The sequence below is a fragment of the Camarhynchus parvulus genome, chromosome 24 (genome assembly GCF_901933205.1).
Source record: "Camarhynchus parvulus chromosome 24, STF_HiC, whole genome shotgun sequence".
In the NCBI taxonomy this organism is placed as follows: domain Eukaryota; kingdom Metazoa; phylum Chordata; class Aves; order Passeriformes; family Thraupidae; genus Camarhynchus; species Camarhynchus parvulus.
In genome coordinates, this window is record NC_044594.1 from 2,774,838 (window position 1) to 2,916,846 (window position 142,009).

At 50.2% G+C, this 142,009-nt stretch overlaps 3 protein-coding genes across 3 annotated transcripts; all 3 read left to right on the plus strand.

Annotated features, from left to right (window-relative positions):
* Positions 1-359: 359 nt before the first annotated feature.
* On the plus strand, positions 360-25,556 carry TECTA (tectorin alpha). The gene is given in 27 exon segments (XM_030964893.1): positions 360-637; positions 1,878-1,942; positions 3,047-3,180; positions 4,791-5,078; positions 8,755-8,892; positions 9,454-9,619; positions 11,369-11,781; positions 12,423-12,993; positions 13,888-14,480; positions 14,872-14,964; positions 14,966-15,446; positions 16,108-16,575; positions 16,578-16,654; positions 16,656-16,718; positions 16,998-17,559; positions 18,447-18,646; positions 19,432-19,815; positions 20,634-20,920; positions 21,018-21,298; positions 21,422-21,532; positions 21,893-22,095; positions 22,395-22,558; positions 22,677-22,925; positions 23,368-23,530; positions 24,045-24,132; positions 24,252-24,368; positions 25,184-25,556. Coding segments are annotated over 26 exon segments (6,459 nt in total). The 5' UTR covers positions 360-637; position 1,878; the 3' UTR covers positions 25,285-25,556.
* Positions 25,557-28,495: 2,939 nt separating this feature from the next.
* SC5D (sterol-C5-desaturase) lies at positions 28,496-32,296 on the plus strand. The gene is made up of 5 exons (XM_030964915.1): positions 28,496-28,551; positions 29,073-29,290; positions 29,929-30,061; positions 30,499-30,599; positions 31,080-32,296. Exons 2-5 carry the CDS (start codon positions 29,081-29,083, stop codon positions 31,542-31,544), a joined length of 909 nt encoding a protein of 302 aa, XP_030820775.1. The 5' UTR covers positions 28,496-28,551; positions 29,073-29,080; the 3' UTR covers positions 31,545-32,296.
* A 5,900-nt stretch (positions 32,297-38,196) lies between these two features.
* On the plus strand, positions 38,197-94,809 carry SORL1 (sortilin related receptor 1). The gene is given in 49 exon segments (XM_030964866.1): positions 38,197-38,275; positions 48,184-48,300; positions 48,687-48,812; positions 49,114-49,275; positions 50,503-50,570; positions 51,221-51,401; positions 53,260-53,361; positions 54,050-54,219; positions 54,877-55,069; positions 55,288-55,405; positions 55,887-55,960; positions 57,536-57,624; positions 57,725-57,903; positions 58,957-59,143; positions 60,142-60,270; positions 60,491-60,576; positions 62,914-63,086; positions 63,262-63,393; positions 63,524-63,615; positions 64,639-64,885; positions 65,391-65,529; positions 66,325-66,498; positions 66,663-66,776; positions 67,777-67,899; positions 68,290-68,409; positions 70,624-70,746; positions 72,154-72,261; positions 73,726-73,857; positions 74,131-74,262; positions 74,877-75,011; positions 75,262-75,417; positions 76,170-76,319; positions 77,335-77,463; positions 78,895-79,021; positions 79,553-79,722; positions 81,047-81,159; positions 81,470-81,574; positions 82,620-82,692; positions 83,812-83,894; positions 84,145-84,241; positions 84,811-84,995; positions 86,440-86,559; positions 86,645-86,809; positions 87,642-87,734; positions 87,736-87,817; positions 88,230-88,336; positions 89,223-89,415; positions 90,601-90,813; positions 91,589-94,809. Coding segments are annotated over 48 exon segments (6,327 nt in total). The 5' UTR covers positions 38,197-38,275; positions 48,184-48,210; the 3' UTR covers positions 91,657-94,809.
* The last annotated feature ends 47,200 nt before the right edge of the window (positions 94,810-142,009 follow it).

A 142,009-nucleotide genomic window follows, 5' to 3' on the forward strand; every position in this document is an offset into this window, starting at 1 on the left:
ACCAGAGAGGGTGGAAATGGGAACAGCAAAGAAACCTTCTGTGGGCTGGACTGGGTGAGTTTTTCCTTTTCCACCTGTAAAAAAGCAGGACTTGGATGGCAAAGCAGCTCCATTGAAACTCCAGGGCAGTGCCTTTGAACCTAGCACTGTTTAATGCTAATCCTGTAACTTTATATAGGTGGGCTTTTTTTTTTCCTGCCCCCTTTACACAAAGGAGGAAGGGGCTCAATTCTTCTGAGGGTTGGGTTTTCTGTTCCCTGAGCAGCAGAGCTGCGAGCCCAGCTCTGTCTCTCTGGCATTTCCATCTGAATCCACCTGAAGGGGGTGAGCTTTTGGGGAAGAAAGAGGCTTCTCTCCCTCTCCAGGCCAGAATCTGATCTCCAGATTAGCCTGCTGGTTATCAACAGAGGAGCAACAGTTGTGATTGCAACTCAACACTGCTCCAGCCCTGGAAGAGCATTGAGGAAAAGGGAGTTTTCACTTGGGAGAGCAAAGGACTGAGCCATCGTTTCAGTCAGCAGCAATAATTGGCATGGCAGCACGGGCATGCATTCTCCATTGACATAGGATTTCGCCCTGCTCTTACCAAGACTGGTCTAAAATTCCAGACCTGATTGCTCCTCTAGCCTACAGACAGGTTGGTAATTTTTTTTTTTTCCATACCTAAAAAATTGTATTTTTGGATGGGATGTGTTCAGTAGTGCGTGCTTTGCTGTCTGTCCTGCTTTGCTCTCGTCCTTGCACAGCCACAGTCCCCACTGGTCCCTCTCTGCTGCTCTCTGCTAATGAGACTCAGATTTACAATCTATACAAAATTTTGCCACTCTCCTTTCACCTTTCCAGGACAGGCAATGTGCTAAAACTTCTCCTTGGTGGAATGAAATTTTCCCCATGGAGAATGTGCTTGGGAAGATCTTTCCTTCCACCGTGCTCCAAACTCTGAGTGATGGGAGTGATGTGGGATAAATTATGGGATGTTCCCCCTGTGCTCTGTGGAATTAGAAGGAGTTGGATCTGTGCTCTGTGGCATTAGGAGGAGTTGGATCTGTACATCCACATTTTCCATAAAAACAGATCCATGGGGAGAACACAAAGGGTTTTTAGGGAGATTTTTAAGGCTGGGAGGCTGCTGTTGACACCCAGGCTGTTCATAATGCACACAGTTGGTGTGGGAAGCTCCCAAATCCCTTCCCAGCACTCCTGGAGAATCCCAAACCTTCCTGGGAGCTCTCCCTGAGCCCTGCCCGTGCGGAACGAACGCAATCAACAGGCAAAGAAATCAAAGCAGGTGTTTTAGCAATATTTTCTATTGGATTAATAACCAGTAACAAATTGCATTAGGCACAGAAGGAATTAGAGCTGGCACAGGATTTCGCTTTCATTTTGTATCTTCACTCTCCGAGTCTCTCATTGATTCCTGCACAAGGAGCTGCCCAGCTGTGGAAATGTTTGTGCTCCTTCCACGCTCATCCAGCCCCCTGAGCGATGGCTGTGGTGGCAGCCAGGGCACAGGATTAGCTGAAGCTGAAGCCCCTGGACCATGAGAGCTCTGGGCTCAGCCAGGAGTGGCCATCCTTGCTCTAAGCAGATCAAGAATTGCTCAGGAGAATAAGGAGAACAGGGAGAGCTGTGGCTGTTCACAGCTCCCAAACATGAAATGAGCTCTTCCAGGTGTTTGTGGCCTTCCTTTGGCAGCGATTTGCTGTTACCACCAGGTGTTTCGGGGCTGCCTGGCAGGTGAGGGACCTCAGCCAGGTCCCTATGTCAGCAGCAGCCAGGTCCCTATCTCAGCAGCAGCCAGGCAGCTTCGGGAATCCCCTCGAGGATGAGTTTTCCTACCAATGTGATGCATGGCTGGGTTTGTCTCCTTCCTGTAGGATGAACAAGAGATCATTTCTGGGAGCCTGGGTGGCCCTTTTGGTGATAACAGCACAGCAGCGAGGTGAGTATCTCCCTGCAGAAAATATTCCCCAGCTGGGCTGTGCCCAGAGACCCCAGAGGATTTGGAAAATGACTCCAGAGGGCTTGGGAAACACCCCAGAGGGTCTGGAAAACCATCCCAGAGGGCTTGGGAAACACCCCCAGCTCCTTGGCTGGAGCAAAAACAAGAATCAGAGTGACCTGAGTGTTCCCCATGGGGAGGGAGGGACTGAGACTCCTGAGGGCTGCTCGTGTTTACAATTTGTGTGGCTGTGTGTGCACCTGGAGCACTCCAGAGGAAGCAGGAGTTTGGAAAATGTCTGTGTTAGGGCTGCTGAGCAGGCAGTGTGGCACTTGCAGAGCTAAAGAAGAATTGAGGAATGTCTGCAGCCCTGGAGGAGCAGAACATGAAATGACAGCAGAAGTCTGGCTGGGACAAGAAGGGAAATGTGCCCTGGGACAAGAAGAGAAATGTGCCCTGGGGCCTGAAGTGGCTGTTTGTGCCTCAAGCCGATGGATTTTAGGCTGGTAAAAAAGCAGCAGGCTGAAATGTGTCAAAACCACCTTCTGAAGCACTTTTGGGACAGACAGTTATGTTCTGTGGCAGTGCCTTTTAGCAGGAAAGTGAATTTTGCAGGGAAATGTGGGAGCAGCCGTGACCCTCAGGCTGTGAGCAGGGCAGGAGGGAGGTGGGCACTGCCAGGAACGTGGCTCTGGGGGCTGGAATTGGGGCTGTTTGCCCCCCTGAGCACCTCACATGTGGAACAGCCTGTCCTGCCCATCCTGGAGCAGGGCATGGACCTGCTGTCCTCCTGTGGAGCCCAGACTTGGGGGGTTTGACTTGGTCACAGCCCCAGGGGAGGAAAAAGTGCAGCTGGGGTGCAGCTTGTGGTCACTTTGCTGTGCCCTGAGTAACCTGGGCGATGCTTTTCCTCCTGAGCCTGGCCTAAAGCCAGTCCCACAGCTCTGCCCTGGCTCCAAGCACGCTTTGTCTGCTGGTGTTGGGGTTTGGTGCTGTTTTCTCCTTTGGCTGCTGATTTTTGGGTTTGGGGCTGTTTTCTGTGGCCTCTCTGAAATCAGGACTGTCCTGACCCTGCCCTGAGGTCTCTTCTCCCTCTCCTTCCAGCTCACACCATGGCAAGCCTGTACCCATACTCGCAGAACGACACCAAAACCCCCAAAGTGGATGATGGCAGCTCCCCTGAAATCAAGATCTCTGTGCCATTCATCTTTTTTGGAGCCCCATACAGAAGCATTTATGTAAGTGGAGAAAGCAGATCTTCCCTTCATCCTTTTCCTTGCCGTTATTGGCTGCATTTTGAACATGCTCTGCCTGTCACCAGGAATTGGAAGATTTATTAGCAGCTACCTGACAAGTTCTTAGATTTCATGAACTGATAGGTTTTATGATTAAGAAAGTCAAAGGTGTATTTAATGGGATAATGTTCATAGGAAAGGAATCCAAAAGGCAATAAATTTTCTTTGTGGGTGATTAAATGGCACAGCAAAGCGAAGGGCCTGACACAAGGGACATCATTCCTGCTCCATGACAAGAAACAAGGACATGCAGGACCTGAAGGGGGGAAAAGGGGTGGCAGTTTTGTGGGGGTCCCAGACAAGGACAGGCTGCTGCTGCTGCTCCCAGGTGAAGCACAGCAAAGCCTGGCTAGGGGACACCAGGGCTGGGCTGAGAGGCGTCACCTGAGCTCACCTAAACCTTACACAGGGCCTAAGGCAGCCTGACTGTGCCACACCACAAGTTTTGTGGTCTCTGTGGGCTCAGAAGAGAGGCAAAGACTCCTCCCTTCTCCAGCTGGTGTTTGTGCACAGCAGCACTGGGAAAGCAGAATCCCGTTCCAAACCCTGCTCTGGTGGGGATTCCAGCACCCAGGGCAGCAGTGCCGTTTGTTGTCCGTTCTTTGCAAAAATGTTGTTTTGGGGAGCATCTTCAGCAGACTCTGGGGAGGCTGAGGTGAAACCTCCCAGCTCTTGGGGAGCCCCAGGATCTATTAGAGATGACAAAGCCAAAGGCAATTTTTTCCCATGCAGCCACCTGCACCATCATCCCCATCATCCCTCAGTGCTGCAGGGCTGAGTAATCCCAAAAACTGAGCAATCCCAGGAGCAGTGCCTCAGCAGATTTGGGTGCCATCCTGCTCTGATGGGTGCCTCCCCTGCAGAACCCTATTTGGAAGAATTTTCAGGGTTTTGGGGCTTCCTGCACCAACTCTTGCCCACCAGGGGTAGGATGAAGCTGAATCATGCTCGGGCTGCTCACCCTGTCCGTGTATAAACCCAAACCCTCTCTCCTCACCCTTCCCACCAAACTAGCCTCTCTGTGCTGATTTATTCTGCCAAACCACCTCTTGGGGAGCCCCAGGATCTGTTACAGATGACAAAGCCAAAGGCAGTTTTTTTTCCATGCAGCCACCCCCGAACAAACATAGAATTAACCCCAGAACTATCCCCCCCAAAAAACCCAAACAAAAATACAAACCATGATCATAAATCATCAACCAATCACCCACCAAATTTTACATTCTTGTAGCTTATAAAAATCATCCACATCCCTCAGTGCTGCAGGGCTGAGTAATCCCAAAAATTGAGCAATCCCGGGAGCAGTGTCTCAGCAGATTTGGGTGCCATCCCCTGCAGAACCCTATTTTGAAGAATTTTTAGGGTTTGGGGGCTTTCAGGGTTTTGGGGCTACCATGGGTAGGATGAAGCTGAATCATGCTCAGGCTGCTCACCCTCTGTCCTTGTATGGGGAGAGAAGGTTTGGCTTCACACTTCCCACCAAACCAGCCTCTCTGTGCTGATTTATTCTGCCGAACCACCCTTGCTCAGACACCGTGGGGGTCTCCACGCAGGTCAACAACAATGGAGTGATCTCCTTCAACGCCCTGGTCAGCCAGTTCACGCCCGAGGCCTTCCCGCTGACCGACGGCCGCGCGTTCGTGGCGCCCTTCTGGGCCGACGTGCACAACGGCATCCGCGGGGAGATCTTCTACAGGGAGAGCACGGAGCCAGAGCTGCTCCTCAGGGCCTCCAGGGACATCCGCAGGCACTTCAGGGACATGGCCTCCTTCTCTGCCCGCTGGCTCTTCGTCGTCACCTGGGAGGAGGTCACCTTCTATGGGGGGAGCAGCACGACGCCGGTGAGGGGCTTCTCGTGGGTGGATTGTATGTCTTGTCCTCTAAAGAGGAAAATTTTTTATTTTATGTCTTGTCTTCTCCAAAGAGGGGAAGTTTGGGGGTTCATTCACCTCTAAAGAGGAGAATTTTGGGGGTTGATGGAGGTGTTCTTAATCTGTGTGTAAAATTGAGGAGGTCACCTTCTATGGGGGGAGCAGCACGACGCCGGTGAGGGGCTTCTTGTGGGTGGATTTTATGTCTTGTCCCGTAAAGAGGGGATTTCTTTTTATTTTATGTCTTGTCCCTCCAAAGAGGTGAATTTTGGGGGTTGATGGAGGTCCTCTTCACAATCTCTGTATAAAATTGAGCAGGTGATGTTCTCCAGGGGAAGCGGCATGACACCAGTAAGGAGCTCCCCATGGGTGTATTTTATGTCTTGTCCTCTAAAGAGTTTTTTTTTTTTTATGTCTTGTCTTCTCCAAGGGAAGTCTGGGGGTTCATTCACCTCTGAAGAGGAGAATTTTGGGGGTTGATGGAGGTGTTCTTAATCTGTGTGTAAAATTGAGGAGGTCACCTTCTATGGGGGGAGCAGCACGACGCCGGTGAGGGGCTTCTTGTGGGTGGATTTTATGTCTTGTCCTGTAAAGAGGGGATTTCTTTTTATTTTATGTCTTGTCCCTCCAAAGAGGTGAATTTTGGGGGTTGATGGAGGTCCTCTTCACAATCTCTGTATAAAATTGAGCAGGTGATGTTCTCCAGGGGAAGCAGCATGACACCAGTAAGGAGCTCCCCATGGGTGTATTTTATGTCTTGTCCTCTTAAGAGGAAAAATTTTTATTTTATGTCTTGTCTGCTCCAAGGAGGGGAATTCTGGGTGTTCATTCACCTCCAAAGAGGGGAATTTTGGGGGTTAAATTTTGGAGGTGTTCTTCAGCATCTGTGTGTAAAATTGAGGAGGTGATGTTCTACGGGGGAAGCGGCATGACACTGGTAAGGGACTTCTCATGAGTGTTTTTTATTTCTTGTCCTCTAAAGAGGAAAATTGGTTTTTTTTATGTCTTGTCCCTTCCAAAGAGGGGAATTCTGGGAATTTTGGGGGTTGATGGAGGTGTTCTCCATGATCTGTGTGTAAAATTGAGGAGGTGACCTTCTACGGAGGAAGCAGCACGACGCCGGTGAGGGGCTTTGCATGGGTGTGTTTTATGTCTTGTCCTGCAAAGAGGGGAATTTTTTATTTTATGTCTTGTTCCCTCCAAAGCGGTGAAATTTTGGGGTTCATTCACCTCCAAAGAGGGGAATTTTGGGGATGATGGAGGTGTTCTTCATCATCTGTGTGTAAAATTGAGTGAGACACTTTGTGTTCCTGCTCCCCAGTTCCCTTCTGGGCAGAAGGGATTTTTCATTCTCTCCCCTGAGCCTCGCTCCCTGATTTAAGATCCCCAGGGAAAGCATCTCCTCCTCAGTGTTTGCAGGATCTAAGCAAGGCTCTGACACCAATTAGGACTTTTTGGCTTGATCACAATGCTTTTCTTGCATACAAATTCAGCTGTTTCTGATGGCAGCTCCCGGCCTGCATGGGAGATTGATCACGCTGATCAGAGTCACACGAATGACTTGGCCACGTCACATGGCCACAAATGTGTGAGCTGCAGCTCGCAGGAGGGGGATGGCAGTGGGATGTTTGTCAGGGCATGGACAGCTTTTAAATATCTGGTGAATTTGTGAGCTGTGACTGCAGCTGATGTCGGGAGGTTGGTGCTGGACTGCTGCTAGGGGTGAAGATAGAACCTGAGTGGTTTGGGTGGGAGAAGATCACCTCATTCCACCCCCTGCCATGGCCAGGGACACCTTCCTCTAGACCAGGCTGCTCCAAGCCTCATTCTTGAGCAGCAAATGAGGGATCCCAGCTCTTGTCTGGCTTGTTCAGGATTAGCCTGTGTGCTGCGAGTGCCAAAACCCAGCTTCTCCTGTCTCGAGGAGTTGGCTCTGATAAACAGTTCAGCTCTTTTCCATTTGTTAGAGAAGCTTGAGATTTCATGCATATTTTTTTGCCAGTCCTGGCAGCCCTTGCAGAAAAACCCCACATATATATATATTTTTATATATATATATATTTTCAGACAGCAAGCAATATAGAGATTCGTGTATTGCCTGAAGAATTTCATTTGCAACACAATGCAATTTATTTTGCTTTAGAGCAGCCTTCCTGCTCAGCAGCAGCCAGGGCTCGGGGTTGGCACAGGGAGTAGCACCATGCAACTTAAGCAGGAATTTCATCGCAATGCAGAAAAACTGCAGAAAATTTGGGAATGTGGCCTCAGGGACGCTGCAGTTGCTGCCTGGAGATGTCACCTGAGCAAATGGGTTCATTTTCAGAGGGTTGGAGAGAGAGAGTGCTCCATGGCCTCCAAAGAGGGGAATTTTGGGGGTTGATGGAAGTGTTGCTCATGAGGAGAGCCAGGTGTGAGATTCTCCTCCTGCCAACCCTCCCGGAGGCTCCTGAGCATGGAAAAGCTTCTGTGGCACTCTCCAAGCGGCACTGCCCTTATGTGGGACACGTTTGTGATCTCCCAGCACTGCAAAAGGCTTGGCAAAGGTGAGCAACAGGAAACCAGGAGTAGGAGAAAGAATCTCAGGGAAAAGGATGAGGAGTGGAAGTGGCTCTGCTGCACTCCCTGCCCTGGCGTGAACTGTGCCATTTGCAGCTGCTCAGAGGCAGCTCTGCCCACACCTCTCCCTCTCTCTGTCTCTCCTGGCAGCTCCCAGAGCTGCCTCGCCTCCGTGTTCACAGTGCTCAGGGCTCCTGAGATAATGCAGGATAAAGCCCAGTGGGAGATGTTTGGGTCTGTGGGCTTTCCCAAATATCTCGGGATTGTTTCTGTGGCTGCAGTTTCCTCCCCAGTGTGCAGGGCCCAGGTAGCCAGGCTCCAAGGGTTGCTCTGCATTAATTAAAAGAGAGGCAGCCCACACTTGGTAAAATCCTGCTTGCTCAGAGGCAGGAGGAGCTGCTCTCAGGGCCTGGTCCCAGGGCAGGGATGGGAAGGACAGGAAAATGCAGGGAGCTGAGAGAAGGGACTGACTGAGCTCCCTGCTGCTGGATCTGCAGGGATGGAGGGGATGTCTCAAGGGAAGGAGCTGCTTCTGTCTTTCTGCACAGCCCTAAAAGGGAAGATGGGCTCTTCCCACCTGGATCCTGGCTGGAATGTGGCTGGAGTTGGTGGGGCTGGAAATGCAGAGTCATTTCAAGTGAAAGGAAGAACACGAGCAGAGGATTTAGCAGGTAGGGAGGGGATTTGGCAGGCAGCAAAGTGCAGGATATACATGGCTGGCTTGGATGTAATCCACCCTCAGCAGCGTTGTAGGATGTGAATGTGGAAGGGAACCGGGAGAGATAATGCAGGAATGAAGCTGAGACAGGGTAATGGGAGATAACAGATCACAGCCACCAAATCCTGTCAGCTCATTCTCATGCTGCCATCTATTGGTGTTCCCCTGGATCAGAGATGGTCCTCACATGCTCCCAGGCGGAGGAAGGAGCAGAATGGGAGCTGCTGGAGCTGTGGCAGCAATTTTGGGTATTTTGGGCCTCATTCCACTTCTGCTCCTCACGGTGAGGCTCACCCTGAGCCAGACATCACTGTGGCAGGAGGGCAGGAGGAAAGCAGTGCCCCCTGTGAAGGTGCCCGTGGTTCCCCACAGGTGAACACGTTCCAGGCTGTCCTGATCACAGACGGGGTGTCCTCCTTTGCCCTGTTTAACTACCACGAGATCAGCTGGACCACGGGCACAGCCAGCGGAGGGGATCCCCTCACTGGTCTCGGCGGGGTGATGGCTCAGGTGAGGCTCCTGCTCCCATATCCCCATCCTGATGAGCTCCTGATGACTGCCTATGCATCATCCATGCTTCCTCAGGCCGCTGAGTCCCTCAGCATCCCCAGCACTGGCCTTGCACTCAGCTGCTGGGATGAGCACTCCAAAAGTTGGTGGTGGCAGCTGTGCCACAGGCAGTCCCTCTGCCTGAGGAAGGGGTCATTGCTGCACGAGAAATGCAGCAATCCTGCATCCCCACATTGCTTCCTCACTTCATCTCTCCCTGCATTGCTCCCCCGCCTTATTTTGGCCACTCAGTTCACACCCCCTTAGATCTGCATGTACATACATGTGTATCTATACAAACAGCAATCTGTGAATACACTTCCCTTCTGCTTGTAGTGCCTGTTTAGCTTTTCATTCACATCCAGAAAACAGAAATTTAGACAACCTGAAAACAGAAATCTCCAGAAAGAGCTGTTAAAACTAAAGAAGATGTACTCGGGGGAACAGAGAAGTGAGGAAATGCAGGATCACTTTCCCATTGCCAAGAGGGGTGATGGAATTTGCTCTCTCTCTCTGCTTTAGGCTGGCTTCAATGGTGGAAATCTCACCAACTTTTTCAGCATGCCAGGCTCCAGAACCCCAGACATTGTCAATATTGAGGAAACAACCAATGTGAACGTCCCTGGGCGCTGGGCTTTCAAAATAGATGGCAGAGAAATAGACCCGGCCAACGGCTGCAGCCTGAGAGGTAAGGGAGAAATGGCATTGCTTGTCCCCAAATTTGGGGTGCAGTGTAGCAAAAGGTGATGCTGTTGGGGTGCTGCATGATCTGTGCTTTTGCCAGGGCGCCCCCATGAGCTGCAGCAGGGACAGAAGCACAAGAGAGGGTTCAGTCCTTGCACATCTCCGAGTTCCTGCGATAATTGGTGGCAACAGGAAAGACCCGGGGACAGCAATTTCCTCCTGCCCATAAATTAGGGAAGCTGATCTTGCTCCATTTCCCTTGTTTGTTCATGAAGAGCAGCAGGTTTCACAGGCAGGACAAATGTCATGTGTCTGCAGCAGTTACAGAGTGTGTGCCTGTCACTGACAGGCCATAAAGGGATTAATCGATGCACACTCTGGCTGCACAGGGGCTCTGCTGCTGAAAGATTATTGCATTTCCATTTGACAAATAAAACTGTCAGGAGCATCCACTGGGCTCCAGGAGTCTTTCCAGCAAGAGAGGATTGTCATTTGCTGACAGACACTGGAGACATGTGGCTTCTTTATGTCCTAGTTTAGAACTGCTCAAGGTCCACAAGATCCCAAGGCTCTTGCAGCTCCAGCAGAGTTTTGGGTCCAGCTGCACCAGAATTTCCCAGCTGCTGACCCCAGGAAGAAAGGCTGGACTGCAGAGAAGCTGGAAACCAGTCTCAGCTCCGCAGGTGACAACAGGAGTGCAAGTAGATCCCACCACTGGATTGAAATTTCACGGTGAATGGCTGATTGCCCTCCACGAGAGGAGATGCAGCACAAGGTGTTGGATCCCAATGACACCTCCTTCCCAAATTCCCCACACCAGGATGGTTGGAGCGTGGGCCTTGCCAAGAGGAGACATTTGTTGCAGGGAAGCAGCAGAAAACAGCTTGGGTTTTTTGTTTTATTTTTTTTGGTAGGAGGCAGGGAAGAGAACAAAAAGTTTAGGAGAGGTAAACTCAGGCAGCGCACAGCAGAAGCCACGCACTGGAGGAGTGTGAAAAATGGCCAGATGGAGGGGAGAGAAACCCTCACGGGGACTTGCCACCCTTGTTCTCCAGCCTTCTCCCTGCCTCTGCTGTCTCTCACCAGCCAAACCCGCTCCCTCTCTGGGGCTGCCTGGGGCTGTGAGATCACTCAGCACCCTGCTGGGGCTCGTGTGTGGGGTGAAGTTGCTTATCAACAGCTCTTTGGTGTAGTAACTACTACGAGCTCTTCCTGAATGGGAGTAAATTGCTCCTGGGGCTGCTGATGACAGAGAGACTTTTTGACCAGCACAAGGGAACTGTGGAAGTGAGAGCAAAGCTGGAGGATGGTGCAAGTGCAGCAAAAATGTTGGAAACTGCCTCCAAATGGGGCTTTTCCTTTGGGAAAACAGCACAAATGCCTCTTATGCCCTGCAATACTGAAGAAGAGCCAGAGTGGTGGGTGTCCAAAATGAGTGGAATAACCTTCAAGTTTTCCAGCCTGCGTGTTGCAGCACTGATCCCGGATTTGTGACAGCACTCGCAGCATTCCGGGGTCTCATGGCGTGGGCAGGACACAAAGAGGATGCACCACACATTAGAAATGAAACTTGGGACTTGCTGAGCAGCTCTTGCTGGGAGTTTGTGCAAAGAAAGCAGCTGAGAAGCCCAGCAGCAGGACACGGTGGTGGTGGTCTCCAGCACAGGACCAGCAGGCCCCCGAGGGTGGCTCAGAGCCTGTTTCTGTTTCAAGAGGTGATGTAGCGTGGGTTTTCCCCTTTCTGTCTTTCTAGGACAGTTTCTCCGTCAAGGGGAGATCTTTTGGGACAACGCCAACTGCACCACCAAGTGCCGCTGCCTGGACTTCAACAATGAGATCCTCTGCCAGGACATGGCCTGTGGCCCCTTCGAGGCGTGTGAGACGAAGAGCAAATTCTTTCAGTGCGTGCCGGTGGAGAGCAGCACCTGCGTGGTGTTCGGAGATCCACATTACCACACCTTCGACGGCTTCCTCTTTCACTTCCAGGGTTCCTGCTCCTACCTCCTCGCCAGGCAGTGCTGGCCAGGCTCCCAGCTGCCCTACTTCAACGTGGAGGCCAAGAATGAGAACCGAGGCGGCTCCTCCGTCTCCTGGCTGAGGGATATTTATGTGGAGGTCTACTCGCACAAGATTGTTCTCCCCAGGGGCGGCTTTGGGAAGGCAAAGGTAAGAGCTCTGCTGGAAGGGGAGAATTTGCCAGGGCAGCAGCCTGGAGAGTGTGGGATGGCACTTCTGGGCCTCGTGTGTCCTGGGGAATGGGCATGGGTGACACGAAGGGCCTGTAGCTTACCAATGGCTGTCCCTCTGTGCATGTCCCTATTCCAAGACTGTCACAGACATCTGTTATGAAAAATCCTTTTCTTAGGATTTTTCCTCTTGAGAAGCTGAGAGGCCTCAAGAACAAAATGTGAACAACGGTTATCTACTGCTGTGGAATGCAACAAGTAGATCTTTGATTGGCCCATGTTAGTTGTTTCTAATTAATGGCCAGTCAAAGTGAGCTGGCTCGGACAGAGAGTCCGAGCCACAAACCTTTGTTATCATTCTTTCCTATTCTATTCTTAGCTAACCTTCTGAGGAAATCCTTTCTTCTATTCTTTTAGTATAGTTTTAATAGAATATATATCATAAAATAATAAATCAAGCCTTCTGAAACATGGAGTCAGATCCTCGTCTCTTCCCTCATCCTAAGGCCCCTGTGAGCACGGTCACACAAGACCCCACAACAGGGCTGTCCTGTCCGTGTCCCAGCACAAGGGCTCTGCTGCTCCATGCGCTGGCTCAGCCGCCGGATGTTGTCCCCACAGGTGGACGACCTGGTGGTGTCCCTGCCCATCTCCTTGGAACTGGGTGCAATCAAGGTCTACCAAAGCGGGCTGTCCACTGCCCTGGAGACTGACTTTGGCCTGCTGGTGACCTACGATGGGCAGCACTACGCCTCCGTGTCTGTGCCGGGCTCGTACATCAACGCCACGTGCGGGCTGTGCGGCAATTACAACAAAGACCCCGAGGACGACGTGCTGCGCTCGGATGGGAGGGTGGCCACGTCCGTGCCAGACCTGGGGGAGAGCTGGCAGGTGCCACACCCCGAGCGCAGGTGCTCCACAGGCTGCCTGGAGAACTGCAGCCTCTGCGACCCCGCCACCGAGGCGCTCTACTTCACCCCCGAGTACTGCGGCTTCATCAACAAGAGCGGGGGGCCCCTCTGGGAGTGTGGCTCTGTCCTGGATCCCACTGCCTTCATCCACAGCTGTGTCTATGACCTGTGCAGCGCCAAGGACAATGGCACGGGGCTGTGCCAGGCCATCCAGGCGTATGCCACCGTGTGCCAGGCCCTGGGCATCTCGGTGGGAGAGTGGAGGAGCCAGACGGGATGCGGTGAGTGTTTGGGAGGAGGGGAGCAACGCCAGGCATTTTCCTGTGTGCCCAGGAGTGGTGACAGGAGGGGGAGGAAATCCAAGGGAGGGGATTGCCTGGAGTGGAGGGAGTTGGGAAAGAACTGATTGGTCCCTCCTCTCCATGGCATCACGCCCTTGCTCTGGCAGAAGTGTGGCACAAATCAGGCGTGAGGTGGGAGCTCCATGTTGCTCTGGGGGTCATCAGCTGCCATGAGGAGAGCTGGAGGCTGGACTGGAATGGGAACTGGTTGGTCACTCCACCATCCTTGTCGCCTTAAATAGCTGTGGGCGACTCAGTGGCTCTGGGGCTATTTTGGAGAAGCTCAGGACTGGCCAGGGAGGCCTGGGTGGGAACTTGTGATGGTGTTCACAGGGGTCCAAAGATGAGGGAAGAGACAAGGATCTGACTCCATGTTTCAGAAGGCTTGATTTATTATTCTATGATATATATTACATTAAAACTATACTAAAAGAATAGAAAAAAGGATTTCCTCAGAAGGCTAGCTAAGAATAGAATAAGAAGGAATGATAACAAAGGTTTATGGCTGGGGCTCTCTGTCCGAGCCAGCTGGGCTGTGATTGGCCATTAATTAGAAACAACCACACGAGACCAATCACAGATGCACCTGTTGCATTCCACAGCAGCAGATAACCATTGTTTACATTTTGTTCCTGAGGCCTCTCAGCTTCTCAGGAGGAAAAATCCCGAGGAAAGGATTTTTCATAAAAGATGTCTGCAACAGGAAATGGGGGGGACAATCCTACCCCTGAGGGGTCCATGGGTCACTCTGTGTTGTCTCAGTGAGAGGGTGGCAGCTGATCCTGAACCGTGCTGTAACACGTCCCTCTGTTTGTCATCCCTCTGCGCCCACAGCGGCGGCCGTGCAGTGCCCGGAGCTCAGCCAGTACTCGGTGTGTGCCAGCAGCTGCCCTGCCACCTGCTCAGACCTCACAGCCCCTCTGGCCTGTGCCTCGCCCTGCACCGAGAGCTGCGAGTGCCCCGAGGGCCACGTCCTCAGCGCCGACCGCTGCGTCCCCGTCCAGGCCTGCGGCTGCGACATCAACGGCCGCTACTACGGCGTCGGAGAGTCCTTCTGGGCATCACCAGACTGCACTGTGCACTGCCACTGCCAGGCTGGAGGGGAGGCCACGTGCTTCAACACCACCTGCCCCGAGGGAGAGATCTGCACCATCGAGAACGGCTACCGGGGGTGCTACCCAAAGCGGGAGACCGTGTGTTTGGTGGGGCAGGACCAGGTGCTGCAGACCTTTGATGGCATCAGCTTCCCCTACCCGCTGGAGCAGTCCTACACGCTGCTCAAGACCTGCCCAGAGAGGCCAGACTTCATCGAGGTGGACATCAACCAGAAGAAGGTTGGCTCTGCCCCCAACGGGCCGCGGGTCGTGCGGGTCCAGGCTGCTGGCCAAGAGGTGAAGATTGGAGGCACCAGGCTGTCAGATATTAAGGTAAAGGTGCTGCCCAGGGACAGGGTGGGAGGTGTTGGCTTGTGGTGTGATCCAGTGGAGATTATGGGTCTGTGGCTGTGGACTCCACAGGGACACTTGAACCATAATGTGGAGGCCCTTGGGGTGCCTGTGAAGTTGTTGCCCCAGCACTGCTCCTCCTGCTTGCTGAGGAGCGTTTCCTGCCTCCTCCTTCTCCTGCAACTTGCTTTTCCTCTGGAAGAAAAATTGCTTTCTGTGGGGCAAAACCCAAAGATACAGCTGTATGCTCTCGCTCAGAGGAGGCTCTGGGCCTTGGAGGGAGGGTGTGGGTCAGGAAGTGTTTAATGTGCACAGTGTGGTTGGGCAAAGCCACACCACCCTCCCTGAAGCCTCTCCACCTTGTTCCTTGTAGGTGAATGGTTACGACGTGGAGCTGCCCTATTTCCACCACTCTGGGCGCCTGGAAATCTACCGCACTGACAACAGCACCGTGATGGAGTCTGAGGGGCCTCCTGGCCATCAGCTACTATGACTCTGGGCTCCTGGAGATCCGCCTGTCCACCTCCTACTTCAACTGCACCGGGGGCCTCTGCGGCCTCTTCAACGACAACGCCACTGACGACTTCTGCCTGCCCAAGGGCAAGTTCACGGACAACCTGGAGCTCTTCCTGGACAGCTGGACCACCTTCGACGAGTTCTGCAACGGCGAGTGCGGGGACCTGCTCATGGCTTGCAACAACGACTCGGAGCTGCTCAAGTCCTACAGGAGCCGCTCCAGCTGCGGCATCATCAACGACCCCACCAACAGCTCCTTCCTGGAGTGTCACAGCGTGGTCAACGTCTCGGCCTACTACAGGACGTGCCTCTTCCGCCTGTGCCAGAGCGGGGGCAACGTGTCGGAGCTGTGTGACTCGGTGGCACGCTACGCCAGCGCCTGCAAGAACGCCGACGTGGACATCGGCCAGTGGAGGAGCCACAGCTTCTGCCGTGAGTCCACCAAAGCTGTTCATCACCCAGGGCTGAGAGAAGGGAATTAGGAACCCACCAAACCCAGGCAGAGTCGTTTTGGTGGGGATTTGTGGGTGTGCAGAGGCAGAGCAGCTTTTTGTGTGGGATGCTGGAATCACAGGCAGTGGTTTGTGGTGCCAGCAGAGAGAGATTTCCCAGGGAAGCGGTTTCAGGGTGGCATTTCAGGAGGCAGCAGAAGTTTTATGGGGCACTGTAGGAGCGTTCTGGAGCTGCAGATGGTGTCTGGTGGTGCTGTACGCTACCACCAGAGGATAATTTGAATAACACTGGATTTTAGCTGTTGCTGTAAACTTGCCTCATAACTCATAAGCAAATGTGACAAATCCCGAGTGTGGCAGTAGATGGTGGGAAGGCTGTGCCTGTCTCTGCCTCAGAGGTGTTTGTTTAGGAAATAACAGGAGGAGGTGATGTTTGGCACATAACAGGACAGGGTTGAGATGTGAGGGGGATGATGGCTGAGGGGAGAAAGGGTTGCAAAGGGAGTGGGATGAGCCAGTGGCCACAAGGTGTTGGGATTGTTTCCCCTTTCCCCAAATCCGTCACCACCCGCTTTTTACCTGTTCCTCACCCCGTGCTGTCGGAGCTGGGGGTTCAGGCTCTGTGTTTGCCAACCCTGCAGCTCTCTCCTGCCCGGAGAACAGCCACTTTGAGGAGTGCATGAGCTGCGTGGAGACCTGCGAGAGCCTGGCCTCGGGCCCCGTGTGCAGGGACACCTGCTCGGAGGGCTGCCAGTGCGCCGAGGGCTTCGCCCTGCGCGGCACCCGCTGCATTCCCCGCCGCGAGTGCGGCTGCAACTTCGAGGGCCGGCAGCTGGCCACCAACCAGACCTTCTGGATGGACATCTCCTGCCACTTCCTGTGCTACTGCAACGGCTCGGACAACAGCGTGTACTGCGAGAACGTGTCCTGCAAGGACGACGAGTATTGCCTGGAGGAGAACGGCCTCTACTACTGCCACGTCCGCACTGACGCCTCCTGCATCATCTCGGGCTATGGGCACTACCTGACCTTTGATGGCTACTCCTTCGACTTCCAGAGCAGCTGTGAGCTGGTGCTGGTCACCAGCATCTCCCGGCCCAGGGTGGAGCGCTCGACACGTTCCCAGCGTTCACTGTCACAGCCAAGAACGAGGATCGGGACACCTCCCTGGCCCTGTGGGTGAAGCAAGGTGGAAGTGGAGGTCTTTAATTACAGGATTGTCATCCACCGTGCCTACAAATACACTGTGCTGGTGAGTGCAGGGCCATGAGGGCTGTGGTTATTTCTGCAGGAGTAAAACCCTAGACATGAGGCTTTAGGGTTTACAAGGTTTTCTTGGGGGTCAGATCATGCCTTGGGCTCATCCTAGGGGGATGCCAGGCACAACTTTTGGAGAGGATTTCTGTTTTGGCTGTGGAGGTGAGGTCAGCAGGGACCTTTCTCTGGGAATGCCAAGCCGCCCTCATTTGTGTCTTTCTGGAAGCTCCCACCATCACTCCCTCTCACGGTGTGCCTTGTTCCCTCCCTGCAGATCAACGATGAGCGTCTCTACCTGCCGCTGAAGCTGGGCCAGGGCAAGGTGAACATCTTCGCCTTCGGTTTCCACATCGTGGTGGAGACCGACTTCGGGCTGAAGGTGGTGTACGACTGGAAGACCTTCCTGTCTGTCACCATCCCACGGGGCTTCCAGAACCTCACCTATGGCCTCTGTGGCCGCTACAATGGCAACCCCGAGGACGACCTGGTGGCTGCAGGGGGGACACCGGCCTCCAGCATCAGTGACTTTGTGCAGAGCTGGGCCAAGCGGGACGCGTTCTGCCGCGTGGGCTGCGGCGATCGCTGCCCAGCCTGCGGCAAGGTGGAAGGATTCTGGAAGCCCCAGCAGCTCTGCAGCCTCATCCCCAGCCAAAGTGGTGTCTTTGCCAAGTGCCACAGCAAGATCAACCCCGGCTTCTTCTACAAGAACTGCCTCTTTGACACGTGCGTGGATGGGGGAGCCATGCAGACAGCCTGCAGCTGGCTGCAGAACTACGCCAGCACATGCCAGACTCAGGGCATTGCCATCACTGGCTGGAGGAACTTCACCTCATGCTGTAAGTGCCACCATGCCTCAGGGTCCTTCTTTTCCTGGGGTGCCAGGGAGGGGGAGGCAGCCAATCCCTCCCATGCTTGCTGGGTGAGGTGGGTGAAGTCTGGCACACTGTATTCTCCAGGACTTGTCACAAACTGCACGTGGTACACAGGAGCAGGGATGGAAAAGGGGAAGTCTCAAGGTCAGAAGGTACAGGGAGGGAAAGGGGCAAGCCTCAGGCTCAGAAGGGACATGGATGGAAAGGGGGAGCCTCAAGCTCAGAAAGTACAGGGATGGAAAATGGAAAGCCCCAAGCTCAGAAGGGACAGGGATGGAAAATGGAAAGCCTCAAGCGCAGAAGGGACAGGGATGGAAAATGGAAAGCCCTGAGCTCAGAAAGGACAGGGATGGAAAATGGAAAGCCCCGAGCTCAGAAAGGACAGGGATGGAAAATGGAAAGCCCCAAGCTCAGAAGGGACAGGGATGGAAAATGGAAAGCCTCAAGCTCAGAAGGCATCAGCCATCCCCCACTGCTAACCAGGAATTATATCAGCCAGCCTCAATGCCAGCAGTGCGTGCTGCTCTAATGAAGCTGCAGCCCCTTGTCAATAAGATGACGATGTGCTGTTCAATCAGGCTCCTGAGGATGGGCACCGCACGCATCCCTGGCAGCCAATCTGTCTGGCAAATCAAATGGGAAGTAATTTTCCTTGCTAACGAGACTGCAAATTAAATTTGTGTTGTTTTTCCCTTCTAACAAGCAAGCTCATGGCTCAGAGGCCCCTCTCTCACAGGGTGGTGAGGCCACAGACTGGCACCATGCATGACAGGTCTGAATCAGTCCCTGGTGGGGAGCCAGGTTGGTTGTGTCCATGGAGCTAATCTGTGCCTGTTTTGTCCCCTGCTCAGCTGTCAGCTGTCCCCCCAACAGCCACTACGAGAGCTGTGTGTCCCTGTGCCAGCCCCGATGTGCTGCCATCCGGCTGAAGAGCGACTGCAGCCACTACTGCGTGGAGGGCTGCCAGTGTGACCCTGGCTATGTCCTCAATGGCAAGAGCTGCATCCTGCCCCACAACTGTGGCTGCTACTCTGATGGCAAATACTACGAGGTACACAGCTCTTGGGGCCTGCTCCCTCCCTCTAGATGATATTTCTTGGCAGAGTTTGAGTGAGGATGACAGGCTGGGCTGGTAGCAGGGCTGGAGAGGAGAGGGATGTCCTTCCATGGTGTGCTGCATAGGGAGCCTTTCTATGCAAAAAAAACCATCATGCAGTTGCTGGGTGAAGGTGACCTGGGTGTCAAGCACAGAAAGGAGCTGGTGGAGGTGTGATGAATAGAAGGTGGTGATTGGAAAGACTGTTTGATGAGTGCCAAAGTCCAGTATTCTATGATCACATTGTGCTAGGTATTCACACATTGTCATTTTAGTGTTTCGTGTGAAATTTACTTTTTCATAGCTACTGGATGTCACTGAGGGAGTTTGAAGCAGCAGAGTCCTGTGCTGATGGCACTGGTCATATCATAGTGGCTTGTATTTTGTGCCAGTGAAACTGTTCTGTGCAAGGTCCCTGTGCTCCATGAGGAGCCAGTATTGGGGTACTGTCATATGGGCTTCCTTGCAGATGGGTTGGTGGCTGGCAGAACACAAGAAAGAGGCCAAGAAGGGGGCTATTAAACACTGTGGCTTTGTGTGTGCACAAGAGGTGAGGGAGGTTTTGGTGGCAGTGCAAACCTGAGTGCGAGTAGCAGAGGTGTTGCAAGGCAGGTGCAAGCTGCCAGCGTGTTCTCTGCCCTTGTTTCCTGCTCTTGCTTGTCGTGTGACAGAAGGGTGCAAACCGTGTCCCAGACCCGCTCTGGGCTGACAGGGCAGCCGCTGACGGGTCCCTCTTTCAGCCCAAGCAGCTCTTCTGGAGCGGGGACTGCACCCGGCGGTGCCGCTGCTTCCGGCGCAACCTGATCCAGTGCGACCCGCGGCACTGCAAGTCCGACGAGGAGTGCGGGCTGCGCAACGGCGTCCGCGGCTGCTTCAGCACCCGCAGCTCCTTCTGCCTGGCGGCCGGCGGCGGCGTCTTCCGCACCTTCGACGGCGCCTTCCTGCGCTTCCCCGCCAACTGCGCCTTCGTGCTCTCCACCATCTGCCAGAAGCTGCCCGACTTCTCCTTCCAGCTCATCATCAACTTCGACAAGTGGTCATCGCCCAACCTCACCATCATCTCCCCCGTGTACTTCTACATCAACGAGGAGCAGATCCTCATCAGCGACAGGAACACTGTCAAGGTGAGGTCTCATCAGGGGCTGGGAGGGAATAGTGGGTGGCAGTCCAGGCTGCACCATGGTCTCCACAAGTGCCCCAGACTACTGTCAGTCTTTTCACAGCTGGAGTACTGGGAAGCAGCTCTGGAATCTTTTATGAGCGGCTCATGCCTGTAGGAGCATTGGGGGGTAGGACGGTGGGGATGGATGGAGATGAGAGATCTCTGAAGCCAGGTCATGGAACTTGTGGTGTATTGCAAAGGGCCTGGGTGCAGGGCCCTGCTGGGAGCTGCCAGCCACAGCTGGAGCAGGCCTGAGAGAAGAGAGGGGGAGAGAGGATGAGAGGGAAAGAGAGTAAAAGGGGTAAGAGAGCGAGGTTCCCATTACAATACTATAAGTCTTCTTCTGTGTTGAATATTCTAATTCTCACTAACCAATCTAGTACAAGATACAAATCCTATAGCATTTACATGCAGCCTGTAAGAATCATTACTTTACCATCCTGTGTTGCATTTTAAACCCTAAAAACTCCTCTTTGGGCCCCTTCTGCCAAGCTGTAGGGTCTGCTCTGACCCTTGGAGCTGTCTGCAAGCAGAGGGTGTTGTTTCATCAAAAGGGAATTACCTTCAGCCAGCCACAGCATTGTTTTCCAGTTGTTCAGTAACTGAGGGATCTCAAAGCTTGCTTTCATTTCAATCTCACTTACAGCTTCCATATTCCCAAAATCTTTTGCCAGACAATCATATTGATAAGGCTTTCCTGTTTCATCTTCCCCAAAACATGCCCACATCTGTAGGCAGAGGATATGGGAGGGATGTCAGCTTTGTGTCCTCTCACACTAGGTGAACGGAAGCCTTGTGAGCATCCCCTTTGTCACGGGGCTGTCCACCAAGATCTTCAGCCAGGAGGGCTTCCTGGTCATCGACTCCAGCCCCGACATCCAGATCCGCTACAACGGCTTCAATGTCATCAAAATCACCATTGGGGAGCGGCTGCAGAACAAGGTGTGCGGCCTCTGCGGCAACTTCAACGGCGACCGCACCGACGACTACGCCACGCTGCGGGGCAAGCCGGCCGTCAGCAGCGTGGTGCTGGCACAGAGCTGGAAAACCAACGGCATGCAGAAGAGGTGAGTGCACAGCCAGCCCTTCCCCACCAGGTGGGAGCGGGAATGGGAGCAGGGCTGGCCATGAAAGGAGCCCCCACCACGTGTCCGGTGCCCACAGCTGCAACGAGCTGCAGTACTCGCAGTACGCCGCCTCCTGCGACAACGTCCAGATCCAGGAGCTGCAGAGTGACAACTACTGCCTGAAGCTGACCGACATGAAGGGCTTCTTCCAGCCCTGCTACGGCCTCCTGGATCCTCTGCCTTTTTATGAGTCCTGCTTTCTTGATGGCTGCTACAACCACAAGAAGATCCAGCTGTGCGGCTCGCTGGCTGCCTACGGAGAGGCCTGCAGGACCTTCGGCATCCTGGGCACCGAGTGGATCGAGAAGGAGAATTGCTGTAAGGGAACTGGGGCTGCTCAGGTCGAGGGGAGCCATGTCCCGCTGGGGAGAGGGGCTGGAGGTGGCTGCCCCACGGTCTGAGGGTAAAGGTTGTGTTTGTGCTGTGTCTTGTGCTGTTTAGCAGGAGTGGTGGAAGATCCCTGCGTGGGCGCCGACTGCCCCAACCGCACCTGCGAGCTGGACAACGGCGGGGAGCTGTGCGGCTGCATCGAGCCCCCGCCCTATGGGAACAGTGAGTCCTCCTCTGCTCCTGGCCCTATGGGAACAGTGAGTCCTCTGCTCCTGGCTGTGGGGTCAGTGCCGAGCTCCACCTTGGGCCATTATGCCACAGGGGCTTTGGGAAAGGACATGCTGAGGGCTGTGACCTCTGCCAAGATGGGTTTTCCTGACCATGGAGGAGAGGAGAGAGCAGGGAACGGCTTTTCTAGGGTGCAGATTATGGGCATCTCTGGTTTGGGAGCACTTTGAGCAGCAGGGGTGTAGGATGGGCAGAACACACTACGGAAGATGATCCCAACCCATTTCTAGTGGAGGAGAGAAGTGCCAAGGGGTCATTTGTGGTGATCTGAAGTCGTGTCATCTTCTCCTTCAGCCACCCATGACATCATTGATGCGGAGGTGACCTGCAAGGCTGCCCAAATGGAGGTGTCCATTTCAAAGTGCAAGCTGTTCCAGCTGGGCTTTGAGCGTGAGGGTGTGAGGGTCAACGACCGCCACTGCCCCGGCATCGAGGGGGAGGACTTCATCTCCTTCCAGATCAACAACACCAAAGGCAACTGTGGCAACTTGGTGCAGGTGAGCTGGGACACGGGGCACACAGGGCTGGGAGTGTGGGACAGTCCACTGCAGTCCAGCTCAGCTCCAGGGTTGAGGCAGGCCAGTGCAAGTGATGCTTGGGAGGTGCTTTAATGGGCTGGGGGCCAAGGAGAACACAGGAAGGTCTTGTAGAAGAGGGAGGTAATTCCAAGCCCCACCATTTCTGGCCAGAGGTGGAGGGGCAGCATGTCCCTTGTCACCCAGCTCATTTAGAGCTCACTGGGAGCAGGGAAGCAGGGACAGCTGGCATTAAGCAGTGCCCTGTGCTCCCTCTGCAGTCCAACAGCACTCACATAGTGTACAAGAACACGGTGTGGATCGAGAGTGCCAACAACACGGGCAACATCATCACCCGGGACAGGACCATCAACGTGGAGTTCTCCTGTGCCTATGAGCTGGACATCAAGATCTCCCTGGACTCAGTTGTGAGGCCAATGCTCAGGTAGGAGCAGGGCCTGTTACACACATGGGTGAGGCAGTGCTGGTTCTGAAGCCAGGCAACAATTTGGGGGTTCAAAACCTTTCCACCAACTGAGCCAGTGTTTTTTTGTCATCGTTAGCGTGATTAACCTGACGGTGCCAACGCAGGAAGGGAGCTTCACCACCAAGATGGCCCTGTACAAGAACTCGTCCTACAAGCACCCGTACCGGCAGGGCGAGGTGGTGCTCACCACCCGGGACGTGCTCTACGTGGGGGTCTTTGTGGTGGGGGCCGACTCCAACCACTTGATCCTGATGCTGAACAAGTGCTACGCCACCCCCTCGCGGGACAGCAACGACAAACTGCGCTACTTCATCATCGAGGGAGGGTGAGCTACCACGAGCCCCAGTGGTTTTCGTGGTGTCTGGAAGGGTGGTGGCATCAGCTGGGACAAGGACCTTGAGGCCAATGGGATGGTTGATCAAAATCTGGAAAGGGTGAGGAGCAGTGTTGTTAGAGCAGGAATTAATTTGCTTGGTGTGGGCAGAGTCAGAAGCCCTGCGTGTGACAGAGTACCAGGTGCAGAGAGAAGCACTCTCCTTGTGTCCATGATGCTGTGGACAACACCTAACTGCAGGAGACAGGGGGATATGGATCATGCACAGGCATTTTGGGAAGCTGGAAATGCCAGAGAGAGGTGACAGAGGCAGGGCATGACACCCTTGTGCAGACAAGCCATGGCAGGGTCTAAGCACCCCACTGTGGGACACGGGGTGAGGGTACAGGGAGGGTCACAGGAGGGTGGTGCTGAGCATCAGTGCTTTGCACAGATGCCAAAACATGAAGGACAACACCATTGGCATCGAGGAGAATGGGGTGTCCCTGACGTGTCGCTTCCACGTCACCGTCTTCAAGTTCATCGGGGACTACGATGAGGTTCACCTGCACTGTGCCGTGTCCCTCTGTGATTCCGAGAAATACTCCTGCAAAATCGTGAGTGGGGCCAGTGCAGAGGGAGGGGATGCTTGATTTGAAGGGCTCTTCCAGCGTGCAGTGAGCCCTTATGATGTGGCATTGGAGAGGTGACCAGAGATGTAGCCCTGGAACATTTACTAGGAACTAGTATTTAGATTCATTTTACATATCCATTTTTTTAATCTTGACTTCTTTTTTTTTGTCAAATAATTAAACCATATATCCCTTCATTATCCAAATCATTTGTCATCAATACACTTTCAATTAACCTTCCTCTATATTTCCTAGGATCAAAAACAATAGCCAGCTGTCATCATCACTCCACAACCATCCCCAGACAAACATAGAATCTCACAAATGGGAGGGTTGTGTGTCCCTCTAGGCATGGGGAGCAGATGCTCTGTCACAGGCAGGTCACCCTGGGACCTGTGCTCTCTGAGCCTGGTTGCAGGGTCCCTCTGGGAGCTGGAGGGGCACAGAGGGGGCCTGGGTGAGGCTGAGGGTGACAGACCTGGTGTTTATCCCCCAACAGAACTGCCCTCAGCACACAAGGATGGCCAGCGCCTTCGCTGAGGAGTCCAAGGAGCAGATCCTCTCAGTGGGGCCTATCAGGAGGAAGAGTAAGTGTGGGACCCCAGGGAAGGCTGGCGGTGTTTTTCTGCCATCCCACCCTCAGGCAGCCAAGGACCAGAGGTGTGAGAGCATGGCTCAGGTGTCCCCCTTTGCTGTTTGTGTCCAGGATCAGACTGGTGCGAGGACAACGGAGGCTGTGAGCAGATCTGCACGAGCCGGGCGGACGGGCCCTTGTGCAGCTGTGTGACAGGGACACTGCAAGGGGACGGCAAGAGCTGCAGGGGCAAGTACCGGGGTCAGGGTGGGACTGCCACCCCCAAAACGGGGGCTGTGGGGTGAGCAGTGGGGGAGAGGGGCTGGGGGCTCTGTACAAATCACGAACGGGATGGGGCTGCTGTGGAACGTGCCTTGAGCTGTTTTATTGTTCAGCATCAGTCTTATTACGTGATTATGACAATGGGAAGATGCCACCAGCTCACATCTTAGGCAGCAGACAAAGAATTTAATGTTACAACTCACTTTAAAAGTTTTTTCACCAATCACACAAAGCAAAAGCACATTGACAGTAGTTCTATCCAATCACTATAAGCACACATACCTTTGGTTAAAACAATGCTTGCTTATTTTGAATACAATACCTGCTTGTAAGCCTTAACACACAATGCACAGAGCTCCATTATTAAGCTTCAACTTTCCTAATATCTTGCTAGATGAACTTTTCTGTAGCTTAGAGAGTTATTCTAGACAAGCGTTATACACAGACCATTGTTCTATTTGTCCTTGCTTTTCTACAGTTTAAATAATTTTTCTGCTGACAAATCTCATGGCTGCTGCTTAGCTCTAATCACAGTTCTGCTGCCTCTGAAGCCTGCCTTTTGCATCTTTCCCAAAACCCTCTGATTTTGTTGTTTTCACACAAAAAACAACCTCAGAAGAGCTGGCAGGCAGCTGCAAGGGAGGTGATGGTGCCTGCATGGCACAGGGCAGGGTAGAGTAAATGCAGTGGGTCTGGGAGCCCAGCAATGAGGTTGGGCAATTGGGCGGGCACCAGGGAGGCACCCAGAGCCCCATCTCACGTGGATCTTGTTGTGTTGGCAGCCTCCAGCTCTTCAGGGGAGCACCGTGCCCGAGTGACCCTGCTGCTGGCGGCCCAGCTGTGGCTGTGGCTGCGCTCAGCCCCGCGGCCCCCGACCTCGTAGGTGCGGCCCCGCCGCCCAGCCAAAAACTGTTCTCGCGTCAGCCTGAGTCTTTGTAGGGTAGGAGACAGCCCCCCCTGCCATGGGCACGCCGCTGCCCACCCGGCCATGCTGCGAGGAGGCCGAGGGATGTCACCTGAGAGAGGTGGGACGCGGAGCCGGCGCTGACATGCAGCCGGTGCAGCGACGGCTGGAGCAGGAGGATGTTTGCCAGCAGCGATGTGGGACTGGGGTTTGGGGTTTTTTTACAGCTTTCCATCGTTGATGTGGACTCGAGGAGGGGTTTTGCAGCTTTTCCACAGGCTCTCCCTTGTGGAGTGCAGTGTAGGTGGCCCACACCACTGTTGGTAGTGTGGGACAGGGTGGAGCAGGTGTGTCGCTATAGAACACGAAAGAACACACGCACACACTGCTGCTCTCAAGGTGAAAAAAAAGGGAAGTTTATTTTCTGACTCCAACATTTATAGTTTTACAAAAATGACAGCGGATTGGAGGGTGACAGTGACACCTCTCCAATGACACTGGTCAAACCAACAGTCTATCAACTCTCTCCTCCTCCATAAAAGAATGCAAAACAATGAGTTATTTACAGAAAGTGTGTGAGAAAGTTCACTACAAGAATATCAACATCAGAAGGCTTAGAAAATCTTAAAAAACCAGGGTGACACACATGCTGTCCCCTCACATCTCCGCTGTCCTTGGGAGCTGCCACCACGGTCCTATGGGCTCACAGACTCAAGCAGAGGTAGGTGTTGGGGCACAGAGCAGTGCATTGCCATCTCTGGATGTTGTGGCACCTTGGGACCGTGTCACCCTCTGACTCTCCGGAGCAGAGGTGGTGCTGAGGTTTGGTTCAAAGAACCAGACTCATCCATAGGGGCCTGGAAATCTTGGCATTGTGCTTTGGTGATGACCAGCTGGTGCCAATAGTTGGAAAGAGGTGCTTTCTGGTGGGCAGGAACAAGAGTCAGAGGAAGGAGGGATGAAATTCTCTGCCATGTTTGTGTGGCGTGCAGGGGCTGAGGGTCAGAGCAGGGTTGGGGTCTGTGGGCCCAGGGCAGCATTGGGGTGCTGGTGAAAGAGTGGGGAGCAGCCTTGGGGGGCTGGTGGGTGTTGGGGGGGCTGTGTTGGTGTCTTGTCTCGTGTTTGTACTCTGTGAAACGGCTGCGTGGGAATAAAAAGTGTTGTAATCCTTCGTAAGCACCGGCTCCTGTGTGATGGGGGTGAGCAGCAGCAGGGCCTGGGAGGGCACCACAGCTGCCAAGAGACCCTGGGAGGGATGGACAGGGAGTTTTGGGGTGCCAGGCAGGGGCACAGCAGAGCTGAGGGCAGGGCTGGAGTGTGCGTCTGGCAGATGCCCACCAAAATGAGCAAGAGAAACCCTAAACTTCATAACTGCCATCAAGCAAACCCCAGAAAGATGCAAAGTGACCCCAGAGCGTGTGGAGAGAGCGAGTTTGACCTCAAGAAACCCTGATGGCCTGAAGGAACCACAAGTTTTAAAGGTTGATCTCCAGTAATCCCAAAATGACCTAAATAACCCCAAATGTGTCCTAAAGGAATCTCAAAGTTTTCTGGAGAGAGTTTGAACTCGAATAACCTCAATGGCCTATAGTAACCCCAAATTTTAAGGATTGACCTGTAGTATCTCCAAAATGACCTAAAGGAACCCCAAAATTTTTGTGAGAGAGCGAGTTTGACCTATAGTAACCCAAATGACCTATAGTAATCCCAAATTTTAATTTTTGACCTCAAGTAACCCCAAAATGACTTGTAGTAACCCCAAAATTACCTGTGGTAACCCCAAAAGTGACCTAAAGGAACCCCAAAATATTCAGGAGAGAGAGAGTTTGACCTCAAGTAACCCCAATGACCTATAGTAACCCCAATGACCTCTAGTAACCTCAAAATGACCTCTAGTAACCCCAAATTTTAATTGTGGCCCTCTAGTAACCCACAAAATGCTGAAAGTAATCCCAAAGTGCTCTATAGAGAGCGAGTTTGACCTTAAGAAACCCAAGCTAATTAAAATTCAGGGCTATTAGAGGTCATTGGAGTTACTATAGGTCATTGGGGTTACTTGAGGTCAAAGTCATTCTCTCCTGAAAATTTTGGGGTTACTTTAGGTCACTTTTGGGGTTACTACAGGTCGTTTTGGAGTTATTACAGGTCATTTTGGGGTTACTTGAGGTCAAAAATTAAAATTTGAGGTTCCTATAGGTCATTTGGGTTACTATAGGTCAAACTCACTCTCTTCTGAAAATTTTGGGGTTACTTTAAGTCACTTTTGGGGTTACTAGGAGTCATTCTGCGGTTACTAGAGTTCAACCCATAAAATTTGGGGTTCCTATAGGTCATTTGGGTTACTATAGGTCAAACTCGCCCTCTGCAGAAAATACTGGGGTTACTAGAGGCCATTGTGGGGTTATTCGAGGTCAACCATTAAGATTTGGGGTTGCTGTAGGTCAGTGGGGTCATTAGAGATCAAACTCTCTCTCTCTCCAAAGCACTTTGCGGTTAATTTTGTCCCAGATGGATAAAAAAGTGCATAAAACATATGGAATTTTTTGGAGTCCCAGATATATCTATAGCTATCCATATCATCTATGCCTATCTATATCATCTATATATCTATAGCTATAGAGATATACACACTTATATGTAGATAGATATAGATATCTCTATATATAAATATCTCTTTTTATATACATATATATAGATAGATATCTATATATCTATCTATATAACTATATATCTATATATAGATACCTATATATATATATATATATATTTATCCATATATATCTAGATATATCTATATATAGAGAGATAGATAGATAGATAGATAGATAGCTATATACACATATATTTTTATATATGCACACATATATATTTCCCATATATATTTGGGAAATATATATATATGTTGTTCACAACCAAGGGGACAGCAGGGAAGGGGCCCGGAGCAGGCAGAATTCCACAAAATTCCCCAAAATTCCCTAAAATTCCCCGTCCTGCGGCGCTCCGCACGCCCCGCCCAGACCACGCCCCGTCCCGACCACGCCCAACGTCAGGCCACGCCCTCTGGACACGCCCCCGACACGCCCATCCAATGGCTACGCCCCCTGCTCATGACTCCGCCCCTTTCTGCGCACTGACGTCACCGCCCGAGGTGGCGCGAGCCCTTCCGCCGGTGACGTCACGTGGCGCTACCGCGCGGCCCCGCCCCCGGCCCGCCCCCGCCCCGCGCCGCTCCGGGACCCCGGGCAGGTACCGGGGATGGGGGGATCGGGATGGGGGTTCGGGATGGGGGATTTGGGTACCGGGATGGTGGGCACGGGGTGGGGGCACCGCCGGCACGACCCCCGCGCTCCCCGCGCGTCCGTCCCCGCCGCTGGCCGGGCCACCTGCGGCTCCCGGACACGGTGACCCCCCCCTTGGCCGCCTACCCTGCCCGGGGCATCGCCGCGCAGGGCACGGAACGGAGCCCCATGTGCTGCCCCTAAAGGGGTTTCGCGCCCCAGACCCACATCCCGCTGTCACCCGTCCCGCTGTCCCCTGCCCTAAGTGCCCCCTCCCGCAGCACAGCGCGCAGAATTAGGGGAGGCCCCCACTCCTGCACCTGCCCTGCTTCACACCCACACCGTGCGCGTCCCAGATCTGCTCCCCAGCCCCGGCTGGGGCCACCCAGCCAGACAGACAGCATGCCAACCCTGCCAACCCCTGCCCACATCCCGGCGGGCACCGACATCCCGTGCTGGGCTCGGTCACAGCGACTCCTCTTCGCGCAGGAGCCACCATGGATCTGGTCCTGGAAGCCGCGGACCGGCACCTCCTGACGCCCTACGTGTACCCGGCGGGGTGGCCCGAGGCCGAGCCGTGCCGGCAGCTCCTCAGCCTTTTTGTCATCACCAACCTGGGCGCCCTCGTCCTCTACCTGCTCTTCGGCACCCTCAGCTACTACTTCATCTTTGACCACGAGCTCAAGAAACATCCCCAGTTCCTGGAGGTGAGTGCACCTTGCTCACTGTCCCCCTCGCCATCCCCTTGTCCATCCAAGTGTCACCTGCCAGTGGTGTGCATGGGCTGTCCCCGCTGTCACATCCACCCCTGTCTGCCTTCTCTTGCCCTCCATCATCCCTGTGCCACATCCCACTGACCCCAACACCCAGCTGGAGCACAGCTGTCCCTGTATGAGCAGCACCCTGTGTCCCACACCATGGCACAGATGCCATGACAAAGGGGTGGCCAAGACGCCAGCCCTCCCAGCCTTAGGAGGGGCACTGTGGCTCTCAGATGTCCCCTGTGCCCCACAGAACCAGGTGGAGATGTCCCCTGTGCCCCTGACCTTTATTGCCACACCCCACAGAACCAGGTAGAAATGTCCCCTGTGCCCCCTGACCCCTCTTGCCACACCCAACAGAAGCACGTGAGCTGGGAAATGTCCCCTGACCCCTTTTGCCACACCCCACAGAACCAGGTGAGCCAGGAGATGTCCCCTGTGCCCCCTGACCTGTTGTCACACCCACAGAGCCAGGTGAGCCAGGAGATGTCCCCTGTGCCCCCTGACCCTGTTGTCACACCCACAGAACCAGGTGAGCCAGGAGATGTCCCCTGTGCCCCCTGACCCTGTTGTCACACCCACAGAACCAGGTGAGCCGGGAGATCTCCTACGCCCTGCGCTCCCTGCCCTGGATCAGTGTCCCCACCGTCGCCCTGTTCTTCGCCGAGGTGCGGGGCTACAGCAAACTCTACGACAACATCGAGGACTCCCCGTATGGTGAGTGACCTCCCTGCACCCCCTGCCACAGCAGGGTCCCCTCCCCACCTGGGTCACCTCCCTCAGACCCCATTTCTCATGGTGACAACCCCAGGAAATCCTCCTGGGTACCTCCTGTCCCTTTTGGCCTGTCAGCCAAAATCCCAGGTTCTCTGTAGGGGAGGCACCCAGACACTCAGGTGTCACTCAGGGTTGTGTCCCCCTCCTTGACACACTGCACCCTGCACAAGAGATCCTTCCCTTCCCTGGGCACAGCTCCCAGTGAAACAGCCCCTGACTCACCTGCCCTGAGTCACGTGGGACAGCCTGAGCCTGTCACCTCAGTGTGGCAGCCCCTGACAGGACTCCGATGTGTCTCCCACCACGAGGACCATTGTGGAGACCCTCACAATGCCCACCTGTGCCACTTCTAACAACCCTGTTCCCCCCCTCCCCAGGCTGGTCTGGTGTCTTCCTCAGCATGCTGTCCTTCCTCTTCTTCACTGACATGGGCATCTACTGGATACACCGTGGTCTCCACCACAAGCTGTTCTATAAGGTATGGGACAGGACAGGGGGCTCTGGAGAAGAGTCCTTGTCCTGCTCTGGTGACATTTCCAAGCTGCATGCTGGGGTGGGAGTGGCTGAACAAGGCTTCACCGTGTGACGGTCGTCAATACACTTTCAATTAACCTTCCTCTGTATTTCCTAGTATCAAAAACAATAACCAACTGTCACCATCACTCCATAACCACCCCCAAACAAACATAGAATTAACCCCAGAACTACCCCCCCAAAAAAACCAAACAGAAATACAAGCCATGATCATAAATCATCAACAAATCCCCCACAAATTTTACGTTCTTGTAGCTTATAAAAAGCATGACACTGAAGATGTCAAGCTGAGAGCCCTTTAGGGTACATGTCCCCCTCTCAGTTTGGGTGGTGGTGGCTCAAACAGCATCCCTTGGGGCCATGAATCTAGCTGGGGGACCCTCTAAAAGGTGCCACCCTGACTGACAGCCCCGTGTCCCCGCAGCGCTTCCACAAGCCCCACCACCTGTGGAAGATCGCCACGCCCTTCGCCAGCCACGCCTTCCACCCCGTGGATGGCTTCATGCAGAGCCTGCCCTACCACATCTACCCCTTCCTGTTCCCCCTGCACAAAGTCACCTACCTGGGCCTCTACATCTTCGTCAACGTCTGGACCATCTCCATCCACGACGGCGATTACCGCGTGCCGCGGCCGCTGCGGCACATCATCAACGGCTCTGCCCACCACACCGACCACCACCTGTACTTCGACTACAACTACGGGCAGTACTTCACCCTCTGGGACAAGATTGGGGGTTCTTACAAGAGCCCCACGTCCTTTGAGGGCAAAGGCCCCCACGATTATTTGCGCAAGCTCCGAGAGAAAGATCCAGGAGCGCCCAACGGCATCGGAGCCTCCAAGAAAGACCCGGGAGCATCCAACGGCACCGTGGCCTCCAAGACTGAGTAGGCTTCCTCTGAGTGTGTCCCTTCTCTGGTTGGATCTTGTCCCGTTCCTCACCAGCCACCCAAGACTGTTTCCCACGGACAAAGAGCCCCTGATGATGTGATCAGCGTGCGGTGATTTTTGGTGAGCGCCTGGCCTGCCCCGCTCCCAAACGGCGGCGTGTCCGGCCTCGCTCCACACCACAGATCTGCCCTGGTTTTCCTACTGCTTCCCCTCTCAGCTCCCTTTGGATCTCTGCTAAGGTCCCTGCGCTGCTCTAGTGCTGTGCTGATGCTTGGCAAGAAGAATAACATGGCACAAATAGAACAGTAACATGGCACAAATTAACGTGACTCGTGGCAGGGTCTTTGTTCCGCTGCTGCGCCCCTTTGTTGGTCCCATCATGGTGTCCATTGGGACAGGCTGTATTTTGGAAAAAAGCCTACCTTTTGGAGGTGGTGTGGCTTCTTCTGATGGCTCCCTTGGTGGGACTTCTTGCACTCAGCCTCATTCCTCTCGCCCGGAGCTGTCCCGTGGAAATACAATGCCTGTGGGACAGAGGCAGGCTTTGAGTCTTGTGGGTCTCTCGAGCTCCCTGAGAACACTGAGGGGAAAGAGAGGAGGACCAGACACCCAGATGTGAGGGGCAGGAGCTTCTCCTCACTCAAGGGTTCGTGGCCAGCTTCCCCCCTTAAGGGCCGGTGTGTTTCCTGCTGAAATCTGGTCACCCCAGCTTTGGGGTGAGCCAAGTTTAATAAATCTCAATTGCCAACTTGCCTGCTGTTTGCTCCCTTCTCCCTGGCTCCTGGGGCAGCCTCTTTCTGCCCTACAGCACCCATGAGGGGCTTGGCACGGAGCTGTGCTGTGCTGGCGGCAAATTTGGGCCAAAACAGCAGAAGATGGGCAAAACACGGAATGGCCAGAGCCACCTCCAGTGGCCCAAACCTCCTTAGGTGTGACCGTGTGTGACACCTGTGCTTTCCCGCTCCCTGCTCCCCAGTTTCACCAGTCCCTGGAGCCCTGCTGCCCTTGCTGGGGATGGAGGCCCCTCTGTGAGTCCCTTGCAGTGGTGACAGCCCCTCTGTGAGTCCCTTCCTGGGGATGGAGGTGTGACGGTGGTCACAAGGGTTCTTGGGATGAAGGAAGAGACGTAGATCTGACTCCATGATCAGAAGGCTTGATTTATTATTTTATGATATATAGATCTATTTAAACTATACTAAAAAGAAAAGGAAAGGAGAGTTGCCAGAGGCTGCTACCTAACCTTAGAATAGAAAAGTAAAGAATGAAAACAAAGGAGCTCTCTCCGACTCTGTAGGAGAGAATTCAGTCCTGGATTGGCCACTAACTACAAACATCCAAGCTGGGCCAATCCAGATGGACTTGTTGCATTCCACAGCAGCAGATAACCTATTGTTCATGTCTTGTTGCTGAACTTCTCAGCTTCAGCAGGAAAAATCCTGAGAGAGGATTTTTCACAGAAGAAATGTCTGTGACATGGAGGCCCCTCTGTGGGTCCCTGCAGTGGTGACAGCCCCTCTGCTCCTCGTCCAGCCTCAGCTGTCCCCAGGCCAAGGCCACACCACCACACCTGTGGCACCTGGGGAGCACGAGGGACACCTGCCTCACGTCCTGCCAGCACGGTCAGGCTCTGCCTTCCCCTTTTCACCATCCCAACCTGCTTTCCTCACGTGGACAGCACCCCTGACCCCTGTGTGCTGATTAACCCGGGGTCAAGGCACAGCCCAGATCAAACACGGTGACAACATCACACACCTTGGCCACCCTGATTCCCAACCCACTCTTGGCAAAGGCCCCAGGGTTCTCAAAACCCCGTCCTCCCACCTTAGCTGAGCCTGGGCGCCCCATCCTGGCACCTTTGGGACAGACAGTGACCCTCACAGGGCACTACATCTTCATTCCCACACAACGAAACTCCCTCAGGGACTCTGCCCAGAGCCACGGTGACCTCCTGTCCTGCAGGGGGACATCACTCTGAGCCAAGACCTCTGAAAGCCTTATCAGGAGGGTTTATAATTGTATGAATTGATGAAATTGCATCACTCGGGTGCGCAGTGCAGCCTCCCGGGGCCCTCCTGCCTGGCACTGCCCCGGGGTGGATCTGCAGCTCCCGGCACAGGCAGATCGTGCCCTGCCGGTCACACAGCCCCTGCCAAGGCTGTCACAGCCCCCGCGGTGGCCTCGGGGCTCTGGAACGGAGAGCAGCAGCTCTGGCTCTGCTCCCCTGATGCTGCTGTAGCCACAAGATGGGGATGTTGCTCACCACAGCCATGGCTGGAGCTGCACCTGCGTGGATGCCCTTCCTCCTCCTCCTCCTCCTCTGTCGCTATAGGACACCAAAGAACACAATCTCACACCGCTGTTCTCAAGGTGAAGGAAAAAAGGGAAGTTTATTTTCTGACTCCAACATTTATAGATTTCCAAAAGTGACAGTGAATTGGAGGGTGACAGTGACAGTGCCACCTCTCCAATGGCACTGGACAAACCAACCAGCCCATCAAATTTCTCCTCCTCCAGAAAGGAATGCAAAACAATGAGTTATTTACAGAAAGTGTGTGAGAAAGTTCGCTGCAAGAATATCAACATCAGAAAGCTTAGAAAATCTTAACAAAACCAGGGTGACACTCCTCCTCGTCCCCCCGGCGTGGGGCAGGAGGAGCTTTCTTAGAGGGCACACAGGGGCTGTCCCTGCTCCTGTTCCATGACCCCATTCCTCACGCTTTTCCTGGCATCAGAGCCTTTTCTGCTGATTTTTCTGCAAGAGCTGCCCTGTCCCACCCCACACAGAGCATTTCCTTCCCTCCTTTCACCCCCACACGTTTGTACCGCACACTGAACATCCCCCTCAGAGAGCCCCCAGCACACCCAGTGACCCCGTGGTGTGAGAATGCAACAGCTGGGTCCCTCTGACAGCCCTGAGCCCTGCAGGAAACCCTACAACCCTCATCATCCTCCGAGGAAGGCTCTGAGGCCAGTGCCATGGGCAGGATGCTGCCTTTGGCTCCTGGCATCCCTGTTTTGCTCCCTGATTCTGCTCCAGCAACCAGCAATGGCTCCTTCAAGCAGCTTTGCTCTCTCAGTGAGGCTTTGTGGCAATGGCTGTTCCAACCCCTCAGCCCCCCAAACCCTTTGGGAGATCTAAAGCTGAGAGAGGGAAAGGTCTCAAGGATGAGGGGAAGGAAAACCAGGGGGCCAGGGGCTCCTCACCTTGCTCTTGGAGTTCACAGCTTTTGCTGCTGATGAAATCCAGATGGACCTTAAAATAAACTCTGCACCATTCCCCTCTCCCCTTTACAACAACAACAAAAAAAAATACCTTGGCAAGGGAAACGTGTGTTTCTGCACAAAGAAAGAGCCATTCATCTGTGAGCATTTACCAGGGCTGGGCTCACCCAGGAGCTCCTGGCTGAAGCTCCCACCCTGTGCCCACTGCAGGGAGCTCACAGGGGCACAGGGACCCTTCCTACACCCTGCCAGAAGTGTGAAAAAGGGCTGGAAGAGAGACAGCAAACCCCCCAAACACCATTTCCCTCCATTCAGCACCTCAGCAAAGGCAGTTCCTCATTTCCTCCTATTTCTTGCTCTATTCCTGTTACAGTTGGAACCTGCTTTGCCTTTCTCCTAATCCTCACAACAAGAAATAAATGCACTGATGATTAACCAACGCTAAAACCCACCACGCTCATCAACACATTAGTTGCAAAATCTCAAAATTTAAAAAAAAAATCTAAAATTAACAAAGCAATATCACCACAGCTTCTCATCTCCAGGTCTTTTTTTCAGTCCTTCTCACCTGGCCCAGAGATGAGAAGGACTTTACCTTTCTCCTAATCCTGTCTCACAACAAGAAATAAATGCACTGATGATTAACCAACACTAAAACCCACCACGCTCATCAACACATCAGTTAGAAAAATCTCAAAATTTAAAAAAAATCTAAAAATAACAAACCAAAATCGCCACAATTCCTCATCTCCAGGTCCTTTTTGGGCCCTTCTCACCTGGCCCAGAGAGCAGTTGCCTGCAGGGATTCCCACACAACAAAACTGCCTCAGTGACTCTGCCCAGAGCCACGGTGACCTCCTGTCCTCCAGGGGGACATCACTCTGAGCCAAGACCTCTAAAAGCCTTATCAGGAGGGTTTATAATTGTATTGACCCGATAATTGAAATACACTAACTGGGTTTCTAGGTGAAAGCACCTCGGGGAAAGCTCTGGACAATGTTCCTGCTATTAAGGCAAGTGGAATAAGGGGCAGCACGACTGCCTTGGGGCTGTCCATGGGATTTACAGGCTCCCATTCCTTCACTGCTGGGCCACAACCTTTTTTATTTGTTGAATGGTGCATGAGAGGCAGAGGGGTTGAAAGCCATCAGTGTGTTCTCAGTACCTCAGAGACAGCAAACCCCCCCAAACACCATTTTCCTCCATTTAGCACCTCAGCAAAGACAGTTTCTCATTTCCTCCTATTTCTTACTCTATTCCTGTTATAGTCTGAACCTGCTTTGCCTTTCTCCTAATCCTATCTCACAACAAGAAATAAATGCACTGATGATTAACCAACACTAAAACCCACCACGCTCATCAACACATTAGTTTGAAAATCTCAAAATTAAAAAAAAAAAATCTAAAATTAACAAACCAAAATCGCTACAATTCCTCATCTCCAGGTCCTTTTTGAGCCCTTCTCATCTGGCCCAGAGATGAGAAGGACTTTACCTTTCTCCTAATCCTATCTCACAACAAGAAATAAATTCACTGATGATTAACCAACACTAAAACCCACCTGAGCCATTTCTTAGCAGCAAGACCATGCCTAAAAAACCACCAGTGCAGGAGATGAGGCTTGGTTGGTTATGCAGGGACAGCACAGGGCTGATGCCAGTGGGCACAATCTGATTTATTGGGGCAGCTCAAAGTGCTGGACTCCAGCAAATTTGGGCCAAAACAGCAGGAGATGGGCAAAGCAAGGATGCAGGGCAGGATGGGGGAGCAAGGATTTGAGGCAGGAGATTCAAATGACACTGGGAGATGACAGCAAAGGTGAGCTTGCCTGTTGCTCAGCCCCAGCTTGTCTCTCTAAATTGCTTTCTGAAAGGGATGCACAGTGACCAGGGCAGCAGCTCTAGGGGAATCCCACCCCTGGGAGCCCAGCACTTTGAGCTGCCCCAATAAATCAGAGTTGTGGCTGCTGGCATCAGTCCTGTGCTGTCCCTGCACAACCAACCAAGCATCAGCTCCTGCCCTTTGCTGAGTTATGGGCACGTTGCCTGTGCCAAGTGTTCTGTGGGGAGCACACGGGCACTGGCACAGCTCAAACCCACCTGCCATGGCTGGGAGAGGGGGCACAAAGCCCTGGAGAGACGCTGAGGGTTTCTGGCTTCCTGCTCCCACCTTGCTCACCTTCCCAGCTCTGCCCAGGTAAAAACACGGCAGAAATCGAGACACTTTCCACTATCCCAGGTTGCTCCAAGGCACATCCAACCCAGCCTTGGACAATCCCAGGGATGGGACAGCCAGAGCTTCTCTGGGCAACCTGTGCCAGGGTCTCACCACCTCACAGGGAGGAATTTCCTCCTAACATCCAATCTAACCCTACCCTTTGCCAGTTTGAAGCCTTTCCCCTTTGCCCTGTCACTCCACATGCTCCTAAACAGCTTCTTTACTTCAACACAGTTTCCTTTCATTCACTCTTGCTCCCTTCAACTCGATTTCCGGCTGCTTCATTTCTCTTTACTCCATTTCACAGAAATGAACTTGAACTTATTATTTCACTCCATCTCGACGCGAAGAGAGGGAGAGGGAGAAAAAGAAGAGGAGAAAGAGCAGGGAAAAGGAGAGGGAGAGGAGATGCAGGGAGAGGGGCTGGAGTTAATCCATTTCACAGAAATTCACCAGAACTTATTTCACTCCATCTTATCGTGAAGCCAGGAGCATCCTCAGGAGAGGCCAAAAACACAGAGAGGGAAGAAAAAGAAGAAGAGGGAAGAAAAGAGGGAAGAAGAAAAAGAAGAGGGAAGAAAAGAGCGAGAAGAGGGGAGGGGGCCCGAGCTTTAGTCCATTTCACAGAAATCCAGCAGAACTTATTTCACTCCATCTCGTGAATCTCGGGGAGCCGAGCATCCTCCGGAGAGGCCGAAAAACACGGAGAGGGAAGAAAAAGAAGAGGGAAGAAACGAGCGAGAAGGAGGCAAGAAGAGGGGAGGGGGCCCGAGCTTTAATCCATTTCACAGAAATTCACCAGAACTTATTTCACTGCATCTCGTCGGGAAGCCGAGCATCCTCCGGAGAGGCCGAAAAGGACGGAGAGGCAAGAAAAAGAGGAAGAGGGAAGAAAGGAGCGAGAAGGAGGCGAGCAGAGGGGAGGGGGCCCGAGCCTCGGTGCCCGCGGGGGGGGCTCGCAGCGGCGGCGCTCGCTGCCCATGCACATTCTCTCCGGGCGGCGGCGCGGCTGCCGCTCCTCCCGGCCCCGCTCGGCCCCGCTCGGCTCCGCTCCGCCCGGCCCCGGCGGCACGAACATGGCGACACGGAGCTGCGGCGGGGCCGGCCGTGCCTCCGCGCTCCCCCGCCGGCTGCTGCCGCTCCTCGCGCTGCTGCTGCTGCTGCCGCCGGTGCCGGTTCCAGCCCGCTCCCCGCCGCTGCTGCTGCTCCGCGCCCCGCCGGCCCCCGCCGAGCCCCCGCGGGGCCGCCGCGCCGCGCCGCGCCCGCCCGAGCCCATCCAGGTGTACGGACAGGTGAGCCCGCACCGCGGCTGGACGGGGGGCACGGACACCGCTCCGACCCCCGAGCTCCATCCATCCATCCATCCATCACCCCCCGCTCCACATCCTGCCCGGGGGTCGCGCCCGGGCACGGGTCGGTGCTGCGTTCGCGGCTCTCCATGCCCGCATCCCCGGCGGTACCCGCGGGCTCGGAGGGAGCAGCCAAGGGCACGCAGCGGGGATTGGGGCCGGGAAGGGACAGCGATTCCCTGCGGGCAGCGGCGCCGTGAGCCGGGGATGCTCGCCGTGAGCTGGGCAGGGGGAGGTGACGCCGGGGGAAACCATGGCTCTGTGCGAGGCGCCGTGTCCTTCCTTCCCCGCGATCACGGCTCCTGGCGTGCCCGAGCCATCCTCCGCTGATCCTCGGGAAAGAAGGGGAGCAGAGCCGCTCACGGCAGGAAAGCACAGAAACTGCTATTGCTGAAAGTATCCCTGCTCGGGCTCGATTCACTGGCAAGTTTTTGCTGCCAGGACCGTGAAGGCTCCCCCTCAGCCCTTCTTTTCCATCTCTTTTGGGTGGTGATGACAAATTTCACTTGGACTTTCGGCTGGGGAAGGCTTCAGCCTTTTAAAGGTTCTACTTTATTTTTGATGCACCCACATGCCCTCTGCACTTCTCTGCCCTACTTGATCCTCCTTGCTGACACTGCCTGTGTCCCCATCACGTGCCCAAAATGCTGCTGGGGGGGGACCAGCCCACAGAGGGACATGGCACACTTGGGGAAAGGCTTTGAGCCTTCAGTGACATCTGCCTTTGCCTCCTTGGACGGTGCTTTCCCCCCTGGTCCTCTATAATTTCCCCTTTTTGCTACTTGTAGGATCAGAAGGAGCCAGTCACGAGGCAGGGCTGGCCCTGGAGCTGCTGGAGGGGCACATGCAGGGCTGGTGCTGCTCCTAAAGCCCTTCTGTTCCCTTGTTTAGGGAAAAGCTGTTCCTCCTCCCCTTGAAAATCTGCTTCGCCTCCTCTACCTCCTCAGCGTTTGGCTGTTTTTAGCATAACACAGCTACCCCATTTTAGAAGAAAACATGACACTTGTCTCTCATCCACGGCAAGACATTGGTGGCACTTTCCCTTCTGTCTCCCCATGCCTTCCATCCTGCCACGTAGAGAGCAGCTCCAGCAGGGATGTCCCTGTCACCTGCACAGGAGCTGCAGACCCAGGAGGGTGCAGTGACCCTGTCACAATCCAGAACAGGACTAATAGGAAGCGGTGGGAGTTCAACAGTTTGCCACTGTTTGGGATTTTCTCATTGCCTCAAGCTTCCAGAAGGGATTGGCCTGGGGAATGGAGCTGCTCTCACTGGCAGCAGAGCACACAGCACCCGTCCCTTGCTCTGCTGTGGGGCAGGACACACAGATTTTACAGCCCAGGTGTGTCACCAGGAAGAGTTGCTCAGCGCTAAACAACATTTCTGAGTTCTCTACAGCGCTTTAAATCAGGGCTCTGCCTTGATAGAATGGACAAGAGGGAGCCTGTGTGCCCTGGGCTGCGTTACAGATCTGAGCACACGAGTTACTAATGCCTGGCAAGCTGGAGAAGCCGTGCAGCACCGTGCTCCGGGGTCCCGTGCCTGGTCACAAGCACCCAGCAATCCCCGTGACCCCCCCTCCCCCAGCTCTCTGGCACTCCAACAGCAGCAGAAAATCAAAGTGCAGTCAAAGCACTCCTCTCCCAGGGCCATCAGCACAAGGGGCAGTGCTGGGAGCGAGAATCCTTGTGTCACTGCAGTCCCTGATCTGGGACACATCCCACCCCCGTGCCTTTGGCAGGTCACTTGGCCATATGCTAAGCTCTGGCTCGTGCCCCAAAACTCCCTGCCCTCCCCTGGCTCTGTGCTGTGGTGCTGACCCAGGCTGGAGGGACAGCTGAGAGCCCAGGGTCAGCTCAGGGGCTGGGGAGAGCAGGGTTTGCTGCTGTGGGGGTGATGCCACTGGGGGAGCAGAGGGATGACAGGAGCAGGAGCCACCCCTGGCACTCTGGGGCTGTGCTGGGAGCCACCCCTGGCACTCTGAGACCAGGAGCAGGAGCCATCCCTGGCACTCTGGGACTGTGCTGGGAGCCAGCATCCTTGTGTCACTGCAGTCCCTGATCTGGGACACATCCCACCCCCGTGCCTTTGGCAGGTCACTTGGCCATATGCTACGCTCTGGCTCGTGCCCCAAAACTCCCTGCCCTTCCCTGGCTCTCTGAACCAGGCTGGGGGGACAGCTGAGAGCCCAGGCTCAGCTCAGGGGCTGAGGAAGGCAGGGTTTGCTGCTGTGGGGGTGATGGCATCAGGGGAGCAGAGGGAGGGATGCATCGCTCTCTGTCTGGAAACAAGCAGGGGAAGAACATCCAAAGCCTTTGTAGCTCCTCAGGAGCCAAGCACAGCTTACTCAGCACTGTCAGGAACAGGCTCAGAGCCCTCTTGCCTTGGACACCAAAGCACAAGATGTAACTTGGATTTTTTATCTGGACCCTCACCGCTGAGCACATCCTTGCTGGGCAGGCTGCAGCAAAACTTCCCAGGAACATCCCCAAATAACAGGACCAGCAGCCTAACCCCCTTTGTGGCTTTTCCTTGTTTTTTCTGACTCTGAAGCAGCAGCAATCAGGAGACCAAATGCCTGACTCGAGTCTGTCGGCTTCGAGACAGAGCAGGTTTTGTTCCCTTGCCCAGCCCTCACCTCTGTGGGATTGTTGGTGAGGGTTACAATGGACAGACTGTTTGAAGCAGGCACTGACACGAGACAGGACTTTTCTAGGATGCCACTGGCAGCAGAGAAGCATCCCCAGGGCAAGAAAACTTCGCCCTTGGGGCCAGCAGGGCTCCCTGAACCCCTTCCACAAGCGTGGCACCTCACACTCCTGGCACGAGCCCCTGGCCACCAGCACAGGGGCTGGCCTGGCACCCATCCTCCTGTCCCCTCTCAACCTTTGTGCTCCTGCCTACACATCCCTGCTCAGGCCTGGGAACACAGAAATCACAGAAAATCACAGAATGACCAGGTTGGAAGAGACCTTCAAGATCATTGAGTCCAGCCCAGCCCCAACTCCTCAACTCAACCCTGGCACCCAGTGCCACATCCAGGCTTTGTTAAACACACCCAGGGATGGGGACTCCACCACCTCCCTGGGCAGCACATTCCAGAACTTTATCACCCTTTCTGTAAAAAACTTTTTCCTGATACCCAACCTATATAAGCAGGGGCTGGCTCCAGGATTTGCCATTTCCACCATCCCACAGCGATCCGGGCTGCTGGGTGTGAACCAGCCCCGAACTGCAGGGACTGCAATGAGCAAGGGAGAGCAAAGCAGCCGCTCTGGGTGCCTGTGTGTGCTGGGCTGAAGGGTGACCCTGGGAGGGGTGTGGAGAGACTCTTGTGTCGTGGCTGTGGCACACAGAGAGGAAAAACGCTGCGGCAGGAGCCCAGATTGGCTCTGCTGGTGCCGAGGGGAGTTGTGAGAGCATTCACACTGCTAAAACATATCTGACCTTGACCTGCAGGCATTCCTCCCCCTTCTCTGGAAAAGGTTTATCTAAAGCCACCCCACAAAACACACAGCTCACAAGAAATCTTTGCCTTAAGCCACGCTAGGACAGAGGACATCTTCTCTGAGTGCTGGTGGCTCCTGGGGCAGCCACTTCCCCTCTCTGCTGTCGCTGCGGGGCGTGAGCCTCCCCCTGTGCTCAGCCTGTGGCTGTCACCTCTGTGCCTCCCTGGCCCCTGAACCGGTGTTAGTGCCTGCCCTAACATCATTTTTCTGGGGGGAACTATTTTTTTGCTCCCAACCTTCCTGTTTCCTCATCACCCATCCTGCCTTTGAGGGAAACCACCGAGTTTTCATCATTTCCCATTCACTACGGCCTGACCTCTCATCAGCCCACCACTCGACCGTGACCCTGCGCACCCTTCTGTGCTGATGGAGAGCTCAGATCATCTCCTGTCCATCGTGCAGAGCTGGCAGAGAGCCTTGCTGGGGCAGAGATGGCTCTGCAGGGCGAGCTCCATGCAGCCCTGGGAGCGCAGACATCAGTCACGCCGCGTCTCAGTTGAACCATACTTAATTTTGACCTACTTTGCCAGCCTGGCAGAGCCTTCCCAGATCAGACTTTAACCTTCCTGAAGTGCCCAGGGTGGTGATGTGTCCCAGCTGTGTCCTTTTCCTCCTCCTTTGTGTTAGGAGGCTTTCCTCCCCATTGCTGGGTCTTTCATGGCCACCCTGAGGAGGTTTCTCTGCTCCTGGCCTTTGCTTTTTGATCCCTGGAAGCCACACAGTTCCTGCTCCTGGCACCATGGTGGCTGAGAAAGGGATTTGTGGTTTTATTCATTGTTTTTCCCCTCCAGCAGATTCCTCACAGATCCTGTGAGCGCTGTGGTGTCCCTGGGGCATCGCTCAAGCTTTCCAGAGCTGCAATGCCAAGCTCGTGGCACACTTTGGATCTCTTCTGCAGCCTTCTTCCCTCATCATGGGGGAGTGAATTTCATCAGCACTTGCCAAATCTGCTGGGGAACCCTCCATTCCCTGCCCCTCTATCAATTTAGGTTCTTTCTGGGGTTGTTTCTGGATTCCTGCCCTGACCCCAATCTTCCTCCTCCCCTCCCTTTCCCATTCTCCTGGAAACAGCAGCTCAGGGGGAGCTCTCTTGGTGGTGGCAGAGAGAAAACAGCCCCGCAAGCAGCTGATTTCAGCATTAACCAAATTAACACGGGGCCTGGCACTCTCCGAAATGAGTCACCCGTGTTTCATATCAATGATTTCAGACCCTGGCATTTCCAGTCCGAGCCGCAAGCAGCTCCACGGGCGGGCACAGGCTGCATTTCCAGCTCTCCTGGCAGGGCTGGGAGCAGATGCTCGGGAGAGGAGCAGAAGGTGCAGGAGCGGAGCTTTAGTGGGAGAGAGCGTGGGGAACGCGGCGTGCTGGGAGAAAGAGCCACCCCTGGCATTCCAGGGCTGGGAGAAATAGTCACACAGGAGCAGGAGCAACCCCTGGCACCCTGGGGCTGGGGACAGGAGCCACCCCTGGCACTCTGGGGCTGGGGACAGGAGCCACCCCTGGCACTCTGGGGCTGTGTCAGGAGCCACCCCTGGCACTCTGGGCCAGGCTCCTGCATCAGCCCTGCCAGGGGAAGCATAGGGAATGGGCCCAAAAGACCTGGCACTTGTCCTCTGCCGCTTCCAGAGAGCTGGAATGAGGAGGAGCACGGGCAGAGCACCTTCTCTTGTTCTGCCCTGTGCTTCTGACCCCTTCTTCAGGCCCACCAGCTACTGGGATCACAATATTCCACCCATTCCCCTTCTCCACACGTGTTCTGGCAGCTCTGGAGCTGTGATCTGAGCTGGTGACAGCACGTGGATAGTTTCAGAGCAGCTCAGGACCCTTGCTCTCTGCCAGCCTCACTTATCACACAGCACTAATAACTCATTAACCATTCAGAACTTCCCTGGGAGCTGCATTTGTTTGTAGGTCACTGTGAGGATGGGAAAACACCCCGGTGATCCCTAGGAATCTTTGTTCTGCTCTCAGTTTTGCAGCCCTGTGTGACCGTGTTCACAGGGGTCTGAGGATGAGGGGAGAGACGAGGATCTGACTCCATGTTTCAGAAGGCTGATTTATTATTTTATGATATATATTATATTAAAGCTATACTAAAAGAATAGAAGAAAGGATTTCACCAGAAGGCTGGCTAAGAATAGAAAAAGAAAGAATGATAACAAAGGCTTGTGACTCGGACTCTCTGTCCGAGCCAGCTGACTGTGATTGGCCATTGATTAGAAACAACCACATGAAACCAATCACAGATGCACCTGTTGCATTCCACAGCAGCAGATAACCATTGCTTCCATTTTGTTCCTGAGGCCTCTCAGCTTCTCAGGAGGAAAAATCCTAAGGAAAGGATTTTCCATAAAAGATGTTTGTGACAGCCCTGAGCTCTCACAGTGCATCACCAGCACCCACCCTGAGCTGCAGTGCCAGCCCTGGAGTGGAGCATTGATCCTCACCAAAGCAAGCCCAGGCACACACACAGCGAGCTCTCAGGCCTGCTGGACACCAAGAGCAGCCCCTAACCCTGCCCTGTCACTCGTCACTGCTGTTACAGGTCAGCCAGCACAGGATATTTCTGCTGGCAGCTCCCCACAGCCAGCAGTGGGGTTTCTGCATGGGGAAGTCAGGCTTCCCACACAGAGCAGGGGCTGCAAGGCTGGGATTTAGAGGGAAGGGCTGGAGAGCAGCCCCTGCCAGTCACCCATGCCCTGGCCAGCCTGCACCCATTCATCATCACTGGCCAGCTAGCCTCATTCACCTACTTCACAATCATCCTACTTTATTTCCTCCTTGCAGCCACCCTAGAGAATAAACTACTCAAACTCTAATTAACTCTAATAGTTTATAAAAACACTGGTCTTGTAAGCCAAAGATTGAAGACTAAACCCCTTCTTAGAGTTACCCCACCATCCAATATCAGGAAGAAAGGATTCAAACCCTCATCTCTTAACTCCCAAAGCTGGCATTTTGCACATTTGTCACATGCCAGGGGTGAGCCACCTCCACAACCAAAATCCTTCTCCAGACTCCAATCTGGGCATAGGCATTAAGAAGGGTGAGACAGGAAGGGAAGCTGGACGTTTAGGTGCCAAAGAACACGGACAGGGCTCCTCTCCCAGCCCTGGGCACTCAAGGAGTCAGCACTGCACTCAGTTCCTGACATGCATCATTCTCCAGGCTCAGCAGGGAAACACTTCCACCTCAGCTCCCAGAAATTCCCTCTGCCAGCCCAGCCTGGAGCTCCCGGGCCCCAGCTGCATCCCAGGAGCTCATACCTGCTCTCAGATGGGTCCTCCAGGGGCTGTCCTCTTCCCATCCCATTCCTGCAGGGCATTCATTGGTTGGAAGATGCTGTTAACAAAGAAACACACACATAGCAAAGCTGGAAACACTGACTCCATTACAGCCTCTGCTGTGTCCTGGCTCCACTTTTCCCCTCCTGGACTTCATTTGGCACCTTGCGTGTTAGGAGGGCAAATTAGAATTTCATGCATATTTCATATCTGCTTAATCACTTGGCAAAGACCAAAACACTTCCCCATTAAGTGGAATTTATGCTAAATGCTGTTTCCATTAGGCTCAGGGGTTACACCAGCTCCCCAGGCAGCTGTGCCCTGCTAGGGGAGGTGGGGACAGTGCCACAGCCTCATCCCAAAGTTATTCCCCACAGCCCATCCTGGTTAATGGGACATCAGCTGCTCCGCTGGGCCCCTTGGGTCCCCTCAGAGCTCTGAAGGGCATCAAGGCAGCAAAAAACAAAAGTGTGAGGCTCATAAACCCGACCAATGCTGTACAACCCCTTCCTGGGAGACTTACAGCGTCCTTGTGTTGCTTTCTCCTGCTTTACACCCTCTAGTAAGAGCTTCTCCAGCGGCTCCAACCCTTCCTGCTGAGCACTTCTCGCTCCTACCAGGGAGCCAAACCTTGCCTGCCTCCAGTTTGCCTTTATAGGGCCTCTGCCTGAGCTCAGCCTGCTCCTCAAGGGCTAACAAAGCTCATCTGAATTAAAAATATAGAGGTTTACTGCTGAGGTTAAATCAAGGTGCAGATAGGAGTCTCCTCTGGTTTTCCTGCTTTTGAAACTCCAAGCGTCAGATTTCTTGTGGAAAAAAAAACCCCAAAAAACCCCAGAGAAGTACTATTAAAATTGACACTGAGGTAGTAACAAACCCCTCTTGGCTGAGAGGATCTGAAGGGCCAAGTTTGTGTTCTAACAGTGCCCAGCTCCAGCCTGGCCACCAAAAAAGCTGCACCCAAAATAACCCACGGAGATGTGGGAGATTTAAACGGGGTTATTCTGCTTCCAGAGTAGGGGAAGGGGATGGCAGAGCTCAGTTCCACACCCCAGGCTGTCTCAGAGAGCAGCAGCAATTCCTCCTCCTCCTCCGTCCCATTTCCCTACATCCTCAAACAGCGTCTCTTCCTTTTCATTTTTATTTTGTTTTCTTTTCCGGCGGGCACGCAGGGCTCTGGCTGCCTGGCTTTGTAGCTGCTGCTGCTGCTGCCTGACCTAAATCTGAGCCGCGTTCGGAGCCGGAGCTCCGGCGGGGTTTGACCAGTGAGGGGGGGTCCCTGCCCGGACCTCGGGGGATGCTCCGGCCCCAGGGATGCTCGGGCATTGGGGGATGCTCAGACCCAGGGGGATGCTCCGGCCCCAGGGATGCTCGGGCATTGGGGGATGCTCAGACCCAGGGGGATGCTCTGGCCCCAGGGATGCTCGGGAACCGGGGGATGATCGGACCCCGGGGGATGCTCCAGCCCCCGGGGGATGCTCCGGGCCGGGGGATGCTCCAGCCCTGGGATATGCTCGGGTCCTGGGGATGCTCCAGCCCCAGAGATGCTCCGGCCCTGGGGGATGTTTGAGCCCCAGGGGATGCTCGGGCACCGGGGATGCTCCAGCCCCGGAGATGCTCTGGCCCCGGGGGATGCTCGGGCATCGAGGGGTACTCCAGTCCCCAGGGGACGTTGTGTCCTTGGACATGCTCTGGTCTGGGGGATGCTCCAGCCCCAGGGATGCTCCAGCCCCCAGGGATGCTCCAACCAGGGGGATGCTCCAGCCCTGGGGGTACTCCTGCCCTGGGGGATGTTCCAGCCCCAGGGGATGCTCCAGCCCCCAGGAGATGCTCGAGCCCCCAGGGGATGCTCCAGCCCTGGGGGTACTCCTGCCCAGGGGGATGCTCCAGCCCCCGGGGGATGCTCCAGCCCTGGGGATGCTCCCTGCCAGGCTTGGGGTCGTTCCTCTTTCCTCTCCTGTGAGCCTATTGCATAAGAGGGATTTGAGGGCTTCTACTTGGCTCTCCCCCCCTCTCCCTCCCCGCCCGTGTTCTTCCAGAATCAAGTCCTTGTTTTTCCAAGTGTTTGGCTTGCTGGAGGTTAAAGCAGCCCCTTCTCCAGGCGGTGCTGCTCGCTGATCCCGGGGTCAGCGAGAGCTGCAGGGTATCAAGCCTAAGAAGAGCTTATCCTGTATTTTTACAGCTTCCCAAGGCCCCAGCTCCGGGGTTAGAGCCCTGGGCTGAGCTGTGGCGTGCGAGGGCTCAGGCACGCACTGCTCTGCTGCATCCACGGCCGGCCTGAGCTGCTCTCCCGGCACGCCTGGCTGTCCCTGCTGGCTGCTGACAGCCACAGAGGGTTTGTCCTGCACTGTCAGCTCCCCCCGTGCTGCTGCTGTGAGAGCTTCCCCATAGAAACCAGCGCTGTGCTGGCAGATACAGCTCACACGGGAATATCGGGAATAACGGGATCGTGTATGGCTCTGTGTGTGTGCTGGAAACCAGCAGGGAAACATGGAGTATCCTGGGCTGGAAGGGGCCCACCCTTGGCCTGGCACAGGCACCCCAACAATCCCACCCTGTGAATCGCTGGGAGTGCTGTCCAAACACTCCTGGAGCTCCTGGGCTGTGCCCTGCACAGACACCCCAACAATCCCACCCTGCACAAACACCCCAACAATCCCACCCTGAGCATCCCTGGGAGCAATATCCAAACACTCCTGGAGCTCCTGGGGCTGTGCCCATTCCCTAGTGAGCCCCCAGCACCCTCTGGGGGAAAAACCTGTCCCTGGTATCCAGCTAAACCTCCCCTGTGGCCTCATCAACCTGGATTTGAAAACACTTCCCAGTGCTTGGTTTGAGTTTTCATTCTCATCATCCCCTGAATCCTGTTTGTCTGAGGAAGAATAAAGGGAAAATTTACCCTTTCAGGTACATTCTGCCAACGTGTTCAGGAGAGATGCTGCTGTGAATGAGTTTTCCCAAAGTCTGGTATTTCCAAGGGAGGGTGGCATGAGAGGGTGTTTGCTGTCCCTGTGGGGGAGGCTGTGGCTCAGGATGTTCTTTTCCTTGGCATTGCAGGTCAGCCTCAATGATTCCCACAATCAGATGGTCGTTCACTGGGCAGGAGAGAAGAGCAACGTGATTGTGGCCTTGGCCAGGGACAGCCTGTCCTTGCTGGGCCCCAAAAACAGCGATGTGAGTAACACACCCTGGTCCTCTCCAGGTGCACCAAGGTGGTGGTGGCTGCTGAGCTACAGCCTGATTCGCTCTGGTGTCCTCAGACACAAAAAAAAGCCCACAAGTTTGGGTTCAGAGGCACAAAAATATTAAATATCACAAAAAAAGCCCCCCAAGTTTGGGTTCGGAGGCACAAAAATATTAAATATCACAAAAAAAGCCCACAAGTTTGGGTTCGGAGGCACAAAAATATTAAATATCCTCTGTGCTGCCCCATGGGTTCAAGGCACGGTTGGGAAAATCTCAAATATTTCCCCACCTCGTAGCTCACTGAGTTTTCACCAAATCTGTCAGAAGGGAGCTCAGAACTTTGTGCTTCTCATTGTGGGGCTTCTCTTTCGCAGGTTTATGTGTCCTATGACTACGGGAAGAGTTTTAAGAAGATTTCGGAGAGGTTCAGCTTCGATGGGGGGAACAGCAGCGAGGTGGCCATCGCCCAGTTCTACCACAGCCCAGCTGACAACAAGAGGGTGAGGGGGACGTGGCAGCTGGTCCTTTGTCCCTGCTGTCACAGGGACAAAGATTGTTGGGGTGTCTTCATGCTTTGGCCATTCAGGGTGTCTGGACACCGCTTGGGCTGTCCCTGGGGCAGAGGTGGCGTGTGCCAGGCGCTTCTTTTGCTTTGGTGATGGTCAGAGTGTGGTGGGAGCGGGGAAAATTCTTCTCCTCCAAAGTTTGCCCTCCCAAAGGCTCCCCTGGGATGTGCACCTTGCTTGCTGCCAGCCTGAGCTCTGCTCTGACCTTCTGCCCTGTCTGTCCCTCCACTCCCAGTATATCTTTGTGGACGCCTTTGCCCCGTACCTCTGGATCACCACCGACTTCTGCAACACCATCCAAGGCTTCTCCATCCCCTTCAGAGCAGCAGACCTCCTCCTGCACAGCAGGAACCCCAACCTCCTCCTGGGCTTCGACAGGTCTCACCCTAAAAAACAGGTGAGCACTTTGCTCAGGTGGGCACCCAGCATCCTACCCTGCCCTGCTGGGATATTCCTGTGGCCTCTCACAGCTGAGAGCCGCCGTGCCTTGTGCCGGGCCATGTGGCTTCATGCTTCGGCCATTCAGGGTGTCTGATCCAACATGCAGAGCTGTCCAAATCTGCCAGGTCACTCCCTTCCCTACAGTCTGTCGTGTTCTCACCTCTGGGAAATGAGGACACAGTCTGTGACCGTGTTCACAGGGGTCCAAGGGTGAGGGAAGAGACGAGGATCTGACTCAGTGTTTCAGAAGGCTTGATTTATTATTTTATGATACATATTACATTAAAACTGTAGTAAAAGAATAGAAGAAAGGATTTCATCAGAAGGCTAGCTAAGAATAGAAACAGAAAGAATGAATAACAAAGGCTTGTGGCTTGGATTCTCTGTCCGAGCCAGCTGGACTGTGATTGGCCATTTATTAGAAACAACTCTATGAGACCAATCACAGATGCACCTGTTGCATTCCACAGCAGCAGATAACCATTGTTTACATTTGTTCCTGAGGCCTCTCAACTTCTCAGGAGAAAAAAATCCTAAGGAAAGGATTTTTCATAAAAGATGTCTGTGCCACTCTGGCCATTCAGGAGTCTGATCTCACATGCAGAGCTGTCCAAATCTGCCAGGTCACTCCCTTCCCTACAGCCTGTCCTGTTCCCACCTCTGGAGAATGAGGACACAATACCTGCAGGCTGCCTGTCTTATTTCCCTTCCTTTCTCCTCCATCCACGCTGCTCCCAGCCACATCCCTCACCCCAACCACCGTGGTCATAACTCACCACAGAGCCCTGGCAGCTGAGGCAGGGTGACCTCTGCAGTGTTTCATGTGGGCCTGTGGTTTCCCTTTGGGTCCTGAATAACAAATTGCTGCTTGAATACAAACACCTTTTTTTTTTTTCCCTCTGGAGCTGTTGGGTAAAGATTGAAAATAATTACAGCACCTTCAGATAGACACAGTGAGTAAAACCTGGAGGTAAACAGTGGGAAATCCTTCTGGTAGAAGACTAAAGGATGGGTTTTTTTGCTGTTTGGGTTATCTGTTATTAACAGAAAAGTGGCTGTTGCTCCAGGAGCTGCCACATGAAAAGTCTTGGGAGCAGCCATGGATGGACACATGGGGTCTCTTCAAGGATTGGGTCTGTTTGTGTCCCAGTCCTACTGGCATCTCTCACCTTTGTTGTTGCAGCTCTGGAAATCAGATGACTTTGGCCAGACCTGGATAATGATTCAGGAGCACGTGAAGTCCTTTTCTTGGTATGTACTGCACCCAGCTCCTGTCTTTCAAGGGAAGAAGACACTTCTCTTGCACTGTTTGCTGCCCTGTGAAGATCGGAAATCTGGGTACCAGGGTGTGCTCCAGCCCTGCTCCCCTCACCCTGCACTGTGGGGATGTGCCAGGGCAGGGTGACAAGTGACAGCCTGGCACCCAGGGGTGTGACGGTGTTCGCAAGGGTCTGAGGTTGAGGGAAGAGACGAGAATTTGACTCCATGTTTCAGAAGGCTTGATTTATTATTTTATTATATATATTATATTAAAACTATACTAAAAGAATAGAAGAAAGGATTTCATCAGAAGGCTAGCTAAGAATAGAATAGGAAGGAATGATAACAAAGGCTTGTGTCTCAGACAGAAAGTCCGAGCCAGCTGGACTGTGATTGGCCATTAATTAGAAACAACCACATGAGACCAATCACAGATGCACCTGTTGCATTCCACAGCAGCAGATAACCATTGTTTACATTTTGTTCCTGAGGCCTTTCAGCTTCTCAGGAGAAAAAATCCTAAAGAAAAGATTTTTCATAAAAGATGTCTGTGACACAAGGGTGCTTCCCTTTCCTCCTACCCCATCTCCTTGCTCCTGCTGCCTTCTTCTCCCATCCCACCGTGTCCCCTGTGCTCCCAGGGGGGTTGAGCCCTACGACAAGCCCAGCACGGTGTACATCGAGCGGCACGAGCCCTCGGGCGCCTCGACCGTCATCCGCAGCACAGACTTCTTCCAGAGCCAGGACAACAAGGAGATCATCCTGGAGGATGTGCAGGATTTCCAGCTCAGGGACAAATACATGTTTGCAACCAAGTCTGTGGTGAGTGACGTGCGAGGAATTCGTCGCCGAGGGTGGATGTGGTGCAGAGCCACAGCGGGCAGGAGCATCTCTGCTGCACCTCACAGCCTTCAGAGCTCGCTGGCTTGTCACAGAGGTGTCACCCAGCCTGTGGGCTCACAGCAGTGGCTGCCCGTGCTGCTCTCTCCCCGTGGTGTTTCCATAACCCTGCCTCGGGCAGGCTGGGCAGAAATAGGTCAGCCTGCAGAGGGCTGGGAGCAGGGAAAAACCAGAGGATGGCTGTGAACAGCGGGGTGGGGGTGGCAGGGGAAGGGGGATGTGGCTCGGCAGCTCGGTGGTTAAAGGAGGCCGCTTGTCAGAGGAGATTACCATCAAACGTGGACCAGCTCCAAGCAGCCTAATGTGCTCCAGCCTGGAAAGAAAGCTGCATTTTCAGTCTGCTTGCCTAAGAAAAGAGCATGTGGGTGAGCAAAAGTGATCTTTTGGTCCCTCTGCAGCCAGCCAGAGCCTCTCTGTGCTTTTTAGTTCTCGGCCAAATTCGAACAAACCTGAAAGACAGCAAGAACGTGTCTGTGCTTCCTCTGAGGGCCAGGCCTTTCTAGATCAGAAACAGCAGCAGAGGGACAAAGTCCTGATCCTTCTATAATCCAAGGAGCAGCTTTCTTTTCAAAAGATGCATTTCTCCCCTGCAGCTGCCATCGAGTAAGAAGGCAGCTTTAAGAAGGAATTCTTTATTTAGGGGTGGCTGCTGGCAGAACCAGGGAGGGTTTCCTAGGCAGTAAGTGACAGCTGTGTCACCTCCGGCCCCCTGAGCGGGCACAGCGGTGTCTGACAGAGGCAGGGAACATTTGCAGAGCAATTTCAGTTTCTCAGAAGTCTGCCTTGCAGGTAGTACAGCCTGTAACTCCCAGGGCCCATCCCCTTGGCGCTGTGCCTGCTCTGTGGTTTGCAGGAGATTTTATCGAGGGCTCGGTGCTGGTGTAGGGTGAAACACTGGGGGTGGTTTGTGTCTCTGCAGGGAAGCCACTGAGCTCAGGGGCAGCATCCTGAAACCTTGAGGAAGGTTTGGGCACCATTTTGGGGTGCTTTGGAGCTTTTCCTGCTTTTGGAGCACTCAGGGGCCAGCGGGCAGCACTCCCTGCTTCGTCCTGCAGCTGTAATGACTAAACATCAATAAAATCACCCGTATTCCACCCCACAGCAAGCACTGCTGGGAAACACCGAGACAGAGGGAGGCTGGCTGCAAACCCCTCATTTGGGAGTCACATCCCCAGGTCTAGAATGAGGCACTTGCCTCCAAGCCTGGCTGCAGCAGGGGCGGTGCTGGGGAAGGACAGGCTGGGTGGCAGCGGCGCCCAGGGCTCTGACTTCTGCTCCTTTCCGTGGGAGGCACGGTTGCTTAGTGATAAGGAGAATGGGGGGAAGGGGGGGAAAAAGGAAAAAAAAAAAAAACAAACCAAAAACCAGGCCGCTTATTTTTGGAGCCTAGATCTGGGTTTAGGTCCTCACCATTGGCATTCTGTATGAAAGAGGTTGCCCCCAGCTTTTTTACTTTCCCAGCTTTGCGCCGGCACCTTTCGTTTTGCGCAAATCGGTAAAAATAGGAAGGAAAGGTCAGTGTGCTCTGAGGAGAAAGGAGGAATTAAACCCAGCCTCCTTGCCCCCACCTGACCAGGAAGGACAGTTTGTCTCCTTGCTGAGCCCTTGCTGTGGCAATTTAAAACCTGAGTGGGGATCACTGCTCCCAGCCTGGCGCAGCTGCCACGCTTTGTTCACATGCAGGGAGGGGGAAGTCCCAGGCACTGGGTGATCCCAGTGGAGATGAGTGTGGTTTTTTGGGGTGAGAGCCCCTCCTAACGTGTCCCTGTGCTCTGCACAGCGTTTGCTCGGCAGCTCACAGCCCCCCTCAGTCCAGCTCTGGGTCTCCTTCAACCGCAAGCCCATGCGGGTGGCACAGTTCGTTACCAAGCATCCAATTAAGGTAAGTGGTGCTTCCCGAGCAGCTTCCCAGCTCCCTGCCTTGCCAAGGACACCCTGCGGTGCCAGCAGCAGCTCCAGATGCTGCAGGAGAGGGAAAGGACCTCGTATGACCCTGCTGGGGGGGGTGGCAGAGCAAAGGCTCCTGTTGGGATGATCTCGTGGTTTACACGATGGCACCTGGACAGTCACCTGGGATGGGGGCTGGCAGCAAAGCCCAGATACCAGAGAGGGGCTGATCCCACTCTGACTCTGCTTTTGGGGACTTTACCTCTTCCCATGGCATGGGGCACAACCTAGAGCATCCAATTCTTGCAGGTTGAGGAAGCCCAGGACACCACCAGGGCTTGCAAAGAGTCCCTGGTGCATGAACAGATATGCTGTGGTGTCTCCAGGCTGGTGGGGATGAAGGAGGGCATGAGAAGCAGGTTTTGGTGCTTGGCAGAGCAGTGGGGTGCCCTCCCAGCCTCAGGGGGGTCCAGAGATCCAGCACAACATGGGGCTTGGGACCAGTGCTGCTCCAGGGGGCTTTGCAGGGAATCACTGTAGGGGGAACACAACAGAAAAAACAAAGGGAAGATTTTCCAGCTGCTGAGTGGGAAAAATACAAAAAGGTGGAAGCAAGACAAGAGGAAATCCAAACCAGCCTGTGTGCACACACACACACAGAGCCTGTTCTCTGTGTCCCAAAGGAATATTACATTGCTGATGCCTCGGAGGACCAGGTGTTTGTGTGTGTCAGCCACGACAACAACCGCACCAACCTCTACATCTCGGAGGCTGAGGGCCTGAAGTTCTCCCTGTCACTAGAAAATGTGCTCTACTACAGCCCAGGGGGAGCTGGCAGCGACACCTTGGTCAGGTAAGACAGGACTTATCAATGGTCCCCTGAACGGGGAATAATTAGCATTGACTCCATGATTGCAGAAGGCTGCAATCTATTATACTATATTATACTATAATTATACTATAATTTTTTTCTGTTATACTATATTATTCTATACTATATTACTATTACGCTATATTATACTATATTCTGTTATACTATTTTATACTATACTATACTGTATTATACTATAGAATATAATATAATATTCTATTATACTATATTATACTATACTGTACTTATTAAGAAGCTCATCTCACAATCCAATACAACTTTGACTTAACTGGTCAATATATCCAAACACCCTTCAGTGTCCAATTAAGAATTCACCCTTTGGTAAAAAAATCTCCGTAACACATTCCACATGTGCACAACAACAGGTGCAGCAAGTGGAGATAAGAATTGCTTATCATTTGTTTCTCTGAGCTTTCTCACAGCTTCCCAGGAAAATCCTGGGAGAGAGCTGTCTCTCTCTGTTTAGAGGATCTTTGATTACCACAAGGCAAATGAGAACATCGACCGAAATCTGTGATTTTTGGCTGTGCTGCATCAACGCCTTACCTTTGCCTGCCGATCCGTCACATCCCCAGCCTTATGGGAAGGGGTTCATTTCCCATTTCCCCCACCCCACAGGTACTTTGCCAACGAGCCCTTCGCGGATTTCCACCGCGTGGAAGGCGTGCGGGGCGTCTACATCGCCACGCTGATCAACGGCTCCTTCAGCGAGGAGAACATGCGCTCCGTCATCACCTTCGACAAGGGCGGCACCTGGGAGCTGCTCCAGCCCCCCACACAGACCCAATATGGGGAGCACATCGACTGCCAGGTACCACGGGGGGGTGGGACAGGGAGAAGACCCCCAAAAGTGGCATTTGGGGGTTTATTAATGGTGGGCTTGGTGATCTTGGAGATGTTTTCACTCTACGAAAAGAGGTTGAAACAGCAATGCCACCACAAGGGAGTCCCTCCTGGCCTTTCCAAGCAGAGAGGACTGGAATACACAGCATGAGGGATGGATGTTAATCCACTGTTCTGCTTTCCCAGTTGTCCCAGGGCTGCTCTCTCCACCTGGCCCAGCGCCTGAGCCAGCTGCTGAATTTCCAGCTGCGCAGGATGCCCATTCTCTCCAAGGAGTCGGCGCCAGGACTGATCATTGCCACTGGTACTGCTTTTCCCTTGGCTTTGTGGGGTGTTGTTGCCAGGCAGTATTTAGTTTGTACAAGCAGGTTATAAAATGCAATTAAATGGTGCATTTTGGTCCTTTCTCTGCTGCAGTCCCCATACAGTAATTACAGAAGGAACATTTCACTGCAGCACAGAGATGTGAGAAACCTGCTCTGTTCTGATCTTCTTTCCTGATCCTCGTGAAGGGCTTCTTTAAGATTCAGAAATTCCTGTTTGTCTCGCTCTGTTACTGAAGAAAGCACACATTTTGTTTAATCATGTTTGTAGCCATGGGTTTTTCCCCCATCTGCTTTCAAAACTTGAAATAGTCCTTGAAATATTTGCTTTTGAAGGGATTAATTTATAGTGTGAAAAATCATCTCCTCAATCACAGATAAAAATAGTTTGGAGGTGTCTGGCTGCCTTTTAAGCAATCACTTTGCATTCCTCAAGAAGGATGATTTCTCCCATTCTCCCAGGCTCCGTTGGCAAGAACATGGCAAGGAAAACCAATGTTTATGTCTCGAGCAGTGCTGGAGCAAGGTGGAGAGAGGTAAGGCTGCTCTTACACCTGCCAGATCAGCCAGTGTGGTGGGGGAACAGGAAGAATTTTGGCAGCAATATAAATGAGTTAAACTAAAGGTGATTTCATATGCATCCAAGAGCTGGAAGGTGCTCAATGCCTTAAAATGAGGGAAAAAGGTTTTTAGATGAAGGACCAGGTGTGGGTTGGTTGGAGATGAACCTCTGGTGTGGATGGGGGATTCAGACACAGGAGAGCTCCCTCCTCTGTTTTTCCTTTACATCTGGCAGGACTTTTCCTCAGCATGGAGCATTTGGTGTCTTTGAGATGGGACTGACAGCCAGGATTTTGTGTGTGAGAGACTTTGGAGAGGCTCTGGCTTCTTCCAGAGAAACGGGAGCTGCCCTTGGTTTATGGGGAGCGTGCTGCTGTTCACTGCGTGGATGTTCTGGTCTGTGGCAGTGTTTGTGGCATGCCTGTGCACTCTGCAGCCAGTGTAATGTGGTATTCCAACATCTGCAAGCCATTGAATCCTGGGAGCTGAGCAGCCTCCTCTCCCCCTGCGAGTGCTGCGCGGTCGGGGCGAGGTCTGGGCAGCTGCACGGGGGCTGGGGACACACCACAGGTCTGGCTGATGCCAGAGGTGGTTCAGAGGCTGCTCCTTGCTCCAAAATCCAGATGCAGAGCAGCTGTGGGGACCCTGCCACCAAGCAGGAGCTGACAGGTTGTCCAAAACCAGAGACTTCCAGGTGCCAAGCTCCATGAGTTTGCCTTGGAGTGCAGTTCAAGCATTCTGAGGAACCCAAAGCTCCTGGTCTTTGTATCATGAGCAGAGGTGCAGAATGACCCAGCAGTGGAGCTGAGAAGCAGCACCACAGCTCCTCCTGCTCAGCTTTGGCCAGCAGCAGGCTGGGAGGCTCCGCAGATCACTGGGGTGATTTCACAGCCCAGAGAAGAAAGGAACAATGCGTTCAGTGCCCTGAATGTCCCCAGGTGTGACAGCACATCCTGTGAGCAGGGTCTGGCAGGGACACACTCCCTGTTTGCATCCCAAGGTGCTCTGGGCTCCCTGGATGGGAAAGCAAAGCTGTTTGTGTGCTGGAGGTGTAGGTGAGCGTGAGATCCAAGCTTCTTGCCATGGATGAATTGTCTCCAGGGCTTGTTTCTGCATGCCATGGCCCCACTTCTCTCTGAACATTCACAAGACCTTCCACAGCCTGAGGGCCAGCTTCTCTGCAGTCCTGGGATGGCCACAAGTCACTGCTGGGTGTCAGGAAAGCCTCACAGAGGTGACAAATGAGAGGAGGAGTGATGGACTCTGGTTTTGTGTCATGGTGCTTCTTCCACTGATTCTTTCCCTGCACAGAGCACAGGAGGAGCAGAGTCCAGGGCTCAGGGCAGCTTTACACACGTCTCTTAGGGGAAATGGGCTGGCTATTCTCATCTGCAGATGGTGTCCCATAAACACTTGAATCTCTGGTGCCTCCAGATACTTGATTTGGCCGAGGCTGAAGCATTAGCTTGGCTCAGGCAGAGTTTCTGACCACGCCATTTCCCTTCACTCAGCAGAGCTCTGATGACCCCTCAGCACTGTCTCTCTTCCAGGCACTGTCTGGACCCCACTACTACACCTGGGGTGACCACGGTGGAATTCTGGTGGCCATCGCCCAAGGCACCGAGACCGACCAGCTCAAGTGAGTGTCAGGGCACAGGGGCTGGCATGGCAGAGAGTGCCCTGCAGCAGGACAGCAGGACATGCCCCTGTCACCTCTCCCAATCTCCTTTTTTGTGCAGGTACAGCACAAACGAAGGGGAAACCTGGAAAGTGTTCACGTTCTCGGAGAAGCCGGTGTTTGTGTACGGGCTCCTGACCGAGCCTGGAGAGAAGAGCACCATTTTCACCATCTTTGGCTCCTACAAAGAGAATGGCCACAGCTGGCTGATCCTGCAGATCAACACCACTGATGTGCTGGGTAAGGGGATGGGTGGCAGAGCCATCTCTGGGGTGGCTCTGCAGGTTGGAGAGAGGGCATCTCTTCACGCCCTGTCCCGAGTGTCTCATGTCCATGTGGACACAGCTGCTGAAGGCACCCGTGTGCCCTGTGCTCTCCCTGTATTCCTTCCCTCCTCACTGAGGAATTTGTTGAAAAGGAAAAGAGAAAAAAAAAAACCTCCTTCTGAAGGCTTGTGCCTATGAATGTTTTATAACCCATTTCAGCTTTGATTGCGAGGCAGCATTTTAATCAAAGCGCAGTTAAACCCAGCAGAGGAATTTGCTTGACTAAAATTTATCACCAATTCCCTTGACATTTTGTTGGGAACAGATCTGTTTGGTAACCAGAACGAGTTCATTCAGATTCCCTGTCACTGCCACGGAGCTGCCTGCTCCCTCCTGTCACTGCGTGCTGCCGCACGCTCCCAGCTGGAGCTCTCTCTTCCCTTCCCTTCCCTTCCCTTCCCTTCCCTTCCCTTCCCTTCCCTTCCCTTCCCTTCCCTTCCCTTCCCTTCCCTTCCCTTCCCTTCCCTTCCCTTCCCTTCCCTTCCCTTCCCTTCCCTTCCCTTCCCTTCCCTTCCCTTCCCTTCCCTTCCCTTCCTCTTTAGGGGAAGTTTTGCGCCAGGGGAGGGTGGAGAGGGGAGGGAATCACAGAACCACAGAATGAATTAGGTGGGAAAAGACTTTTGGTTGGAAAAGATCCAACACCTCCTCATCACCTTAACCACAGCACAAGTGCCATGTCCAGTCTTGCTTTAAACACCTCCAGGGATGGTGACTCCATCCCCTCCCTGGGCAGGTGATTCCAGTGCCTAATCCCTCTTTCAATGAAGAATTTTTCCCTGATGTCCAACATAAACTTCCTCTCATTCTGTGGTTGCCTGGGACAAGAGGCATTCCTGTGGTGTGGGGCTGGATGCCAGCACGCCTGGCACTCCTGGGTACCCAGGGGCATCAGCATCTCTCTGTCTTTAAACGTGGTGTGCTGCAAATGCTGCACCTTTCTTCACCCCAGCCTTGTTTCTCCTCTCAGGGGTCCCTTGCACAGAGAATGACTACAAGCTGTGGTCACCCTCGGACGAGCGAGGCAATGAATGTTTGCTGGGGCATAAAACCGTTTTCAAAAGGAGGACTCCTCATGCAACCTGCTTCAATGGGGAAGACTTTGACAGGCCTGTCATGGTCTCCAACTGCTCTTGTACGAGGGAGGACTTTGAATGGTAAAATACCAATTAATTTCTTCTAGTCTGGATTGTAAATCCAAGATAAGTATCTGTGACCAATCGCTCCGAGTGAGCAAACATCCAATTTATGTAGCTCGGAATGTCCCTGCTTCATTTTATAGCAGAGAGGAAACTAAACAGACTGAAAACATCCTTTCATTAATAACAGGGCATGAGACTTAATTAATGTCTTTAGAGCCTTTTGGGAGCCTCTGAAAGGTTCCACGGAAAAGGGAAGTATTGTTAATCCATCACCTTCCAAAGGAGAATGGGTAATTTCCCATCACAGACAGAGATCCACTAAAAATCTTTGTGATTCTGCAGCCACAGGGGTGCAGCTGGCGCTGCTATTGCCCTTTGACTGCAATTCCCACAATCCTGACACCGCTTTCAGGATCAGGAAACACGCTCTGGCAAACTGATGCAAAGGTTTGGGGTTAGAAAGGAAACTGCTTTTGAGGGCCTGGGCTTTCAGTGGAGCTCACACCAGGCTGCTCCTGTCTGATGCTGAGACCAAGTCTGGCTCACCACGAGCACACTGAGAGCAGGGCCGGTGGGATCCTGCCTGAGAATTCAGCCCTGGGCTCCCTACAGCATCCCACGGACAAAACCTCTCTCCCCCACAGCGTTTTCCAAAGCACAGCCACACTGTAACTCCCATTTTGCCAGCAGGACCAGCCAAGAGACAGAGCAGTGACCCGAGCCAGCTGAGCAGCAGCACTGGGGCTGGCAGCCAGCTTTGCAGAGCGCGCTGCCTCAGCTCTGCCTCGCTGCCTCACCTTCCCCAGCCTGCCCAGCCACTGGCAAAGCTGATTTGCAAAGTGTTCTTGAAACACCCTGTCTGGCTGGGAGATGTTCTGTGCAGCTAAATACTGATAATAAACGAAGGGTCACTTTGGGTTCTTAAAAATTCTATGCAAAAATAGATCGTGGTATAGCATGGCTGCATTTTTTGCTTTTCCCTGTCCCTCCCTATGTCTTTCTTCTTCTTGCAGTGATTTTGGCTTCAAGCTGAGCGATGACCTGTCCTTAGAAGTTTGTGTCCCTGACCCTGAGTTTACTGGGAAACCCTATGACCCACCAGTCCCTTGCCCTGTTGGCTCAACCTACAGGAAGACTCGAGGGTATGTGCTGTGCTTGGGAAGGCAACCTGATATTCCAATTTATCTTACTGGTGATTAAAAAAACCCCAAACAACCACAAAACCCACGAGAGCGGCAGCAAACAAACGGCGTGTTAGGACATACATGGCAATTAAACACCACAGCTTGTTCTGGCTGCACAGGGTGGTTTGTTCACAGTTTTTTTTCCATGGAATAAACTGCCTGGCTCTGTGTGTTGCAGCTACAGGAAGATCTCTGGGGACACTTGCACGGGTGGAGACGTCGAGTTGCGGCTGGAGGGGGAGCTGGTGCCGTGCCCGTTGGCGGGTGAGTGTGTGCACCAGGAGCTGCTCTGGGCACAAGGGCTCCATTCATAAAACCTTTGGCTGGTGCCTCAGGGACCAGGCACTGAGTCCCAGAGGGCTCTCAGACAAAACCTGTGACACAGGAGCCTGGGTGGGTTACAAATCGCCCTCTCCTGTCCTGTGGCCGGAGCTTCTGAGGGTCAGGAGCAGTGGCTGCCCACAGTGCAGAGCCCTCTGAAGCCCTCAGGGGCAGACTGCAAGCAGGATCCCCTCCACCGTGGTCATGTCCTTGCTGTAGCTGGCTTGAACCCAACCAGAAAGACAGGAATTAGATCAAAGACACCCCCATCCTTGAGAAGGTCCCCTTGGGAAGGTGTGACTGTGTTCACAGGGGTCCGAGGATGAGGGAAGAGACGAGGATCTGACTCCATGTTTCAGAAGGCTTGATTTATTATTTTATTATATATATTACATTAAAACTATACTAAAATAATAGAAGAAAGGGTTTCATCAGAAGGCTGGCTAAGAACAGAAAAAGAAAGAAAGAATAACAAAGGCTTGTGGCTTGGACAGAGAGTCCGAGCCAGCTGGGCTGTGATTGGCCATTAATTAGAAACAACCACATGAGACCAATCACAGATGCACCTGTTGCATTCCACAGCAGCAGATAACCATTGTTTACATTTTGTTCTTGAGGCTTCTCAGCTTCTCAAGAGGAAAAATCCTAAGGAAAGGATTTTTCATAAAATATCATAGCTACAGGAAGGTCCCACTCTGAGACAGCCACCATGGGCAGCTGAACCATGGCCCTTTGGGGCCAGACCAGGGCAGACCTTCATCCCTCACACCTGTGCCTGCCAGAATTCACCCTCCCCAGCCTTACTTTCTCCTCTGGAACATACAAGGCACTGTAGCAGTCCCGTGCCCCTGTGCTGCCAGAGTTATTTGCATTCTGCTCATTAGAGCTTTAATTTAATCTGGCGTCACGAGCTGCGTGATCAGCATTGCTGCTTGCTGCAGCTCCAGAGCCTCAGGCAGGGCAGGGGCTCCTGGAAGGGCTGGGGAGCTGAGCAGAGCAGCCAGACCCACCAGCAGCAGGTTCCCCTGCACTGCCCTAAAATTTTTCAGCGTGCAAAAGATATTCCAGGTGTGGAACAGCACGGGGAAGCATCCCCTGCCCTGGGACTCCTGCCAGCTCTGCACTCAGCTTTACTCCTGACACGTTATTCACCCCTCTGAGCCCTCTTGAGCTATTTGGAGAGCTGTGTTGGGCATGCTGAGAAGGGCCCTGCTGATTGCAAAGTAAACCTGCTGTCCCCACGGGCTGGCCTTTGAAGTGCTGTGTTCCCAGAGATGGGCTGGGGATCCGTGCTGGCTCGCTCCATGGTAACACTTTCATGTACAGGATCTGTTTCATATCTCCCGATAATCTCATTAGGGATGCACAGCCAGAGTTACTTACTGACATTAGCTCTACTCATTAATAGCATTATTGGACTTGACTGGTGGTGGGATAATGGCCAGGAGACTTTGTCCTGGACCAGGATCCCATTACCTGGATTCGGCTCCATTGGGAAACAAAACCCACTCTGGGATATTTCCTGGGGCCAGTGTCCCTGAGGACTTGCAGAGTTGCATCACTCCCACTCTTTTTAATGTTGGGGATTTTTAAGGAAGAGGAGGTCTGTGACCGTGTTCACAGGGGTCCAAGGATGAGGGAAGAGACGAGGATCTGACTCCATGTTTCAGAAGGCTTGATTTATTATTTTAAGATATATATTGTATTAAAACTATACTAAAAGAATAGAAGAAAGGGTTTCATCAGAAGGCAAGCTACGAATAGAATAAAAAAGAATCAATAACAAAAGCTTGTGTCTCGGACTGAGTCCAAGCGAGCAGACTGTGATTGGCCATTAATTAGAAACAACCACATGAGACCAATCACAGATGCACCTGTTGCATTCCACAGCAGCAGATAACCGTTAGTTACATTTTGTTCCTGAGGCCTTTCAGCTTCTCAGGAGGAAAAATCCTAAGGAAAGGATTTTTCATAAAAGATGTCTGCGACAGAGATCAGTATTTTGTTTCTTACTGGCAGAACGAAAGGGGTCAGGGCAGGTTCTGTGCCTCCTCCTCCTCCTCCTCCTCCTCCTCCTCCTCCTGGACCAGACAATGCCCACAGTGTGTACCCAGCCCCATGTGAGGCTATTACCACATTCCCATTAACCTAATCCCACTGAGACAAAAGCCCTTTGCCTCCCCGAAGTGCTAAACCAGGGCTGAAAAACACCTGCTATTTTCTTTCTTTTGCCCCTCAAGTAGCCAAAACCGGCCACTAAACAAGGCATTGTTGTTGCAGAGGAGAACGAGTTCATCCTCTACGCCACCCGATACTCCATCCACCGCTACGACCTGGCCTCGGGCGTCAGCGAGGAGCTGCCCCTGGCCGGGCTCAGGGGGGCTGTGGCTCTGGATTTTGACTACGAGCACAACTGCCTCTACTGGGCTGATGTCACTCTGGACATCATCCAGGTGAGCTGCGAGCAGGGAGGCATCACCCCCTTGCCACCCGGGTGTTGCATCCACACCCTGAAATGCAGATGTTTGTCCTGGTGCTCCTCCCCTCCGAAGCTGGCTGTCCCGTGACCTTTCAGGCTTCAGGCAGTTCCTCGTCTTTTATTCTGATTATTTTTATTTTTTTCCCCAGCGTCTCTGTCTCAACGGCAGCTCTGGGCAGGAAATAATCATAAGCACTGGGTTGGAAACAGTGGAAGCTTTGGCTTTTGAACCTCTCAGCCAGCTGCTCTACTGGGTCAACGCTGGGATTCCCAAAATCGAGGTACAGCTCTGCCCACCCGTGGCAGTGCATATTTTATTAAGGAGCAATTAATTACCTGCCACAGATTTTGTGTCACTTCAAGCAGTGCCAGTAGCAAACGCACCTGTCCTGGCTTTGGTTTTGGGTCTAGGTTGCCAATCCAGATGGAGACCTGAGACTGACTGTCCTCAACTCCTCGATACTGGAGCGACCCAGAGCCCTGGCTCTGGTTCCCCGAGATGGGTAAGAAAGGAAACAACACAAGTGTTTCCCTGCTATTCCCAAGGAAAACTGCTGCTCCTTCACCACGTCCTCCTCAGGGAGGACAGCCTGGCAAGGGGAAACTGGGGACAGGCACAGCACAGTCCTGCCCTGTGGAGCCCACTGTCACCACTGCATCCCCAACTAAGGCACCAACTCCCTCAGAGCACAGATCACCAACTGTTAATTCCTTCCTGCCCATACATATCCATCGGTACATAACTTTTCCTGCCTGTAAAACTGGTCTGGTCAGTGGGGGAAGCTGCAGTGATGCGTGAGAAACTGAGCTGCGCTCGAATCCAAGAGCCCAATCCGAGTTACATCTTTTTGGGGTTTGGCCTCGGCTGCGAATGTAAGCTCTGACAAACCAAAGCAGTTCATGGCAAGGTAACCTGCAGCTGCACTCCCACTACAGAGCTTGCAGCTCAAAAGCCTCCGTGCTGCTCATAAATCTGCTGCTGGTGCTCATTAGAATTGCAGAGCTCCCTGTTCAAAGGCATGTCGGGCAAGAGGCGCAGAATGTGGAGCATTCCACCCTCTGCCTCTCCTAACCCCGATCCTTTTGATGAGCTGCTGTGACCGTGTTCACAGGGGTCTCAGGTTGAGGGAAGAGACGAGGATCTGACTCCATGTTTCAGAAGGCTTGATTTATTATTTTATGATATATATTACATTAAAACTATACTAAAAGAATAGAAGAAAGGATTTCATCAGAAGGCTAGCTAAGAATAGAAAAGGAAAGAATGATAACAAAGGTTTGTGGCCCGGACTCTCTGTCCGAGCCAGCTGGACTGTGATTGGCCATTAATTAGAAACAACCACATGAGACCAATCACAGATGCACCTGTTGCATTCCACAGCAGCAGATAACCATTGTTTCCATTTTGTTCCTGAGGCCTCTCAGCTTCTCAGGAGGAAAAATCCTAAGGAAAGGATTTTTCATAAAACATGTCTGTGACAAGCTGCTCTGTGTGGATTTAGAGTAACCTCTGTGCCTGCTGCCAGGTTGATGTTCTGGACAGACTGGGGGGACTCCAGGGCTGGCATCTACAGGAGTGACATGGACGGGTCTCTGGCCGGGTGCATCGTCTCGGAGGGCGTGCGCTGGCCCAACGGCATTTCTGTGGATGACCACTGGATCTACTGGACTGAGGCCTACATGGACAGGATCGAGAGGGTGGATTTCAATGGCATGCAGAGATCTGTGATCCTGGACAGCCTCCCTCACCCCTATGCCATTGCGGTATTTAAGGTTTGTTCTCCTCGTTGTCATTTTTTCCGTAGCATGCAGGATCTGAGGTTGGTGGTGGAGGAGCACGGGGCACACTGAATTTGGAGGATAAGGATGTGATTTGGAGCACACTTTGTCTCTCTGTCTGCTTCCCTGAAACGTTCCCACAGATCCCTGAATTTGGAGGATAGGGATGTGGTATGGAGCAGGCATGACACTTTTGTCTCTCTGTCTGATTCCCTGAAACATTCCCACAAATCCCTGAAACCAGCAGGCAAGTGCAGCCCAATCCAGGACCAACATTCCCAAGCAGCTGCCCTGCAATGTTTGCCACTCAGCAGATCACTCTGTCACTCTCATTCCTGCTCAAATCCCACCTCAGGCCTTCCTCTTCATCTCCCCTGTGGGTTGGGGACACTTTTCACTCTCTCTTTTCCAGTGTTTAGGGTGATGAGTGCAGGTAGCACTGATGAGCACGGCCCTGGAGGTGCCTCTGCTCACACTGAGAGCCAAGCCTGTGTTTCAGAATGAAATCTACTGGAATGACTGGTCACAGCTGAGTATTTTCAGAGCATCCAAAACCAGCGGCTCCAGGATGGAGATCTTGGTCGGCCGACTGAATGGGATCATGGATATGAAAATCTTTTACAGAGGAAAGACAACAGGTAATGATGCAGATGATCCTCCCTGGGATTTAGAAATGTGTTCTTTCCCCATTTCCACTGGGCCATCCTGGCTTGCATTTCCTGAGCACCCATTCCTGCAGGGCTTGAGGCTTTCAGGAATGAGTTTCATCAGGGCTATATTCTGCTTTTGGCTGCCAGGAGAGAGAGCTCATAGGGCACTTGGCTGTGGTGGCACCTCATGGTTTGTGTCAGATCCTGGCTTTTCCATCAAAGTGTTGTATAGACCAAAAAGCCACAGGATTTCAGTGCTGTACCAACTCTGCCTTCCTTTAATATCTGTCTGCATTGTGCCAAGGCAGTGTGACCTCCGTGGGCTGTTCATACCCATTTCCAGATGGCTACCAGACCACTGAAGGGCTCCAGACTGGAGGGACAAGAGGCACTCTGGGGTGTAACTGACACCCTTTGGTAGAGCTCCAAAGCCACTCGGATGAGTTGTGTCCCTTAAAGGCCCTCAAACTCCCTGGAGGTGGCTCTGGGCATTCCTAGGGGTGACCTCAGCACTCAGCCCTGCAGAGCTGGGGGAAAAGAACAGGTGACATGGGGTTGTGCTAGCTGGGCTGATCACGATTCAATACCTTATTGGGGTGCAGGTGACACTGGGGCTCCTGTGCCTGTGTCCTGGGATAGAAGGTGACACTGGGGCTCCTGTGTCTCTATCCTGGGGTGGCAGGTGACACTGGGGCTTCTGTGTCTCTATTCTGGGGTGACAGGTGACACTGGGGCTCCCGTGCCTCTGCCCTGACACTGTCCCCTTCTCCTGCCCTGCTCCAGGGCAGAACGCCTGCATCACCAAGCCCTGCAGCCTGCTCTGCCTGCCCAGGTCCAACAACGGCCGCAGCTGCAAGTGCCCCGAGGGGGTGGCCAGCACGGTGCTGCCCACTGGGGAGCTCAGGTGTGACTGTCCCCACGGCTACGCCATGAAGAACAACACCTGCATCAAGGAAGGTGAGGTCCTGCATCAAGGGAGGCGAGGTCCTGCCTGGCTCTTGCTGCTGCTCAGGGCTGAGGTGGCTTCTGCCATCAGGAGAGGTCGGTGTGACCTGTCCTCTGGCCCATTTCTGGAGGCACAGCCTGATGCCAGCTTGTTTCTGCCGTCCCTCCTGCCCCAGAGAACACGTGCCTGCCCAACCAGTACAGGTGCTCCAATGGGAACTGCATCAACAGCATCTGGCAGTGTGACAATGACAATGACTGCGGGGACATGAGCGACGAGAAGAACTGCCGTGAGTGTCCTGCCCTGGTGGCTTTAGCCTGGCCAGGCTCAGGTGTCTGCTCTGGTGGCACCTCAGCTGATGCTGCACGCTCCTTTCCCAGTCAGGGAGAGCAAGAGGCTCTCTGGGGTGTAACTCAGGTTTTTGGTGACTCCCAAAGCAAATTTGATAAGTCTTGTCCCAGTCCCCTTGAGCAGATGAGGCATCAGTGTCTGAAGTTTGGTGAGGCTGATGCCAACTCTTGCACTAATTGTCTTCTGAAGTTAATTGAGGGCACAGCCAGTGAGGAAAAGAGAGCAGACAGTGCTGACACGGGCCTCTTGTTGAGATAATAAATCAGATTCAGACATTAAATATGGAGGTCACCCTTTTGAGCAAAGTTAAGAACAGCCAATGTGTGCAGGAGGGGCAGATGTTCCACAGCTCTGCACAGCCTGAGGGGTTTGGGTTCGTGCTCTGTGGAAAAAGGACTGGGTTTGAAGTTAGGAATCACTGGAGGACCAGGAGAGAGGTTGCTTATGCCCATTTTGTACCAATGAGGAATTTATTTCCGTGTCAGCAGAGTCCAAGTTTGAGTTCAATGGCTCCAGGTGTGGGAAAACCTCTCCATTCCTTGGAGAGAGGTCACCAGCTTGGCACAGAGATGCTGCCTTGGATATTCATGGCCAGCTTCTCCCCTGCTTGGGCTGCCCTGTCTCGTCCCAGCACCTGAGGTTTCAGTCCCCTTTGTGGGGAGCAGACAGCTCTACAGCCTTGGCTTCCTTTTCCCTGGCTTGGGAGTGGACATCAGGAGTTTCAGTCCTGATCCCCAGACAGAAAACTGACCCCTGTGCGCTCTGCTTTACATGGAGTGCCTAAAAATGGCATTAAAACACAAGAGCAGGAACTCAGGCTGGGCTGGCAGGATTCTGTCCCTGTCCCTCCACTTCCCTGCACTCAGTACAGCAGCAACCATTTTCTAACCACCGCCTTCTCCTCCTCATCCTCCTCCTCCTCCTCCCGTCTCCATCAGCAACCACCGTGTGCGACACCGAGACCCAGTTCCGCTGCCAGGGCTCGGGGACCTGCATCCCCCTGTCCTACAAATGTGACCTGGAGGACGACTGTGGGGACAACAGCGATGAAAGTCACTGTGGTGAGTGCCCCTCCTGCCCTGGGCACGGGTGGGCAGCTGCTCTCCATTGCTCTCTGTGCTGCTCAGAGCTGCTCCTGCTCTGGATGCTGCTCAGGGCTGATGGAGGGGAGGATCCCCCTGTTTGCCCAGGCTGTCTCCTCCTCATTTGCTGGGGAATGAGAAATGGGGGACAGGACCAGCATTTACAGGGTATTTGGGAATTAGGGACATGTAAGAATCCAGCACCATCACGTACTGGGAAGTGAGGGGCAGGAGAAGAGAGAGAGGCCATATGTTGGTCCTTCCTCTCACCGTGTTCCAGCTGGGAGATTTCTGTGCCATTATTATCCAGCTTCCCTGCTCTGCTCCTTGGGCATTCCCGTGACCTGAAGCCCAATGTTTTGTTTGCAGAAGCTCACCAGTGCAGGAATGATGAGTTCAGCTGCAGCTCAGGGATGTGCATCCGTCTGTCCTGGATGTGTGACGGGGATAACGACTGCAGGGACTGGTCTGACGAAGCAAACTGCACTGGTGAGTGCTCAGGTGTTGCTCAAGAACCTCCTGCTGCTCCTACTTTTTATTTCCAGCCTGGGAGACATCAGCCAGTGTCTTGTGCCTCAGTTTCCTTGCTTGTTAGAGCACCTTAGGCTGGTGTGATGCTCCAAATCCAAGGATTTCCTTCCCCCAGGTTCACTGGCAGCTGAGATGCTCACACAGTGACCCAACTTTGCTTTTTACCTGCGAGGTTGCACCCACAGGCAAAGCTCTGTGGTATGGGAAGTGGTTTTGTGGCTGCTGAGCAGCCAAAGGGCTCTCCTGCAAGAAGAGCTCCTGTGTTGCAGGAAGGCAGCAACCAGGCTGGTGGGCACTGGCAGCATTTCACAGCTTTCACTCGGTTTCCTTGCCATTAATTAGGTGCAGAAAACAGGCACACTCTTGCAGCTTCTCCACAGTTAGCTGATGTGAAGAAGAGGCAGGTTTAGTTTGGCAAGTTTAGTTTGGCAGTTTTAGTCCTCCTCTGGCAGCCTCATTGCTCCACGGGCTCGAAAACCTTAAAGAGCGTGCCCTAAGTAGGGAGCCCCACAGAGAAAACCCACTCTTGGTTTTACTTACAGCTTGTATTAAAGCAGCCTGGCTGGCAGAAATAACCTTGTTCCTACTCTGTGCAGGAAGACCTGTGAGCCTCACTGTGTGTTTGGAGTGGAAAGTCACAACACTCCACCCTCCTCACCACCACAGTGATGGTGTTCCCCAGCAGCCTCCTGAGGTTAGCGCACCCACACAGAGCCTCTTTCTCACCAGATAAAACAACAGAGAGCAGTGCACTGGCCTTTTCCACTAGAAACAATCAAGCAAAACTATCAACCAAACCAAAAACCTCAGTGCTTGCATGAGAAGAAACTTCTTAGAGCAGGCAGAGCCCCAGTCTGTCAGTGAAAGACACAAGGTTGTATTTATTAAGCCATCCATGGGATATTTAAGATAAAAGACCCAAGGTTGTATTTATCATACATGGGATATTTAAGATAAAATCAGTGCTTTCCATGGCATGAGGAGCCTGCAGGGACCAGGATCTGGGAATGCTGGCAGCAGCCTGGAGCCTTTGGGACACAGAGTGGCACCAGCTGCTGTCCTGGGGCTCTGGCAGGAGGATTTAAGAGATCCCTTTCAGGTCTTTGAGCTCCTCTTTGCTCACCCCCCGTGGCATTTATTGTGCCTGGAGCACCCAGGGCTCATCCTGGTCATTAGTATTCCATGAGTGTGGCTTCCTAAGAAGGTTTAATTTATATTGGTATCACTTATCTCTCGTATGAGTTTCTCCAGAGAGAATTACTACAGGAGAGGAACCTACTTCAAAAAGCGTGTCGGGTTTGTAAAGCCCCGAGTTGGAATTATCTAAGAGGATCACAATTATTTGAGGAACATTCCGTCTGACTTCACCGGGCTGCAATTAGTGCTCTTATCTAAAATAATTACATTTCATGCTGAATACCTAATAGAATATTACTGCCAGCAGATTGTACTATTTGGAAATATCTGCGAGTGCATGTCACTCTCTAACCTGAAACTCAGGATCATGCCATTTAATTAAGTTGAACACTGCTTTTCGCAATAACTCTGAGCGCTCTCCTGCTTGAGGAGCAGGATTTGTCTCTGAAGTGACAACACAAACCAGGCTGCAACCCAGATACCCCACAGGCGGATATTTTTCCTGACAGGAGCCTAAGGAAAACCCCCAGGGAGAATTGTATTTCTTGTTTGCTTTGGCAACATAGAAGAGCCTTGTTTGCCTTAATTAAAAGCTCCCTCTGACTCTGTCCTGCCCTGCACGGGGGACTCTGCAGCTCTGCCGAGCCTTGCTTGATCTCGGTGACATTTCTCACCATCTCTGGCACGGTGCCACGGCTGTAACCTCTGCCCACGCACCCCAAGGGCTGAGATCAAAGGGACAGAGGCTGCTGACTTTGGGGAGAGCTTTGGGACGTCTCTACCCTGCAAAAGCCATCCCCGAGGCACAGCAGGCTTGTGAGCAAGAATGGCACAGCGAGGCAAAGACCATGGCAAACTGGGACTCAAGGAATTCTCCTGCCTGGGCTCCATGGGGTGGCTGCTTGTGCTGGGACCCTGGTGGGAGATGCTGGGGCAGGAGAAGGAGCAGGGTGGCATTGTGTGGCCTGACACTCAGCTCAGCAGGGACACGGTGCCAGCCCACTCTCAGGTGTCGCCCTGCTCTGGTTCCAGCAGTTTACCACACCTGTGAGGCCTCCAGCTTCCAGTGCCACAACGGGCACTGCATCCCGCAGCGCTGGGCGTGCGACGGCGACGCCGACTGCCAGGACGGCTCTGATGAGGACCCTGCCACCTGTGGTAACGTGTCCTGTGTGTGTGGGGGGCTCTGCCACGGCTGGGAGGGATTTCTGCACAGCCACTGAGCTAAACCAGCGGCAAACTCAGGGGGAGAGCCCCCGCCCCTCCAAAAGCAGTCATAGTGCAGAGAAAACCTATTGTAAATCAAAGGGGACTCCGACAAAGGGGAGAGAATGATGAGGAGGACTCCATGGGTATCAGAAGGCTAATTAATTACTTTATCATGCTATACACACCAAGGGATGTGTATAGTATGATAAAATAATTAATATTTTATTTATATAATTTATACAAATTATTTTTATTTATATAATATAATAATTCTTTTATTTATATAATGTTTTATTTCTATAATTTATATAAATTATTTTATTTATACAATATAATTATTTTATTTAGATAATATTTTGTTTATGTAATTAATATAACATTTTATTTGTATAATTTGTGTAAATTATTTTATTGATCTAATATTATAATTATTTTATTTATATAATATTACAATTATTTTATTTATATAATGTTTTATTTCTATAATTTATATAAATTATTTTTATTTATATAATATCATAATACTTTTATTTTCATAATATTTATTTACATAATTTATATAAATTATTTGTATACTATTATAATTATTTTATTTATATAATATTATAATTATTTTATTTATATAATATTCTATTTAGATAATTTATAGAACTTACTTTATACAATATAATTATTTTATTTATATAATATTCTATTTAGATCATTTATATAAATTATTTTATTTATACAATATAATTTATTTAGATAATATTTTGTTTATGTAATTAATATAACATTTTATTTGTATAATTTGTGTAAATTATTTTATTGATCTAATATTATAATTATTTTATTTATATAATATTACAATTATTTTATTTATATAATATTTTATTTTCTATAATTTATATAAATTATTTTTATTTATATAATATTATATTATATTTTTATTATTTTTTATATAATATTTATTTACATCATTTATATAAATTATTTTTATACTATTATAATTATTTTATTTATATAATATTATAATTATTTTATTTATATAATATTATAATTATTTTATTTATATGATATTTTATTTATATTATTATATTTATATAGTTTATATCAATTAATACTATCTGACACACACACACTTCTTTACCCTGATAGGCCAAAGGAACAAAACATCCTCAATTTGGGTAAACAATCCCCATATTGCATTCTGCTTTAGCACAACACAAGTGAGATAAGAATTGTGTTTCCCTTCTTCTCTGCTTGTCTCAGAGGGCATGTGAATACCACAGCAACCCTGGCTTTTCTTAGCTGATTAAAACAGCTTTAACAAAACCCTGAAAAAACGCCCAACATCCTCCCCATTCTGCCTTTCAGAGAAGAAGTGCAACGGCTTCCAGTGCCCCAATGGCAGCTGCATCCCCACCAGCAAACACTGCGATGGCATCAACGACTGCTCCGACGCCTCGGACGAGCAGCACTGTGGTGGGTGCTGGGCTCAGGGGGGCTCTGGGGCCCAGCTCTGGGGCTGGCAGCAGTAATGAGCTCATGTGCCTTGCTCGGCACCCAGTTTGTTAGAGGAGGAGCAGGGGATGAAGCTTTTCAGCCTTTGCTTTGCTTCTTCTCCTCTGGATCTGTTCCGTCGCTATTGGAGAATGTTCAGTTTCCCCAGAATGTTAAGGAATATTTCTGGTATTTCCTCTGGTAACCTTCCTCTATACAGTCTGCAGCTTCTCTAGAATGAGGGCTGAGATTTCTAGATGGGCTGATGAGACCCCTGACTCCCTGAGGAGTGGAAAATCCTGAGTGATGCGAAAAATGGGAGGAGATGGGCCAAATCGTGAAGGAATTCTCTGACCCTATAGTCTGGGAGTTTCCACATGAACAGATTCAAAACCCAGCTGAGGTGGGGAAATACCTGAAAGAGAAGTACCAGGATGACCCTAAGGAGAATTATTGCACACTGCAGGGCAGCAGACAGAGGAAGGGCAGGGAGATAAATCAGCAGCTCTCCCAGTCAGGCTGCAGCCAACACCCTGGGCTCAAAGCCAGCAGCTAAACCAGATAGTGAGCCTAAACCAGCACCTAAACCAGATAGTGAGCCTAAACCAGCACCTAAACCAGACAATAAACCTCAACCAGTGGCTCAACCAGCACACTATGTTAGCAGTTTGATCACTGACAGTGAGACAAACTGGCAAAATTTGTTTGTGGCTAGCAGTGTTTAGCGAGCATCTGATGCAGATTAGGTTGAATGAGGTTACTTTGACATTGTTACCTTCAGAGCATCTCAGGTTTTTAAAGAAATGGTCATTGGAAAGAAATTATCATCTGCTGAGATGGATTGATATAAACTGTAGGTCCTTCAGAAGCCTTGCAGTTCTTAAGGTTACATATCTTTCTTCAACTCGCCTTCCCTTGAAAGCAAAACCCAGGTTTTACTTTCAAAAAAAAAGGTTTTGGAAAAGGTTTCAAAAAGTCAGGTTTTTGTCTTATTTTATCCAGAAAATCCAAAACATGTAGTTTAAGCATATTAGGTACTGTCTGAACCAGCTTTCTGCAGGTAAAAAAGCAAAGCTGCATTTTTTTTTGCTCTGCCCAAGCCAGAAATGGGAGCAAAGCCACTTTACTCCCCTGGGAGATAATGGGAGAGGCTTAGTGGGCAGTCACGGGCCCACTGTGAAATTGGTGGGTCAGCAAAAGGCACAGCCTGGGGGACACTGCCAGGGAGGCACCAAACCCCTCCTGGTGCCTGTGCCCACCCTGAGGGGTGATCTGGTGAGAATCAGGGACACAGCTCAAGCCATTTGTGTCAGGAACTCTCTGTAAATCCCCAAAATCCGCCCTGAGCTGCGCTCAGACCCGCACAGCCCCCGGTGGGTGACACCGCTGGCTGCAGGGACAGCAGAGGTGCCAGCCCTGTCCCCCTGTCCTGCCCCATCCCTGCAGAGCCCCTGTGCACCCGCTACATGGATTTTGTGTGCAAGAACCGGCAGCAGTGCTTGTTCCACTCCATGGTGTGCGACGGCATCGTCCAGTGCCGCGACGGCTCCGACGAGGACGCCGCCTATGCTGGCTGCTGTGAGTGTCACCAATGTCACATTTCTGCCAAGGGAGGGTGGGCACAGCATGGGAACAGAGCCCTGGGGAGGCTACCAGGGATGCCAGCTATTCTGGCTGCTGTGAGTGTCACCAATGTCACATTTCTGCCAAGAGCCAGGCTACCAGGGATGCCAGCTTTCCTAAGAGGTGGCTCCAGACCTGCTTAGAAATCTGTGCTTGGCCCTGAGCGTGCTCCTTCCTGCTCAAGCTTTCCTGAAGCCCTTGATCTTTACACCAGTCCTCTCCCTGCAGCCCAGGACCCCGAGTTCCACCGGACCTGTGACCAGTTCAGCTTCCAGTGCCAGAACGGGGTGTGCATCAGCCTGGTGTGGAAGTGTGACGGGATGGATGACTGTGGGGACTACTCGGACGAAGCAAACTGTGGTGAGCAGCATCCCCAAGGCCTCCTGCCACTGCAGCTCCAGCCTCCTTTGCATTTCAGGAGCGTGGAGCAGTGTCTTCCTCATGTTCTCACTCGTGTGTGTGAGTGTGGCACAGCACAGCCTGTCCTACCTGGAGATCGGTGTCATTTCCCTCCTGCTGCAGGCAGGTGAAGTGAAGCCTGCAGAAAACCTGGCACGTCTTGTGCTTGACTAACTCCTCTGTGACCGTATTTACTGCACAGACTCCCAGCCCTGAGCAGACAGGCAGTTTGCAGCCAAACCCAATATTTACCACTGTTCCCTGGGCGGCTGTAGGAGCTGTACCCAGCCAGGCGAGGCAGCTGCAGCCTCATTTCAGAGCTGCAGGGTTTGCTTCTCCATTTTGCCATGCTCTGGTGGATTCTGCTCTGGTTCTGAGATCAGGGATGGTGTCTGGCCACAAAGAACACAGACAGCAGTGGTAGCAACAGAATGAGGGCTGGGAGGAGTGGGAATGCTGGGAATGAAGAGGAAGAAATGTGCTTGTGCTGCTCAGGTGATCTCCCTGAGGTGCTCCCACCTCTGAGCTGTGCTGAGGTGCCCCTGTGGCTCACAGGACTCTCCTCTCCTTGCCAGAAAACCCGACAGAAGCCCCGAACTGCTCCCGGTATTACCAGTTCCAGTGTGGGAACGGGCACTGCATCCCCAACCGCTGGAAGTGCGACCAGGAGAACGACTGCGGGGACTGGTCTGATGAGAGGGACTGCGAGGGTAAGGACGCGCTGACACGGACATGACAGGGACTGGGACATGCTGAAGGATCACTCTGCCTTCCCGCAGCCCCCACAATGCCCCATGAGGGCACTTTCGTGCACCTTTTACTCTGTATTTCTGGATATCCCGATTACAGGCACAATGTAAAAACACCGAGGTTGTGATGCCTCACCTGCCTCCTCCTCGGCCAGCAGGGAGCTTACACAGGAGCAGGAGCTCAGCTCAGCTGTCCCTGGTGTATTTTTAGGCTCTCCAGTTCATCCCATTACCACGCTGATCCCCCCGACGTGCCTGCCCAACCATTTCCGCTGCAACAGCGGCGCCTGCATCATGAACAGCTGGGTGTGTGATGGCTACAAGGACTGCTCTGATGGCTCTGATGAAGAGGCCTGTCCCACCCCAAGTAAGCCCTCCTCTCCCTCACCCCTTCCCTTCTCCCAGATCACATCTGCAAGGAGTTCTGCCCTTTCAGAGCCTGGCCAGGTTGCGGGGTTAATTTGTGGTGTAAAATTTGCGGGGTAAAACAAAGTTTTGTCGCCCTGCAGCAGTGCCACCAGCTGGGACAGCGCTCCAGAGCAGCACAGTCCTGTGGTGGTGTTCACAGGGGTCCCAGGAAGAGGGAAGAGACTCTAACTCCATGTTTCTGAAAGCTAATTTATTATTTTATGATATATATTATATTAAAACTACACTAAAAGAATAGAAGAAAGGATTTCATCAGAAGGTTTGCAAGGAATGCAGAGGCTGGAATGATAACAAAATCCTGTGACTGACCGAGGCAGTCCGAGCCAGCTGGGCTGTGATTTGCTATTAATTAAAAACAACCACATAAGACCAATCACAGATCCACCTGTTGCTTTCCACAGCAGCAGATAAGTAATGTCTGCATTTTGTTCCTGAGGCCTCTCAGCTTCTCAGGAGAAAAAAATCCTAAGGAAAGGGATTTTTCAGAAAATATAATGGCCACACATTCCCAGCAGAGCAGAGGCTTTTCGAGCCCGCTGCAGTCAGCAGAGAGGATGGCCAAGGCGTCATGCCCGTCACCTGCTGGATGGAAGGAGATTGCCATCTAGTGGAGTCGGGCCTGGGGACAGCGCTGCTCCCTGCTGGCGGCGGTGCCAGCCCTGGCGCTCTCCTGTCTCTGTGTGTGTGCAGGACCCAACGCGACAGCCACGTCCCCCGCGCTCCCGGGGCGCTGCAGCCGCTTCGAGTTCGAGTGCCAGCAGCTGCACAAGTGCATTCCCAACTGGAAGAGGTGTGATGGAGTCAGGGACTGCCAGGACGGCACCGACGAGAGGAACTGCCGTGAGTGTGGGCAGGGACGGGCACACCTGGAGCTTTCCCTGGGGAGCTCCTTGTGTGTCAGAGCCCAGGAAATCCCTCTGGCTGCCCTGGAGTGCTCAAACCCCTGCCAGGGGGCTCAGAGACCTTGGCACAGAGCCCCAGACCCCTGTGCTTTTGATTTAGCCCTTGGAAAAAACAATTACCAACCTTGATATGAAGAATTACGAGCCACAAAAGTTTAAGTAGCATGATAGTGAATTTATCACTGGGTGAAAAAATAGATTTTTTGGGGTTTTTAGAATAGGAGTTCAGGGGGCAAGATGGAGGGAACTGGGTATGTCCAGCCTTTCTCCTTCTTCTTCTTGGCCTCCATCTTCTGTGTGATGGTGGCACTTTGGGATTGGTTTAGAGTAGAAGCTCAGTGTCTAACATAGGTGATAGGTATTGGGAAGTAATTGTAAATATTGTACATGTAGTTTTTAGTATAAAGACATAATAACACTGCCCTGAGGGTGGGCAGAGTGCCTCTGACTGTCTTGCTGAGCAGACCTCGGCTGGACAGGAGAAAAAAATTTATAGATAAGAAACGATAAACAACCTTGAGACTGAGAACTGAAGAGCTCTAACTCCTTCTTCAAGTCTTGAGCTGAGAAAAGAGACTTTCTAAAATATCTCAGAGTCACTCTGACCAGCTAGAGAACCTGAGAATTGTGAGGGCAGGGAAGCCTCTGAGGAGGCTTTGATTGCTGGGGAAATCCCTGTAGGAAAAAAATCTTTACAGAAAACAGAAATCTTTTACAGAAAAAGTTCAAAAAAGGATAAAAAGCCCAAGGGGTGCTATTCCCATTAGAAGTCCAGTTGTTGTTTCTCACGGGATGAGCTCCAGGTTCTTCTGAAGGTGCAGCCAGCAGGAGACACCCCAGAGTGTGACACATCAGCCTGAGCTCCATCCCTGACATGCAGCCACCTGCAAATATTCCAGTGCTGCCGAGGGAACTTCCCTGCCTGCAGTCCTGAACTGTTGTGCCTCTTTCAGCCACTCCAAGCAGCCTGTCCTGCCCCAGTGGCTTCAGGTGTGAGGATGGGGAGGCCTGCATCCTGCTGCCAGAGCGCTGTGATGGGTACCTGGACTGCTCAGACAGCAGTGATGAGAGGAACTGCACAGGTGAGAGCAGCCCTGTCCCATCCCTCACTCCCTCTCCCTGTCAGCACACAGATGTGCTCTCCTCGCTCTGTGACCTTGCCCTCACAACATCCTTGATTTATCTGCCTCTCTTGTCCAAGCTGCCTCCTCACCCATTTATCACCAGCTGGGACAAACTTCCCAGCAGCTTCTGCACTGACAATTTGTCTTCCAGCAGCCTCAGACACCGGGGGAAAAAAAAAATCATTTTAGGATGGATGGGAGCAAAGCTGGCTATTTTACACAGCCCACAGGTGAAACAAGAGTCTCCTGCTCTGCCCTGCTTTGCAAGGTGACCCTGGGGACGTGGCATGTGCCCTGCTGCCATCCCTGGCTGTCCCTTGGTGGCCCTGTGGGGGCAGAGGGACAGAGCCCACCCTGGGCTGATAGCAGGGATTGATCACTGCCTCCAGCCAGCCATGAGCTTCAGCAGCTCCCCCACAGAACTGCTGGGCGGGCTGGGCATCAATCAGGTTTAGTTCTTTAATTAAATATTGATTGGGAGAGGCTAGCAGGTTCAGGGGAGGGGGAAGGGGAAGGAGCTGCTGAGATGCACAACTCAGCTGCTACACCAATGGAAAACCATTTCTTTTCCCTTGGAAAAATTGCCTTGCCGTGCTGTCCATGGCCCCACATGCCTGCTGGATTTAATTCCAGCTGTTTAGGGAAAGCAAAACAGCAGCAATTTGCCCCTGCTCTGCTTGGTTTCTGTTCAGCACCAAAGCTGAGCACCCCAGCAGAGCCAAACCACAACAGAGGGATTTGGGCACATAGAGAGAGAGAGCAGGGAGTGGCCTGGTGGGAGCAGGGCACAGATTTGGGGCATTTCAGATCAGCACCTCCCACCCCCAGCCCTGGCAGGGCTGGGTTCCACAGTGATTTTATCCCCTGAATGCCTCTGTGAAGGTCAAGCAGTGATTCAGCCAGAGTTTGTGTCCAGGCAAGCCCCAAACTTGAATTACCAGCCTTTGCTTGGTCCTGCTGCTGAGCACAACGTGTGATAAGGGAAAACACACAAAGAAAGGGCCTGGGGGGTGACAGGGACAGCACAGACTGGTCACAGCAGGAGAAGGGTGACACTGAGCAGTTTGCACTCACACAATTCCAAAATTCCCAATTATTTCATCAACAGCCACACTTTATCTTTCCTTAGGGGAAAGGGGATGCTTGCCTGGTGCAGCATGAAGATATTTTGGGTAGAACTAAGAGCACCAGGGGTGAATCCCTGCTCTGAGCTGCCCTCTGTGAGCCCAGGGTAAATCACACATCTCATTTAAGTGGTGCAGACACCCCTTGAGTCAGCGCTGTTCCTGCCTCCCCTGTGGTTGGTGTTACAAACAAAGCTCCTGTTTCTCTCCTGGGCGCAGGGCTTGTTTCCCTGCAGTAAATTCCCCTTTCCCCTTCTCTGCTCAGATGACACAATCGTGTACAAGGTCCAGAACCTGCAGTGGACAGCTGATTTCTCTGGTGATGTCACCCTGACGTGGGCTCGGCCAAAAAGGATGTCCTCGAGCTCCTGTGTCTACAACATCTACTACAGGTACATCACCCCTCCCCTGCTGCTGGGGCAGGTAAAGAGGACAAGCATCAGCACAGGTGTGCCTGTGTTTACTGCAGAGAACCACAGAATATCAGGTCTGAAAGATTCAGAGCTCCTTAATCAAGTTCTGCTTGGAAAATGTAATATTTGGTAGCAAAAGAGACACAAAATAGGAGCACCCAGAGGGAATTGGTGACAAATTGCATTGGTTTCCTCCTTGACCATGTACTCAGACAGTAAAGTTGTTATATTCATTGTTTTTTCCACTTGGGCCTTGTCTTTGTGGGACCATTAACAGCAAGAACAAAGGTAATAAATTTGAGCACAAGAGTTATAGAAAAGCTCAGGGGCTTATAAGTCACCAAGCCATGGTTAGTTCAGGCTTTCCAGCAGCATCTTTTCAAATTGCTGGTGTGGCACTACCAAAATGAGCCTCAACTTTTTAAAATGGTTCAATATTTTGGGATAAATATACATGTTCTATGCTGAAAAAGCCCATCCTGACTGGAGGCGTGTGGCTCTGTCCCTCAGGATGGTCGGTGAGAGCATCTGGAAGGTCCTGGAGACGCACAGCAACAAAACCAACAGCGTCCTGAAGGTCCTCAAGCCCGACTGCAGCTACCAGGTGAAGGTGCAGGTGCAGTGTCTGAGCAGGGTCTACAACACCAACGACTTCATCACTCTGAGGGCGCCCGAAGGACGTAAGCACAGCTGCTGCTGCCACCACTGCCTGCCACATTTCTGCTGCTGTGGGCTGAATTTTATTTGCAGGGAATGCCCCAGCCAAGGCAGGAATGATGCATCTGACTCTGCGTTCTCAGAATACTGTTATACTATAATACTATTAATATATTATATATATGACATATATATCCAATATATTATATATATCATATAATTAAATTATATTAGCTATTATCTTATAAATATTATATTATTAATAATAATATAAATAAAACAATTATTACATATATTACAGTATATTAATTATATTATTATTAATAATATATACTATTAATATACCATAATACTATACATACTTTATTTATAAAACTTTATTATGTTCTTATAATATCTCTCTCCATGTTCTCAGAATACTATATTATACTATAATACTATTAATGTATTATATATATTACATATATATACAATGTATGCAATATATGATATTATTAATATAATAATTATATATTACAATATATATGACATTATATTATATTATATTATATTATATTATATTATATTATATTATATTATATTATATTATATTATATTATATTATATTATATTATATTATATTATATTATATTATATTATATTATATTATATTATATTATATTATATTATATTACAGTATAATACTATATTTATAATACTATATTATGTTAAAGAATACTATACTATCCTAGAGAATACAGAAAAGATACTGAGTGCTAAAAAGATAATAATGAAAACTCCTGACTCTTTCCAGAGTCTCGACACAGCTTGGCCCTGATTGGCCAATAAGTCAAAACAACTCACACTAGAAATCCAAGGAAACAATCACCTGTGTGTAAACAATCTCCAAACACATTCCACACGAGCAAAACAGAGAAGAAGCAAATGAAATAAAATTGTTTTCCTTTTCTCTGAGGCTTTTCAGCTTCCCAGGGGAAAAATCCTGGGCAAAGGGCTGAAAAGTAGAGATATCCCTGCTATGAACAAAAAGGGTCTTTCCTTGGACTTGGGAATTAATCACAGAATGACCAGGTTGGAAGAGAGCTTCAAGGTCATTAAATCCAGCCCAGCCCCAACACCGCAACCAAACCCTGGCACCCAGTGCCACATCCAGGCTTTGTTAAACACACCCAGGGATGGGGACTCCACCACCTCCCTGGGCAGAACATTCTAGAACTAGAATTGTCCTGGACTGGGAGAAAGGGCCATCCACCCCTTTGTCCTGATTTTCAGGGAGATTTTGCTTTTCCCCTCACGCTCTGGGCACACCACTGTGACTGTCACTAATATTTCTCTTTCTCTCACTAGTACCAGATGCTCCCCTGAACCTGCAGCTGTCCCTGAAGAGAGAAGCTGAGGGTGTGGTGATGGGCTGGTGGAGTCCCCCCCTGAACGCCCACGGCCTCATCCGGGAATTCATCGTGAGTCCTGCTACCCCTGGGGACATGGGGACACCAGCACACAGCCAGCTGCAGGGGGGTGGGCCTGGAACGGGATATTTTGGGGAGGAAATCTGCTGGGAGCATCAGGCAAGTTGGGAGAAGAAATGCTGTAGGCAGCACCACAGCCCTGGAGTTTTTAATTTCTCCCTTTCTGAGATGTCGTGCTTCTTTCTGCTGGCATTTTGTCTCAGGGGGATAGAGATAAACAGGTCTGGGATAGAGATAAACAGGTCTCTCTCCCTGACCTGTGGTATTTTTGAGCCCTCAAGCCTTGTTTTGGTGCTCCTAGGTGGAATACAGCAGCAGTGGATCCAAGGAGTGGTCATCCCTCAGAACCACCAAGAACTACACGGAGATCAAGAACTTGCAGGTCAACACTCTCTACACAGTCAGAGTGAGTATTTCCAAAGCTCCCTCTAAGAGTATTTCCAAAGCTCCCTCTCAGAGTGAGCATTTCCAAAGCTCTCTCTCAGAATAAGTATTTCCAAAGCTCTCTCAGAGTATTTCCAAAGCTCCCTCTCAGACTATTTCCAAGCTCACTCTAAGTGAGCTCTCATTCCTGAGTGGCCTAAGCCCCGCACAGCCAAAAACTTGCTAAAAAAATGATCTTGTTAAAAAAACCATCTCGTTAAAGCCCTGCCCTTTAATGCCAACCCACACCACCACTGCTAATGTCTACAGTTCCAAGGCCCTTGGTTTGCTCCTTTGTCCCACAAGGCCAGGCTGGATTACAAAATCCTCCCTGCTAATTGCCCATTCCAATGTCACTGCAACTGCACTGGATGTGGGCCAGAGATAAATTTGGTCCTTGGTGTATCAGTGGGAAAAGAAGCAGATCTGCCTGTGGGGAATGTCTGCACAGGGGAGAGGCTGGGTAATTATAGACAGAAGTAATAAGGAGAGGAAATGAAAAGTCTGTACAGAGAGCCCTGGGAAATGAGTGATTTGCCATTGTCCATCCTCCTGAGTTCTTGGGGAAGTTCACTGCGAGGGGGGATGAATCCCCGCCTCCAAATCCGTGTTATTCTCACAACTGGTTGGAGACTTTCCTCCCATGGCATTCCTTCCCAATATAATTCATCCCCAGATGAATCTTTGGAAGTATTTCAGGGCTTGCGTGTTCTTCCCTGGCGTGCCTCTCACCTGCTTTATGGCCCCTGGAGTCCCTGTCTCCTTATCTCGATGGGCTCCTCAAAGATCCCATCAGAGAGCAGTTATCTGCAAAGAGGCTGCACCTCCCTCCTCTCAGATTCCTTTAATTGACTTTAAGCAGTCGGCTTTATCTCTGCATTAAGCATTTTATTGCCAAGTAATTAAGCTATTGTTTGCTTCCAAGTCCTTTTCCCAGGAGCCCCGCCAGGTCTGTAACCTTCCTCTCACCTCCCCTCTCTGCACTGTAAAAATGTTGCTCATGTTCCCTCTCCCTCTGGTTTCCAAAGGTTGCTGCAGTAACCAGCCGAGGGGTGGGAAACTGGAGTGAACCCAAGTCCATCACCACGGTCAAAGGCAAAGGTAAATGTTGTTCTTTGGGTCAGCTCAGAGAAGGTGACCACAAGGCAGAGGAGCAGCCTGAAACGCCAGCAGCAGCATCCAGAGCCACCTCCCCGGCCTTTATTCTCCCTGCTGAGCCTTTCACAGCTTTGCTGTTAAAATTGACCTGTAAAAAGCGAATTTTTCACTCAGCCTGAGCTGCCTCAGAGTTCAGTGGCATCTCTGGAGGGGTCACTGCCTCTTCCTTGCACAGGGGATGGATGTGCTGCCCTGGAACTGAGCAGGAGCCTGTCCCCTCTCTCCCAGGCTGCAGACAGATTCCCTCAGACTTTTGTAGGCCAAATTCTGCCTCCAGATAGACAAGAAATTACCAACTCCATCACTCTCACTCTAAAAGGATGCTGGCTCATCCATCTCCCTCTTAGGTCACAATTATTGTGGCTCCTCCTGCAGGTTTAGACCATAAAAAACAACCACAGCTCCCAAGAGCTATCACAACATCACAGCAGATAAATTCAAACAGCACAGTAAATAATTTCCTTCCCAACCTGTTTTTTTGTTTTGTCATTTTTTTTTTTAAGAAAAGCCTTTTGAAGTCGTTTATATTCATGCCAAGTTTTTCATCCAAACTTATGTCCCTGCATCAAAATTGTCTGCTGATTTGTCAAATGAAAGAAGGGAAAGAAAACACCAGGCTACTCAAAGCGCAGGATCCAGATAATGTGAATCACCTGATGGTTAGAAAAACAGAGGTGGAAAGAACAGAAACAGCTCTGACTTCAGGTTTTGCATGAGTGCTTGGCACTGATAGCTCCTGATGTTCCTCAGCAGCTCTTTGGAAAGGCAGGAGCTGTTTCCTGGGATAGGAGCTCACCCTGCTGAGTTCAGAGGGAAATCCCTTTGCCCAGACCCCTCCAGCTCCAGTCTGCACTGAGCAAGGCACAGATAAAGCAGCTTTCAGGTGCTGGAGTTAGAAATGATGTCAGTGTCTTCTCTGAGGAGGACATGGCTCAGGCAAGGTTGGGGTGTCCTGTTCTGGGAGCTCTTAACACAAAAATCGGTATTTTATCTGTCCCCTCTCAATAAATATTTTTATTTCTTCGTGCTGTACTAACAGGTCTTTTCTCTCTTTCCCCCCAGTCATTCCTCCCCCTGTCATCCACATTGAGAGCTACAGTGAGGACTCCATAAGTTTCAGCCTAAAAATGACCACGAATATCAAGGTAAGAGTTTTTTCCCTTGCTATCTGAGCTGGGGAGATGGTGAATAGTGGCTGGGAGAAGCTGTCACCCACTGAAGCATTGCAATTACCATTTATTTCATGCCAAATCATTTCTTCCTGCTCCCAGACTGCCCCGGGGCTCTTAATTGGGATGGAAAATACAATGCAAGGACTGTCAGGGGTCTGACAGTAGCCCTGGTTCTCTGTGTGCATCAGCTGAGCTGATGGCTCTGTGTCCTTGGGCTTGACAGGTCAGTGGCTACGTGGTCAACATCTACTGGACATTCGATAGCCACAGGCAGGAAAAAAGGACTCTGGTCATAGAAGGGGAAAAGTCCATCCAAAAAGGTAAATTCTGCTCAAAATAGAAAGCGTTGCTTTGGTCAACACCAAGCAGAAGGATTTATGAGAGGTTATAGGATTATTTTATTTCTTTTTTGCTACTAGTAGTTCTGTTTGAACAATTCTGTTTAAATCTGGACAGGACAAAGCAGTAAATTCTCTGTTTTGAGGACCTGGAGATTTCAAGCAGATTTGGGATTTACCCTCAGAGCTGCACTGGTCCTTTCTCATCACATGGGGTTTTGTTTGTTGTTCCATTTTTAATCTGCCAAAGGGAGCAGAAACAGGACAAGGATTTCTTGGGCTTGCACACAGTAATGACATTTCTGGTTTGGGAAAATCTCAGTGTGGCTATGTGAAATCATCCAGGCACAGAAAAGCGAGACTGGGTTGGATTCCAGAGTCTTAGGTGCTTCTGTATTAAGGAAATGACTGCAAAATCATGAAAGTGCAGCCCAAGAGAGGCAGGCTCCTGTCTGTTTGTGATGCTGACCCTTCCCTCGTGCTCCCACCCTGCCCTTGCCATGCTTTGTGCTGTGCCTCACCTAACAGTGCCCCTTCCTCTTCTTGCTCAGTGGCCAATCTGACAGCTCACACCCCCTATGAAATTTCTGCCTGGGCTAAGACAGAGCTGGGGGACAGCCCTCTGTCCTTTGTGCACGTGGTGACCAGTGGCACAAGGCCAGTGTCCCCAAGCCTCAAGGCCAAGGCCATCAACCAGACGGCCGTGGAATGCAGCTGGACTGGCCCCAGGAATGTGGTAAGGCACCAACCCTCCCCTCAGAGCCTCAGAGCAGCACACAACCCCCCTGAAACCAGGATAATTTGTTTGGGTTGAATTCCAAGGCCCTGAAAATGTTGGGGATGATGAGGGAAAGAACCTCCTGCCTTTTAAACGGAAGCAAAGCAAGGCTTCTTGTGTGTTTGTTGCAGTGAGAAGTGGCTCAAACACAGACAGCACAATGCTCCAGCAGCCTTTGAATCAACTGCTGTTACCTGAGCTGAGCTGAGGGATTTTGGGCTGGGAGTTCAAAGGGAAGTGGGCAGATTGAACTTGGCCAAGACAGAGGGAAAAGCAGGAAAAAAGGTCCAAAAGGAAAAGGGTCTTTGCTTCATGCCCCTAAAAAGTGACAGCCAGTGGGAAATGGATTTGTGGAAAATTCTCAAAGTCTGACAGAAGTCTGTTTCGTAATTACAATACATTATAAGCATTTCTTAACCTATCAACTTTTACCACACCACACTGTAAATACCTTAAAACCAATAATCTAAAATTACCCCTCGTAAATCCTATATAATACATCTTTCATAGTTCTATTTCTCCAAAGTATCTGGTCTTATGTACAAAACCATCCTTTAAAACTTGTTTCTAACTCCATTTCTGTCTCAACAATATCTGTCCTATTCCATGACTTTTCTAACTCAACATTTCTCCAAAGTATTTAGTCTTATTTATAAAACCATCCTTTAAAAACTTGTTTCTAGCTCCATTTCTCTCTCAATAATATCGGTTTCTAGTTCAATTTCTCTCTCTACAATATCTGTTTCTAGCTCCATCTTTCTCTCTACAATATCTGTTTCTAGCTCCACTTCTCTCCCAACCATATCCATCATATCCCATGACATTTCTAACTCAACATTTCTTATCTCAAAGTTTACACACAGATGTGCACTGTTGTATTCGTGGGGTGCCCCGTGGCAGGAAGGAATGATGAATTTGACTCCATGTTCTTAGAAGGCTAATTTATTATTTTAAGATACTATATTATGTTAAAGAATACTAAACTAAACTACGCTAAAGAATACAGAAAGGATACAGACAGAAGGCTAAAAGATAATAATGAAAACTCGTGACTCCTTGCAGAGTCCCAACACAGCTGGACAGTGATTGGTCATTAAGTTAAAAACAATTCACATGAAACCAATGAAACAACCACCTGTTGGTAAACAATGTCCAAACACATTCCAAAGCAGCAAAACACAGGAGAAGCAAGTCAGATAATTATTGTTTTTATTTTTCTCTAAGGCTTCTCAGCTTCTCAGGAGAAAATCCTGGGCAAAGAGATTTTTCAGAAAATATGACGGTGACAACGCGCCACGTAAACCTTCTGTCAGACTCTGAGAATTTCCTACAAATCCCTTTCCCACAACAGCCAGGGGATGCTGTGGGCCATGCCAATCCCTGCTGTGCTTTTCCTCCTCAGGTCTATGGAATTTTCTACGCCACGTCCTTCCTGGAGCTGTACAGGAGCCCCCACAACAGCACCACCAGCGCCCACAACGCCACGGTGCTGGTGCAGCGCGACAAGCAGTACCTGTTCCTGGTGGGCTCCCGTCCTCCTCCTCCTCCCTCTGCCCGCCCCCTGGCTCCCCCAGGGCGCTGCCCTGACCTCTGTGCCTCCCTCCCAGGTGCGGGTGGTGTCTCCCTACCAAGGGCCCCCCTCTGACTCCGTGGTGGTGAAGATGATCCCGGATAACCGGCTGCCGCCGCGCCACCTGCACGCCGTGCGCACCGGGAAGACGTTCGCCGTCATCAAGTGGGAATCGCCCTACGACTCACCCGACCAGGACATGGTAACCCCTCACAGAGCCTCCTCCTGGCCCTGTGCACACTAAATCCTGCCCCAAACACAGAGATTCTTGCCTTTCTTCTGTTGGAGAAAGCCTGAGGTTGGGTCTATCCTCTGCATAAAATCAAAGTGTGGACATCTCCAACATCTTCATTTCCTCCCTGCTGGCCATCAGCTCAGGAGTGTAACATAAAAAAGAGCCAGGTCTGAGATATCTGTTGCTGACCAAGTCTAAAACCAGCCCTGGGCATGTGCCAAAACACCTTTCTGGGCTTTGGTTCTGCCCAGGAGGGTAAGGCTGGGCTGGGGCACTGCCTCCTGCCTCAGCAAAGCCCAATTCTGTTCTCTGCCACGCTGGAATACACTCAGGTCTCGCTCCATTGAAGGCCAGTCATTTTCTCAGCAAGCTTTCCCCTCCCATTCTGCTCCAGAGACTTTAACAGCAAAGCTTTGGAGGTATAAACCTTCCCAGCAGAGCTGGAAACTCTGACAGGGCAGGGGTTTGCATTGCATCCTTGTGATTCACCGAGAAATACAACCTGAGCTTTTCCTCCTGCTCTCATCTGTTCCACTAACTGCATTTTCTGTATCAGCAAATGCTGATTTTCTGTATCAGTAATTTTCTGTATCAGTAAATACTGATTTTCTGTATCAGTAAATGCTGATTTTGGGCAGAGATCCAGAGAGAGGCTTGGAATTTTGCTCCCCAGGCTTTCTGTAAAGCTCAGCCTTGTTTTAAAGCAAATTTTACCCGCCCTGTCTAATGTCCTACAACTGTTTAGCTGAAATTCTGCAGGAAAATGAGATTTTGTTCCATCCATTTCCTCCCCTTCCAGCTCTATGCCGTGGCAGTTAAAGATTTGGTGAGGAAAACAGATAAAATCTACAAAGTGAAAAGCCGGAACAGCACGGTGGAGTACACCATAAAGCAAACTGGAGCCAGGAGGGAAGTACCACGTGATTGTCCAGCTGGGAAACATGAGCAAGGAATCCAGCATGAAGATCAACACAGGTGAGGGACACAGCACCCATCCTGAGCTGCCTGGAGGCTGCAGGAATGTTCCTGCTGCTCTTGGTCCTCTCCCACAGGCAAAGCCCAATTTTGGGAGGCTTCCCAGGGGAGGTGGTTACATCCCCAAACAACAGCAGCAGAGAGGAAGCTTCTCAAGTGATATCCAGTGTTTTCCTCCTGATAAATGGGAAAGGCACCAGTTTGGCTGTGTACACATCACCAAGTAGTATCACAGCCCTACCAGTGAAAAATTCCTCCTGCATCCTCTCCTCCAGCACATCCCTTTTCCAAGCAGAGTATTGTGGTGATCCCTAGAAAACCCCACTAACTTTCAGAATTCACTCCATTTGTGTAAGAGGAAAGTGCCACCAGTGCTACAACCTCACCTCCTGCCACTTTTTCCCATTTGCAGTCCCCCTGTCTGCACCGGATGCCTTAAAAATCATCACTGAAAACGACCATATTCTGCTTTTCTGGAAGAGTTTGGCACTGAAGGAAAGCAATTTCAATGAAAGCCGGGTAAGTTTTGCTGTGCCTCCTGTCCTACAGAAAATCCTGGAGCAGAGTCAGTGCAAGGCTCCTTTCACAGGCTCTGAAATCCATCCTGTCCTTGGTGAGCCCTCTGGAAGAGCTCACTAAAATTCATGTCATGGCTGAGGCTCTGAAGCTGATAGATCCAATCAGTCACCTTTTAGGAACATAATTATCCTGCTAGAAAAGGACAATTGTCCCCTGTGTGAAAGGACTGAGAAAAGGACACTGCCCTGCCATGCCAGGAACTCTGAAAGTTGTCATTATTCAGATTTGGATAGAAAATCTGTGAAATGCTGTCTGTCAGAGCATGGGCAGGGAGAAAAGTGCACGAAAAAAGCCCTCACCCTCCTGGACTCTGTGCTTGGGTGGGCTGGGGTGGGTGCTAAGGACAGAGTGGACCAGACAAACCAAACCAGAGTCGTTTAGGTTGGGAGAGACCTCCAAGATTGGGTCCAAGCTGTTCCCCATCCCCACCTTGTCCCCAGCCCAGAGCACTGAGTGCCACCTCCAGTTGTTTCCTGAACACCCCCAGGGATGGGGACTCCCTGGGCAGCCCTTGCAATGTTTAACAAACCTTTTAGTGAAGAAATCCTTCCTGGTGTCCAACCTGAGCCTTCCCTGGCACAGCTCGAGGCCGTGTCCTCTCATCCTGTCACTTGGCAGAAGAGAAATCTCTCCTCGCTGAGCTGGCCAAGGTCAGTGCACACCAGCAGGGCTTCCTGGAGGAGACTCCACCTTGCTCCCTCCCAGCTGACAGCCCAGCAGGGCTCATCAAAGCCAGATCCAGGAGGAAAACCAAATTTCCAAGCCCTTTTGGAAGGAGCAAACCCGCCCTCCGCAGCCGATGACTTGGGCTTTGTGTTCCCCTCAGGGCTACGAGATTCACATGTTTGACAGCTTGATGAACATCACTGCCTACCTGGGCAACACCACAGAGAACTTCTTCAAGGTGTCCAACCTGAAGATGGGCCACAATTACTCGTTCAGCGTGCAGGCACGGTGCCTGTACGGGGGGCAGATGTGTGGGGAGCCAGCCACGCTTCTCTACGACGAGCTGGGAACAGGTGAGTCCCAATTTCCTCCTCATCCTCGTTAAAAAAACACTCAGGGAAGCCTCATAAATTCTTTAGGGATGTATTGCCCTGTTCTTCTAAGTTCTTCTAAGCCTTCTGGTGTTTACATTCTTGTGTTGGAGTTTCTCACACATTTTTATGTAAATAATTATTGTTTTTACATTCCTCTCTGGACGAGGAGAAATTTGATTTGTCCATTGTCATTGGAAAGGTGGAAATTTCATCCTCCAATCTGTCACGGACATATTTTATGAAAAATCCTTTCGTTGGGATCTTTTCTCCTGAGAAGCTGAGAAGCTTCAGCTTCTCCATGTTTTGCTGCTTTGGAATGTGATTTGGAGAATTGTTTACCCAGCATGTGAAATTGTTTTTACTTGATGACCAATGACAGCCACCTGTGTCGAGGCTGTGAGCAGCCACAAGGTTTTATTATCATTCCTTTCTATTCCTTTCAAGCCTTATGATGAAATCCTTTCTTCTATTCTTTTAGTATAGTTCTAATATATCATTTTCTTTTAATATAATATATATCATAAAATAATAAATCAGCCTTCTGAAACATGGAGTCTGTGGCGGTGTTCACAGGGGTCTGAGGATGAGGGAAGAGATGAGGATCTGACTCCATGTTTCAGAAGGCTTGATTTATTATTTTATGATATATATTACATTAAAACTATACTAAAAGAATAGAAGAAAGGATTTCATCAGAAGGCTAGCTAAGAATAGAAAAAGAAAGAATGATAACAAAGGTTTGTGTCTGGGACAGAGAGTCCGAGCCAGCTGGGCTGTGATTGGCCATTGATTAGAAACAACCACGAGACCAGTGACAGATCCACCTGTTGCATTCCACAGCAGCAGATAATCAATGTTTACATTTTGTTCCTGAGGCCTCTCAGCTTCTCAGGAGGAAAAATCCTAAGGAAAGGATTTTCCATAAAACATGTCTGTGACAGGAGTCAAGATTCTCATCTCTTCCCTCATCCTGGGACCCCTGCAAACACCACCACACCAATCCACTGTCACATTTGAAAGTCTATAAATACTGGAGGCAGGAAATAAACTTCCCTTCTTTTCACTTCTTCTTACCTTGGAGTTCCAGTGTCTGTGTTGTTTTATTTTGTGTCCCGTTGCGACCAGGGATGTGCTAAAACAACACCTGTGTCCCTCCCTCACCAGGTAAAGACCCCTCAGCCACCAAATCGGGCCAGGCCACGGACGTGGCTGCCATTGTGGTGCCCGTGCTGTTCCTGCTGCTGGTGACCCTGGGCATTGGCTTTGTGGTGCTCTACATGAGGCACAGGAGGCTCCAGAGCAGCTTCACGGCCTTCGCCAACAGCCACTACAGCTCGCGCCTGGGCTCGGCCATCTTCTCCTCGGGGGATGATCTGGGTACGTGGCCCTGGTGGCACCGGGGACAGCACTGGGGACGTGACATCAGGGAATTCATTCTTCATCATGGTTTGGGCCACTCTGGCAGCACAGTCTCTATGGGTTTGATCATAGAGTACACGCCACAGAATTACAGAGTCGTTAAACTTGGAAAAGATCTTCAAGATCAAGTCCAACTGCCAAAAGTTGTCCCAACCAAATGTTTTTATCAAATTAAACCTCTCTTTCAGATGCAAATTGCTTAAAAACACACTGAGGATGTGAAATCAGGGCAAGAATTAATTCTTTATCACAGTTTGGGCCATTCTGGCAGCACAGTCTCTATGGGTTTGATCTCAGAGTACAAATCACAGAATTACAGAGTTGTTGAACTTGGAAAAGATCTTCAAGATCATCAAGTGCCAAAAGTTATCCCAACTGAACATTTTGATCAAATTAAACCTCTCCTTCCAATGCAAATCACTTAAAAATGCATTGAGGATGTGAAATCAGGGCAAGAATTAATTCTTTATCATGGTTTGGGCCATTCTGGCATCACCATCTCTATGGATTTGATCTCAGAGTACAAATCACAGAATTATGGGATTGTTAAACCTGAAAAAGACCTTCAACACCATCAAGTCCAACCGCCAGAAGTTTCCCCAACCAATATTTTTATCAAATTAAACCCCTCCTTCCAATGCAAATCACTTAAAAACAGATTTTAAAGCGTTGAGGATAAAAACCAGATTTTTTAAGTGCCTCCTATCAGCTCTGTTTTGGGTTTGTTTTCCAGGAGATGAGGATGATGAAGCCCCAATGATAACTGGATTTTCAGACGACGTCCCCATGGTCATCGCCTGAAGCTCATTTCTGACTGTACAAAACCAAATGGTGTAAATATTTTATTTGATAAAAATAGTTGATTGTTTATTTTAAAAATGCACTTTGAGTTGCAATACGTTATTTTTATATGGGCCAAAAAAAAGAAAAAAAATAATAATAATTTTAAGAATACACTTTGTAGTAATCAACTGTGAATTGCAGACTAGGTTGGTTGAGTAACAAATTGCTTTGATTTAACATTAATTTAGTCTTACAAGGCTATGCTTGCTGGGCATGCTTTTAAGTCTGTGAGATATTTTCCGTTGACTAAATTGGCTACTCATTTTATTTTTCTAAGACAAGAATAAATTTATTTAAAAAAAAGAAAAAATTCAGGAGATTATATACGTAGAGAGAGATAATATAGTCCCTGAAGGTTTTGCTTTTACTTTAGGACAAAAAAAAAAATCCTTTGGACTTTGTTTTATATGAAAGTATTTTTGTTGTGTTAATTTATTGGGAAATCTGCTGAGGAACAGATTTCCAGAGTCGTCAGACATTGTACACATTCTTGTGTAGAACATGTGCCACTTTATCTTGCAAGGCAGTCGTATCTTGGCATCCCCATTATTGTCCTTGCCATGATAATAAAAACCCTCATTTTCACTGAGTTTTTCTCCCTTTTAAAGACCCAATCTTTGAGCAATCTTAAAGTACAGCAGCACATTTTTTTTTTTAGGGGTGATTTTTAGCTTCCTGCTGCTGTGGGAAGTGAAAAATATCCCCACACCAAGATGTGCTGCCCAAACCCCTCCTGCTGCTGCCCCTGCCCATCACACAGGGCTTGATTAATCTGGAACTTACAGCCACAACATCACTGGAAAAAAAAATTGCCACTTGCACCTTAAAACTCATTTTCCAGGTATTTTCAGGATATTCCTCCTCCGTGGAGCTTCCCTCAGATGCCAGCCTGGTGGTGGGATGGAAGGGGGAATCTCCAGTATGTGCAAATCCAGATTTTCCACACTCACCCAGAGCAGTAATTACTGAAAATTTAAATTAATTTGGCCCACAGCAGGGATTTGATGCTCCCTCATCAGAATTTCCTAAAAGCAGCTGTAGTTTTACCTACAGCTTTAGAAATAATACAAATATACACACACATATACATGTTATTTTCTCATCTCACATTCCCAGCAGACACAATACTGGCTGCAGAGCCAAATGCAAAAAGTCTGCTTGCCACTGTTTGGAGCTTTGATTTTGTGACAGCAAAATGTGAATTTCACCAAAAAATGTGAACCTCACCACTACCTGCCAACCCAGGGGCACGACAGGAGAGGATGTTCAGGGCTCTCCCCTGGCTGTGCTCGATATATGCAAAACTTCTCACCAGGAAATGCAGCACACTGTCTTGTCACACTGTTTTTGTGAAAAACAAAAGGTATTTTTGCTGTGTAAATTGAGTTATAATTGCAGTCTTCCTACAGATGAAACGAGAGAGGCCAGCTATGTTTTGATACGTGACTGATCCGTTTAATTTCACAATAGAAAAATGTATTTAAAAAAAAAAGTTGAAGTCTGGATGGTTTGATACTCTAGAGAAATACTGACTCTATTTTCAATTACTGGTGTTAGCATTCCCATACTGGTGACAGATTTTTTTTTTCCTCCCCACCAAAGCTGGGACCAAACTGGAATCAGATTTTTATAAGTAGCAGCAAGCTCACAGAGTTGCAATATTTTTACCTTGTCAGTGGATCAGGTGCTGTTCAGGAGTTGAATTTTTGAGGAAAATCAACCCAGTACACACAGCTCAATTTGCCTGGAGTTACAGCTACACAGAGAGACCAGACTCTGACCCAGAGGCTAAGCCAGCCTCAAAAACATAAATCAAAAGATTTTATGCAGGAGAGGAAGCCTAAAAACAGAGAAAAAGAGTATTTAACCCCTTCTTTATAAAGTAACACTTTTAGCACAGATAACTGAAAATTACAATGTAGCATCCCAAAATCTGGTGCCTCTCTGGTGAGGGCTAGGAGGGGTTAAATTCTGATGTTTTACTCCCCCAGGGTAAATCCTGCTGCAGTAAAATGAGCAGAATTTAGAGTCTAGCCCCTCTCTGTCTAGCCAGATGCCAAGGGAGACCCTTTTAACCACTTTATATCCTGCAGAAATCCCTGGGCTGGAGATTTCCAAGCATCACCTGGGGGACAGGTCACTCCTGGCCACTCTGAAAGGCTCCTGGCTTGGGGACACTCGTGTAGAACAAGGCATTTTGTACCCAAAACCCAGCACTTTTGGTTTAATCTAACTCCCAAACACAGCATGGGCAGAGCAGAACCCTCTGTGGAGTCACCCAGGGGTTTGGGGACACTGCAAAGCCACTCAGAGCTGTCCCCAAACCCTCCCCTTCACTGCAAAAATCACCACTGTGCTCTCAGCAAAGCAACTTTCACAGGGCTAGTGTATTTTATATATAGAGATAGAGGAGTCTGGGCTCCAGGTGGGGAGAAACCCATGCAGTTCTGGGCTAAATTGTATATTTTTATGAACTTTTGAAGCACGGAATCTTGTTCACGGAGACATGCAGGGGGTGGGAGGGTTCTGCTGTACATATAGAACGTGGATGTGGATGTATATTTTGTTCTGGTTTTGTTTTCAGTAGCCTTACGTGACGTGACATGACTTGCTACCCTAAATTTCGGGAGGTGGTTTGAGTTTGCTTTATAGGATCCCAGTAAAATGTATGGAAAACAAGAAATGGGTATGGAAAATACCCTGGTTAGGAGGAACTTCCACCAGTTAATTTGTGTTTGCACCCATTTCAGAGGCCCATGAGTACTCTCAAGTCCATTTGAACAAAAGACTAAGGTTGGACACAAAAATCTGAGGTTTTGGACCGTGAGGCTTCTTTTGCTTTGGCTCAGGTTTTTTGTGAGGTTTTCTTTTTTGTGTTGGGGGTTTGGTTTTTACAAGAAAGGACAAGGAAGTACCATTTCCCAGGCTGGAGACCTATTAAAGGTCAATAAAAGGCTCTTTTCAGTCTGAATAAATCCCATCTGTGGGTTGCCAGCCTGTGACCGTGTTCACAGGGGTCTGAGGATGAGGGAAGAGACGAGGATCTGACTCCATGTTTCAGAAGGCTTGATTTATTATTTTATTATATATATTACATTAAAACTATACTAAAAGAATAGAAGGATTTCATCAGAAGGCTGGCTAAGACTAGAAAAAGAAGGAATGATAACAAAGGTTTGTGGCTCGGACTCTCTGTCTGAGCCAGCTGAGCTGTGATTGGCCATTGATTAGAAACAACCACATGAGACCAATCACAGATGCACCTGTTGCATTCCACAGCAGCAGATAACCATTGTTTACATTTTGTTCCTGAGGCCTCTCAGCTTCTCAGGAGGAAAAATTCCTAAGGAAAGGATTTTTCATAAAAGGTGTCTGCGACACCAGCCCTGTAAAATCTCCCTGAACCCAGCGAGAGCAGCGCCCATGCAGGAAGCAGCTGGAACAGGGGTTTGGCTGAGGGCCTGAACCCCAGGAAAACTGTGAGAGGATTTCAGAGAGGGGTGAAATTTGGGGAGAAAACCCCGGCCTGCAGGTATTTCATGTGCAGAAGAGCCGACTCTCCCTGCCCTAACCTGCTCCAGGCGCTCCCACCTGGACAAAGCGTTAGGAGACAGCTCAGCCCTGGGAAAAGCCACTTTTCCCTGGACACAGATCAGGTTATGGAGATGTTTGGGGGCTCAGAGCCAGCTGGGAAGAGGAGGGAAGAGCAGACAGGCAGAGCTGGCTGCCAGCACCCAGGTCTCGTGGCCTCATGGCCAAAGGAGCTTTGTGTTTGCTGGTCACCTTGGTGGCCACCACGTTATTTCACTGCTCCTGTTCACAGAGTCACCAAAACCCTCACATCACCCACCAGGGAATCCCAGCTGAGCCAAGGGAACCCTCCCTGAGCACAATTCCCATTCCTGGCAGGGCACAGCTCAGTGGGAGCACCTCCATGCTTGGAATCAGAGTGTATTTAATGACAAGCTTCACCTGCTCGCTGATGGAAAAGCAAAATGTCATTTTTTCAGAAAAAAAAATTAACCTTTTCTGAAAGAGCTTTCAAGTCTCCTTCAAATGGACTTGAGAAGGGAAATGGTGCAATAACTCAGCTAGTCTTGGACCCCAAGAGCATCTTTGCTCCTGGAAAAAGCTGCAACATTCTAATTAATCCTTACAAACCTGCGTCAGTCCACAAGCAGCCAGCCTCTAATAGAGGTAGTGTCGCCTTTGAATCAGGTTCTTCAAGTGAAGTTTGATGTTGTACTATTTGAATTGCTACTCTGTGTCCTTTATTTGTTTGGTTGTTGTTTTGGTTTTTTTTTTCATTCATTGATTTCTGCTGTGTATTATTGCACATTTTTGAAGGAATTTTTGTCTGTCCATTTTCTTTCCCCACTTAATGATAATAATAAAAAATGGATTGGGTAAACAAACCAGTTTCTGTGTTCTGAAATTATCCAGCATCTGCGTGTCTAGTGCAGGAAAAAAGTAGCTTTTTTTTTCTGAACATAATTTTGTTTTACAAATCCTAACAGGATTATTGAATCACTGAATGGTTTGAGTTGGAAAGGACATTAAAAATAATTTAATTAAAAAATTAAAAATTAAAAAATTAGAAATTAATTAGAAATTAAAAATAATTTAATTTAAAAAAATAAAAAAATTAAAAATTAATTAGAAATTAAAAATAATTTAATTTCTACCCCCTGCCATGGGCAGGGACACCTTCCACTATCTCAGGTTGCTCCAAGTTTCATCCAACCTTGGGCAATTCCAGGGGACATGGAGCTGCTCTGGGCACCCTGTGCCAGGGCCTGCCCACCCTCACAGGGAGGAATTTCTCCAATATATCTATATATATCCAATCTAATATATATATATCCAATCTAAAATATCCAATCTCCAGGATATCCAATCTAACCCTGCCCTGTGTCAGTCTGAAGGCCGTTCCCATCCCATCAATTCAGTGACAGGACAAGGGCGATGAGAATCAGGAAAACGGAGCTTGGTGCAGATCCTGGGAGGTGCCACCCTCATTCCTAAGGCAGTCACGTCTGCCTGTCCCTTCCCTCAAGGTCACCAACACCCCCAGACACCAAACGCCATCTCCAACCTGTCCGAGCTTCACCTCCACGCTTGCACAGCACCACCTCAGGCGTTATTTTCCGTGCTCAAAACCCATTTCCAGGAACACCCCGCACCTGAGCAGCCCAAACGCAGCAGGATTTCTGCTGCCAGGCAAGGTAATGAGCAGGCAGCAGCCTCCTCACACGCCCTCATTTCCCAGCCCAGATAATTGGGAAGGCAACATGTGATCTTGGTGGACGTAATTGAGGCGTGCAGCATCTTAAGTGTTGCACTTCATTAACATTTAGCTTAAGGCAACGTTAACAAACAGTGAATCCTTGCTCCCTCGGTCCTGAATAAAGCTGATTTTTGTTTCCTAGTGCTGCTGGAATGGATTGTTCCCCCCAGGAGGTACAAGGAGCTCCACCTCATTCCGAGGCACCCAATTTCTGCTGGAGGAACCGACGTGACTCTGAAGCCTCAGTGCTGTCACTGAGAAAACTTTAATGGAATAAAAGTTTGCCTCCTCTCCCACCAAAACCTGCAGGTTTCTATGGAAAGGGAAGATTTCCACCCTAAGCTTTTATTGCCTGTAACATTTTTCCCCACTATGATGAGAACCCGTAAAAGAGGAAGATTGCAGTTCCTGGAGGAGCTTCGGATGGAGCACGAGGCACAAACCCATCGCAGCTTCTGTGGGCACCCTGTGCCACCCTCACAGGGAGGAATTTCTCCCTGATATCCAACCCAGGGCCTGCCCACCCTCACAGGGAGGAATTTCTCCCTGATGTCCAACCCAGGGCCTGCCCACCCTCACAGGGAGGAATTTCTCCCTGATATCCAACCCAGGGCCTGCCCACCCTCACAGGGAGGAATTTCTCCCTGATATCTAATCCAACCCTGCCCTGGGTCAGTGTGAATCCGTTCCCATCCCCTCAGTGCTCCTGATCAAACAGCAGTGACAGGACAAGGGCGATGAGGATCAGGAAAATTGAGAGCTGGACCCAGGTTCCCCTCACTCTGCCACTCATGAAAATTCACCTCTTTCCCCCAAACAACATCAGGGGCTGCTTCCTGCAGCCACAGGGAGGGGGAAGCTTGGATCCTGCCTGCAGGAGTGAGGAAACCAGGTGGAAATACAGCAAAAAATCCCTTCCCACCACGGGTTAACTTTGCACAGAATCGATGGGCCCTGATGTTGAGAGCAGCTGAAGTTCTGGCTCACTGCTCCCCCTTTGAGCAAGCAGCACCAGTGCTCGTGCCAGACTCCTGAACGATTGTGTTCAGCCTTTCTCAGCAGGGAAGATGAAATAACCGAGGATATTTCACAGCAGAACTCAGGCTGGATTTTGGGATGGAGGAGCCAAGAGCTCCCAGATAGCCCAGCTGAAGGAAGGAAAGAAGGAAGAGCAGGTCTGTGGGAAGGAAAGATTCATGCTAACCATCAACGTCTTGGCTCCCACCACAAACCTCCCAACCTGCCAAGTGTGGGATGCAAGAAAAATGGCATCTTCCAGCATGTGAGGTTTATTTCTTTCCTGTAAATTCCAGGCATCCAGAAGCACACAAACTCAAACTCTCAGAGCTGGGCTGACGTCATGCCCAGAAGATTTTCTCTCCCCAGGCTCTGCAGACCTGGATTGATTTAGGGAGTAGACCTGACCTCTTATTTTTCAGAGCACCTGCATGGGGCTGTGCTGGAAAGAATCCCAGGGTGATGGAGGGTCATAAAAAAGGAACTGGACAGCAGTTTGGGAAAGGAAAGACACTCAGTGAGGAGGAGGTGATGAGATTCATCCTGAAGCTACAACCTGACACTGGCTGCACACGAGGGGAATGTTTTAGAGTGGAGGACCTGAGGCAGAGGTGGATAAGAAGTGACATTTATGTCACCAAACCTCTCATCTCCAGGCTGGCCTGGCCAAAAGAGAAAGTTTATTTTTCCTGGATCTTTCTGTAGCTGGTGAGGGAAGCAGACACCCTCCAAGGAGGAATTCGGAACCTGAATGGAGGTTTGGGGCTTGAGTGAGCCCTTCTCAATCGTTTTTGTGCACTGGGAGAATGGCTGCCTGTGCATTTTGTGTCTCCCCAAGCCTGAGAGAGATCCCAAAGGGTAACGAGAAGATGGAGAAGAGGCTGGAGGTTCCTCCTGGGCTCACAGCAGGCAGGATCCATCCCTGCCCAAGCTGAGAGGGTCACTCCAGGTCTCCTCTGCAGCCAAGACGAGGCGCAGCAGTTCAGAGAGTGCTTCCCTCATCCCAAAATAGGTCAGACTCTCTTTGCTATAACGGGAACTCAACGGCGACTGCCTCACGCCGAGCCTCGGGACTGTGAGACACCAGAGCCGACGTGAAACGAATCCCAACCCAGATCTGGGTGAGAACATCCCCCCTGCAGCCAGGCAGCTCCTGAAGCACACACACCCTGCAGGCTGCAGAGGAGCCCTGGCCAAACATCTCCTCTTTGTTAGCACCTCTCTGTGCAGAGCAGAGCCACAGCTCCTCTCCCAACGCCCTCCCCACCCCAGCTTTGAGGCTGCTGGCCTCTTTTGGGGTTAGCCTGGCTCTGAAGTGACCCAGCTTTCCTTCCTCCCTGCCAGGGCTTTCTCAGGATCCCTCGGAAAGCCAGGAACAGAAGCCTGGAGGCCAAACCCCAGCTGTGTGCTCAGTCACGGGACCAGCTTGGTTTCCTGTCCAGCTCCACTCTGCAGTAGCTGTGTGGAACCCACAGCCAGCCTGTCTCTGTCCCCTGCAAATTACCACGGCAGGCTCAGAGCTGGTGAAAACAATAGCATGTTTGGCTCCTTCTTCTGCATCAACACCATCCCCAAATGTACTTTTCCCTCCTAAACTTATTTAACCTCGCAACCAAGAGCCACAGGGATGGCGAGATGTTTGTTCCAAGCCCAGATCTCCCGGGAGAGCAGGCACAAAGAATAGCAGGCAGCCTGGAGAGATGGGAAGAGGGAAAATCCAGAGCGGGATCCGAATGCACCGCCCTTGGAGACGGTGCCAGTGACCTGCTAAGGGTCCAGCCATCATAAATAAATGCTGCTTTTATTGTCTGGCCAAGCACGGTAATGCCTGAGCCGCTTCCAGCGGGTGGGGCCCGGCTGCTCCGTGCTGAGACAAACCAGATGTGGCTCACCCGTGCTGCGGGGGGATCCGTGCTGAGCCCCTCCTCACTGCCACGGATCAGGGGTTTGTCAGTGCCCTCCAAAGCCCAGGATCAGGGGTTTGTCAGTGCCCTCCAAAGCCCAGGTCAGGGGTTTGTCAGTGCCCCTCCAAAGCCCAGGATCAGGGGTTTGTCAGTGCCCTCCAAAGCCCAGGATCGGGGGTTTGTCAGTGCTCCTCTCAAAGCCCAGGTCAGGGGGTTTGTCAGTGCCCTCCAAAGCCCAGGATCAGGGGTTTGTCAGTGCCCTCCAAAGCCCAGGATCAGGGGTTTGTCAGTGCTCCTCTCAAACCTCAGGATCAGGGGCTTGTCAGTGCCCTCCAAAGCCCAGGATCAGGGGTTTGTCAGTGCCCTCCAAAGCCCAGGTCAGGGGTTTGTCAGTGCCCTCCAAAGCCCAGGTCAGGGGTTTGTCAGTGCCCTCCAAAGCCCAGGTCAGGGGTTTGTCAGTGCCCTCCAAAGCCCAGGATTGGGGGTTTGTCAGTGCCCTCCAAAGCCCAGGATTAGGGGTTTGTCAGTGCCCTCCAAAGCCCAGGATCGGGGTTTGTCAGTGCTCCTCTCAAAGCCCAAAACCAGAGCCAAAAACTTCTGCCGTGGTGGTGGTGGGGAATCCTAAGCGAGGGGCGACAGTGACAAGGGGTGACAAAGCCATGGGGTGACAAAGCCATGGGGGTACAATGCCATGGGGGGACAAAACTAAAGGGCACAGCCCAAAACCTGCAGCGATTAAAGCACTGTGCTCCTCTCCCTCTCCACAGCCCCACCAGATGCTCTCCACTGGTCCTAAAACCCCCCAAGCCAGACCCCAGGTACACCTATGGGAGGGTAGAGCTGAGAAGCAGCTCTGCCTGTGCCAGAACTGATAATTCACTTTTTAACCTGTTTTTTTGGCCAGTTCAGTCCAAAGCGAGCAGTTCCCAGCTGGTCCTACTGCCACCCATGTGCAGTAGATGGCAGCAGAAGCTTTAGTCACTGGCCACCAAACTCGAAAGGATCCCTCCTCCTCCTCCTCCCCCCACCTTTTTTTTTTTTTTTTTTTTTACTTTTTGGTGGCCTCAAAAATTATTAGTTCCAGATGAGCTCCCGCCATTGTAATAGTCCATTTAACCCGATCCACTCTGGGCAGAGTCAGTGCAAGTTCAAATGCAGCATTTTCACGTGTAAACCACACATCAGAGACATTTTTTTCCGCGCGCGGCTCTGGGCACTCCTCGTGCAGCAGAAAAGGGGAAATGCAGAAGGTTAAACCTCACACACACGGCCCTGGCCGTGGGCAACAATGGCACTTTGTCAAGGCAGCGCTGCCAGAGCGGGGCTGAACTTCTGAATTGAACCAGGAACCTCAGCACTGCTTCTCCCTTTGAAGATTAGCACTAATAAGCCAAACCAGTGGGTATTTTGTTTTATAAGGAAAGAGCATTTCAAGTCACGTACGCTGCTATTGTTGGACACAAAACATGTTCTGTCTCTGCCTGTGGTGACTCCAGCGACTGCTCCATGCTTGTCTTTTGCTGGGATTACCTTTATTTTTATACTATATTAAATTTACCTCCCACCATCTCTCAGGCCTGTTAAAACTGATGCTGTTTCCAGGGCTAACTACATATACATAGTTAAAAACCTCATTTTATTACCATATTATTTTATTATCATATTCAAATTTTATGCCTTTTGGTTTTTTTGGATGAAGTATTAAGAAACAATAATCAAAACTACCAAATTTCCCTCCTACTGGACTAACAGGCGCATCTCATATAAACAAGCTCCATGTAAGAGGTGCATTAAATGATTTGTTTCTGGTAAACGAAGACAGCTCTAGCACAACACATGGAAAATTTCATGTTGTTTGCTTTTGTAATTCACTGTACACACAGCCTTTAATCTGAGGATCTCCGAGCACTCTGCACAGTTTAATTAAGGCCCACAACTGCCATGTTGGGGAAGTACATTAAGCGCTGTTCTGCTGATTCTTTACAGATGGGCAGGCTCAGGGGCTGAGTTGTGCGCTCCAAATTTCCCTCTCCCCACCCTGGATGGGTCCTTAAAGCTTTTCCATGTGGCCTTCCCAACGACAACCAGAGAAAATAGCTGAACCTAAAACCCTACCCAAACAAGAAAACCTGCTTTCACCCAGGGCTGAGCCTTCCAATGATGAATTGTACCTGCAAAGCATCTGACTGCATTCCCACTCCCTCAGTCCTGGTGGAAAACCGTGTGGATCAGCACAGGGCCTGGGTGATTCTGTGATTCTCCCTTAAACACCCCCTTCACCCTGCCTGCAATGGGTTAAACCCCAAACCCATGGACCAACATGACCCCAACATCAGGTCAGGAGCCAGACCCCATCCCAAACTGAGACCTGCCGGGCCCCAGACCGTCTGTTTTGCTGCAGAGCTGGGAAGAAGAACATCCCAGCATCTTGGCTCCCAAACCCCCATTTTTCCACGGCATTCTCTCCGGAGGGATCTGTATGGAAACCGCTCGCAGTGCCGGAGCCACGGGACAAATGAATGGGAATTCACCCTGCCAGTGATATCCATCATGAGACACAAGGCTGCACAGGGGAGGGGCACGCTGAGCCCTAACCAGCTGCACATGTACAGTGTCTGCCTCATCCAGCGCCTGGCCTGGGGCACTGAACAGTTGCTAAACCCTGGGAGAGGGATGGGGAGCAGCCGGGTCAGCCCCTGCTCCCGGCTGGTGCCCTCACACCTCAGCCACCACTTCCTCGCTGGCCTCGGGAATGGGCAAGCAACCAGCTCTGGCCAGGGAATGAATAGGTGCTGAAGTCATTCAGCTTTTCCCAACATTGTTCCAGCCCTGGCTGCGGAGCAGTTCTCCATCTCTCCCTTCCCATGTTCCTTCCCCCTCTCCTCCGCGAGCTCCTTTGTTCTCGTGTTTACAGCGGCATCGATTTGCTGTCAGGAACCAACATGGCCTTGGAGTTTCTGTACACACAGCCCAAAGCCAGCCCCTGGAACCTGCCCTTCTCACACCCCGACGCCCTCCATGGGCCGCACTCGGTGTTTCAGATGTCATTGCCCCTTCCTGCTCCTCTCCAACGCACTGGGAGAGTGGGGGAACAAACCACGGATCCACACAGAGCCCCAGAGAAACACCTGGCCAGCACCAGCTCCTCCTGCTCCTCTTGCCCATCTTGAAAACGTTCACACTGATCCCTTCAGATTTCCAAAATCTCAGACATCTCAAAGGTTTCGGTCATGTTTTCCTCTTGTGACTAGAGAAAATCCCCTCCCTGCTGCCTGAACAAAAGTCTGGGTTGGTTGTGCAGAGTAAGCAGCCCCCAGACTGCTGTCCTCGCTGTGTTTGCAGAATGGATAGAAAACATGAAAGGACAGGGCATAAACCATCTCCCTCCTGCTCTGCCAAGATGAAATCCAGCTTCTGGTTCCCTCCCAAAGATCCTAAAGAGCTGAGGCACTGCTGCTCGCCCTGCTGATGCTTTAAACCATGGGACCATGGGCTCCATCTCACCTCACGAGGGCACCTGGGGGAAAAACTGCCCACGGTCTCCGTGCTGGGTGCTGCACCAATTTCCATGAGCTGCTAAGAATTCCCTGTCTCTCTCAGCTTCCAGCAAGTGCTGCTCCAGGTTTTAGAGCAGCAGCCCTCTGCGCAGCTCTATTTATATGCCACCTCACAAACCTCTCGTGGCCATTCCCCTGCATGTGGTAACTCAAGTCCCCTCAGTGGCTTCTCAGAGGGCTGAAGCCCCCATTTTCACTCGGTTCCAGTTTCCAGATCCCCTCTCTTTTCCAAGCTCCATTGCTTTTACCTGCTTTTGTTCAGCTCTCCCATGAAAGGAGGGGTTGGAAGGGGTGACAGGTCTGTAAATATATCGGATTGTCTCTGGGAGAAAAAAGGTAGAGCAGAAAGAGTGATGGATACACTCTTCCCCTGCTCGCACTTGGGACAGATGAAGGAAGATGGCAGATAATTGCTCTTTATTGTGCCCCGGGTTCACCTTAAGATGAAGGAAGTGATAAGATTTCAATTAATGTCATTTAAGATTTCCCTGCAAGCTGTCCTGCTCCTTTCTTGGCTTCTTTCCTCCTCTGAAACCGTGGTCCTCAATGCTGCTTTTGCAGCCCCACGGGAGCTCCCTAAATGGGCCACATCCTCACCTGGTGAGCCCCGGCAGGGCTGCAGGGGGACAGCAGCGGAGCAATGCTAATTTAGACCAGATGCCAATCCCCCTGCAGCCCCGCTCTGGATTTATTGTAGGGCAGGATAGATAACATACTTCATTATACAAAGCAGGGATCGTTTTCCAGCTTGCCCAAGAATGAACCGAGGAGCTTTTCTAATCAGCTTAAACTGATCAAGATATCCAGGCATGGGAAGGCTGATATGATATCCAGGTTTCTGTGTAAGGCACCTAATGCTGAGCTTTCTTACTTTCCCCAGTAACTGCATCAAATTCCTTGGGATTGCTTCCCTGAAAAAGGAGAATGCAGGGAGCTGCAGCCCAGGGAGCTGGCACCCTGTTGAATAACACACAAACACACTGGGGCAGAGAGCACTAGATATTGGTTATTTTAAAGGAAAAAAATCAGAAAAAAAATATACTAAAAGAAATAAATGGGTGCACGAAGCTGCTGGTGATATTTTGCATACCAGAAACATCTGAATTTTGATCTCATTTTACCTAAAGCCAGAAGAAAGCACTGAATCACCAAGGTATCCCAGAACAAGACCCAACATCTTGAAAACGTTCACGCTGATCCCTTTAGATTTTCAAAATGTCTCCTTACAAATATCTGCTGGCACGCAGTCACAACATCCTCCTTTCTGACTGCGCCGCTTCGGAATAAAGCAGAATTTCCACGCAAAGAACGACTCCACAGACTTCCTAATTCAAATAAATTATATGTATGCATTTATGGCTACAAACAGCAGTGAAACACCCCCCCCCTCGACAAACATCCAAATAGCTGAAATTCTCTGCCCCCCCTGCAGATCCACTAATGTTTATTGTACCCAAGAGCATCCATTTTCGCTCCTCTGCTATATATACACGCATGACGTTTCCATATGTTCTGCAGCTCAGCTCCCTGGTAACATCCCAGCCTCCAGGGGAGGGGGAGAGCCTGGAAGCAGGGGGGGAACTCAGAGAGAGACCCCGGGTCGGGCAGGAGCAGTGGAGCTGAGATTTTGTGCTTCCTCCTCATCCTCTTCCTCGTCGAGCACCTGAACCCAGCCCGTGCTGCCACACGGAGATGCCACAGCAAACACTGATTTTCCTGCCCGTGCCCTGAAGCAGAAAACCTTCTCCTGCTCGTTTTTTTTTTGGTTTTTATACAATAGCCATTCCCAAGGTGTGAAATCTGCGGGAGGGGGTGGGGGGCAGGTTGGGGAGGGGGTGCTGCATCTGTGAATATGATTACAGGTTTAAAACGTGTGAAGTCTTTTCAGATTTAATGAACCAGAATGTGACTTTCATTTTGGCTGTGCATATTTTGAACCCTAATATATGTTTATTTAGTCTAATTAATTGCCTTTTTTTTTTAATTTTCCCCCTCTGAAAGATACCTGCTCAGCTCCCCCAAGTATTTTGCAGTACCCACACACAACAAAGGCTGTTCCTCTGCAATGCACTGGCTGAGACCTCCTCCTTCCTGGGCTCTGCACGGGAGGAGGAGGCTGATTTGAGAAGGAAACACTGCTCTCCAACAGATTAGAAAGTCATTTTCCCCTCCTGGGTCGATACTGAGGCGCTGCATTTACCTGATGTGGTTTGAGCAGGGCTGGAAAAGTCAGACAGGGGGTGAGGAGCTGGGCAGGAATGTGGGATTAAGGAGAGGCAGGGGCAGTGTGAACGCTGCCCAAGTGACCTCCTCGGTGAAAAGCAGGGATTTACATTTCTCCTCTGTGATTTCAGTCCTCCAGCTCAAGGCAGGGAAATAATATGGCAAAATAAACCAGGAGGTGGAAGTTCTTGAATGGCAGCAACAGATACCAGCGTGCAACAACCCACTGAGCCACGAGTCTGTGAGGAGCAGGGAGCACAGGCTGGCAGCCTGGGGATGGAAAAGCTGGCACAGCCATGAGGGAAATCCTTCCCAGCAGCTCCAAGACAAAGGGCAGTGCCAGCCAGAGCCAGGGCAGGGGATGGGAATGCTCAGCCAAGGCATAAGGTGATAAAATGGGTGATGTTGCACAGAGCACATATAGAGCCTTCCATCTGGTGACCCTCCTCTAACTGCCTTTGTCCTGCCAGGTGATGACCTGCTCAAAACTCTGTTTTATTTATTCATTTATCATTTCCATCGTGCTCTGGACATGATGCAGCAGACAAAACCTCAAGTCCTGAGCATGAATCCGTCCTGCTCACATGATCACCATTGATCACAGATAAAAATCTGCCTGCACCGATGGGCAGGATGATCCATAAACCCCACAACCAGGGGAAAGCTGCTGACCTGCAGTGAGTATTTGCAAAGCCACCTTCCTTTTCTGCTCCCTGCAGACCAGGGGCTGATCAGGCAAATCTGAAACCCTCATCGGGCACTTTCTGATCCCATTTTCCTGCCCTGCAAAACCCTTCACCCCAAACATCAAACAGGATTTTTTTTAGTTTTTTTTTTTTTCTCCTTCTACTAGGAAAAGTTTTTCAGGACAGGAAAACGGTTTCCTGTCCAGACCAGACACCGGCTTCCTGCAAGCTCTCCAGCAGATCATGTAATCCTACGCCCCTATTTGTAAAATGAAGATGATCGATTGCCTTTGTCTCCTCTACTCCAACGTCCAAGCTGTGGTCCTTAAAGCAGCCACGTGAGCAGGCATAACTCTGCCCTGATCTCACACAGCACTGCAGTCAGGCTCATAAATAATGGCAGAGTTACGAACGTAGGATTTACAGTAATGCGTCAGAGCCCGGGATGACAAAATCGCCTGGGTTTACTCTGAATTTACATGAGAATAAACAAGGCCAGACTTTTGCCCTCGTTCCTCAGAGGGACCCCAGGTTGTGTGTCTGTGTTCCATCTCCTCACCCCCACAGCCTCTTACGTGGAGTTACGTTTATTTTAATGTGAGGAATTTGGAAATTGAAGTTTCCCCCGGCCACGTGGGTCTGTAGGCTCTGCCCAGAGGTGGCTGTGGGTGATGGATGGGGATGTGGGTTTTGCTCCATGACTCAGCCAGAGCAAGCTTTGGGCTGTCCCTGCACATCCACGTGCACCCCAAGAGCAAGAGAACACTCAGCACACCTCACCCTCTGGAGAAATCCATACAAACTCACCAAAACCAGCTCTGCTTTGGGAGGACAGAGAACTGAAAGGGTTAACTGGCTGCTTTAGGGACGAGCTCTGGTTACACAGAGAAAATTAAAAAAAAAAAAAACATTTTGGACATGAGCCATGAATGAAAAGTGGAGTTGGTGAGGTCAGACCTGGTTAGAACAAAATGGGGGAGCCAAGAGCCATCCTGCAGTGGAGGAAGGAGCTGTGCTGGGCAGGATGGGGCAGGTTCCTTCCATCCCACAGCCCTGACACCTCCTCAGCCCCCTGAGGCTTCTAACACGGCCCACATGGCTCCTGCTGCCTTTCCAGGGGTGACTCCAGCACGTGGAGCTCCAGGGAGATGCTCCAGACCCATGTCCAGAGGAGAGCCAGGAGCCACTGCTCTCACCCTGCACCCCACAGGGACCCATGGGACCCACCATCAAATTTTAGACCCCCAAAATCCCAAAATTTGTTAAGTGGACCACTGACCCTCTGGTCAGCAGCTCTGACAAAGCACCCCAGTGGTGGGGTAGATGGCTTGAGGACTTTGATTGTGTTTAGGGTGAGGAAGATGGTTGCAGTTCTTACAGCGTAGAGGTAGAAGTTGAGGAGGGTGAGTTTAGGGTTGTAGGTGATCATGACTGCTCTTCAGCCTAGGCGGGAGATGGAAGGAAAAGCTAGGATTTTTCAGATTTGTGTTTGGTTGAGTCCTGTTCCTCCTCCCAGGGCTGCTGAGAGGATAGCCAGGATACACCCAGCTCTGACAAAGCACCCCAGTGGTGGCCACAGCGGGGTCCACGAGCCCCTGCAGAGCCACGGGAGGCAATCCCTGTGTCCCCACATGGGCTGACAAGGGACAGGCTGGGATGGCTTCCCAGGAAAAGCGGTGAGTAGGAGGAGATGCCAAGAAGAGGCAGCAGCCCCAGGAGGTTGGAGAGGGAGCTCCATCCCTCTCGGAGATGGGCTGGGGCTGGATGTGGTGACCCAGGAGGGGCTTTGCTCCCACAGGGAGGGGGATGGCTGGGTGGTTATGTAAGAAAAGCATCCCTGCTGCAGCAGCACGGTGACAGCAGAGGGTTCAGGGGGAGAGGCAGGCAAATCTGCTGACTTGGCTGCTCCTCTGTCACTGCTGACAGCACAAACAGGGACAGCTTTACAGCCAGGGCCTGCGACAGCGGGGTCCTGCTCAGCTGTGCTCTGAGAAATTGATATTTTCTGCTCAAAGAGCTCGGCACAGAGCGTGAGGCTGCTGGGTTTTCTGCAGGGCTGGGAACTGAGCTCTCCCACCAGCTGCTCTGCCATGTCCTCCTGCTGCATGGAATGGCTGGGGTCAGAAAGGACCTCAAATATGGAATGGTTGGGGTTGGAAAGGACCTGAAACATGGAATGGTTGGGTCAGAAAGGATCTTAAACATGGAATGGTTGAGGTCAGAAAGGATCTTAAACATGGAATGGTTTCGTGAGAAAGGACCCCAAACAGGGAATGGTTTGGGTCAGAAAGGACCTCAAACATGGAATGGTTTGGGTCAGAAAGGACCTCAAACATGGAATGGTTTGGGTCAGGAAGGACATTAAATATGGAATGGTTTGGGTTGGAAAGAACCTCAAACATAGAATAGTTGGGGTCAGAAAGGACCTTAAACATGGAATGGTTTGGGTTGGAAAAAACTCAAACATGGACTGGTTTGGATCTGAAAGAACCTTAAACATGGAATGGTTTGGGTCGGAAAAGACCTTAAACATGGAATTGTTGGGGTCAGAAAGGATCTTAAACATGGAATAGTTTGGGTTGGAAAGAACCTCAAACATGGAATGGTTTGGATCTGAAAGGACCTTAAACGTGGAATGGCTGGGGTCGGAAAGGACCTCAAACATCATTGATGGATGGGGGGGACCAGTCAGCATCGGGATGTCTCACAATGCCAGCGATATTCAGCATGAGATACAGAGATTCACAGAACCACAGATTGGGAGTTAATGGCGGGGACTACCAGGATACCCCAGCATTCCCGGGATCTCTCACAATTCCCAGGTATATCTCATCATTCCCGGGATATCTCAGCATTCCCGGGATCTCAGCATTCCCGGGATATCTCAGCATTCCTAGGGACATCTCACGATTCCTGGGGACAGCTTATCATTCCCAGATAGATTACCGTATTATATCCAATATCACATCCCGGACCCGACCGATACTCGCATTCCCGGGAATCTCGCATTCCCGGATATCTCACTCCTAGGATTACGATTCCGGCATCATTCCCGGATATCCACTTCCCGGGATATCTCACCATTCCCGAATATATTGGACCATTCCGGGATATCTCCGCATTCCCGGGATATCTCATCATTCCCGGGATATCTCTCGATTCCCGGGATATCTCACCATTCCCGGATATCTCATCATTCCCGGGATATCTCTCGATTCCCGGGATATCTCATTCCGGATATCCCGGATATCTCACCATTCCCGGGATATCTCCATTCCCGGGATATCTCCGCATATCCCGGGATGGGGCCGGACCCGGGGGCGCCGCGCCCCGCCCCGCCCCTCCCTCCTCCTCGCCCTCCCATTGGTCGGCGGGGCGCGGCCTCAGCCAATCAGCGCGCGCCTTCCCCGCCCCGCCCTGGCAACAGGGGCGGCCGCCGCCGGGTTCATCTGAGGTGCGGCGGCGGGCGCGGAGCCGGGCCCGGCCCCGGCAGCCCCTGCCCCGGCCCCGATCGGCAAAACCGGCCCGGCCCGGGGGCAGCGAGCCCCCAGAGCCCCTGCCGGGCTCCCCCGGTACCATGAACCCGCGCCCGGCATCGCCCGCCCCGCGCGCCGAGCGCCGCGGGCTGTTCGGGTTCCGTGTCACATCCCGGTCCTGGCGTGTTTGATATTGCTGGGTATTCGGTGTGCTTCTGTATTCAATGTAGTTCCGTATTTAATACACTTATATATTGAATATACTTGTATAATCAATATACTTATATATTGAATATGCTTATATATTGAAAATACTTGAATATGCTTGCACACTGAATATACTGACATATTCAATATAATTATGTACTCAATATACGTGTGTATTTAATACACTTATATAATCAATATACTTCTATGTTGGATATACTTATATATCGACTATACTTATATATTGAGTATACATAAACATTAAATACACTTATACATTGAATATACTTAAACACTGAATATACTGACATTCAATATAATTATATACTCAATATACTCTTATGTATTTAATACACTTATATAATCAATATACTTATATATTGAGTATACAGAAACATTGAATATACTTATACAATGATTATACTGACATATTCAATATAATTATATACTCAATATACTCATATATTTAATACACTTACATAATCAATATACTTGAATATATTTATACATTCAATATCCTTACATACTCAATATCCTTATATACTCAATATACCCCTGAAAAAAATAAATATATATATTTATTTAATATACAGATGCAGCCTGCTGAGGTTGCAGAGCGAGAGAAGAGCTGGAATCTGTCGCCAGAAAGGTTTTAGAGGAGGTTACACGCTGCCTTCCCCATGTAAAGATCAAACCCCTCTGCTCGCTCTCCTCCTCGCTATCATTTTTAATTAATGAAGGCAGCAATGCCTGCGGATACGGAACCGGGGAGAGAACGCCCTCCCCATCCCTCTGCTGCATTTCCTTGAAGGAAAAAAAAAATGGCAGGGAACGATAATAAAATCATAATCTGCGAAGATTGTAATGGTGCAGCAGCTCCAGGTGACCGAGCACAACATTTTGGTGGTTTTTGCGCTGGGGACGAGGGGGTTACGGCTCGGGGCTGCTCCCTGTGATTTATGTAAAACATTTTAGCGCACCAGAAAAGAGACAGCGCAGAAAATCCAATTCCAGATGATTCAAAAGGCACAAAGACAATGGGAGAAAAGGACCAAGTTCAGCTCATTTAAATGCTGTTAATTGTTCATTCCCATAGTGAGACGGTTCCTTCTGCAAATGAGAGAACAAACCCTTTAACGCTGGGTTAAGTTTTTTTATTTTAATTATTATTTTATTAGCACCGTGCCAGCACTGAAGTGAACCCAAATAATCTTAATCACTGAATAGCCCTCGCTGTTTTATGGCTTTTTTTTAAAGAAAGAGGGAGAAGAAAAAGAAGGAAAGCCGCAGATAACTGGCACAAAGAGGTTGGAAGTCACTGCAATCCGCGCCCAGACCTCTTGGAGGTCTCGAGCACCGCTAGAAATGAGGGGGGAAAAAAAAATAAAAAATAACAAAACCAACCAAACCCTTCAGAGAGGGAACAAAGTTCCATTTACTGCTCGCCAGTGAGGGCTGCAAGGGGGTGGCTGCACCTCCAGTTCTGCTGGAGATGCCCTCCGCTTTATTTCTCTTTTTCCCGTTATTTATTCCTGTCCCATGCTCGGGGTGCTGCTGAATTTTGGCCTCCCTGCTGCTTTATTTCTCTTTTTCCCGTTATTTATTCTTTTCCCATGCTCGGGGTGCAGCGGGTGCTGCTGAATTTTGGGGTCCCCACCGCTTTATTTCTCTTTTTCCCGTTATTTATTCCTGTCCCATGCTCGGGGTGCTGCTGAATTTTGGGCTCCCAACAGCGCTGGTCAGAGGCTCTGGCGAGCTGCCCTCGCCCCTCCAAGCCATGACTATAAAAGGCCAGAGAAGGGAGGGGAAAAAAAAGGGGCACGAGAAGGAGAAACACCATGGAACACGTTTAGGGGAGGCACAAATGCAGCTGAAGCCGGCAGGACACACAGAGCTGGCTCTGATCCCTCCCCCGGGCTAAAAAACCCTGAGATGCTCGCAGGGATGCGGGTGAGGATCAAAAAACCTCGAGATCCTCTCAGAGATGTGGGTGAGGATCAAAAAACCCCGAGATGCTCTCAGAGATGTGGGTGAGGATCAAAAAACCCCAAGATGCTCGCAGGGATGCGGGTGAGGATCCTCCTCCTACCTCTGTGTCTGTCCCACCTGTGGGCTTCAGATCCCTGCAAAAAGGGATTTAATCCCCTGCCTTTTGTGCCTCGGTTTGGGCTCTGCAGGGCAGAGCCGCTCTTCCCCAGCAGCACAAAAATGCAAGCGAGGAAAAGCGGATTTTTCTGCAGGAAACAGAGAGATCCGCATCCATGGTTGGGAAATGCAGAGGGAAATCAACCCAGCTTGGCAATTCCTTGCCCTCACACCTCTTAGTGGGCTCCCAGGGGAATTCCTGGGCTCTGCTCTTGGAGCAGCTGAGGGTGCAGCGCTGCTGGGACAGGAGTAAGGGGTGAGGGCCCTGCTGGGACTGTCCCTAGAAAAGACCCCAGAAACGCCAGCACTGTATTTTCCTTCCAATGATATTTTCCCTGCTCATTTCCTAATCCATGCTGCCTTTTAGTGTGGCACAAGCTCTTCCCTACCTGGACTAACAACAGCCTGGCTGGAGTCACAGGCTGGATTGTCACAGACACGTTTTCTGAAAAATCCTTTCCTTGGGAATTTTCCTCCTGAGAAGCTGAGAGGCCTCAGGAACAAAATGGAAACAATGGTTATCTGCTGCTGTGGAATGCAACAGGTGCATCTGTGATTGGTCTCATGTGGTTGTTTCTAATCAATGGCCAATCACAGCCCAGCTGGCTCGGACTATCTGAGCCACAAGCCTTTGTTATTGATTCATTCCTTTTCTATTCTTAGCCAGCCTTCTGATGAAATCCTTTCTTCTATTCTTTGAGTATAGTTTTAATATAATATATATCATAAAATAATAAATCAAGCCTTCTGAAACATGGAGTCAGATCCTCGTCTCTTCCCTCATCCTTGGACCCCTGCAAACTCCATCACACTGGATGTGCAAGGAAAGGGCGTTTCCCAAGCAGGAATGGCACTGGGAATGAGGAGCACGATCCCATCCCCACTGCACTCCTGCCAGGATAAGCATCCCAGCATGTCCAGGCTATAGCAGGGGTCAAGACTCCAGCTCTTCTCTAAGGACCTGGCCACTTCCTTTAATTTTCCATCCTTCAATTCCCCCAAAATGGAAATACATTCAATATTTGCAAATCCCGGGCCTCTCCGAGGAATTGCTGTCGTTAAGGGCTCCACACATCACGGGGAAAACATTTGTTTTTGCCATTAGGAGAGGCAGTCCCCCCTCAAACTGCAAGGCAACATCTCTGTTGTGTGTGCCTGACAGTGTTCCTGCCCTGCTCCAAAGGGAAAAACGGGAGCCTTTCACTCCATTTCAATGGACTTTGGAACAGGCCCCTCATGCAATATGCATTCACTCATATAGTGCTGGCAGAAAAGGCTCCTGAATGAGACAAAATATCTAATCAGCTGCATTTACCCCATGCTTCAGTCCCCCACCTGCACCAGGATTATATTTGAGAGCGTGCAAACTGTACCAGAGTTTCCTCTATAGCATCAATCACCACATTATGCTGCCACATTTTGCACTGGGGAGGGAAAGCAATTTAGACTTTGAGGCAGCTTCGAGTTAGGAAGCAACTGATTACAGCATGAGGGGTTTGTGGCTCCCCAGAATATCCCAAACCCCACAGTTTAAATGGTGCAGCCTTAAAACGGCTGGGAATTATAACAGGGAAATATTCCAGGGAGAGTTCTGGTGGGTTTGGAGATCCTTATCAATGGAAATGCCATCTCCAGTATTTATATCCCATTTCTTGGGAGTGGAAATGTGCTTTCTAAAAAGCTTCAGTTCTATGGGAGATCTTTGTTTTAATTTTAAGGTGAGACACAGATCTGAACAACAAAGAGCTGGAAGTATCTGGGAGAGCTGCAAGCTCACAGGCAGAATTACGTTCCCTCCATGCTGAAACCAGCACAATTTGAGGGAAATTTTGATGTGGTGGGTGTCAAACTCAAGCAGAGTTTTGTGCTTCTGTTTCTATTCCATGTTTTCCACGCTGACCTTGCCAGAGAGTATATTTATTAAATTTGTGGACAGCACAGAGCTGGGAGAGCCCTGCCAGCATGGTAAGGTCAGAATTAGCCTTCAAAATTATCTGGATAAATTGAGAAATCGTCTGAAATAAGTGGCTGAAATCCAACAGGGGTAAAAGCACGGGGTATTGGACAGAGGCAGGAATATCCCAAAGCGTAAATAAGAGCCAGGGTGATGATGAGGAAGGGACCCAGCAGTGGGTGAGGAGCTGAGCAGGCTGGGGCAGAGCCTGGAGGATTTTCTGGATTTTTCCCTGAGTGAAGGTGATGGGGCTTGCAGGAAGGTGGGGAAGGTTCTCACATCCTGGGCAAGGGATGTAACACAATGCTCAGTGGTGAAATCAAATTTAAGGTTCGAATTTGCTTTAAGGTTTGAATTTAATTCAATTCAAAGGTTTGGTGCCACCATGCAGGTTGGGGAAATTGATCCTTCCCTCAACCAAATCTTGTCTGTCTTTGCTTGTTGGGTGTTTTTTTGTTTTCTACAAATGAGCCAAGAAAAGCCAAAACTACAGAGAAATTCCCCTTCCGTGCCAAGACAGAGGCTCCAGTAACTTTGTCCTCACTGGGAATTCAGTGATCCTGAGTTTAGATCCCTGTGTGCCCCCTGAAATTCCTGTCAGTGGAGAGCTGTGCAAAGGTGTGGGGATCTCCTCCCTGCACGAGTCATTTCCCTCATGGAAATTGGGATAATTGCAATTTTACAGGTGCCATGTTGCTGCTCAAAAAATGCTCAGAGTGCTCTCACAAAAACGAAAAAAAATTAAAAATATTCAACCACCAAGCTGCATTTGCTGGGGGTTAAAGCATCTTCTGGCACTTGGAGGGTTGGGGGTTATTTTTCCTACCATGCCACCAACTCTGCAGATGATTTTGGGTTTCTCTCAGCCCCAGAGGAGACACCACAGCACCAGCCCATGAGAAAGGCACCCTGGGAGTGCAGGGTCTTGTCCTTCCCCATCACTAATTATCCTCATTTAACAGCAGATCACCTCAGCAGTTCTGCTTCCTCCTCTGCAGGGTAAAACTTATAAACACCCAAAGCTTTATTTTCCCTGGCAGGTTCAGACAGCATTTTAGGATTTTTAGGTGATCCTGCAGGGATGCCACGTCCAGGAGTGCAGGGAATGATTCCCTCTGCCTTTATTTCTAAGAAAAACTTGTGCTGCCCCAACCCAAGGCCTTTGTGGGCATTGGAACTGCAGAAATAAAGCACAAAAATGGCAAATTCCTGATAAATTCAACCAAGCATCCAAGAGCTGCACTCCCACCTCCCTGCTCCACAAGCCTCTAATGGCTTTGGGGGCCAAATTAATGTGAAATCTGTTTTTTCTCAAGGCATCACCATCACCTCAGAAGTGAAATACCACGAGGAGATCATAAATGTGTCCTTGAGGTGTAAAAGAAAGGCAGTGAAAAAATATGAGCACGAATAAAACCACTGGCTCGGGCTGCACACTCTGAATATTGAGATTTTTCTTTTTTTCCAAAACAGTGTCTTCCTTTCAGGCTGAAGGATTTATTGTTTTATGGATAACTGTGAGCCTGACACTGACTGAGAAAAGTGAGCATAACTTGGGGGCTGTTCTCTTCCACAGAACATTTAAATGAAACCAATAATAATAATAAAATCAATATTATTAATAATAAAATTGTTAATAAAAATTAATATTAAAAGAGAAAAGAATTATAATAGCAACGATATTAATAAGAATAATAAGAAAATAATAATAGAAATAAAATAATGATAATAACAACAACAATAATAATAAAATAATAAAATAATAAAATAATTAAAATAATAATATTATTGATTATTAATAATAAAACTAATAATAAAATTAATATCAAAGATAAAATAATGATAGTAAAAACAATATTAATAATTATAATAATAATAAAATAAAAATAAAATTATAATGATAATGATTATAAAAATAAAATAATCATATTAGTAATTGTTGTAATAATAATAATAATAATAATAATAATAATAATAATAATAATAATAATAATAATAATAATAGTAATAGTAGAAATGCCTGGCAGTTTTCCCAGGGGAAATCCTGCCATTTTGCCCAGGTAGGATTCACACCCAGCCTGTGCTCCTGGATTTTCTGGGCACGCTGAGATCCAGCAGCTCTGGGATCAGTGGCCACCTCCACCCCACCTGTGGCAGCCCCAGCTGAGCTGCAGCTCAGGTTCTCCAAGCCAAAAGTGACTCCAAGTCCATTTTTGGGAACGCTCTGGTCTCAGCTCTGCTCTGCTTGGAGCCAGGAGGGCTTGAATCACTTATCCAGCAACTCTGGCTGAGAATCACAAAATAAACCGGACTGACTTCCCCTCCTTTGCTGGGCTGTTGTGTTAGACCTGTTAAAAATACAGAGATTTTTTACAGAGATTTTTTCCCCCCTTTTTAAAATCAGCCTTGCTTGGGGTTGCTTTTATTGTTATTTCTGGCCCAGAAGTTTGTTCAGAGCGCCTTGTTTGGGGTTGGAAGCCCAAACTGCTCTTGCCACTCCACCCCTGTCCCTGTGTGCCTGAGCAGGGGAAGGATCAGACAGCTTTAATTGCAAATTAATCATCATTATCATAATAGGCCCCATCCACAGCCTGCACATTCCGAATGATTCCGAGGGCTGATCTCCTCCTGAATCTCTGCCCCTTGTTTTATGCACAAGCCCTGGCATGGGGGGAGAGCCAGGAGCACAAAAAGCACAAAATCCTCAAGATTTACTCCTGCAAACTCCACGTGGACACAAGCATTGCCCACCCTGGGATTTCTCCCAGGAGGAGGCAAAATGAACGCCAAAATGTCGAATTCTGCACCCAAATTCTGTGCCCAAATCCCTCAAGATCAACTACTGCAAACTCTAGTGGAGAGAAGCATTTCTCACCCTGGGATTTCTCCCAGAGAGAGGCAAAATCAACCCCAAAATATTGCATTCTGTGCCCAAATTCCTCAAGATTAACTTCTACAAACTCCACGTGGACAGAAGAATTTCCTCCCCTGGAATTTCTCCCTGAGGGAGGCAAAAGAAACCCCAAAATGTTGAATTCTGTGCCCAAAATCCTCAAGATTAACTCCTGCAAACTCTACATGGACAGAAGCATTTCTCACCCTTGGTATTGCTCCCAGAGTGAGGCAAAATCAACCCCAAAATGTCAAATTCTGCACCCAAATTCTGTGCCCAAATTCCTCAAGATGAACTCCTGGAAACTCCACGTGGACAGAAGCATTTCTCACCCTGGGATTTCTCCCAGAAGGAGGCAAAATCAACCCCAAAATACTGAATTCTGCACCCAAATTCTGTGCACAAATTCCTCAAGATTGACTCCTGCAAACTCCACGTGGACAGAAGCATTGCCCACCCTGGGATTTCTCCCAGAGGGAGGCAAAATGAACCCCAAAATCTTGAATTCTGTGCCCAAAACCCTCAAGATTAACTCCTGCAAATTCCAGTGGACAGAAGCTGGATTTGTCCCAGAAGGAGGGAAAACCCCAAAACATTGAATCCTGCACCCAAATTCTGTGCCCAAAATCCTCAAGATTAACTCCTGCAGACTCCATGTGGACAGAAGCATTTCCCACCCTGGGATTTCTCCCAGGAGGAGGCAAAATCAACCCCAAAGTATGTGAATTCTGTGCCCAAAACCCTCAAGATTAACTGCTGCAAACTCCAGTGGAGAGAAGCATTTCTCACTGTGGGATTTCTCCCAGGAGGAGGCAAAATCAACCCCAAAACGTCGAATTCTGCACCCAAATTCCCATCCTGGTGTGTGCGAATGGGATGGGTGACCACCGAGCTGGGACAACTCTCGAACGAAAAACTCAGGACTTTTTTTTTTGTGCTTTTTCTCACAGAATGAAGGAAAAAAAAAAAAAAGAAAAAAACTCCCAAACAACTGCCTGTCCTGGCTGCTGTGCCAGAGCCTGCCCTGAGTTTGTGTGTCCCCAGCATTCATTAGTGATTACATGCCCCCCGAACACCTGCGAGAGCAGCTCATAAAGCACGCATTCATGGGCCCTGGCAGCACCAGCCTGGGAACTGCAGGCTACAGGGCCACACTCATTGTATCTCCAGATAAAAAACATTCTCTCACCCAGCCCTCTGAAAATAGAAGCTGGCTGAGATTTCAGTTCGGCACCACGGGGTATTTAAAAAAAAAAAAAATCAAATAAAATTAAAAAAGAAGGGTTATTTCACCTCGGTTGCTTTTAAAGTCAGTTAAGTGCATGGCTGGGGTGCTGTTGGTGCAGCAGCAGCCTCTGCCACACAGCAGGGACAAATCAGAGTCCCCAAGTGTTTCCTTGCTGCAGCATCTGGCAGTGCTGCCATTCCATCCCTTGCACTTCCCATTTGTTCCTCTGACAGGGCTGCAGTGCCAGGGTGGGCAGCACTTCCCACTGGAAATACCCAAACACTCAAAGAAAATAAAAAAGATTGGTAAAAGAAAGGGGGGAAAAAAGCAGCTACAGCGCTTAAATAAAAAGGAATCCTGGCAGGGAAATGTTGGAGCACAATGGTGCCTCACATCGGGGCAGGGTGTGCTGGGAGGGGCTGGATGCTGCCAGGACCTGGCTCCAAACCTGTCCCCATGTGCTGCCAGGACTTGCAGGTGCTCGCGGGTCCACATCCCAGCAAACACAAATCACGCTGGGGACACAGGTGTGGAAACCCAGGGAATATTTCTGTGTCTGCTCTGGGGTGCCCTGACCCCCCCAGGGCAGCGCTGACTTTGACCCTCATCCATGGAGAAAGTTTCCTAAACTCCAGAATAGACTGGAATCCACAAAAGCGTGAAATAGATTATAGAGAGCAGTGTAGGTGCATCAAGTGGTGAGAAATTGAGGTTTTGGGGATTTTTAGTGTGTTGTGGATGGAACTAAGATGGAGGGCACAGGGTGTGGTCCTGGGTTTCTTCTTCATGCTTCTTCTCCATGGGTTTGGGTGGCATTTTGTAATTGGGCAGAAAAGTCCACACTGGGGGCTCTTTGGGATTAGTGTTTGGGTTAAAAGGGAAAATAATCCAGGTGTCAGTTCTTAATTGGATAGTTTAGTCTTAAAAGACCTTGGAACAAGAGCTTGTTGGCCATTTTGTGCCTTGCTGCAGAACTCATGGCTGTGAGACTGTTTCACTGATAAGAAATAATAAACACTTGAGTGTGAACATGAACTGCTGCCCCAAGTGCCTTCAATCCAGACCTGACTCATTCTCCCAGTTGAGGTTTTGGGATTTTTAGTATGTTGTGGATGGAAGCAAGGTGGAGGGCACAGGGTGTTGCCCTGGGTTTCTTCTTCTTCCTTCTTCTCCATGGGTTTGGGTGGCATTTTGTAATCGGGCAGATGCTGGCTTATCCAGCATCTCTGTCAGGTGTCTTCTACCCTTTGGGGTCACCTCTGGGTCCACACCTGCCCAGGGTAAACCCTAAAGCTAACAGAGAACTCACAGAACGACTGGGTTGGAAGAGACCTTCAAGATTATCGAGTCCAACCCAGCCCCAGCACCTCAACTAAACCAGAACATCCAGCACAAACCTCATTTTTTAACTCAGATCCTCATTTTTTAACTCAGGTTCCTAATTTCCTAACTCAGATCCTCCCCTCCCAGCACAAAAATGCCACCTGCCAAAAACCCTGGGGGATGCAGCTGAGAAGTTGCCCCTGTGCAGAGTCCCAGGCTGACGGGAGATGTTTTAACATTTATGATTCTCCAGGATACATTGAAAACAGCTGCATTTTTAAAAACGTCTTCAAAGATTTCGCTTGACACAGATTTCCCAAGCAGCCAACCTGGGGTTCACCTCATGTAAATTTTATTCCCCTAAAAAATTCAATGTCTGGTCTGAAGCAGCTATTTAAAGTCCCTCTCTAAGCAGTGGAGAGGCATCACTGCCTCCAGAGGGTTCCTTCTCCCACCCTAAATCCCCCAAAACATAGGATTAGAGCAGGAAGCAGCATGGCAACGCATCAGGAGCACTGCAGTGAAATCACAATTCAGGAGCAGCACAGAGGGCAGAAAAGCTCATTTTTCACCTCAAAAGGGAGAGGAAAACCAAGGCAACGCCTTTCTGGAGCAGTGAATAGTGGAGAGAAACCATCCCAGTGAATTCCCCTCTGCTTTTCCAGGAGGAGCCACAGCCAGGGAGGTGCTGGAATGTCCCAGCCTCTTCCCAAGCATCCCCCCAGAGCATCCCAGCCCTTCCAGGCTCCTCTGCACGTTCCCCAGAGCCCCAGCCTGGGGAGGGGACATTCCTGCCAGAGCCACCCCTCCCATGCTGGCAGCAAACACCGGCCTTTGGGGTCACCACCTTTGTTTCCACTATGACCTTCGGGATCACCCCTTGGTCCTCACCCAGCCTTTGGAGTCATCCCTGGGTGCACACTCAGCCTTTGGGGTCACCTCTGGGTGGGGACCCAGCCTTTGGGGTCACCTCTCTGTCCTCACCCAGCCTTTGGGGTCACCTTTTCTTCCTCACCCAGGCTTTGGGGTGATCCCTGGATCCACAATGGCCTTTGGGGTCACCACCTTTGTTTCCACACTGGCCTTTGGGGTCACCTCTGGGTGCACACCCAGTCTCTGGGGTCACCTATGGGTCCATACCCAGCCTTTGGGATCATCCCTGGGTCCTCACCCAGCCTTTGGGGTCACCTCTGTTTCCACACCAAGCCTTTGGGGTCACCTCTTCTTCCTCACCCAGCCTTTGGGGTCACCCCTGCGTCCTCACCCAGCCTTTGAGGTCACCCCTGGGTGCACACCCTGCATCCCCAATGTTTGGCTTTGTGATCCCTGTGACTCTGAGGGTTTGGGAAGCGTCACTGATGGTTGGGAAGCTGCAGGAGGACACCAGGCACGGGGACCTGCATTTCAAAGGTTCTTTTGTAGGGTGGGGAGGAAGAGCCCAGGAGCTCCACTCACAGAGCTGGACACTCCAAGATCAGTGCCCTACATCCCACACCCCAAGCTGCCTCAAAGTCCCACCGTGTCCACTCTTTTGCTATTCAGGAAAGTGAAGAAAATACCATCTTCTTTCAAAGAAGGAGAAAAAAAAAAAAAAAAAAAGAAAGGAAAATATGCAGCAAACTCTCCCGTGTGTGTTTTTTGACTCAGTAATATCTGTAGCCAATTTTCCCAAGAGACACAAACAAACACATGCCAAACCTGAATATCAATGAGGGCTTTTTTAGAGCAGGCACATTAAAATGCAAAACAGGAGATAATGAGATAAAGCAGCAACTTACAGGTTTCTTAATTCCAGATTTGGAGAGGGAAGGAGCTGGAGGAAGGGAGCTGGTGGAGGGCTTGGCTGGAGGGGGTGAGGAGGGACTGGGGGCAGGAAAGAGGAGCAGGGGGAGAGGAGGGGGGATCAGGGAGCTCGTGAGGTGCAGGTAAGAACATTTTAGAGCTGTGAGGTTGAGCTCTTCTCTGGGGGATGATGTTCTGCACTTGTTTGGAGGTTTTGAAGGGGCAGGAGCAGCACAGAGGGTTGGGAAGGAATTCAGAGTGGGGCACCCTCACACCCCACATCTCCTCCAGGGATGGGTTCCAGCTGGTTTGTGTCAGAGCCCAGGAAATCCCTCTGGCTGCCCTGGAGGGCTCGAGACCCTGCCCAGGGGGCTCAGAGACCCTGGCACAGAGCCCCAGACCCCTGTGCCTTTGATTTAGCCCTTGGAAAAAACAATTACCAACCTTGTATGAAGGATTACAAGCCACGACAGTTTAAGTAGAATGGTAGTGAATTTATCACTGGGTGAAAAATAGATTTTTTGGGGTTTTTAGAATGGGGGTTCATGGGGCAAGATGGAGGAATCTGGGTATGTCCAGCCTTTCTCCTTCTTCTCCTTGGCCTCCATCTCCTGCTGTGATGGTGGCACTTTGGGATTGGCTTAGAGTAGAAGCTCAGTGTCTAACATAAGTGATAGGTATTGGGAAGTAATTGTAAATATTGTACACGTAGTTTTTAGTATAAAAAGATAACACCACCCCAGGGCAGGCAGAGTGCCTCTGTCTGTCCTGCTGAACAGACCTCGGCTGGACAGGACAGAGAATTTTATAGATAAGAAACAATAAACAACCTTGAGACCGAGAACTGAAGAGCTCTGACTCCCTTCTTTGACTGCCAGGCTGGGAAAAGAGACTTTGTGACACATCTCGGGGTCACTGTGAGCAGCAGAGAGCCTGAGAGGTTCAGGGAGAGGTGCCCATGCCTGAATTGAGGTGCAAATGTGACCATGTGATGGCAACATCCAGGTTTGATTAAGGTGGATTTTATTTAGCAAGAAATGTGAAAAAGAGAGAGATGGAAAGAAATAGGAAAGGGGTCTCAGAGAGGGAGAAGGAGAGCAGAGGAGAATCTGTTGGAACTGGATGGATCTTTGAGGTCCTTCTTGAACTAAGCAATTCTAGAGGATGTCCATTTTACCTTGACATTACTGTAGTAATAATAATAATAATAATAATAATAATAATAATAATAATAATAATAATAATAATATAGTAAAACAAGAGATGGGAAAAAGAGAAAGAAATAGGGAAATGGGTCTCAGAGAGGGAAAAAGAAAGCAGAAGAGAATCTGCTGGAACTGGATGATCTTTGAGGTCCTTCCCAAATGAAACAATACTAGAGGATGTGCATTTTACCTTGATATTACTGTAATAATAATAACAACAACAACAACAACAACAAGAAATGTGAAAAAGAGAGAGGGAAAGAAATAGGGAAATGGGTCTCAGAGAGGGAGAAAAAGAGCAGAGGAGAATCTGTTGGAACTGGGATGATCTTTGAGGCCCTTTCCGAACTAAGCAATTCTAGAGGATGTGCACTTCACCTTGGTATTACTGTAATAATAATAATAATAATAATAATAATAATAATAATAATAATAATAGTAGTAGTAGTAGTAGTAGTAATTTTCTAGTACCACTACTGCATCACCCCCAGACCATTGTTCCTCACTGTTCAACACAATCTGCAGCACATAAAAATCCCTCAGGCGCAGGAGGGGACCCCAGGGAGGGGGCAGAGCACCCAACGCTGTGGGCTGGTGGGTGAATTTGGGCTCTGGGACAAGGCCAGGCTGGGCTGACAGCAGCCTCAGAGCCTCTCCTGGACTCAGAGCAGCCATGCTGAGCAGCAGAAAGGTGGTTTTGTTCCTCCTTTCAGAGCCGCAGCCCCTCTGAATGGCAGCTCCGTGTTTTCCCACCCGCAGCCCCGTAGGTGACACTGGAAAATTCGGGGTCACTTTGGGGAGGTGACATTCTGGATGCCGGTGCCAAAACGATCATGAAAGGAAAACGAGAAGAAGAATGAATGAGAGGAAATGGAGAGAGAGGGGGAAAGCACAAGAAAGAGCCATTATTTAACCAGACCTGGCCAAGGGTAAAGGTTTTAATTCTTTCCAAGTGCCATATGTGGTTGCCTGTGGGGGAAAGGCAAAGCCATATTTATCTGACTGAACCAATAATTCATATCTGTTTCAGAAGCCGACTTTGGTGGATTGTAGATCTCCAGCTGTTCCTAGTCTAGGTCCAGACTTTCCCTGTGGGAATCACTGTAGCAACACGTCTGACTTATAGGATTCATATGGAGGGGGAGAGGAGACCCAGAACTGTAAATTCAAACCGTGTGCACGTTACTTCTATGCCTTCAATTCAAAAGCATTTAGGGGCTTTTCAAAACACTCCTTTCACTACAGGAAAACTTCCCCCACACTCACAATTTAAAGGAAACAGATCTTTCATGTTTACCCTTCCTGTTTCTTGTAGGAGGTCTTGAAATAAAGGTAAGAATGCAAAGCCGGTTTATATTTCTCCAATAAAATTTGGAGCAGTTGCCCTGGTGGACGTGTGTGTGGAGGGGGATGGTGGATGCGTTACTGGGGAGTAAATCACGGTGTCAGGATTAAACAAAGAAGGCTCAAGAAATACTTTGACTTTCTGTTGCTTTGCTAAAGACTGCTCAAGATTATGTCTCTCCTCAAATTTGTTTTTTGGCACACACGCCCCTCACAGCTTAAGAACCACCAGAGAGTAATACAAGAGTGGGTTTAATTCCTTTTCACAGCAGAAATGTTGGCATTTTCTTTTACCTGCTTGAGGAACTCCCCTCTTTCTCCCTGGGGACACGGAGCTGGTGTCACTGCTGGTCAAAATGATGTCTCTCCTCAAATTTGTTTTTTTTGACACACATGCCCCTCACAGCTTAAGAACCACCAGAGAGTAATACAGGAGTATTTTAAATTCATGTTCACAGCAGAAACTTTGGCATTTTCTTTTACCTGCTTGAGGAACTCCCCCCTTTCTCCCTGGGGACATGGAGCTTGTGTCACTGCTGGTCAAAATGATGTCTCTCCTCAAATTTGTTGGTTTTTGACACACACGCCCCTCACAGCTTAAGAACCATCAGAGGGTAATACAAGAGTGGTTTTTAGTTCATTTTCACAGCAGAAATGTCGACATTTTCTTTTACCTGCCTGAGGAACTCCCCCCTTTCTCCCGGTGGTGTCACTGCTGCTCACCTGGAGGTGGCCAGGTCTGCATCTCTTGGTGCTTCCTGATGAAAATGTCAATGATGAGCTGCTGCTTAATGGTAATAACTTTTAATTTGCATCTCAGCAAGGGCCTGCTCAGATGGGTGCTGGGACACCTCCCTAGGTGAGGGACAATATTTCACAACCCTCCCTTGACTCTCAAAAAGCCAAAATCTTGTGGTGCTCTTGACCCAGAGGGTGAATGGTGGTAGAAGAAGCAGGGGGAATACTTTAAACTGAGTTTTTGGCCCGAAAAAATGTCCTGTTCCATTTCCTAAAAGAGGTTTTCATGGAGAACACACTCATTTCAAGCCCAGCTCTCAAAGGCCTCGTTGGTAAATTGGAGCTGACAGAAAACTGCTTCTCTCTGAATTTCCCTGGCTGAGGTGCCACGTTGTGCTGGGTGATAGATGGGACAGACAGTGACAATTCACAGCCATTCCCACCTGATTCCAAAGGCTTTTCTGCCTCTCCTTGGGAAGGCAGGAGGGAAAAGCCCAGCCAAGGCAGAGCTGGGAACAGCAGCACCCACACCAGGCTCAGGTCCTGGATCATCGCACAAACCCAGGATCAAATCATCCATCTCTCGTGGGATGCTGCAGAGAGGGACCAGAGGTGAGAGCTAAAGAGGTCCAACAACACCATGGGCCACTGAAAATCTGTTTTGCACCAGTTTTGGAGGTGTATTTGAAGATATTTTAAGAATAAGAAGCAATGCTGTGTGGAAAGCCGCCTGCTCTGGGTGTGGCTTCCACCTCACCTGAGCCAAAAATGGGGAGCCCTCCCCCAAACACTCTTCTCTCTGCACAGAAACCCTCGAAAAAAAAACCCCAAAAACCCTCACTGAAACCCTCTTTCCACCCTTCCCTCTCTGTTTCACCTTTGCTAAATGCATTCTAGCAATATTTTATTGGGTTTGGGGTCTAGAGTTTGGAGATCTCCATGGATCTCCTCCTCCTCCTCCAGCAATTTTACAAACAATATGTTGGAAGAGGGCTGGAAAAAAATCACCTTTATGTTCTTGAGGGGGAGGTTTCTGTGGGGTAGGAATCAAATCACGGCAGCCAGCATCTGTCCCTTGTGTGGAACCTGGAGAGAGGCCCCCAAAATCCCCATGAAGGGTTTTAAACTGGATCCACTGGGCATCCCAAGCACTCTTCTCTCTGCACTGAAACCCTCAAAAAAACCCCCAAAAAACCTCAGTGAAACCCTCTTTCCACCCTTCCCTCTGTGTTTCACCTTTACTAAATGCATTCTAGGAATGGGGTCTGTTGGGCTTAGTTTTTTTATTGGGTTTGGGTCTAGACTTTGTAAAATTGCTGGAGGAGGAGGAGATCCATGGAGATCTCCAAACAGTATGTTGGAAGAGGGCTGGAAAAATCACCTTTATGTTCTTGAAGGGGAGGTTTCTGTAGGGTAGGAATCAAATCACAGCAGCCAGCATCTGTCCCTTGTGTGGAACCTGGAGAGAGGCCCCCAAAATCCCCATGGAGGGTTTTAAACTGGATCCACTGGGCATCCCAAGCACTCTTCTCTCTGCACTGAAACCCTCAAAAAAACCCCCAAAAAACCTCAGTGAAACCCTCTTTCCACCCTTCCCTGCTAAATGCATTCTAGCAATATTTTATTGGATTTGGGGTCTAGAGTTTGGAGATCTCCATGGGTCTCCTCATCCTCCAGCAATTTTACACACAAAATGCTGGGGAAAATCACCTTTATGTTCTTGAGGGGGAGGTTTCTGTGGGGGAGGAATCAAATCATGGCAGTCAGCATCTGTCCCTCGTGTTGAACCTGGAGAGTGGCTCCCAAAATCCCCATGGAGGGTTTTAAACTGGATCCACTGGGCATCCCAAGCACTCTTCTCTCTGCACTGAAACCCTCAAAAAAAACCCCAAAAAACCTCAGTGAAACCCTCTTTCCACCCTTCCCTCTCTGTTTACTCCCTTTACTAAATGCTTTCTAGGAATGGGATCTGTTGGGTTTGGTTTTTTTATTGGGTTTGGGTCTAGACTTTGGAGATCTCCATGGATCTCCTCCTCCTCCTCCAGCAATTTTACAAACAGTATGTTGGAAGAGGGCTGGAAAAAAATCACCTTTATGTTCTTGAGGGGGAGGTTTCTGTAGGGTAGGAATCAAAGCACAGCAGCCAGCATCTGTCCCTTGTGTTGAACCTGGAGAGAGGCCCCCAAAATCCCCATGGAAGGTTTTAAACTGGATCCACTGGGCATCCCAAGCACTCTTCTCTCTGCACTGAAACCCTCAAAAAAACCCCCAAAAAACCTCAGTGAAACCCTCTTTCCACCCTTCCCTCTGTGTTTCACCTTTACTAAATGCATTCTAGGAATGGGGTCTGTTGGGCTTAGTTTTTTTATTGGGTTTGGGTCTAGACTTTGTAAAATTGCTGGAGGAGGAGGAGATCCATGGAGATCTCCAAACAGTATGTTGGAAGAGGGCTGGAAAAATCACCTTTATGTTCTTGAAGGGGAGGTTTCTGTAGGGTAGGAATCAAAGCACAGCAGCCAGCATCTGTCCCTTGTGTGGAACCTGGAGAGAGGCCCCCAAAATCCCCATGGAAGGTTTTAAACTGGATCCACTGGGCATCCCAAGCACTCTTCTCTCTGCACTGAAACCCTCAAAAAAACCCCAAAAAACCTCAGTGAAACCCTCTTTCCACCCTTCCCTCTGTGTTTCACCTTTACTAAATGCATTCTAGGAATGGGGTCTGTTGGGCTTAGTTTTTTTATTGGGTTTGGGTCTAGACTTTGTAAAATTGCTGGAGGAGGAGGAGATCCATGGAGATCTCCAAACAGTATGTTGGAAGAGGGCTGGAAAAATCACCTTTATGTTCTTGAAGGGGGTTTCTGTAGGGTAGGAACAAACACACACCAGCATTGTCCCTTGTGTGGAACCTGGAGAGGGCCCGAGGGTTTTAAACTGGTCCAGCACTTACTGAAACCCCAAAAACCCCAAAAACCAGTGAAACCCTCTTTCCACCCTTCCCTGCTAAATGCATTCACTTGGTGGGGGTGGGGGGTTCCTTTTTTTCTCATCTCCACAATCAAGCTGGGGAAAACCTTATGTCTTGAGGGGGGTCTGGGGGAGAAAGCATCTGTCCCTCGTGTTGAACCTGAGAGGGCTCCCAAAATCCCCATGGAGGGTTTTAAACTGGTCCACTGGGCATCCCAAGCACTCTTCTCTTGCACTGAAACCCTCAAAAAACCCCAAAAACCTCAGTGAAACCCTCTTTCCACCCTTCCCCTCTCTGTTTACTCTTTACTAAATGCTTTCTAGGAATGGGATCTGTTGGGTTTGGTTTTTTATTGGGTTTGGGTCTAGACTTTGGAGATCTCCATGGATCTCCTCCTCCTCCTCCAGCATTTTACAAACAGTATGTTGGAAGAGGGCTGGAAAAAAATCACCTTTATGTTCTTGAGGGGGAGGTTTCTGTAGGGTAGGAATCAAAGCACAGCAGCCAGCATCTGTCCCTTGTGTTGAACCTGGAGAGAGGCCCCCAAAATCCCCATGGAAGGTTTTAAACTGGATCCACTGGGCATCCCAAGCACTCTTCTCTCTGCACTGAAACCCTCAAAAAAAACCCCAAAAAACCTCAGTGAAACCCTCTTTCCACCCTTCCCTCTGTGTTTCACCTTTACTAAATGCATTCTAGGAATGGGGTCTGTTGGGCTTAGTTTTTTTATTGGGTTTGGGTCTAGACTTTGTAAAATTGCTGGAGGAGGAGGAGATCCATGGAGATCTCCAAACAGTATGTTGGAAGAGGGCTGGAAAAATCACCTTTATGTTCTTGAAGGGGAGGTTTCTGTAGGGTAGGAATCAAAGCACAGCAGCCAGCATCTGTCCCTTGAGTGGAACCTGGAGAGAGGCCCCCAAAATCCCCATGGAAGGTTTTAAACTGGATCCACTGGGCATCCCAAGCAGTCTTCTCTCTGCACTGAAACCCTCAAAAAAACCCCAAAAAACCCTCAGAGTGCTGGAAAAAATCACCTTTATGTTCTTGAAGGGGAGGTTTCTGTAGGGTAGGAATCAAATCACGGCAGCCAGCATCTGTCCCTCGTGTTGAACATGGAGAGAGGCTCCCCAAAATCCCCATGGAAGGTTTTAAACTGGTACCACTGGGCACACTGGACCCACAAATGCAGCAGCCTGGCATCAATGCCACCTCCTGCTTCATTTTTAGGGAGCTCCTCACTTGTGCCTCTGCAGAGGATCTGCCTACAGTCCTGCAGGCTTAGGAGCTACGCTGCAAATTCAAAAAAAAAAAAAAAAAAAAAAGGATTAAATGGTTTCCTTTCCCTCCCTGGGCTCAGCTATTCCCCACCCCCCCTCCAAGGCTGGCCCTGGAAGGGGTTTTTGCCTTTTCTCAGGTGATGGGGGAGGGAGGGATCCCGGGCTGGACCCAGAGGCCCCAAAGCCTGCTCTGCCTCTGCTGCCTGCAGCACAGAGCTCTCAGCAAACACAGATGAAAGGGAAGCTGGGGGAGGGCTCCAGGCTGGGAGAAACAACCCTGGTGGCAGGTCCTTGGGCAGGGGTCAGGCTGCAGGACGCAGAGGAGATATATTAAAAAGGGGAAGCTGAAGGAATCTAAATAATCAGGCTCCCCACTGGATAATGCCTTGACAAGAGGAGGTGCTGCGGGAGCCAAGGAAAACTGACTCACACAGAGGGGCAGAAAAGGAAAAACTCCCTGCACAGAGGGGCTGGGAGACCTGGGAGGCACAGGGGGAAGGGCTGAGGGCTGGAAGGAAATTAAATAATAGCCTGAAATTCCCAGGTGAAGGACAATGGAATTGAAAACAGAAAGGCCCTGAGAGATAAACAAAGCAGGACGGAGAGGCCGAGCGTGCAGAGGGAGAGCTGGGGGCTGAACTCTGCACCCTGTCCTGCCACCCCACCTGGGCTGGAGCGGGGTACAGCCCTGCCAGGCACCCCACAGGATTTGGGCAGGTCCCAAATGCCTGCCCTGAAAGTTCTTATAACCTAAACCAGCAAAGCCACACCAAGAATATCAGTTGTCCCCATTTATCTGAGGCACAGGGAGATTAACCCCAATTCCCATGCCCTGAAAGGATTTTTACTCTCTGTTTTTTTCTCTAAAAAGACTTTTCAGAGGATAAAAAATGTCCCTGCTTTCTCTAGCACAGCCCCATGGAGAGTTTGCTGCAGGAATTAAATCCATGCTTGAGAATCCCAGGATGTGCAAGGCACATTTCATGGAATATCCAGCAGGAAACAGCCTGAGAGACAGAAATCCATGGAACAGCTCTGAATAACTTCTGACACAGGTGTTACAAACTGCTGGAGCCTCTCTGGCTGTGACAGATGTGTTTTGATTGAGGACATGGTCCTTGGAGGGTGGGAAATTATTGACTTGGAACCAAACAGCAGATTTTTTTTTGTTTTGTTTTGTTCTGTTTTCTTTTTTGGCAATTCTGTTGTGTTTTAAAAATTCATGGGCAAGCCCTGAAAGCACTCTAGCAATAAGCATTAATATTCCCAGAGGAGAAACTGAGGCTTGGGGAGTGGGAGTTGCTGCACCACGATGCAAGAGCGAGGCACAGGAGGCAGAGAGAGCTTCCACAGGGCTTCCCTGTGGAATTCCACACAGTGTCCTGCTGGAATTTACCCACTGCACTCATACCGAACCTGCCCGCTCTGGTAAATCCCTTACAAGTGGAAAAACACAGGAAGTAAAGAGGAAAATCTGAATTTTTTCAGCTCCAACTGAAAGCTGTTCCCTAATATCAAATCCCTTTTCCCACCCTGCATTCTTCCAGCACCAGCCCAGTTTGTGTTCAAAAGCTTTTTTCTATTTCCTTTTCCAGTGCCACATGCTGCTGTGTCAACATGATCCAGGGTCTTCCCAAACAAAGGAATGTGTGTCTAGAAACCATCCCCATTGTGACAGCCAGAACCCCACCAGCAAAAAAGAACAAGCAAAGTTCATTTTTGTCCTTTTCTCTGCTCCTCATTCAGGTTTGAGCAGCTAAAGGTGTTCAAGGGTGGGTTTGAATTCCCCCGTGACCATAACCACAGCCAAAAAGAGCCAGGAGAGTTCATTGTTGTCCTTTTCTCGTCTCATCATGTAGGTTTGAGCAGCTAAAAGTGTGCAAGGATGGGCTTGAATTTGCCCTGTGACCATAACCACAGCCAAAAAGAACCAGGAGAGTTTATTTTTCTCCTTCTCCCTGCCCCTCAGGCAGCTAAAAGTGTTCAAGGATGGGTTTGGATTCCCGTTGTACCATCAGCCACGGCCAAAAAGAACCAGGAGAGATCATTTTTATCCTTCTCTGCTCCTCATTCAGGTTTAAACAGCTAAAGGTGTGCAAGGATGGGTTTGAATTCCTCCTGTACCCATCAGCCACAGCCACAAAGAACCAGGAGAGTTCATTTTTGTCCTTCTCTCTGCTCCTCATGTAGGTTTGAGCAGCTAAAAAATGTTCAAAGATGGGTTTGAATTTGCCCTGTGCCCATAATCACAGCCAAAAAGAACCAAGGGAGTTCATTTTTGTCCTTTTCTCATCGTGTAGGTTTGAGAAGCTAAAAGGGTTCAAAGATGGGTTTGAATTTACCCTGTGCCCATAACCACAGCCAAAAAGAACCAGGGGAGTTCATTTTTGTCCTTCTCTGCTCCTCATCCAGGTTTAAACAGCTAAAGGTGTGCAAGGATGGGTTTGAATTCCTCCTGTACCCATCAGCCACAGGCACAAAGAACCAGGAGAGTTCATTTTTCTCCTCCCTGCTCCTCGGGCAGGTAAAAGTGTGCAAGGATGGGTTTGAATTCCCCTGTGCCCATCCAAAAAGAACCAGGAGAGTTCAGTTTTGTCCTTCTCTCTGCCCCTCAGGCAGCTAAAAGTGTGCAAGGATGGGTTTGGATTCCCCCTGTGCCACCAACCACAGCCACAAAGAGCCGGGGGAGTCAGGAGACCCCGCTCTGGCCCCAGCCCTGATCCCAAATTGTCATTTCATCCTGGCCAAGGCCCTTCCTCTGCCTTGTTGACTGAACTCAAGCTGCTTCTGAGGCTGCAGCCAAAAAGGTTTTCATCAGAAAATATGGTTCAGAGGGGAACATATGACCTGCAGCTGAGCTCTGTCGGGGTGTGAGACCATTGGATTGCACAGTGGCATGCCAGACCTCCTCATTTCCATGTAGGATTGATTCCGAGCCCTGCCAAGGATCTGCAGGAAGCATATGCATTTGTTTAACATGGTGGGAGCACCAGGAGGAAGCTCAGGAAACATCCAGCCTTGTTGTAAGAAATCCTGCCCCTGGAAGCTCAGGAGAACAGCCCAGGCTGAGCCAGGAGGGAGTTTTCTTTTCCCCCAAGTACCTTGCAGGACACTGTAAAGGAGAAGTGAAGCCAAAATCAGCATCCCTGACAGCAAGGTGACCCCACCTTTCCTGCCTTGGCTGCCACGGGAGATCCCAGCCAAGCAGAAGGGTGAGGATGTGTTAGGAAGGATGAAAGTTTGACAAGAGAGTCTCACAGATATGTGTGCCTGGCAGAAAGATTTTTAAATGTAGAGTCTGATGAAGGAATAGAAATAAAAGCAAGTTTTGATATAGAAGAATTGCTGAGCCAGTCTCACTGGATAACCAAGGAGGCAAAGGGTGTGTTAGTTAGAAGGGGTTTTTATGGCTTAGAGCAAAGGATAAACCCACCCCAAACAAGAAGATGTTTTTACCAAGCACAAAGAGAGCACAGGCAAACAAGGCAGCAAATGTGACAAGCAGAAAAAAGGTCTTAGAATTTTCCACTGCAGGAAAACTGAAAAACAACTTCTAGCTTAAACTGTAATGTACTAACTTTGAGTGATTGGAGAACAGCAACATGAATATGGTAATTACAGTAGTTATGATAGGCTATAGATAAACGTTAAGGTATAGATTGGTTCTACTGTATGAAGATGCTCAGCAAAGGAAAGTACAGAATGCAATGTAACCAAAGAAAAGTCTATAATGCATTGTAGCCTAAACTCAGGGTCTCCAGGCCTGCCTGCAGCTGGAGCTGACAGCTGTGGGCACAGCTCTGTCACCCACATCCTGGACTGTTGTAACACCTTGGATACAACAAACTGCATTTTGGATACAACAAACTGCATTTTGGAGAGTCCCTGGAGTCCCACATCCCTCATTTAGGCTCTTACAAAGATGTGCCTCCTACCCAGGCCGAGCCCTCTCCATCTGCACTTTTACTTTCTATAGTTCTCTCTCTTTAAGTCCAGCGTGGCTTTTGAATGACTCAAACGACCTCTGGACTGGAATCTTGGTGCAATTTGCCTCTGTCAGGAGAGCAAGGGGAGCCTCCCCGCCCTGCTCAGACCCGCCAGACTTCCCTCGCGAGGACTTGGCCCCTTCATTCAGAAGAAATCCTAAATATTTGGTTTAATTGCAAAATGGATCCTCATAAACCAGCAGGCCTGTGTGCTCTCAGGCTTTGGATTGCAGCAAGCCTGGCATGTGGGCTCGTGAGGCAGATGGTCAGGGAAAAGCACCTTGGCACAGCCTTGCCTGGCATCTCTCAGACAAAGGGCTGCACCAGGACCAGGATTTGATCTGATTTTATCTTTCATCGCCCTTTTCCAAAGGCTGCATCCAGCGGGGTGCTAAGCTCCTGTCAGTCTCTGTCAGCCCTTCGCTCCCAATGTCTTTCTCCCCACAGTCTGGCGGCTGGGGGAGTCAGGTCTCCTGGCAGGAGCCAGGGCTGGGTTTGTTTCTGAGTCGCCTGCACAGCCGTGCCTGCAGCTCTGCCCAGCCCCTTCCCAGCTCCCCGTCCTGCCCCCATCCCAGGAGCATCCCCCTCAAAACTCAGATGGGCACAAGTGTTTAACCCTGGCTGACTCTGATCCCAAATTTCAGGGTTCCCCAAAGGAGCATTTCTCAATTGTTGTTGGGGTCCAGCAGTGGGGCAGCTCTGCAGGGAAGGGAAATGCCCTGCCCAGGAATTCCAGATGTTTTCCTCTCTCCCAAACTCCCAGGAATGAGCTGCTGCTGTTCCACACCTCCCATGGAGACAGAGGAACCAGAGTGTGATCGTGTTCACAGGGGTCTGAGGATGAGGGAAGAGACGAGGATCTGACTCCATGTTTCAGAAGGCTTGATTTATTATTTTATGATATATATTACATTAAAACTGTACTAAAAGAATAGAAGAAAGGATTTCATCAGAAGGCTAGCTAAGAATAGAATAAGAAGGAATGATAACAAAGGTTTGTGGCTTGGACTCTGTCTGAGCCAGCTGGACTGTGATTGGCCATTAATTAGAAACAACCACACAAGACCAATCACAGATGCACCTGTTGCATCCCACAGCAGCAGATAACCAATGTTTCCATTTTGTTCCTGAGGCCTCTCAGCTTCTCAGGAGGAAAAATCCCAAGGAAACGATTTTTCATAAAAGATGCCTGTGACACCAGAGGAGGGTTTGTCTCCCAGCCTGGAGCAGGAGCACTGCTGAGGATTTCAGGATTGGCTTCCTCTGGGCAACCTGGCTCATCACATGAACATTTTGCCTCTATTTAAACTCTGTGAGGGATGAGTTGAGAAAAAAAACCAGATTCCTATGGGTGCAAGTGATATTCCTCCCTGTCCTCCCTCATAGCTGCTCACATAAATTCCAGTCTAAAACGACACCAGCAACCTTTTTATGCCTCCTGATGGCCAGCATGGCCAATTTAGCCCATTTTAGGAGCTCCAGCATGGATGGCACAAACACAGGCTGGTAAAATTTAAAAGTATTAATTCAGCCCGGCACATTAAGTCCACAAATCTTTCTGCCAATTATTTTGGATAATTGTAACTATCACCACAAACGGTTTGAGATGTACAGGATCTGCAATTATCTGTGTTTCCCCCCCACTGTAAATGAAAGGGATAAGGAGTAGAACCATCAGGGAACAGCTTAAAGCTCCTATTTGCTGCTGGGAACATCTGAACCGTTTCTCTGACACCTCCAAAAACTGATTAAAGGGGAAAGGCGATGGATGAAGGGAGATTTATTTACAAACAGAATGGAAAGGGAGCCTGGAAAGTGGGGGGGAAAAAGGCTGAAAAATGGGAAAAAAAAGCGAAAGGAAGGAAAATGGAATGAAGAAGATGAATGTTCACAGCCCAGTTTGGGCTTTGGCTCTGAAAGGTGCTGGAGGAGGGTGCAGACAGCCATGGGCACCCTGCTCCAGGGCCAGCTGGTGCCAGGCCCCCCCTGTCCCCGCAGCAGGGACATTGCCCACCCAGGAGGAGCCAGGCTGAGCAGATCCAGCCGGGAATGCCACTAGAGGGCCCCTGGGCCGGCGGAATGAGGCTCTCCCAGGGCTGGGACCTGCCACCATCCTTGGAGACGCACAGGTGACCTTGCGCAGGGTGGCCCTTCCAGCAGCGCCGTCACCCCGGGCTGGTGGAGATTGAGAGGGGAAAACGCTCCAGCGCTGCTCTGGAGAGCTCCATCCATCCCCACATCCATCCCCACATCCAGCCCCAGCCCGTTTAACATCCAATAAGTCAAGCACAGCCTGCAGAAGTCTGATTTCCCAGCCAGAGCAGCATCTTGCACCCATTGGAAACGTCCGTTTGGAAATTCAGCGTGAATAACACAAACACAAGACAGATGCTGCCACTTACCCAAATGTCTTGGAGGAACAAATGGGGAGGCGAATTTGAAAGCAAATGAAGCAACCAGATTGTAGCTCTTAAGTGGACTCTGTGCTCCAGCAAGGGGAAAACTTGGCAGGGAGGGACTCAGTGCTCACCACTTTGCTTGATCTACACGAACCATAAGTGCACGCGGAGCTGTTCGCTCTGAGGCTGAAGACTTAATCAAAAACAGGTGAAAAATCCTTTTTTTTTTTGGCCTGCGGGGGATAGCTCAGCCCAAAAAGCCATGCCAGGGGCTGTGCTGGGTCAGCACAGGTCCAGTGGCAGCTGCTGCAGGATGTGCAGCAGGTGCATGGGGGGATTTTGGCCTTAAAATCTCATTTCACCCAACGCTGCTGCTTGGGGATGCTGTCGAGGTTTGGGAAGAAAACGGGGTGGAAACGGGGTAAAAAGGTGGAAATGGTGGTTCTGTGTGCTATCCCCGAGCCACCCAGACACTGAGCATTCAGCGGGAGAGCACATTTCGTGCAGCTGGCGTCGTGTCAGACTAGACTGGCTCCGTGCAGGAAATACTGAGCACTTGGAGCGAGCCTGGGAAGGCGTCCAAGATTGTGCCTCACATCTGCTCCTGCCAAGGCACTGCGAGCCCTGTTTGAGCGTGTGGGGTAAACAACAGCAGCCCCAGCAGAACACAAGCACAAGCAAACGTGGGGGTGCTCGGGGGGCTCACAGCCAGGACCTTTGGGAAGAGCTGAGGAGCTTTGTCCTGGCACAGCCAAGCTGAGTGACCACCCAAAATATTGCCCAGCACAGGCAAAGTTAAAGTTCAAATGTCAGTAATTTGAGTCCTGACATCACTGAAATGCTGGAGTTTAATCCATGTCCAATACCTTGCACCCATCTTCCTAAAAATTATATTTTCTTTCAGCGGTCTGAATTTATTTCTAAGGAAACAAACAAAAAAAAGTCAATGCAAGCCCTGTTTGAGCGTGTGGGGTAAACTACAGCAGCCCCAGCAGAACACAAACATGGGGGACTCCCATTCCAGGATTTTTGGAAAAAGCAGAGGAGCTTTGTCCTGGCACAGGCAGCTCAGTGACCACAGAAAATTGAGAAAGCACAGGCAAAATTAAAGTTCAAATATCGGCAATGTAAGTCCTGACATCAGTGAAATGCTGGAGTTTAATCCATGTCCAGTACCTTGCACTCATCTTCCTAAAAATTATATTTTCTTTCAGCAATCTGAGTTTTTTCCTAAGAAACCAAAAGAAAAGCCATGGATGCACAATCCCGTCCACCTTTCTGTTGCTTTTCCTCGTCACCTCCACAGAGCACAAGCCTGTTAAATGCTTCCTTTGCTGGTGTTGGCACCAATAAATCTAAATTTTCAAGCTTGGCAAAGCCAGCTAAACAACTGGCATAGAGATAAATGATTCCTCTAAGGTAATGTACAACTCTCATTACCCCAGGACTTCTTTTTTTTTTTTTTTTTTAATCAATCCCCCCAATACTGGTTTGAAAATCCTGGAAAAAACACGGTTTTCTCCCCCAGTTTTCCCCGTGGATTCTCAGGGTTTTTTTCCATTAGAAAATTCCCTGTGATGTGGCAGCTTTCCCCCAAACTGGGAGCAAACTGGGAGCAAACTGGGAGCAAACTGGGAGCTGGGAAAATGCAGAGCAGCGAAGAGGCTGGAGAAGAAACTCCTCAGCACCAGCACCCCCTCCAACCACCCAATAAATGGCATTCAGCTCAAACTCTCCAACACTGCAAGGGAACAGGAGAACAAAGGGATTTGAAGCGTGGATTAGATCATTCCAAATGGTCTCAACATTTGCTGGTTTGGGGGGGGTTTCTTTTTTTTTTTATTTAATTTTTTTTTCTCTCTCCCTCAAGCCGTGTGGCAAAGGCTGGATTTGAACCTTTGAGGCCAATGTTTTGACACAAATATTTAAGCTATTTAAAATAAGTAATAACCTTCAGTTACCTTCAAGAGTATTATATTAAAAACAGAGAATGGGATTAAAACAGATTAGCTCCCAACGTTCCTTAATGTGGCAAACAGCATCAATCAGATCATATCAACGTGAGCTGACAGCTCAGGGAAATCCAGAGGAGCAGATTCCCTTAGAAAAAAATGAGATATTTGATCAATTCTTGTAAATTCTTTTTTTTTTCTGAGCTGTTAGAAACTGCATTGACTTCATAAAAATGTAATGACAGCTCAGCCTTTGCTTAGCATGACATGCTGAAAGTGCCTGAGAACATTGAATTAGGGCAGGGCTGCTCAATCCAGGAGTAAACGCTGCTGTCAGGTTGCTCCAAACGCTGCTGCCCATCGATTGTTGGAGTTCAGGACATCCCTATGGCTGTCCTGGAGTGCCCAAACCCTGCCAGGGGGCTCAGAGACCCTGGCACAGAGCCCCAAACACCTCTGGCTTTGATTATGACCCGTGGAAAAAGTTACCGACCTTATATTGAGGATCTGCAAGCCACAAAAGTCTAAGTAGAATAATAATCAGTTTGTCACAGGGTGTGAAAAATAGATTTTTGGGGTTTTTAGGATGGGGTTCAGGGGGCAAGATGGAGGGATCTGGGTGTGTCCAGCCTTTCTCCTTCTTCTTCTTCTTGGCCTCCATCTTCTGCTGTGATGGTGGCACTTTGGGATTGGTTTAGAGTAGAAGCTCAGTGTCAAACAGAGGTGATAGGTGTTGGGAAGATATGGTAAATATTGTACATGGAGTTTGTAGTATAAAAAGATAACACAGCCCTGGGGCAGGCAGAGTGCCTGGAACTGTCCTGTTGGATGGACCTCAGCTGGACAGGAGAAAGAATTTTATAGATAAGATACAACAAACAACCTTGAGACCGAGAAATGAAGAGCTCTGACTCCTTCTTCGACCACTGGGCTGGGAAAAGAGACTTTGTGACACATCTTGGGGTCACTGTGAGCAGCTAAAGCCACGAGAATCGATTTCCCTCTCAGGGAAATGAGGGAAATGCCTGCCCTGCAACCCCAGCTCTCCATCCTGCATTTGCTGGTGCAGAGCCCTGGTGGGACCCATCAAGCCTCGAGGTGTGAGGTGAGGGGTGAGGCAGCACAAGAGGTAAAGTTTGGGGATGCAGAAATTCCCTTTCACCTGCCCTCACTCTAACCCTGCCCAGGGGAGCTGCTCCATCCCTGGGAGGGCCCAAGAACAGCTTGGATGGGGTTTGGAGCCTCCTGGGGTAGTGGAAGGTGTCCCTGCCCGTGGAAAGGAGATGATCTTTGATGTTCTTGTCCAACCCAAACCATCCTGGGTTTCTGGGAAGGTGTCCCCACCCATGGAATTGGATGGACTTCTCCATCCCTTCCAACCCAAACCAGCCTCTGATCCTGCATTTAGCGCCAGAAGGGATCTGGTGAGAGCAGCAGGTTGGAGCACCCTGGGATGGTGAAAGATGTCCCTGCAACTCCTGGGAGTGTCCCAGGCAGGGTTAGAGCACCCTGGGATGGTTGAAGGTGTCCCTGCCCATGGAATTGGATGGACTTTTCCATCCCTTCCAACCCCAGCCAGCCTCTGATCCTGCATTTAGCGCCAGGAGGAACCTGGTGAGAGCAGCCACCAGAGCAGGGTGGCAGTGCCACTGTCACACCAGGGGCCTGGGCTCCATTTGTGCTGCAGATCCAGCCAAGCTCCTGCTCTCCAGCACAATCAAATCAAGCATGAAGGAAGCAGAGCCTGGTGCTTAAAATGGCATTATCCGAGCGCTCCGTGGGAACCGCCGCCCAAATCCCTGCGCATTAACTTGGCCTAATCTTGGAGAAATCTCTTCCCGACTGTTTTGAAATAAATCCTGTTAAATTCTGCAGGGAATTGGCCTTATCTCTCCACACCTGTGTGGGTTTGTTTTTTTTCTTTCCCCCTACCTTTTCCCCTGTGCCTGGACAAAAGGGAGTGGGTCTGTGTGTGGCAGTGTGTGTGTGTGTGTGTCTGAGAGGAGCTAAAGAGACAATTATCTTCCGCTGAAAATAAACATCATGAAACTATAGATGCCTAATTTTTGCACCTGGAAGATCCTCTTACAGCTATTCACTGCTAATCACTCTTAGCTAATAAATGAATAGAATAACTAATGTGATTAGAGTAATTTGCCTATTCATCAGGAATATTAAATGAATTGAATATTTTGTATTTGACTCGTCTCTCTCAGCGTTTCCCTGATCCTGTAATTAGCCCCTTGTCTGTTCCTGTGGCAAAAGCACCACGTGGCCTGTGGAACTTGGGCTCGTTCTGCATCCCTGGACAGATGGACACCTGCTTTTATAGCCATGCTTTCATGCTAGAATTAAATAATCCCACTGGAAAAGCTTCTGGACACGTGGGGGAAGGAAGCCAGGGCAGAAAAGAAGGATAAAACTCTTGGTTTGGGGTAAAAATGAGATTTTACAGGGCAGCCACTCCTGGTCACCTCAGAGGTCACCCTAAGGGGTGACATCAGGGAGGTGGTGGTGGCAGAGGAGCTGCTCCTTGGCTCTCAGCATTGCTTAGGAAGTTGTCCAGAAAATTCTTGGCCACGGTGGCTCTTTTCCTTATTTTGCAGTTGGGAACGTGACAGCTCTCTGAAGACATCCAGGTGAACTCCCAGACCTGTTAATACACGCTGGGATGGTGGCTGTTGTATTTAAATCTTGCTGAGGAGTCAGGAGGAAGCTGAACTATGCAAATGATGATATAAAATAACCAGTGGGCAGATATTCAAATAAGGATTTCACATATATACATAAAGGGGGAAAAAAATGCAGATCTGGGATGGAGTTTTCCATATCTATACAAGGTTTTTGAGAGGGAAGACAGCAAAGATTTAGAAAATTAATGCTGGTCCTTGTCTGCTTCTAGAAACTAATGGGGATATGCAGAACAACACAGAAAAGATGCATTAATAAAATTGCCAAAGATCATCTGTCACTTCCTCTTGGTAAGAAGCCAAAGCATTTTTTAAAATGCATTTGCACTTAGCCAGAATGATATCGTAATCTTCCTTAGTCATATCTTTTCCTGCCTTCCTGCTACTCCACAAAGCAGACAGCGAGGTTTGCGGGAGACAAACCCCAAACGCTGCATTAAAATTAAAAAGGGAAGAAGAGGCTGCACGGAAAAGCTGCACAAACAGAATCACCTTGAGCTAAACCTTGAGCGAGAAACGCACGGGGCACGTTCGGAGCAGGGAAGGAAATTAGGAGGAGAAAACAATGAATTATTGAAGGCTTCAGGGTTCTCCAGTCTGGCTGGCTCTAAAATCAAGATGTCACACAGCCTTTGCAGGGTATTTTGCTGTGTTTTGTTGGGGTGAGGCAGATGTGAGGTGGTTTTAATCTTTGGAAGGGCAGAATTAGGGGTTCAGTTGGGTTTCACCTCCTCTCTTTCACAGCTAACCCCACAGGTCCCTTCTTTACATTTATTTGGGGTTGTGGGTTGGTTTTTGTATTTGTTAGTGGTTTTTTGGGGTTTGGTGGTTTTTTTGCTTTTTTGTTGTTGTTGTTTTTTCTGGTTTTTATATATATTTTTTAAATATACCTGCAAATAAAGCCCAGACCTGCAGACCCTAAAATGCGAGTATCACTGGAATTCTGCATCCGCCTCCATCCTTATTAATTATGCCATAAATCTCCACCTGAACTCCCAGATGTCCCCGTGCTGAAGCAAGCTCTGGGTTCCTGCTTCAGAGCTGATCTATTGTGTATCACACACAGCTACCTGGAGAACATCCTTCAAGGCAGAGACGAGGCAAAGCCTCTTCTAAATTCTCTTTCATATCTTGTTACACAACAAAATTTCTTTCCCAGCTACCCACAGCTCCTCACCATTATTTTTTCTGCCATCCTACTTCGACCTGGAGTTTTCACTGTGAACCTGAAACCAGTTTCACAGATTTATTTAGGTATTTTTAACACTCCCCCCCCCGCCCTTAATTTCTCCTTTCAGATTGCTTTCAGACAGCAAGAGTGTAAACCACTTTGATTCCTGGGTTGTTGGGAGAAAAATGCTATATGAATGAATAAGTAATAATAATAATAATAATAATACATTACAGTGATAATGATGGATGTGTTTTAAACAAAGCCTCTGGCTGCCAGTGTGGAGGAGCTATGGAGAAAAAAAAAAAAATCAAAGATAATCTTGCATGAGGAGAATTGTAATGAGAAAGACCTGGAATATTTTATCTCTGAGCTGCTCCTATCAGGGCTGTCCCAGTTTGGCTTGAAGAGGGTGGCAGGTCTGGAGCTAAATTTAGGCCCAGGTGCTGTTCTGCTGGTGGGCAGGGAGGGCTTGGATCCATCCTGGGTTCAGTGCCAGCCCAGAACGGGTCACTGGCAGGGCTGGGATGCGCTCTGCCACTGGCACACCAGGAGAAACTGCCCTGGCAGCCGTGTCCCACTGCTGGAAGGATGGGTTCAGCTCAACTCAGCTCAATTCTAGGGAGAAATGGGGATTTTGGGTCAGACTGCCCTGGCAGCCCTGTGCCACTGCTGGAAGGGCGGGTTCAGCTCAACTCAGCTCAATTCTAGGCAAAAAATGGGGATTTTGGGTCACACCGCCCTGACAGCCCTGTGCCACTGCTGGAAGGGTGGGTTCAGCTCAACTCAGCTCAATTCTAGGCAAAAAATGGGGATTTTGGGTCAAACTGCCCTGGCAGCCCTGTGCCACTGCTGGAAGGATGGGTTCAGCTCAACTCAGCTCAATTCTAGGGGAAAAATGG

Coding starts and splice junctions, on each gene's coding strand:
- SC5D (XM_030964915.1), top strand. CDS start 29,081: ATGGATCTGGTCCTGGAAGCCGCGGACCGGCACCTCCTGACGCCCTAC. Junction 29,291..29,928: donor AACATCCCCAGTTCCTGGAG/GTGAGTGCACCT, acceptor TCACACCCACAG/AACCAGGTGAGCCGGGAGAT. Junction 30,600..31,079: donor ACCACAAGCTGTTCTATAAG/GTATGGGACAGG, acceptor GTGTCCCCGCAG/CGCTTCCACAAGCCCCACCA.